This window comes from Symphalangus syndactylus, chromosome 3, assembly GCF_028878055.3.
Source record: "Symphalangus syndactylus isolate Jambi chromosome 3, NHGRI_mSymSyn1-v2.1_pri, whole genome shotgun sequence".
Classification (NCBI taxonomy): domain Eukaryota; kingdom Metazoa; phylum Chordata; class Mammalia; order Primates; family Hylobatidae; genus Symphalangus; species Symphalangus syndactylus.
The window spans coordinates 156,429,255-156,573,433 of NC_072425.2; positions in this window are offsets into that span (position 1 = coordinate 156,429,255).

Genomic DNA, 144,179 nt, shown 5'->3' on the forward strand with positions numbered 1-144,179 from the left:
TTAGTTTTGATTGAGCCGTTCTGAAACACTCTTTCTGTAGAAAATGCAAGTGGAGATTCGGAACGCTAAGAGGGTAATAGTGGAAAAAGGAATGTCTCCAAATATAAACTACACAGAATCATTCTGTGAAACTTCTTTCTGATCTGTGCATTCAGCTAACAGAGTAAAACCATACTTTTGATTGAGCAGATCTGAACACTCTTTCTGTAGAAAATGCAACTGGACATTTGGAGCGCTAAGAGAGTAGTAGTGGAAAAACGAATATATTCAAATATAAACTACACAGAAGCATTCTGTGAAACTTCTTTCTGATCTGAGCATTCAGCTAACAGAGTTAAACCATACTTTTGATTGAGCAGTTTTGAAACACTCTGTCTGTAGAAAATGCAACTGGACATTCGTAGCGCTAAGTGGGTAATAGTGGAAAAAAGAATATGTTCAAATATAAACTACACAGTAGCATTCTGTGAAAATTCTTTCTGTTTTGTGCATTCAACTAACACAGTTGAACCTTACTTTTGATTGAGCCTTTCTGAAACACTCTTTCTGTAGAAACTGCAATTGGACATTCTGAGCGCTAAGAGGCCTCTATTGGGAAAAATAATACCTTCAAATAAAAACTACACAGAAGCATTGTGTGAAACTTATTTCTGATATGTTCATTAAGCTAACAGAGTTAAACCATACTTTGGATTGCGCAGTTCTGAACACTCTTTCTGTAGAAAATGCAAGTGGACATTCGGAGCGCTAAGAGGGTAATAGTGGAAAAAGGAATATATTCAAATATAAACTACACAGTAGCATTCTGTGAAAATTCTTTCTGTTCTGTGCATTCAACTAACAGAGTTGAACCTTACTTTTGATTGAGCCGTTCTGAAACACTCTTTCTGTAGAAACTGCAATTGGACATGCTAAGCGCTATGAGGCCTACATTGGGAAAAAGAATATTTTCAAATAAAAACTACACAGATGCATTCTGTGAAACTTATTTCTGATCTGTAAATTCAGTTAACAGAGATAAAACATATTTTTGATTGAGCAGTTATGAAACACTCTTTTTGTAGAAAATGCAAGTGGAGATTCGGAGCGCTAAGAGGCTAATAGTGGAAAAAGGAATGTCTTCAAATATAAACTACACAGAATCATTCGGTGAAAATTCTTTCTGATCTGCGCATTCAGCTAACAGAGTTAAACCATACTTTTGATTGAGCAGATCTGAACTCTCTTTTTGTAGAAAATGCAACTGGACATTTGGAGCGCTAAGAGCGTAGTAGTGGAAAAAGGAATATATTCAAATATAAACTACCCAGAAGCATTCTGTGAAACTTCTTTCTGATATGAGCATTCAGCTAACAGAGTTAAACCATACTTTTGATTGAGCAGTTTTGAAACACTCTGTCTGTAGAAAATGCAACTGGACATTCGTAGCGCTATGTGGGTAATAGTGGAAAAAAGAATATGTTCAAATATAAACTACACAGTAGCATTCTGTGAAAATTCTTTCTGTTTTGTGCATTCAACTAACAGAGTTGAACCTTACTTTTGATTGAGCCTTTCTGAAACACTCTTTCTGTAGAAACTGCAATTGGACATTCTGAGCGCTAAGAGGCCTCTATTGGGAAAAATAATACCCTCAAATAAAAACTACACAGAAGCATTGTGTGAAACTTATTTCTGATATGTTCATTAAGCTAACAGAGTTAAACCATACTTTGGATTGCGCAGTTCTGAACACTCTTTCTGTAGAAAATGCAAGTGGACATTCCGAGCGCTAAGAGGGTAATAGTGGAAAAAGGAATATATTCAAATATAAACTACACAGTAGCATTCTGTGAAAATTCTTTCTGTTCTGTGCATTCAACTAACAGAGTTGAAACTTACTTTTTATTGAGCCGTTCTGAAACACTCTTTCTGTAGAAACTGCAATTGGACATGCTAAGCGCTAAGAGGCCTACATTGGGAAAAAGAATATCTTCAAATAAAAACTACACAGATGCATTCTGTGAAACTTATTTCTGATCTGTAAATTCAGTTAACAGAGATAAAACATATTTTTGATTGAGCAGTTATGAAACACTCTTTTTGTAGAAAATGCAAGTGGAGATTCGGAGCGCTAAGAGGGTAATAGTGGAAAAAGGAATGTCTTCAAATATAAACTACACAGAATCATTCGGAGAAACTTCTTTCTGATCTGTGCATTCAGCTAACAGAGTTAAACCATACTTTTGATTGAGCAGATCTGAACACTCTTTCTGTAGAAAATGCAACTGGACATTTGGAGCGCTAAGAGCGTAGTAGTGGAAAAAGGAATATATTCAAATATAAACTACACAGAAGCATTCTGTGAAACTTCTTTCTGATCTGAGCATTCAGCTAACAGAGTTAAACCATACTTTTGATTGAGCAGTTTTGAAACACTCTGTCTGTAGAAAATGCAACTGGACATTCGTAGCGCTAAGTGGGTAATAGTGGAAAAAAGAATATGTTCAAATATGAACTACACAGAAGCATTGTATGAAACTTCTTTCTGTTCTGTGCATTCAACTAACAGAGTTGAACCTTACTTTTGATTGAGCCGTTCTGAAACACTCTTTCTGTAGAAACTGCAATTGTACATTCTGAGCGCTAAGAGGCCTATATTGGGAAAAAGAATGTCTACAAATAAAAACTACACAGAAGAATTGTGTGAAACTTCTTTCTATTCTGTTTGTTCAACTAAAAGAGTTGAACCTTAGTTTTGATTGAGCCATTCTGAAACACTCTTTCTGTAGAAAATGCAAGTGGAGATTCGGAGCGCTAAGAGGGTAATAGTGGAAAAAGGAATGTCTCCAAATATAAACTACACAGAATCATTCTGTGAAACTTCTTTCTGATCTGTGCATTCAGCTAACAGAGTTAAACCATACTTTTGATTGAGCAGATCTGAACACTCTTTCTGTAGAAAATGCAACTGGACATTTGGAGCGCTAAGAGAGTAGTAGTGGAAAAAGGAATATATTCAAATATAAACTACACAGAAGCATTCTGTGAAACTTCTTTCTGATCTGAGCATTCAGCTAACAGAGTTAAACCATACTTTTGATTGAGGAGTTTTGAAACACTCTGTCTGTAGAAAATGCAACTGGACATTCGTAGCGCTAAGTGGGTAATAGTGGAAAAAAGAATATGTTCAAATATAAACTACACAGAAGCATTGTATGAAACTTCTTTCTGTTCTGTGCATTCAACTAACAGAGTTGAAACTTACTTTTGACTGAGCCTTTCTGAAACACTCTTTCTGTAGAAACTGCAATTGGACATTCTGAGCGCTTAGAGGCCTCTACTGGGAAAAAAAATATCTTCAAATAAAAACTACACAGAAGCATTGTGTGAAACTTATTTCTGATATGTTCATTAAGCTAACAGAGTTAAACCATACTTTTGATTGTGCAGTTCTGAACACTCTTTCTGTAGAAAATGCAAGTGGACATTCGGAGCGCTAAGAGGGTAATAGTGGAAAAAGGAATATATTCAAATATAAACTACACAGTAGCATTCAGTGAAAATTATTTCTGTTCTGTGCATTCAACTAACAGAGATGAACCTTACTTTTGATTGAGCCGTTCTGAAACACTCTTTCTGTAGAAACTGCAATTGGACATGCTAAGCGCTAAGAGGCCTACATTGGGAAAAAGAATATCTTCAAATAAAAACTACACAGATGCATTCTGTGAAACTTATTTCTGATCTGTAAATTCAGTTAACAGAGATAAAACAGATTTTTGATTGAGCAGTTATGAAACACTCTTTTTGTAGAAAATGCAAGTGGAGATTCGGAGCGCTAAGTGGGTAACAGTGGAAAAAGGAATGTCTTCAAATATAAACTACAGAGAATCATTCGGTGAAACTTCTTTCTGATCTGTGCATTCAGCTAACGGAGTTGAACCTTACTTTTGATTGAGCCGTTCTGAAACACTCTTTCTGTAGAAACTGCAATTGGACATTCTGAGCGCTAAGAGGCCTATATTGGGAAAAAGAATGTCTACAAATTAAAACTACACAGAAGAATTTTGTGAAACTTCTTTCTGTTCTGTTTGTTCAACTAAAGGAGTTGAACCTTAGTTTTGATTGAGCCGTTCTGAAACACTCTTTCTGTAGAAAATGCAAGTGGAGATTCGGAGCGCTAAGAGGGTAATAGTGGAAAAAGGAATGTCTCCAAATATAAACTACACAGAATCATTCTGTGAAACTTCTTTCTGATCTGTGCATTCAGCTAACAGAGTTAAACCATACTTTTGATTGAGCAGTTTTGAAACACTCTGTCTGTAGAAAATGCAACTGGACATTCGTAGCGCTAAGAGGGTAATAGTGGAAAAAAGAATATGTTCAAATATAAACTACACAGAAGCATTGTATGAAACTTCTTTCTGTTCTGTGCATTCAACTAACAGAGTTGAACCTTACTTTTGGTTGAGCCTTTCTGAAACACTCTTTCTGTAGAAACTGCAATTGGACATTCTGAGCGCGAAGAGGCCTCTTTTGGGAAAAATAATATCTTCAAATAAAAACTACACAGAAGCATTGTGTGAAACTTATTTCTGATATGTTCATTAAGCTAACAGAGTTAAACCATACTTTTGATTGCGCAGTTCTGAACACTCTTTCTGTAGAAAATGCAAGTGGACATTCGGAGCGCTAAGAGGGTAATAGTGGAAAAAGGAATATATTCAAATATAAACTACACAGTAGCATTCTGTGAAAATTCTTTCTGTTTTGTGCATTCAACTAACAGAGTTGAACCTTAGTTTTGATTGAGCCGTTCTGAAACACTCTTTCTGTAGAAACTGCAATTGGACATGCTAAGCGCTAAGAGGCCTACATTGGGAAAAAGAATATCTTCAAATAAAAACTACACAGATGCATTCTGTGAAACTTATTTCTGATCTGTAAATTCAGTTAACAGAGATAAAACATATTTTTGATTGAGCAGTTATGAAACACTCTTTTTTTAGAAAATGCAAGTGGAGATTCGGAGCGCTAAGAGGGTAATAGTGGAAAAAGGAATGTCTTCAAATATAAACTACACAGAATCATTCGGTGAAACTTCTTTCTGATCTGTGCATTCAGCTAACAGAGTTAAACCATACTTTTGATTGAGCAGATCTGAACACTCTTTCTGTAGAAAATGCAACTGGACATTTGGAGCGCTAAGAGCGTAGTAGTGGAAAAAGGAATATATTCAAATGTAAACTACACAGAAGCATTCTGTGAAACTTCTTTCTGATCTGAGCATTCAGCTAACAGAGTTAAACCATACTTTTGATTGAGCAGTTTTGAAACACTCTGTCTGTAGAAAATGCAACTGGACATTCTTAGCGCTAAGTGGGTAATAGTGGAAAAAAAATATGTTCAAATATAAACTACACAGAAGCATTGTATGAAACTTCTTTCTGTTCTGTGCATTCAACTAACAGAGTTGAACCTTACTTATGATTGATTCGTTCTGAAACACTCTTTCTGTAGAAATTGCAATTGGACATTCTGAGCGCTAAGAGGCCTATATTGGGAGAAAGAATGTCTACAAATAAAAATTACACAGAAGAATTGTGTGAAACTTCTTTCTGTTCTGTTTGTTCAACTAAAAGAGTTGAACCTTAGTTTTGATTGAGCCGTTCTGAAACACTCTTTCTGTAGAAAATGCAAGTGGAGATTCGGAGCGCTAAGAGGGTAATAGTGGAAAAAGGAATGTCTCCAAATATAAACTACACAGAATCATTCTGTGAAACTTCTTTCTGATCTGTGCATTCAGCTAACAGAGTTAAACCATACTTTTGATTGAGCAGATCTGAACACTCTTTCTGTAGAAAATGCAACTGGACATTTGGAGCGCTAAGAGAGTAGTAGTGGAAAAAGGAATATATTCAAATATAAACTACACAGAAGCATTCTGTGAAACTTCTTTCTGATCTGAGCATTCAGCTAACAGAGTTAAACCATACTTTTGATTGAGCAGTTTTGAAACACTCTGTCTGTAGAAAATGCAACTGGACATTCGTAGCGCTAAGTGGGTAATAGTGGAAAAAAGAATATGTTCAAATATAAACTACACAGAAGCATTGTATGAAACTTCTTTCTGTTCTGTGCATTCAACTAACAGAGTTGAACCTTACATTTGATTGAGCCTTTCTGAAACACTCTTTCTGTAGAAACTGCAATTGGACATTCTGAGCGCTAAGAGGCCTCTATTGGGAAAAATAATATCTTCAAATAAAAACTACACAGAAGCATTGTGTGAAACTTATTTCTGATATGTTCATTAAGCTAACAGAGTTAAACCATACTTTTGATTGCGCAGTTCTGAACACTCTTTCTGTAGAAAATGCAAGTGGACATTCGGAGCGCTAAGAGGGTAATAGTGGAAAAAGGAATATATTCAAATATAAACTACACAGTAGCATTCTGTGAAAATTCTTTCTGTTCTGTGCATTCAACTAACAGATTTGAACCTTACTTTTGATTGAGCCGTTCTGAAACACTCTTTCTGTAGAAACTGCAATTGGACATTCTGAGTGCTAAGAGGCCTATATTGGGAAAAAGAATGTCTTCAAATAAAAACTACACATATGCATTCTGTGAAACTTATTTCTGATCTGTAAATTCAGTTAACAGAGATAAAACATATTTTTGATTAAGCAGTTATGAAACACTCTTTTTGTAGAAAATGCAAGTGGAGATTCCGAGCGCTAAGAGGGTAATAGTGGAAAAAGGAATGTCTTCAAATATAAACTACACAGAATCATTCGGTGAAACTTCTTTCTCATCTGTGCATTCAGCTAACAGTGTTAAACCATACTTTTGATTGAGCAGATCTGAACACTCTTTCTGTTGAAAATGCAACTGGACATTTGGAGCGCTAAGAGCGTAGTAGTGGAAAAAGGAATATATTCAAATATAAACTACACAGAAGCATTCTGTGAAACTTCTTTCTGATCTGAGCATACAGCTAACAGAGTTAAACCATACTTTTGATTGAGCAGTTTTGAAACACTCTGTCTGTACAAAATGCAACTGGACATTCGTAGCGCTAAGTGGGTAATAGTGGAAAAAAGAATATGTTCAAATATAAACTACACAGAAGCATTGTATGAAACTTCTTTCTGTTCTGTGCATTCAACTAACAGAGTTGAACCTTACTTTTGATTGAGCCGTTCTGATACACTCTTTCTGTAGAAACTGCAATTGGACATTCTGAGCGCTAAGAGGCCTATATTGGGAAAAAGAATGTCTACAAATAAAAACTACACAGAAGCATTCTGTGAAACTTATTTCTGATCTGTAAATTCAGTTAACAGAGATAAAACATATTTTTGATTGAGCAGTTATGAAACACTCTTTTTGTAGAAAATGCAACTGGAGATTCTTAGCGCTAAGAGGGTAATAGTGGAAAAAGGAATGTCTTCAAATATAAACTACACAGAATCATTCGGTGAAACTTCTTTCTGATCTGTGCATTCAGCTAACAGAGTTAAACCATACTTTTGATTGAGCAGATCTGAACACTCTTTCTGTAGAAAATGCAACTGGACATTTGGAGCGCTAAGAGCGTAGTAGTGGAAAAAGGAATATATTCAAATATAAACTACACAGAAGCATTCTGTGAAAATTCTTTCTGATCTGAGCATTCAGCTAACAGAGTTAAACCATACATTTGATTGAGCAGTTTTGAAACACTCTGTCTGTAGAAAATGCAACTGGACATTCGTAGCGCTAAGTTGGTAATAGTGGAAAAAAGAATATGTTCAAATATAAACTACACAGAAGCATTGTATGAAACTACTTTCTGTTCTGTGCATTCAACTAACAGAGTTGAACCTTACTTTTGATTGAGCCGTTCTGAAACACTCTTTCTGTAGAAACTGCAATTGGACATTCTGAGCGCTAAGAGGCCTATATTGGGAAAAAGAATGTCTACAAATAAAAACTACACAGAAGAATTGTGTGAAACTTCTTTCTGTTCTGTTTGTTCAACTAAAAGAGTTGAACCTTAGTTTTGATTGAGCCGTTCTGAAACACTCTTTCTGTAGAAAATGCAAGTGGAGATTCGGAGCGCTAAGAGGGTAATAGTGGAAAATGGAATGTCTCCAAATATAAACTACACAGAATCATTCTGTGAAACTTCTTTCTGATCTGTGCATTCAGCTAACAGAGTTAAACCATACTTTTGATTGAGCAGATCTGAACACTCTTTCTGTAGAAAATGCAACTGGACATTTGGAGCGCTAAGAGAGTAGTAGTGGAAAAAGGAATATATTCAAATATAAACTACACAGAAGCATTCTGTGAAACTTCTTCCTGATCTGAGCATTCAGCTAACAGAGTTAAACCATACTTATGATTGAGCAGTTTTGAAAAACTCTGTCTGTAGAAAATGCAACTGGACATTCGTAGCGCTAAGTGGGTAATAGTGGAAAAAAGAATATGTTCAAATATAAACTACACAGAAGCATTGTATGAAACTTCTTTCTGTTCTGTGCATTCAACTAACAGAGTTGAACCTTACTTTTGATTGAGCCTTTCTGAAACACTCTTTCTGTAGAAACTGCAATTGGACATTCTGAGCGCTAAGAGGCCTCTATTGGGAAAAATAATATCTTCAAATAAAAACTACACAGAAGCATTGTGTGAAACTTATTTCTGATATGTTCATTAAGCTAACAGAGTTAAACCATACTTTTGATTGCGCAGTTCTGAACACTCTTTCTGTAGAAAATGCAAGTGGACTTTCGGAGCGCTAAGAGGGTAATAGTGGAAAAAGGAATATATTAAAATATAAACTACACAGTAGCATTCTGTGAAAATTCTTTCTGTTCTGTGCATTCAACTAACAGAGTTGAACCTTACTTTTGATTGAGCCGTTCTGAAACACTGTTTCTTTAGAAACTGCAATTGGATATGCTAAGCGCTAAGAGGCCTACATTGGGAAAAAGAATATCTTCAAATAAAAACTACACAGATGCATTCTGTGAAACTTATTTCTGATCTGTAAATTCAGTTAACAGATATAAAACATATTTTTGATTGAGCAGTTATGAAACACTCTTTTTGTAGAAAATGCAAGTGGAGATTCGGAGCGCTAAGAGGGTAATAGTGGAAAAAGGAATGTCTTCAAATTTAAACTACACAGAATCATTCGGTGAAACTTCTTTCTGAACTGTGCATTCAGCTAACAGAGTTAAACCATACTTTTGATTGAGCAGATCTGAACACTCTTTCTGTTGAAAATGCAACTGGACATTTGGAGCGCTAAGAGCGTAGTAGTGGAAAAAGGAATATATTCAAATATAAACTACACAGAAGAATTCTGTGAAACTTCTTTCTGATCTGAGCATACAGCTAACAGAGTTAAACCATACTTTTGATTGAGCAGTTTTGAAACACCTTGTCTGTAGAAAATGCAACTGGACATTCGTAGCGCTAAGTGGGTAATAGTGGAAAAAAGAATATGTTCAAATATAAATTACACAGAAGCATTGTATGAAACTTCTTTCTGTTCTGTGCATTCAACTAACAGAGTTGAACCTTACTTTTGATTGAGCCTTTCTGAAACACTCTTTCTGTAGAGACTGCAATTGGACATTCTGAGCGCTAAGAGGCCTCTATTGGGAAAAATAATATCTTCAAATAAAAACTACACAGAAGCATTGTGTGAAACTTATTTCTGATATGTTCATTAAGCTAACAGAGTTAAACCATACTTTTGATTGCGCAGTTCTGAACACTCTTTCTGTAGAAAATGCAAGTGGACATTCGGAGCGCTAAGAGGGTAATAGTGGAAAAAGGAATATATTAAAATATAAACTACACAGTAGCATTCTGTGAAAATTCTTTCTGTTCTGTGCATTCAACTAACAGAGTTGAACCTTACTTTTGATTGAGCCGTTCTGAAACACTCTTTCTGTAGAAACTGCAATTGGACATGCTAAGCGCTAAGAGGCCTACATTGGGAAAAAGAATATCTTCAAATAAAAACTACACAGATGCATTCTGTGAAACTTATTTCTGATCTGTAAATTCAGTTAACAGAGGTAAAACATATTTTTGATTGAGCAGTTATGAAACACTCTTTTTGTAGAAAATGCAAGTGGAGATTCGGAGCGCTAAGAGGGTAATAGTGGAAAAAGGAATGTCTTCAAATATAAACTACACAGAATCATTCGGTGAAACTTCTTTCTGATCTGTGCATTCAGGTAACAGAGTTAAACCATACTTTTGATTGAGCAGATCTGAACACTCTTTCTGTAGAAAATGCAACTGGACATTTGGAGCGCTAAGAGCGTAGTAGTGGAAAAAGGAATATATTCAAATATAAACTACACAGAAGCATTCTGTGAAAATTCTTTCTGATCTGAGCATTCAGCTAACAGAGTTAAACCATACTTTTGATTGAGCAGTTTTGAAACACTCTGTCTGTAGAAAATGCAACTGGACATTCGTAGCGCTAAGTTGGTAATAGTGGAAAAATGAATATGTTCAAATATAAACTACACAGAAGCATTGTATGAAACTTTTCTGTTCTGTGCATTCAACTAACAGAGTTGAACCTTACTTTTGATTGAGCCGTTCTGAAACACTCTTTCTGTAGAAACTGCAATTGTACATTCTGAGCGCTAAGAGGCCTATATTGGGAAAAAGAATGTCTACAAATAAAAACTACACAGAAGAATTGTGTGAAACTTCTTTCTGTTCTGTTTGTTCAACTAAAAGAGTTGAACCTTAGTTTTGATTGAGCCGTTCTGAAACACTCTTTCTGTAGAAAATGCAAGTGGAGATTCGGAGCGCTAAGAGGGTAATAGTGGAAAAAGGAATGTCTCCAAATATAAACTACACAGAATCATTCTGTGAAACTTCTTTCTGATCTGTGCATTCAGCTAACAGAGTTAAACCACACTTTTGATTGAGCAGATCTGAACACTCTTTCTGTAGAAAATGCAACTGGACATTTGGAGCGCTAAGAGCGTAGTAGTGGAAAAAGGAATATATTCAAATATAAACTACACAGAAGCATTCTGTGAAAATTCTTTCTGATCTGCGCATTCAGCTAACAGAGTTAAACCATACTTTTGATTGAGCAGTTTTGAAACACTCTGTCTGTAGAAAATGCAACTGGACATTCGTAGCGCTAAGTGGGTAATAGTGGAAAAAATAATATGTTCAAATATAAACTACAGAGAAGCATTGTATGAAACTTCTTTCTGTTCTGTGCATTCAACTAACAGAGTTGAACCTTACTTTTGATTGAGCCGTTCTGAAACACTCTTTCTGTAGAAACTGCAATTGGACATTCTGAGCGCTAAGATGCCTATATTGGGAAAAAGAATGTCTACAAATAAAAACTACACAGAAGAATGGTGTGAAACTTCTTTCTGTTCTGTTTGTTCAACTAAAAGAGTTGAACCTTAGTTTTGATTGAGCCGTTCTGAAACACTCTTTCTGTAGAAAATGCAAGTGGAGATTTGGAGCGCTAAGAGGGTAATAGTGGAAAAAGGAATGTCTCCAAATACAAACTGCACAGAATCATTCTGTGAAACTTCTTTCTGATCTGTGCATTCAGCTAACAGAGTTAAACCATACTTTTGATTGAGCAGATCTGAACACTCTTTCTGTACAAAATGCTACTGGACATTTGGAGCGCTAAGAGAGTAGTAGTGGAAGAAGGAATATATTCAAATATAAACTAAACAGAAGCATTCTGTGAAACTTCTTTCTGATCTGAGCATTCAGCTAACAGAGTTAAACCATACCTATGATTGAGCAGTTTTGAAACACTCTGTCTGTAGGAAATGCAACTTGACATTCGTAGCGCTAAGTGGGTTATAGTGGAAAAAAGAATATGTTCAAATATAAACTACAGAGAAACATTGTATGAAACTTCTTTCTGTTCTGTGCATTCAAATAACAGAGTTGAACCTTACATTTGATTGAGCCTTTCTGAAACACTCTTTCTGTAGAAACTGCAATTGGACATTCTGAGCGCTAAGAGGCCTATATTGGGAAAAAAATATCTTCAAATAAAAACTACACAGAAGCATTCTGTGAAACTTATTTCTGATATGTTCATTAAGCTAACAGAGTTAAACCATACTTTTGATTGCGAAGTTCTGAACACTCTTTCTGTAGAAAATGCAAGTGGACATTCGGAGCGCTAAGAGGGTAATAGTGGAAAAAGGAATATATTCAAATATAAACTACACAGTAGCATTCTGTGAAAATTCTTTCTGTTCTGTGCATTCAACTAACAGAGTTGAACCTTACTTTTGATTGAGCCGTTCTGAAACACTCTTTCTGTAGAAAGTGCAATTGGACATGCTAAGCGCTAAGAGGCCTACATTGGGAAAAAGAATATCTTCAAATAAAAACTACACAGATGCATTCTGTGAAACTAATTTCTGATCTGTAAATTCAGTTAACAGAGATAAAACATATTTTTGATTGAGCAGTTATGAAACACTCTTTTTGTAGAAAATGCAAGTGGAGATTCGGAGCGCTAAGAGGGTAATAGTGGAAAAAGGAATGTCTTCAAATATAAACTACACAGAATCATTCGGTGAAACTTCTTTCTGATCTGTGCATTCAGCTAACAGAGTTAAACCATACTTTTGATTGAGCAGATCTGAACAGTCTTTCTGTTGAAAATGCAACTGGACATTTGGAGCGCTAAGAGCGTAGTAGTGGAAAAAGGAATATATTCAAATATAAACTACACAGAAGCATTCTGTGAAAGTTCTTTCTGATCTGAGCATACAGCTAACAGAGTTAAACCATACTTTTGATTGAGCAGTTTTGAAACACTCTGTCTGTAGAAAATGCAACTGGACATTCGTAGCGCTAAGTGGGTAATAGTGGAAAAAAGAATATGTTCAAATATAAACTACACAGAAGCATTGTATGAAACTTCTTTCTGTTCTGTGCATTCAACTAACAGAGTTGAACCTTACTTTTGATTGAGCCGTTCTGAAACACTCTTTCTGTAGAAACTGCAATTGGACATTCTGAGCGTTAAGAGGCCTATATTGGGATAAAGAATGTCTACAAATAAAAACTACACAGAAGAATTGTGTGAAACTTCTTTCTGTTCTGTTTGTTCAACTAAAAGAGTTGGACCTTAGTTTTGATTGAGCCGTTCTGAAACACTATTTCTGTAGAAAATGCAAGTGGAGATTCGGAGCGCTAAGAGGGTAATAGTGGAAAAAGGAATGTCTCCAAATATAAACTACACAGAATAATTCTGTGAAACTTCTTTCTGATCTGTGCATTCAGCTAACAGAGTTAAACCATACTTTTGATTGAGCAGATCTGAACACTCTTTCTGTAGAAAATGCAACTGGACATTTGGAGCGCTAAGAGAGTAGTAGTGGAAAAAGGAATATATTCAAATATAAACTACACAGAAGCATTCTGTGAAACTTCTTTCTGATCTGTGCATTCAGCTAACAGAGTTAAACCATACTTTTGATTTAGCAGATCTGAACACTCTTTCTGTAGAAAATGCAACTGGACATTTGGAGCGCTAAGAGAGTAGTAGTGGAAAAAGGAATATATTCAAATATAAACTACACAGAAGCATTCTGTGAAACTTCTTTCTGATCTGAGCATTCAGCTAACAGAGTTAAACCATACTTTTGATTGAGCAGTTTTGAAACACTCTGTCTGTAGAAAATGGAACTGGACATTCGTAGCGCTAAGTGGGTAATAGTGGAAAAAAGAATATGTTCAAATATAAACTACACGGAAGCATGGTATGAAACTTCTTTCTGTTCTGTGCATTCAACTAACAGAGTTGAACCTTACCTTTGATTGAGCCTTTCTGAAACACTCTTTCTGTAGAAACTGCAATTGGACATTCTGAACGCTAAGAGGCCTCTATTGGGAAAAATAATATCTTCAAATAAAAACTACACAGAAGCATTGTGTGAAACTTATTTCTGATATGTTCATTAAGCTAACAGAGTTAAACCATACTTTTGATTGCGCAGTTCTGAACACTCTTTCTGTAGAAAATGCAAGTGGACATTCGGAGCGCTAAGAGGGTAATAGTGGAAAAAGGAATATATTCAAATATAAACTACACAGTAGCATTCTGTGAAAATTCTTTCTGTTCTGTGCATTCAACTAACAGAGTTGAACCTTACTTTTGATTGAGCCGTTCTGAAACACTGTTTCTGTAGAAACTGCAATTGGACATGCTAAGCGCTAAGAGGACTACATTGGGAAAAGGAATATCTTCAAATAAAAACTACACAGATGCATTCTGTGAAACTTATTTCTGATCTGTAAATTCAGTTAACAGAGATAAAACATATTTTTGATTGAGCAGTTATGAAACACTCCTTTTGTAGAAAATGCAAGAGGAGATTCCGAGCGCTAAGAGGGTAATAGTGGAAAAAGGAATGTCTTCAAATATAAACTACACAGAATCATTCGGTGAAACTTCTTTCTGATCTGTGCATTCAGCTAACAGTGTTAAACCATACTTTTGATTGAGCAGATCTGAACACTCTTTCTGTTGAAAATGCAACTGGACATTTGGAGCGCTAAGAGAGTAGTAGTTTAAAAAAGGAATATATTCAAATATAAACTACACAGAAGCATTCTGTGAAACTTCTTTCTGATCTGAGCATACAGCTAACAGAGTTAAACCATACTTTTGATTGAGCAGTTTTGTAACACTCTGTCTGTAGAAAATGCAACTGGACATTCGTAGCGCTAAGTGGGTAATAGTGGAAAAAAGAATATGTTCAAATATAAACTACACAGAAGCATTGTATGAAACTTCTTTCTGTTCTGTGCATTCAACTAACAGAGTTGAACCTTACTTTTGATTGAGCCGTTCTGAAACACTCTTTCTGTAGAAACTGCAATTGGACATTCTGAGCGCTAAGAGGCCTATATTGGGAAAAAGAATGTCTACAAATAAAAACTACACAGAAGAATTGTGTGAAACTTCTTTCTGTTCTGTTTGTTCAACTAAAAGAGTTGAACCTTAGTTTTGATTGAGCCCTTCTGAAACACTCTTTCTGTAGAGAATGCAAGTGGAGATTCGGAGCGCTAAGAGGGTAATAGTGGAAAAAGGAATGTCTCCAAATAGAAACTACACAGAATCATTCTGTGAAACTTCTTTCTGATCTGTGCATTCAGCTAACAGAGTTAAACCATACTTTTGATTGAGCAGATCTGAACACTCTTTCTGTAGAAAATGCAACTGGACATTTGGAGCGATAAGAGAGTAGTAGTGGAAAAAGGAATATATTCAAATATAAACTACACAGAAGCATTCTGTGAAACTTCTTTCGGATCTGAGCATTCAGCTAACAGAGTTAAACCATACATTTGATTGAGCAGTTTTGAAACACTCTGTCTGCAGAAAATGCAACTGGACATTCGTAGCGCTAAGTGGGTAATAGTGGAAAAAAGAATATGTTCAAATATAAACTACACAGAAGCATTGTATGAAACTTCTTTCTGTTCTGTGCATTCAACCAACAGAGTTGAACCTTATTTTGATTGAGCCTTTCTGAAACACTCTTTCTGTAGAAACTGCAATTGGACATTCTGAGCGCTAAGAGGCCTATATTGGGAAAAATAATATCTTCAAATAAAAACTACACAGAAGCATTGTGTGAAACTTATTTCTGATATGTTCATTAAGCTAACAGAGTTAAACCATACTTTTGATTGCGCAGTTCTGAACACTCTTTCTGTAGAAAATGCAAGTGGACATTCGGAGCGCTGAGAGGGTAATAGTGGAAAAAGGAATATATTCAAATATAAACTACACAGTAGCATTCTGTGAAAATTCTTTCTGTTCTGTGCATTCAACTAACAGGGTTGAACCTTACTTTTGATTGAGCCGTTCTGAAGCACTCTTTCTGTAGAAACTGCAATTGGACATGCTAAGCGCTAAGAGGCCTACATTGGGAAAAAGAATATCTTCAAATAAATCTACACAGATGCATTCTGTGAAAATTATTTCTGATCTGTAAATTCAGTTAACAGAGATAAAACATATTTTTGATTGAGCAGTTATGAAACACTCTTTTTGTAGAAAATGCAAGTGGAGATTCGGTGCGCTAAGGGGGTAATAGTGGAAAAAGGAATGTCTTCAAATATAAACTACACAGAATCATTCGGTGAAACTTCTTTCTGATCTGTGCATTCAGCTAACAGATTTAAACCATACATTTGATTGAGCAGATCTGAACACTCTTTCTGTTGAAAATGCAACTTTACATTTGGAGCGCTAAGAGCGTATTAGTGGAAAAAGGAATATATTCAAATATAAACTACACAGAAGCATTCTGTGAAACTTCTTTCTGATCTGAGCATTCAGCTAACAGAGTTAAACCACACCTTTGAGCAGTTTTGAAACACTCTGTCTGTAGAAAATGCAACTGGACATTCGTAGCGCTAAGTGGGTAATAGTGGAAAAAAGAATATGTTCAAATATAAACTACACAGAAGCATTGTATGAAACTTCTTTCTGTTCTGTGCATTCAACTAACAGAGTTGAACCTTACTTTTGATTGAGCCGTTCTGAAACACTCTTTCTGTAGAAACTGCAATTGGACATTCTGAGCGCTAAGAGGCCTATATTGGGAAAAAGAATGTCTACAAATAAAAACTACACAGAAGAATTGTGTGAAACTTCTTTCTGTTCTGTTTGTTGAACTAAAAGAGTTGAACCTTAGTTTTGATTGAGCCGTTCTGAAACACTCTTTCTGTAGAAAATGCAAGTGGAGATTCGGAGCGCTAAGAGGGTAATAGTGGAAAAAGGAATGTCTCCAAATAGAAACTACACAGAATCATTCTGTGAAACTTCTTTCTGATCTGTGCATTCAGCTAACAGAGTTAAACCATACTTTTGATTGAGCAGATCTGAACACTCTTTCTGTACAAAATGCAACTGGACATTTGGAGCGATAAGAGAGTAGTAGTGGAAAAAGGAATATATTCAAATATAAACTACACAGAAGCATTCTGTGAAACTTCTTTCGGATCTGAGCATTCAGCTAACAGAGTTAAACCATACATTTGATTGAGCAGTTTTGAAACACTCTGTCTGCAGAAAATGCAACTGGACATTCGTAGCGCTAAGTGGGTAATAGTGGAAAAAAGAATATGTTCAAATATAAACTACACAGAAGCATTGTATGAAACTTCTTTCTGTTCTGTGCATTCAACTAACAGAGTTGAACCTTACTTTTGATTGAGCCTTTCTGAAACACTCTTTCTGTAGAAACTGCAATTGGACATTCTGAGCGCTAAGAGGCCTCTATTGGGAAAAATAATATCTTCAAATAAAAACTACACAGAAGCATTGTGTGAAACTTATTTCTGATATGTTCATTAAGCTAACAGAGTTAAACCATACTTTTGATTGCGCAGTTCTGAACACTCTTTCTGTAGAAAATGCAAGTGGACTTTCGGAGCGCTAAGAGGGTAATAGTGGAAAAAGGAATATATTAAAATATAAACTACACAGTAGCATTCTGTGAAAATTCTTTCTGTTCTGTGCATTCAACTAACAGAGTTGAACCTTACTTTTGATTGAGCCGTTCTGAAACACTGTTTCTGTAGAAACTGCAATTGGATATGCTAAGCGCTAAGAGGCCTACATTGGGAAAAAGAATATCTTCAAATAAAAACTACACAGATGCATTCTGTGAAACTTATTTCTGATCTGTAAATTCAGTTAACAGATATAAAACATATTTTTGATTGAGCAGTTATGAAACACTCTTTTTGTAGAAAATGCAAGTGGAGATTCGGAGCGCTAAGAGGGTAATAGTGGAAAAAGGAATGTCTTCAAATTTAAACTACACAGAATCATTCGGTGAAACTTCTTTCTGAACTGTGCATTCAGCTAACAGAGTTAAACCATACTTTTGATTGAGCAGATCTGAACACTCTTTCTGTTGAAAATGCAACTGGACATTTGGAGCGCTAAGAGCGTAGTAGTGGAAAAAGGAATATATTCAAATATAAACTACACAGAAGAATTCTGTGAAACTTCTTTCTGATCTGAGCATACAGCTAACAGAGTTAAACCATACTTTTGATTGAGCAGTTTTGAAACACCTTGTCTGTAGAAAATGCAACTGGACATTCGTAGCGCTAAGTGGGTAATAGTGGAAAAAAGAATATGTTCAAATATAAATTACACAGAAGCATTGTATGAAACTTCTTTCTGTTCTGTGCATTCAACTAACAGAGTTGAACCTTACTTTTGATTGAGCCTTTCTGAAACACTCTTTCTGTAGAGACTGCAATTGGACATTCTGAGCGCTAAGAGGCCTCTATTGGGAAAAATAATATCTTCAAATAAAAACTACACAGAAGCATTGTGTGAAACTTATTTCTGATATGTTCATTAAGCTAACAGAGTTAAACCATACTTTTGATTGCGCAGTTCTGAACACTCTTTCTGTAGAAAATGCAAGTGGACATTCGGAGCGCTAAGAGGGTAATAGTGGAAAAAGGAATATATTAAAATATAAACTACACAGTAGCATTCTGTGAAAATTCTTTCTGTTCTGTGCATTCAACTAACAGAGTTGAACCTTACTTTTGATTGAGCCGTTCTGAAACACTCTTTCTGTAGAAACTGCAATTGGACATGCTAAGCGCTAAGAGGCCTACATTGGGAAAAAGAATATCTTCAAATAAAAACTACACAGATGCATTCTGTGAAACTTATTTCTGATCTGTAAATTCAGTTAACAGAGGTAAAACATATTTTTGATTGAGCAGTTATGAAACACTCTTTTTGTAGAAAATGCAAGTGGAGATTCGGAGCGCTAAGAGGGTAATAGTGGAAAAAGGAATGTCTTCAAATATAAACTACACAGAATCATTCGGTGAAACTTCTTTCTGATCTGTGCATTCAGGTAACAGAGTTAAACCATACTTTTGATTGAGCAGATCTGAACACTCTTTCTGTAGAAAATGCAACTGGACATTTGGAGCGCTAAGAGCGTAGTAGTGGAAAAAGGAATATATTCAAATATAAACTACACAGAAGCATTCTGTGAAAATTCTTTCTGATCTGAGCATTCAGCTAACAGAGTTAAACCATACTTTTGATTGAGCAGTTTTGAAACACTCTGTCTGTAGAAAATGCAACTGGACATTCGTAGCGCTAAGTTGGTAATAGTGGAAAAATGAATATGTTCAAATATAAACTACACAGAAGCATTGTATGAAACTTTTCTGTTCTGTGCATTCAACTAACAGAGTTGAACCTTACTTTTGATTGAGCCGTTCTGAAACACTCTTTCTGTAGAAACTGCAATTGTACATTCTGAGCGCTAAGAGGCCTATATTGGGAAAAAGAATGTCTACAAATAAAAACTACACAGAAGAATTGTGTGAAACTTCTTTCTGTTCTGTTTGTTCAACTAAAAGAGTTGAACCTTAGTTTTGATTGAGCCGTTCTGAAACACTCTTTCTGTAGAAAATGCAAGTGGAGATTCGGAGCGCTAAGAGGGTAATAGTGGAAAAAGGAATGTCTCCAAATATAAACTACACAGAATCATTCTGTGAAACTTCTTTCTGATCTGTGCATTCAGCTAACAGAGTTAAACCACACTTTTGATTGAGCAGATCTGAACACTCTTTCTGTAGAAAATGCAACTGGACATTTGGAGCGCTAAGAGCGTAGTAGTGGAAAAAGGAATATATTCAAATATAAACTACACAGAAGCATTCTGTGAAAATTCTTTCTGATCTGCGCATTCAGCTAACAGAGTTAAACCATACTTTTGATTGAGCAGTTTTGAAACACTCTGTCTGTAGAAAATGCAACTGGACATTCGTAGCGCTAAGTGGGTAATAGTGGAAAAAATAATATGTTCAAATATAAACTACAGAGAAGCATTGTATGAAACTTCTTTCTGTTCTGTGCATTCAACTAACAGAGTTGAACCTTACTTTTGATTGAGCCGTTCTGAAACACTCTTTCTGTAGAAACTGCAATTGGACATTCTGAGCGCTAAGAGGCCTATATTGGGAAAAAGAATGTCTACAAATAAAAACTACACAGAAGAATGGTGTGAAACTTCTTTCTGTTCTGTTTGTTCAACTAAAAGAGTTGAACCTTAGTTTTGATTGAGCCGTTCTGAAACACTCTTTCTGTAGAAAATGCAAGTGGAGATTTGGAGCGCTAAGAGGGTAATAGTGGAAAAAGGAATGTCTCCAAATACAAACTGCACAGAATCATTCTGTGAAACTTCTTTCTGATCTGTGCATTCAGCTAACAGAGTTAAACCATACTTTTGATTGAGCAGATCTGAACACTCTTTCTGTACAAAATGCTACTGGACATTTGGAGCGCTAAGAGAGTAGTAGTGGAAGAAGGAATATATTCAAATATAAACTAAACAGAAGCATTCTGTGAAACTTCTTTCTGATCTGAGCATTCAGCTAACAGAGTTAAACCATACCTATGATTGAGCAGTTTTGAAACACTCTGTCTGTAGGAAATGCAACTTGACATTCGTAGCGCTAAGTGGGTAATAGTGGAAAAAAGAATATGTTCAAATATAAACTACAGAGAAACATTGTATGAAACTTCTTTCTGTTCTGTGCATTCAAATAACAGAGTTGAACCTTACATTTGATTGAGCCTTTCTGAAACACTCTTTCTGTAGAAACTGCAATTGGACATTCTGAGCGCTAAGAGGCCTATATTGGGAAAAAAATATCTTCAAATAAAAACTACACAGAAGCATTCTGTGAAACTTATTTCTGATATGTTCATTAAGCTAACAGAGTTAAACCATACTTTTGATTGCGAAGTTCTGAACACTCTTTCTGTAGAAAATGCAAGTGGACATTCGGAGCGCTAAGAGGGTAATAGTGGAAAAAGGAATATATTCAAATATAAACTACACAGTAGCATTCTGTGAAAATTCTTTCTGTTCTGTGCATTCAACTAACAGAGTTGAACCTTACTTTTGATTGAGCCGTTCTGAAACACTCTTTCTGTAGAAAGTGCAATTGGACATGCTAAGCGCTAAGAGGCCTACATTGGGAAAAAGAATATCTTCAAATAAAAACTACACAGATGCATTCTGTGAAACTAATTTCTGATCTGTAAATTCAGTTAACAGAGATAAAACATATTTTTGATTGAGCAGTTATGAAACACTCTTTTTGTAGAAAATGCAAGTGGAGATTCGGAGCGCTAAGAGGGTAATAGTGGAAAAAGGAATGTCTTCAAATATAAACTACACAGAATCATTCGGTGAAACTTCTTTCTGATCTGTGCATTCAGCTAACAGAGTTAAACCATACTTTTGATTGAGCAGATCTGAACAGTCTTTCTGTTGAAAATGCAACTGGACATTTGGAGCGCTAAGAGCGTAGTAGTGGAAAAAGGAATATATTCAAATATAAACTACACAGAAGCATTCTGTGAAACTTCTTTCTGATCTGAGCATACAGCTAACAGAGTTAAACCATACTTTTGATTGAGCAGTTTTGAAACACTCTGTCTGTAGAAAATGCAACTGGACATTCGTAGCGCTAAGTGGGTAATAGTGGAAAAAAGAATATGTTCAAATATAAACTACACAGAAGCATTGTATGAAACTTCTTTCTGTTCTGTGCATTCAACTAACAGAGTTGAACCTTACTTTTGATTGAGCCGTTCTGAAACACTCTTTCTGTAGAAACTGCAATTGGACATTCTGAGCGTTAAGAGGCCTATATTGGGATAAAGAATGTCTACAAATAAAAACTACACAGAAGAATTGTGTGAAACTTCTTTCTGTTCTGTTTGTTCAACTAAAAGAGTTGGACCTTAGTTTTGATTGAGCCGTTCTGAAACACTATTTCTGTAGAAAATGCAAGTGGAGATTCGGAGCGCTAAGAGGGTAATAGTGGAAAAAGGAATGTCTCCAAATATAAACTACACAGAATAATTCTGTGAAACTTCTTTCTGATCTGTGCATTCAGCTAACAGAGTTAAACCATACTTTTGATTGAGCAGATCTGAACACTCTTTCTGTAGAAAATGCAACTGGACATTTGGAGCGCTAAGAGAGTAGTAGTGGAAAAAGGAATATATTCAAATATAAACTACACAGAAGCATTCTGTGAAACTTCTTTCTGATCTGTGCATTCAGCTAACAGAGTTAAACCATACTTTTGATTTAGCAGATCTGAACACTCTTTCTGTAGAAAATGCAACTGGACATTTGGAGCGCTAAGAGAGTAGTAGTGGAAAAAGGAATATATTCAAATATAAACTACACAGAAGCATTCTGTGAAACTACTTTCTGATCTGAGCATTCAGCTAACAGAGTTAAACCATACTTTTGATTGAGCAGTTTTGAAACACTCTGTCTGTAGAAAATGGAACTGGACATTCGTAGCGCTAAGTGGGTAATAGTGGAAAAAAGAATATGTTCAAATATAAACTACACGGAAGCATGGTATGAAACTTCTTTCTGTTCTGTGCATTCAACTAACAGAGTTGAACCTTACCTTTGATTGAGCCTTTCTGAAACACTCTTTCTGTAGAAACTGCAATTGGACATTCTGAACGCTAAGAGGCCTCTATTGGGAAAAATAATATCTTCAAATAAAAACTACACAGAAGCATTGTGTGAAACTTATTTCTGATATGTTCATTAAGCTAACAGAGTTAAACCATACTTTTGATTGCGCAGTTCTGAACACTCTTTCTGTAGAAAATGCAAGTGGACATTCGGAGCGCTAAGAGGGTAATAGTGGAAAAAGGAATATATTCAAATATAAACTACACAGTAGCATTCTGTGAAAATTCTTTCTGTTCTGTGCATTCAACTAACAGAGTTGAACCTTACTTTTGATTGAGCCGTTCTGAAACACTGTTTCTGTAGAAACTGCAATTGGACATGCTAAGCGCTAAGAGGACTACATTGGGAAAAGGAATATCTTCAAATAAAAACTACACAGATGCATTCTGTGAAACTTATTTCTGATCTGTAAATTCAGTTAACAGAGATAAAACATATTTTTGATTGAGCAGTTATGAAACACTCCTTTTGTAGAAAATGCAAGAGGAGATTCCGAGCGCTAAGAGGGTAATAGTGGAAAAAGGAATGTCTTCAAATATAAACTACACAGAATCATTCGGTGAAACTTCTTTCTGATCTGTGCATTCAGCTAACAGTGTTAAACCATACTTTTGATTGAGCAGATCTGAACACTCTTTCTGTTGAAAATGCAACTGGACATTTGGAGCGCTAAGAGAGTAGTAGTTTAAAAAAGGAATATATTCAAATATAAACTACACAGAAGCATTCTGTGAAACTTCTTTCTGATCTGAGCATACAGCTAACAGAGTTAAACCATACTTTTGATTGAGCAGTTTTGTAACACTCTGTCTGTAGAAAATGCAACTGGACATTCGTAGCGCTAAGTGGGTAATAGTGGAAAAAAGAATATGTTCAAATATAAACTACACAGAAGCATTGTATGAAACTTCTTTCTGTTCTGTGCATTCAACTAACAGAGTTGAACCTTACTTTTGATTGAGCCGTTCTGAAACACTCTTTCTGTAGAAACTGCAATTGGACATTCTGAGCGCTAAGAGGCCTATATTGGGAAAAAGAATGTCTACAAATAAAAACTACACAGAAGAATTGTGTGAAACTTCTTTCTGTTCTGTTTGTTCAACTAAAAGAGTTGAACCTTAGTTTTGATTGAGCCCTTCTGAAACACTCTTTCTGTAGAGAATGCAAGTGGAGATTCGGAGCGCTAAGAGGGTAATAGTGGAAAAAGGAATGTCTCCAAATAGAAACTACACAGAATCATTCTGTGAAACTTCTTTCTGATCTGTGCATTCAGCTAACAGAGTTAAACCATACTTTTGATTGAGCAGATCTGAACACTCTTTCTGTAGAAAATGCAACTGGACATTTGGAGCGATAAGAGAGTAGTAGTGGAAAAAGGAATATATTCAAATATAAACTACACAGAAGCATTCTGTGAAACTTCTTTCGGATCTGAGCATTCAGCTAACAGAGTTAAACCATACATTTGATTGAGCAGTTTTGAAACACTCTGTCTGCAGAAAATGCAACTGGACATTCGTAGCGCTAAGTGGGTAATAGTGGAAAAAAGAATATGTTCAAATATAAACTACACAGAAGCATTGTATGAAACTTCTTTCTGTTCTGTGCATTCAACCAACAGAGTTGAACCTTATTTTGATTGAGCCTTTCTGAAACACTCTTTCTGTAGAAACTGCAATTGGACATTCTGAGCGCTAAGAGGCCTATATTGGGAAAAATAATATCTTCAAATAAAAACTACACAGAAGCATTGTGTGAAACTTATTTCTGATATGTTCATTAAGCTAACAGAGTTAAACCATACTTTTGATTGCGCAGTTCTGAACACTCTTTCTGTAGAAAATGCAAGTGGACATTCGGAGCGCTGAGAGGGTAATAGTGGAAAAAGGAATATATTCAAATATAAACTACACAGTAGCATTCTGTGAAAATTCTTTCTGTTCTGTGCATTCAACTAACAGGGTTGAACCTTACTTTTGATTGAGCCGTTCTGAAGCACTCTTTCTGTAGAAACTGCAATTGGACATGCTAAGCGCTAAGAGGCCTACATTGGGAAAAAGAATATCTTCAAATAAATCTACACAGATGCATTCTGTGAAAATTATTTCTGATCTGTAAATTCAGTTAACAGAGATAAAACATATTTTTGATTGAGCAGTTATGAAACACTCTTTTTGTAGAAAATGCAAGTGGAGATTCGGTGCGCTAAGGGGGTAATAGTGGAAAAAGGAATGTCTTCAAATATAAACTACACAGAATCATTCGGTGAAACTTCTTTCTGATCTGTGCATTCAGCTAACAGATTTAAACCATACATTTGATTGAGCAGATCTGAACACTCTTTCTGTTGAAAATGCAACTTTACATTTGGAGCGCTAAGAGCGTATTAGTGGAAAAAGGAATATATTCAAATATAAACTACACAGAAGCATTCTGTGAAACTTCTTTCTGATCTGAGCATTCAGCTAACAGAGTTAAACCACACCTTTGAGCAGTTTTGAAACACTCTGTCTGTAGAAAATGCAACTGGACATTCGTAGCGCTAAGTGGGTAATAGTGGAAAAAAGAATATGTTCAAATATAAACTACACAGAAGCATTGTATGAAACTTCTTTCTGTTCTGTGCATTCAACTAACAGAGTTGAACCTTACTTTTGATTGAGCCGTTCTGAAACACTCTTTCTGTAGAAACTGCAATTGGACATTCTGAGCGCTAAGAGGCCTATATTGGGAAAAAGAATGTCTACAAATAAAAACTACACAGAAGAATTGTGTGAAACTTCTTTCTGTTCTGTTTGTTGAACTAAAAGAGTTGAACCTTAGTTTTGATTGAGCCGTTCTGAAACACTCTTTCTGTAGAAAATGCAAGTGGAGATTCGGAGCGCTAAGAGGGTAATAGTGGAAAAAGGAATGTCTCCAAATAGAAACTACACAGAATCATTCTGTGAAACTTCTTTCTGATCTGTGCATTCAGCTAACAGAGTTAAACCATACTTTTGATTGAGCAGATCTGAACACTCTTTCTGTACAAAATGCAACTGGACATTTGGAGCGATAAGAGAGTAGTAGTGGAAAAAGGAATATATTCAAATATAAACTACACAGAAGCATTCTGTGAAACTTCTTTCGGATCTGAGCATTCAGCTAACAGAGTTAAACCATACATTTGATTGAGCAGTTTTGAAACACTCTGTCTGCAGAAAATGCAACTGGACATTCGTAGCGCTAAGTGGGTAATAGTGGAAAAAAGAATATGTTCAAATATAAACTACACAGAAGCATTGTATGAAACTTCTTTCTGTTCTGTGCATTCAACCAACAGAGTTGAACCTTATTTTGATTGAGCCTTTCTGAAACACTCTTTCTGTAGAAACTGCAATTGGACATTCTGAGTGCTAAGAGGCCTATATTGGGAAAAATAATATCTTCAAATAAAAACTACACAGAAGCATTGTGTGAAACTTATTTCTGATATGTTCATTAAGCTAACAGAGTTAAACCATACTTTTGATTGCACAGTTCTGAACACTCTTTCTGTAGAAAATGCAAGTGGACATTCGGAGCGCTGAGAGGGTAATAGTGGAAAAAGGAATATATTCAAATATAAACTACACAGTAGCATTCTGTGAAAATTCTTTCTGTTCTGTGCATTCAACTAACAGGGTTGAACCTTACTTTTGATTGAGCCGTTCTGAAGCACTCTTTCTGTAGAAACTGCAATTGGACATGCTAAGCGCTAAGAGGCCTACATTGGGAAAAAGAATATCTTCAAATAAATCTACACAGATGCATTCTGTGAAAATTATTTCTGATCTGTAAATTCAGTTAACAGAGATAAAACATATTTTTGATTGAGCAGTTATGAAACACTCTTTTTGTAGAAAATGCAAGTGGAGATTCGGTGCGCTAAGGGGGTAATAGTGGAAAAAGGAATGTCTTCAAATATAAACTACACAGAATCATTCGGTGAAACTTCTTTCTGATCTGTGCATTCAGCTAACAGATTTAAACCATACATTTGATTGAGCAGATCTGAACACTCTTTCTGTTGAAAATGCAACTTTACATTTGGAGCGCTAAGAGCGTATTAGTGGAAAAAGGAATATATTCAAATATAAACTACACAGAAGCATTCTGTGAAACTTCTTTCTGATCTGAGCATTCAGCTAACAGAGTTAAACCACACCTTTGAGCAGTTTTGAAACACTCTGTCTGTAGAAAATGCAACTGGACATTCGTAGCGCTAAGTGGGTAATAGTGGAAAAAAGAATATGTTCAAATATAAACTACACAGAAGCATTGTATGAAACTTCTTTCTGTTCTGTGCATTCAACTAACAGAGTTGAACCTTACTTTTGATTGAGCCGTTCTGAAACACTCTTTCTGTAGAAACTGCAATTGGACATTCTGAGCGCTAAGAGGCCTATATTGGGAAAAAGAATGTCTACAAATAAAAACTACACAGAAGAATTGTGTGAAACTTCTTTCTGTTCTGTTTGTTCAACTAAAAGAGTTGAACCTTAGTTTTGATTGAGCCGTTCTGAAACACTCTTTCTGTAGAAAATGCAAGTGGAGATTCGGAGCGCTAAGAGGGTAATAGTGGAAAAAGGAATGTCTCCAAATAGAAACTACACAGAATCATTCTGTGAAACTTCTTTCTGATCTGTGCATTCAGCTAACAGAGTTAAACCATACTTTTGATTGAGCAGATCTGAACACTCTTTCTGTAGAAAATGCAACTGGACATTTGGAGCGATAAGAGAGTAGTAGTGGAAAAAGGAATATATTCAAATATAAACTACACAGAAGCATTCTGTGAAACTTCTTTCGGATCTGAGCATTCAGCTAACAGAGTTAAACCATACATTTGATTGAGCAGTTTTGAAACACTCTGTCTGCAGAAAATGCAACTGGACATTCGTAGCGCTAAGTGGGTAATAGTGGAAAAAAGAATATGTTCAAATATAAACTACACAGAAGCATTGTATGAAACTTCTTTCTGTTCTGTGCATTCAACCAACAGAGTTGAACCTTATTTTGATTGAGCCTTTCTGAAACACTCTTTCTGTAGAAACTGCAATTGGACATTCTGAGCGCTAAGAGGCCTATATTGGGAAAAATAATATCTTCAAATAAAAACTACACAGAAGCATTGTGTGAAACTTATTTCTGATATGTTCATTAAGCTAACAGAGTTAAACCATACTTTTGATTGCGCAGTTCTGAACACTCTTTCTGTAGAAAATGCAAGTGGACTTTCGGAGCGCTGAGAGGGTAATAGTGGAAAAAGGAATATATTCAAATATAAACTACACAGTAGCATTCTGTGAAAATTCTTTCTGTTCTGTGCATTCAACTAACAGGGTTGAACCTTACTTTTGATTGAGCCGTTCTGAAGCACTCTTTCTGTAGAAACTGCAATTGGACATGCTAAGCGCTAAGAGGCCTACATTGGGAAAAAGAATATCTTCAAATAAATCTACACAGATGCATTCTGTGAAAATTATTTCTGATCTGTAAATTCAGTTAACAGAGATAAAACATATTTTTGATTGAGCAGTTATGAAACACTCTTTTTGTAGAAAATGCAAGTGGAGATTCGGTGCGCTAAGGGGGTAATAGTGGAAAAAGGAATGTCTTCAAATATAAACTACACAGAATCATTCGGTGAAACTTCTTTCTGATCTGTGCATTCAGCTAACAGATTTAAACCATACATTTGATTGAGCAGATCTGAACACTCTTTCTGTTGAAAATGCAACTTTACATTTGGAGCGCTAAGAGCGTATTAGTGGAAAAAGGAATATATTCAAATATAAACTACACAGAAGCATTCTGTGAAACTTCTTTCTGATCTGAGCATTCAGCTAACAGAGTTAAACCACACCTTTGAGCAGTTTTGAAACACTCTGTCTGTAGAAAATGCAACTGGACATTCGTAGCGCTAAGTGGGTAATAGTGGAAAAAAGAATATGTTCAAATATAAACTACACAGAAGCATTGTATGAAACTTCTTTCTGTTCTGTGCATTCAACTAACAGAGTTGAACCTTACTTTTGATTGAGCCGTTCTGAAACACTCTTTCTGTAGAAACTGCAATTGGACATTCTGAGCGCTAAGAGGCCTATATTGGGAAAAAGAATGTCTACAAATAAAAACTACACAGAAGAATTGTGTGAAACTTCTTTCTGTTCTGTTTGTTCAACTAAAAGAGTTGAACCTTAGTTTTGATTGAGCCGTTCTGAAACACTCTTTCTGTAGAAAATGCAAGTGGAGATTCGGAGCGCTAAGAGGGTAATAGTGGAAAAAGGAATGTCTCCAAATAGAAACTACACAGAATCATTCTGTGAAACTTCTTTCTGATCTGTGCATTCAGCTAACAGAGTTAAACCATACTTTTGATTGAGCAGATCTGAACACTCTTTCTGTAGAAAATGCAACTGGACATTTGGAGCGATAAGAGAGTAGTAGTGGAAAAAGGAATATATTCAAATATAAACTACACAGAAGCATTCTGTGAAACTTCTTTCGGATCTGAGCATTCAGCTAACAGAGTTAAACCATACATTTGATTGAGCAGTTTTGAAACACTCTGTCTGCAGAAAATGCAACTGGACATTCGTAGCGCTAAGTGGGTAATAGTGGAAAAAAGAATATGTTCAAATATAAACTACACAGAAGCATTGTATGAAACTTCTTTCTGTTCTGTGCATTCAACCAACAGAGTTGAACCTTATTTTGATTGAGCCTTTCTGAAACACTCTTTCTGTAGAAACTGCAATTGGACATTCTGAGCGCTAAGAGGCCTATATTGGGAAAAATAATATCTTCAAATAAAAACTACACAGAAGCATTGTGTGAAACTTATTTCTGATATGTTCATTAAGCTAACAGAGTTAAACCATACTTTTGATTGCGCAGTTCTGAACACTCTTTCTGTAGAAAATGCAAGTGGACATTCGGAGCGCTGAGAGGGTAATAGTGGAAAAAGGAATATATTCAAATATAAACTACACAGTAGCATTCTGTGAAAATTCTTTCTGTTCTGTGCATTCAACTAACAGGGTTGAACCTTACTTTTGATTGAGCCGTTCTGAAGCACTCTTTCTGTAGAAACTGCAATTGGACATGCTAAGCGCTAAGAGGCCTACATTGGGAAAAAGAATATCTTCAAATAAATCTACACAGATGCATTCTGTGAAAATTATTTCTGATCTGTAAATTCAGTTAACAGAGATAAAACATATTTTTGATTGAGCAGTTATGAAACACTCTTTTTGTAGAAAATGCAAGTGGAGATTCGGTGCGCTAAGGGGGTAATAGTGGAAAAAGGAATGTCTTCAAATATAAACTACACAGAATCATTCGGTGAAACTTCTTTCTGATCTGTGCATTCAGCTAACAGATTTAAACCATACATTTGATTGAGCAGATCTGAACACTCTTTCTGTTGAAAATGCAACTTTACATTTGGAGCGCTAAGAGCGTATTAGTGGAAAAAGGAATATATTCAAATATAAACTACACAGAAGCATTCTGTGAAACTTCTTTCTGATCTGAGCATTCAGCTAACAGAGTTAAACCACACCTTTGAGCAGTTTTGAAACACTCTGTCTGTAGAAAATGCAACTGGACATTCGTAGCGCTAAGTGGGTAATAGTGGAAAAAAGAATATGTTCAAATATAAACTACACAGAAGCATTGTATGAAACTTCTTTCTGTTCTGTGCATTCAACTAACAGAGTTGAACCTTACTTTTGATTGAGCCGTTCTGAAACACTCTTTCTGTAGAAACTGCAATTGGACATTCTGAGCGCTAAGAGGCCTATATTGGGAAAAAGAATGTCTACAAATAAAAACTACACAGAAGAATTGTGTGAAACTTCTTTCTGTTCTGTTTGTTGAACTAAAAGAGTTGAACCTTAGTTTTGATTGAGCCGTTCTGAAACACTCTTTCTGTAGAAAATGCAAGTGGAGATTCGGAGCGCTAAGAGGGTAATAGTGGAAAAAGGAATGTCTCCAAATAGAAACTACACAGAATCATTCTGTGAAACTTCTTTCTGATCTGTGCATTCAGCTAACAGAGTTAAACCATACTTTTGATTGAGCAGATCTGAACACTCTTTCTGTACAAAATGCAACTGGACATTTGGAGCGATAAGAGAGTAGTAGTGGAAAATGGAATATATTCAAATATAAACTACACAGAAGCATTCTGTGAAACTTCTTTCGGATCTGAGCATTCAGCTAACAGAGTTAAACCATACATTTGATTGAGCAGTTTTGAAACACTCTGTCTGCAGAAAATGCAACTGGACATTCGTAGCGCTAAGTGGGTAATAGTGGAAAAAAGAATATGTTCAAATATAAACTACACAGAAGCATTGTATGAAACTTCTTTCTGTTCTGTGCATTCAACCAACAGAGTTGAACCTTATTTTGATTGAGCCTTTCTGAAACACTCTTTCTGTAGAAACTGCAATTGGACATTCTGAGTGCTAAGAGGCCTATATTGGGAAAAATAATATCTTCAAATAAAAACTACACAGAAGCATTGTGTGAAACTTATTTCTGATATGTTCATTAAGCTAACAGAGTTAAACCATACTTTTGATTGCGCAGTTCTGAACACTCTTTCTGTAGAAAATGCAAGTGGACATTCGGAGCGCTGAGAGGGTAATAGTGGAAAAAGGAATATATTCAAATATAAACTACACAGTAGCATTCTGTGAAAATTCTTTCTGTTCTGTGCATTCAACTAACAGGGTTGAACCTTACTTTTGATTGAGCCGTTCTGAAGCACTCTTTCTGTAGAAACTGCAATTGGACATGCTAAGCGCTAAGAGGCCTACATTGGGAAAAAGAATATCTTCAAATAAATCTACACAGATGCATTCTGTGAAAATTATTTCTGATCTGTAAATTCAGTTAACAGAGATAAAACATATTTTTGATTGAGCAGTTATGAAACACTCTTTTTGTAGAAAATGCAAGTGGAGATTCGGTGCGCTAAGGGGGTAATAGTGGAAAAAGGAATGTCTTCAAATATAAACTACACAGAATCATTCGGTGAAACTTCTTTCTGATCTGTGCATTCAGCTAACAGATTTAAACCATACATTTGATTGAGCAGATCTGAACACTCTTTCTGTTGAAAATGCAACTTTACATTTGGAGCGCTAAGAGCGTATTAGTGGAAAAAGGAATATATTCAAATATAAACTACACAGAAGCATTCTGTGAAACTTCTTTCTGATCTGAGCATTCAGCTAACAGAGTTAAACCACACCTTTGAGCAGTTTTGAAACACTCTGTCTGTAGAAAATGCAACTGGACATTCGTAGCGCTAAGTGGGTAATAGTGGAAAAAAGAATATGTTCAAATATAAACTACACAGAAGCATTGTATGAAACTTCTTTCTGTTCTGTGCATTCAACTAACAGAGTTGAACCTTACTTTTGATTGAGCCGTTCTGAAACACTCTTTCTGTAGAAACTGCAATTGGACATTCTGAGCGCTAAGAGGCCTATATTGGGAAAAAGAATGTCTACAAATAAAAACTACACAGAAGAATTGTGTGAAACTTCTTTCTGTTCTGTTTGTTCAACTAAAAGAGTTGAACCTTAGTTTTGATTGAGCCGTTCTGAAACACTCTTTCTGTAGAAAATGCAAGTGGAGATTCGGAGCGCTAAGAGGGTAATAGTGGAAAAAGGAATGTCTCCAAATAGAAACTACACAGAATCATTCTGTGAAACTTCTTTCTGATCTGTGCATTCAGCTAACAGAGTTAAACCATACTTTTGATTGAGCAGATCTGAACACTCTTTCTGTAGAAAATGCAACTGGACATTTGGAGCGATAAGAGAGTAGTAGTGGAAAAAGGAATATATTCAAATATAAACTACACAGAAGCATTCTGTGAAACTACTTTCGGATCTGAGCATTCAGCTAACAGAGTTAAACCATACATTTGATTGAGCAGTTTTGAAACACTCTGTCTGCAGAAAATGCAACTGGACATTCGTAGCGCTAAGTGGGTAATAGTGGAAAAAAGAATATGTTCAAATATAAACTACACAGAAGCATTGTATGAAACTTCTTTCTGTTCTGTGCATTCAACCAACAGAGTTGAACCTTATTTTGATTGAGCCTTTCTGAAACACTCTTTCTGTAGAAACTGCAATTGGACATTCTGAGTGCTAAGAGGCCTATATTGGGAAAAATAATATCTTCAAATAAAAACTACACAGAAGCATTGTGTGAAACTTATTTCTGATATGTTCATTAAGCTAACAGAGTTAAACCATACTTTTGATTGCGCAGTTCTGAACACTCTTTCTGTAGAAAATGCAAGTGGACATTCGGAGCGCTGAGAGGGTAATAGTGGAAAAAGGAATATATTCAAATATAAACTACACAGTAGCATTCTGTGAAAATTCTTTCTGTTCTGTGCATTCAACTAACAGGGTTGAACCTTACTTTTGATTGAGCCGTTCTGAAGCACTCTTTCTGTAGAAACTGCAATTGGACATGCTAAGCGCTAAGAGGCCTACATTGGGAAAAAGAATATCTTCAAATAAATCTACACAGATGCATTCTGTGAAAATTATTTCTGATCTGTAAATTCAGTTAACAGAGATAAAACATATTTTTGATTGAGCAGTTATGAAACACTCCTTTTGTAGAAAATGCAAGTGGAGATTCGGTGCGCTAAGGGGGTAATAGTGGAAAAAGGAATGTCTTCAAATATAAACTACACAGAATCATTCGGTGAAACTTCTTTCTGATCTGTGCATTCAGCTAACAGATTTAAACCATACATTTGATTGAGCAGATCTGAACACTCTTTCTGTTGAAAATGCAACTTTACATTTGGAGCGCTAAGAGCGTATTAGTGGAAAAGGAATATATTCAAATATAAACTACACAGAAGCATTCTGTGAAACTTCTTTCTGATCTGAGCATTCAGCTAACAGAGTTAAACCACACCTTTGAGCAGTTTTGAAACACTCTGTCTGTAGAAAATGCAACTGGACATTCGTAGCGCTAAGTGGGTAATAGTGGAAAAAAGAATATGTTCAAATATAAACTACACAGAAGCATTGTATGAAACTTCTTTCTGTTCTGTGCATTCAACTAACAGAGTTGAACCTTACTTTTGATTGAGCCGTTCTGAAACACTCTTTCTGTAGAAACTGCAATTGGACATTCTGAGCGCTAAGAGGCCTATATTGGGAAAAAGAATGTCTACAAATAAAAACTACACAGAAGAATTGTGTGAAACTTCTTTCTGTTCTGTTTGTTCAACTAAAAGAGTTGAACCTTAGTTTTGATTGAGCCGTTCTGAAACACTCTTTCTGTAGAAAATGCAAGTGGAGATTCGGAGCGCTAAGAGGGTAATAGTGGAAAAAGGAATGTCTCCAAATAGAAACTACACAGAATCATTCTGTGAAACTTCTTTCTGATCTGTGCATTCAGCTAACAGAGTTAAACCATACTTTTGATTGAGCAGATCTGAACACTCTTTCTGTAGAAAATGCAACTGGACATTTGGAGCGATAAGAGAGTAGTAGTGGAAAAAGGAATATATTCAAATATAAACTACACAGAAGCATTCTGTGAAACTTCTTTCGGATCTGAGCATTCAGCTAACAGAGTTAAACCATACATTTGATTGAGCAGTTTTGAAACACTCTGTCTGCAGAAAATGCAACTGGACATTCGTAGCGCTAATTGGGTAATAGTGGAAAAAAGAATATGTTCAAATATAAACTACACAGAAGCATTGTATGAAACTTCTTTCTGTTCTGTGCATTCAACCAACAGAGTTGAACCTTATTTTGATTGAGCCTTTCTGAAACACTCTTTCTGTAGAAACTGCAATTGGACATTCTGAGCGCTAAGAGGCCTATATTGGGAAAAAAAATATCTTCAAATAAAAACTACACAGAAGCATTGTGTGAAACTTATTTCTGATATGTTCATTCAGCTAACAGATTTAAACCATACATTTGATTGAGCAGATCTGAACACTCTTTCTGTTGAAAATGCAACTTTACATTTGGAGCGCTAAGAGCGTATTAGTGGAAAAAGGAATATATTCAAATATAAACTACACAGAAGCATTCTGTGAAACTTCTTTCTGATCTGAGCATTCAGCTAACAGAGTTAAACCACACCTTTGAGCAGTTTTGAAACACTCTGTCTGTAGAAAATGCAACTGGACATTCGTAGCGCTAAGTGGGTAATAGTGGAAAAAAGAATATGTTCAAATATAAACTACACAGAAGCATTGTATGAAACTTCTTTCTGTTCTGTGCATTCAACTAACAGAGTTGAACCTTACTTTTGATTGAGCCGTTCTGAAACACTCTTTCTGTAGAAACTGCAATTGGACATTCTGAGCGCTAAGAGGCCTATATTGGGAAAAAGAATGTCTACAAATAAAAACTACACAGAAGAATTGTGTGAAACTTCTTTCTGTTCTGTTTGTTCAACTAAAAGAGTTGAACCTTAGTTTTGATTGAGCCGTTCTGAAACACTCTTTCTGTAGAAAATGCAAGTGGAGATTCGGAGCGCTAAGAGGGTAATAGTGGAAAAAGGAATGTCTCCAAATAGAAACTACACAGAATCATTCTGTGAAACTTCTTTCTGATCTGTGCATTCAGCTAACAGAGTTAAACCATACTTTTGATTGAGCAGATCTGAACACTCTTTCTGTAGAAAATGCAACTGGACATTTGGAGCGATAAGAGAGTAGTAGTGGAAAAAGGAATATATTCAAATATAAACTACACAGAAGCATTCTGTGAAACTACTTTCGGATCTGAGCATTCAGCTAACAGAGTTAAACCATACATTTGATTGAGCAGTTTTGAAACACTCTGTCTGCAGAAAATGCAACTGGACATTCGTAGCGCTAAGTGGGTAATAGTGGAAAAAAGAATATGTTCAAATATAAACTACACAGAAGCATTGTATGAAACTTCTTTCTGTTCTGTGCATTCAACCAACAGAGTTGAACCTTATTTTGATTGAGCCTTTCTGAAACACTCTTTCTGTAGAAACTGCAATTGGACATTCTGAGTGCTAAGAGGCCTATATTGGGAAAAATAATATCTTCAAATAAAAACTACACAGAAGCATTGTGTGAAACTTATTTCTGATATGTTCATTAAGCTAACAGAGTTAAACCATACTTTTGATTGCGCAGTTCTGAACACTCTTTCTGTAGAAAATGCAAGTGGACATTCGGAGCGCTGAGAGGGTAATAGTGGAAAAAGGAATATATTCAAATATAAACTACACAGTAGCATTCTGTGAAAATTCTTTCTGTTCTGTGCATTCAACTAACAGGGTTGAACCTTACTTTTGATTGAGCCGTTCTGAAGCACTCTTTCTGTAGAAACTGCAATTGGACATGCTAAGCGCTAAGAGGCCTACATTGGGAAAAAGAATATCTTCAAATAAATCTACACAGATGCATTCTGTGAAAATTATTTCTGATCTGTAAATTCAGTTAACAGAGATAAAACATATTTTTGATTGAGCAGTTATGAAACACTCCTTTTGTAGAAAATGCAAGTGGAGATTCGGTGCGCTAAGGGGGTAATAGTGGAAAAAGGAATGTCTTCAAATATAAACTACACAGAATCATTCGGTGAAACTTCTTTCTGATCTGTGCATTCAGCTAACAGATTTAAACCATACATTTGATTGAGCAGATCTGAACACTCTTTCTGTTGAAAATGCAACTTTACATTTGGAGCGCTAAGAGCGTATTAGTGGAAAAGGAATATATTCAAATATAAACTACACAGAAGCATTCTGTGAAACTTCTTTCTGATCTGAGCATTCAGCTAACAGAGTTAAACCACACCTTTGAGCAGTTTTGAAACACTCTGTCTGTAGAAAATGCAACTGGACATTCGTAGCGCTAAGTGGGTAATAGTGGAAAAAAGAATATGTTCAAATATAAACTACACAGAAGCATTGTATGAAACTTCTTTCTGTTCTGTGCATTCAACTAACAGAGTTGAACCTTACTTTTGATTGAGCCGTTCTGAAACACTCTTTCTGTAGAAACTGCAATTGGACATTCTGAGCGCTAAGAGGCCTATATTGGGAAAAAGAATGTCTACAAATAAAAACTACACAGAAGAATTGTGTGAAACTTCTTTCTGTTCTGTTTGTTCAACTAAAAGAGTTGAACCTTAGTTTTGATTGAGCCGTTCTGAAACACTCTTTCTGTAGAAAATGCAAGTGGAGATTCGGAGCGCTAAGAGGGTAATAGTGGAAAAAGGAATGTCTCCAAATAGAAACTACACAGAATCATTCTGTGAAACTTCTTTCTGATCTGTGCATTCAGCTAACAGAGTTAAACCATACTTTTGATTGAGCAGATCTGAACACTCTTTCTGTAGAAAATGCAACTGGACATTTGGAGCGATAAGAGAGTAGTAGTGGAAAAAGGAATATATTCAAATATAAACTACACAGAAGCATTCTGTGAAACTTCTTTCGGATCTGAGCATTCAGCTAACAGAGTTAAACCATACATTTGATTGAGCAGTTTTGAAACACTCTGTCTGCAGAAAATGCAACTGGACATTCGTAGCGCTAATTGGGTAATAGTGGAAAAAAGAATATGTTCAAATATAAACTACACAGAAGCATTGTATGAAACTTCTTTCTGTTCTGTGCATTCAACCAACAGAGTTGAACCTTATTTTGATTGAGCCTTTCTGAAACACTCTTTCTGTAGAAACTGCAATTGGACATTCTGAGCGCTAAGAGGCCTATATTGGGAAAAAAAATATCTTCAAATAAAAACTACACAGAAGCATTGTGTGAAACTTATTTCTGATATGTTCATTAAGCTAACAGAGTTAAACCATACTTTTGATTGCGCAGTTCTGAACACTCTTTCTGTAGAAAATGCAAGTGGACATTCGGAGCGCTGAGAGGGTAATAGTGGAAAAAGGAATATATTCAAATATAAACTACACAGTAGCATTCTGTGAAAATTCTTTCTGTTCTGTGCATTCAACTAACAGGGTTGAACCTTACTTTTGATTGAGCCGTTCTGAAGCCCTCTTTCTGTAGAAACTGCAATTGGACATGCTAAGCGCTAAGAGGCCTACATTGGGAAAAAGAATATCTTCAAATAAATCTACACAGATGCATTCTGTGAAAATTATTTCTGATCTGTAAATTCAGTTAACAGAGATAAAACATATTTTTGATTGAGCAGTTATGAAACACTCTTTTTGTAGAAAATGCAAGTGGAGATTCGGTGCGCTAAGGGGGTAATAGTGGAAAAAGGGATGTCTTCAAATATAAACTACACAGAATCATTCGGTGAAACTTCTTTCTGATCTGTGCATTCAGCTAACAGATTTAAACCATACATTTGATTGAGCAGATCTGAACACTCTTTCTGTTGAAAATGCAACTTTACATTTGGAGCGCTAAGAGCGTATTAGTGGAAAAAGGAATATATTCAAATATAAACTACACAGAAGCATTCTGTGAAACTTCTTTCTGATCTGAGCATTCAGCTAACAGAGTTAAACCACACCGTTGAGCAGTTTTGAAACACTCTGTCTGTAGAAAATGCAACTGGACATTCGTAGCGCTAAGTGGGTAATAGTGGAAAAAAGAATATGTTCAAATATAAACTACACAGAAGCATTGTATGAAACTTCTTTCTGTTCTGTGCATTCAACTAACAGAGTTGAACCTTACTTTTGATTGAGCCGTTCTGAAACACTCTTTCTGTAGAAACTGCAATTGGACATTCTGAGCGCTAAGAGGCCTATATTGGGAAAAAGAATGTCTACAAATAAAAACTACACAGAAGAATTGTGTGAAACTTCTTTCTGTTCTGTTTGTTCAACTAAAAGAGTTGAACCTTAGTTTTGATTGAGCCGTTCTGAAACACTCTTTCTGTAGAAAATGCAAGTGGAGATTCGGAGCGCTAAGAGGGTAATAGTGGAAAAAGGAATGTCTCCAAATAGAAACTACACAGAATCATTCTGTGAAACTTCTTTCTGATCTGTGCATTCAGCTAACAGATTTAAACCATACTTTTGATTGAGCAGATCTGAACACTCTTTCTGTAGAAAATGCAACTGGACATTTGGAGCGATAAGAGAGTAGTAGTGGAAAAAGGAATATATTCAAATATAAACTACACAGAAGCATTCTGTGAAACTTCTTTCGGATCTGAGCATTCAGCTAACAGAGTTAAACCATACATTTGATTGAGCAGTTTTGAAACACTCTGTCTGCAGAAAATGCAACTGGACATTCGTAGCGCTAAGTGGGTAATAGTGGAAAAAAGAATATGTTCAAATATAAACTACACAGAAGCATTGTATGAAACTTCTTTCTGTTCTGTGCATTCAACCAACAGAGTTGAACCTTATTTTGATTGAGCCTTTCTGAAACACTCTTTCTGTAGAAACTGCAATTGGACATTCTGAGCGCTAAGAGGCCTATATTGGGAAAAATAATATCTTCAAATAAAAACTACACAGAAGCATTGTGTGAAACTTATTTCTGATATGTTCATTAAGCTAACAGAGTTAAACCATACTTTTGATTGCGCAGTTCTGAACACTCTTTCTGTAGAAAATGCAAGTGGACATTCGGAGCGCTGAGAGGGTAATAGTGGAAAAAGGAATATATTCAAATATAAACTACACAGTAGCATTCTGTGAAAATTCTTTCTGTTCGGTGCATTCAACTAACAGGGTTGAACCTTACTTTTGATTGAGCCATTCTGAAGCACTCTTTCTGTAGAAACTGCAATTGGACATGCTAAGCGCTAAGAGGCCTACATTGGGAAAAAGAATATCTTCAAATAAATCTACACAGATGCATTCTGTGAAAATTATTTCTGATCTGTAAATTCAGTTAACAGAGATAAAACATATTTTTGATTGAGCAGTTATGAAACACTCTTTTTGTAGAAAATGCAAGTGGAGATTCGGTGCGCTAAGGGGGTAATAGTGGAAAAAGGAATGTCTTCAAATATAAACTACACAGAATCATTCGGTGAAACTTCTTTCTGATCTGTGCATTCAGCTAACAGATTTAAACCATACATTTGATTGAGCAGATCTGAACACTCTTTCTGTTGAAAATGCAACTTTACATTTGGAGCGCTAAGAGCGTATTAGTGGAAAAAGGAATATATTCAAATATAAACTACACAGAAGCATTCTGTGAAACTTCTTTCTGATCTGAGCATTCAGCTAACAGAGTTAAACCACACCTTTGAGCAGTTTTGAAACACTCTGTCTGTAGAAAATGCAACTGGACATTCGTAGCGCTAAGTGGGTAATAGTGGAAAAAAGAATATGTTCAAATAGAAACTACACAGAAGCATTGTATGAAACTTCTTTCTGTTCTGTGCATTCAACTAACAGAGTTGAACCTTACTTTTGATTGAGCCGTTCTGAAACACTCTTTCTGTAGAAACTGCAATTGGACATTCTGAGCGCTAAGAGGCCTATATTGGGAAAAAGAATGTCTACAAATAAAAACTACACAGAAGAATTGTGTGAAACTTCTTTCTGTTCTGTTTGTTCAACTAAAAGAGTTGAACCTTAGTTTTGATTGAGCCGTTCTGAAACACTCTTTCTGTAGAAAATGCAAGTGGAGATTCGGAGCGCTAAGAGGGTAATAGTGGAAAAAGGAATATATTCAAATATAAACTACACAGTAGCATTCTGTGAAAATTCTTTCTGTTCTGTGCATTCAACTAACAGAGTTGAACCTTACTTTTTATTGAGCCGTTCTGAAACACTCTTTCTGTAGAAACTGCAATTGGACATGCTAAGCGCTAAGAGGCCTCTATTGGGAAAAATAATATCTTCAAATAAAAACTACACAGAAGCATTGTGTGAAACTTATTTCTGATATGTTCATTAAGCTAACAGTGTTAAACCATACTTTTGATTGTGCAGTTCTGAACACTCTTTCTGTAGAAAATGCAAGTGGACATTCGGAGCGCTAAGAGGGTAATAGTGGAAAAAGGAATATATTCAAATATAAACTACACAGTAGCATTCTGTGAAAATGCTTTCTGTTCTGTGCATTCAACTAACAGAGTTGAACCTTACTTTTGATTGAGCCGTTCTGAAACACTCTTTCTGTAGAAAGTGCAATTGGACATGCTAAGCGCTAAGAGGCCTACATTGGGAAAAAGAGTATCTTCAAATAAAAACTACACAGATGCACTCTGTGAAACTTTTTTCTGATCTGTAAATTCAGTTAACAGAGATAAAACATATTTTTGATTGAGCAGTTATGAAACACTCTTTTTGTAGAAAATGCAAGTGGAGATTCGGAGCGCTAAGAGGGTAATAGTGGAAAAAGGAATGTCTTCAAATATAAACTACACAGAATCATTCGGTGAAACTTCTTTCTGATCTGTGCATTCAGCTAACAGAGTTAAACCATGCTTTTGATTGAGCAGATCTGAACACTCTTTCTGTTGAAAATGCAACTGGACATTTGGAGCGCTAAGAGAGTAGTAGTGGAAAAAGGAATATATTCAAATATAAACTACACAGAAGCATTCTGTGAAACTTCTTTCTGATCTGAGCATTCAGCTAACAGAGTTAAACCATACTTTTGATTGAGCAGTTTTGAAACACTCTGTCTGTAGAAAATGCAACTGGACATTCGTAGCGCTAAGTGGGTAATAGTGGAAAAAAGAATATGTTCAAATATAAACTACACAGAAGCATTGTATGAAACATCTTTCTGTTCTGTGCATTCAACTAACAGAGTTGAACCTTATTTTGATTGAGCCTTTCTGAAACACTCTTTCTGTAGAAACTGCAATTGGACATTCTGAGCGCTAAGAGGCCTCTATTGGGAAAAATAATATCTTCAAATAAAAACTACACAGAAGCATTGTGTGAAACTTATTTCTGATATGTTCATTAAGCTAACAGAGTTAAACCATACTTTTGATTGCGCAGTTCTGAACACTCTTTCTGTAGAAAATGCAAGTGGACATTCGGAGCGCTAAGAGGGTAATAGTGGATAAAGGAATATATTCAAATATAAACTACACAGTAGCATTCTGTGAAAATTCTTTCTGTTCTGTGCATTCAATAAACAGAGTTGAACCTTACTTTTGATTGAGCCGTTCTGAAACACTCTTTCTGTAGAAACTGCAATTGGACATTCTGAGTGCTAAGAGGCCTATATTGGGAAAAAGAATGTCTTCAAATAAAAACTACACAGATGCATTCTGTGAAACTTATTTCTGATCTGTAAATTCAGTTAACAGAGATAAAACATATTTTTGATTGAGCAGTTATGAAACACTCTTTTTGTAGAAAATGCAAGTGGAGATTCGGAGCGCTAAGAGGGTAATAGTGGAAAAAGGAATGTCTTCAAATATAAACTACACAGAATCATTCGGTGAAACTTCTTTCTGATCTGTGCATTCAGCTAACAGAGTTAAACCATACTTTTGATTGAGCAGATCTGAACACTCTTTCTGTAGAAAATGTAACTGGACATTTGGAGCGCTAAGAGCGTAGTAGTGGAAAAAGGAATATATTCAAATATAAACTACACAGAAGCATTCTGTGAAACTTCTTTCTGATCTGAGCATTCAGCTAACAGAGTTAAACCATACATTTGATTGAGCAGTTTTGAAACACTCTGTCTGTAGAAAATGCAACTGGACATTCGTAGCGCTAAGTGGGTAATAGTGGAAATAAGAATATGTTCAAATATAAACTACACAGAAGCATTGTATGAAACTACTTTCTGTTCTGTGCATTCAACTAACAGAGTTGAACCTTACTTTTGATTGAGCCGTTCTGAAACACTCTTTCTATAGAAACTGCAATTGGACATTCTGAGCGCTAATAGGCCTATATTGGGAAAAAGAATGTCTACAAATAAAAACTACACAGAAGCATTGTGTGAAACTTCTTTCTGTTCTGTTTGTTCAAATAAAAGAGTTGAACCTTAGTTTTGATTGCGCAGTTCTGAACACTCTTTCTGTAGAAAATGCAAGTGGACATTCGGAGCGCTAAGAGGGTAATAGTGGAAAAAGGAATATATTCAAATATAAACTACACAGTAGCATTCTGTGAAAATTCTTCCTGTTCTGTGCATTCAACTAACAGAGTTGAACCTTACTTTTGATTGAGCCGTTCTGAAACACTCTTTCTGTAGAAACTGCAATTGGACATGCTAAGCGCTAAGAGGCCTACATTGGGAAAAAGAATATCTTCAAATAAAAACTACACAGATGCATTCTGTGAAACTTATTTCTGATCTGTAAATTCAGTTAACAGAGATAAAACATATTTTTGATTGAGCAGTTATGAAACACTCTTTTTGTAGAAAATGCAAGTGGAGATTCGGAGCGCTAAGAGGGTAATAGTGGAAAAAGGAATGTCTTCAAACATAAACTACACAGAATCATTCGGTGAAACTTCTTTCTGATCTGTGCATTCAGCTAACAGAGTTAAACCATACTTCTGATTGAGCAGATCTGAACACTCTTTCTGTAGAAAATGCAACTGGACATTTGGAGCGCTAAGAGCGTAGTAGTGGAAAAAGGAATATATTCAAATATAAACTACACAGAAGCATTCTGTGAAACTTCTTTCTGATCTGAGCATTCAGCTAACAGAGTTAAACCATACTTTTGATTGAGCGGTTTTGAAACACTCTGTCTGTAGAAAATGCAACTTGACATTCGTAGCGCTAAGTGGGTAATAGTGGAAAAAAGAATATATTCAAATATAAACTACACAGAAGCAGTGTATGAAACTTCTTTCTGTTCTGTGCATTCAACTAACAGAGTTGAACCTTACTTTTGATTGAGCCGTTCTGAAACACTCTTTCTGTAGAAACTGCAATTGGACATTCTGAGCGCTAGGAGGCCTATATTGGGAAAAAGAATGTCTACAAATAAAAACTACACAGAAGAATTGTGTGAAACTTCTTTCTGTTCTGTTTGTTCAACTAAAAGAGTTGAACCTTAGTTTTGATTGAGCCGTTCTGAAACACTCTTTCTGTAGAAAATGCAAGTGGAGATTCGGAGCGCTAAGAGGGTAATAGTGGAAAAAGGAATGTCTCCAAATAGAAACTACACAGAATCATTCTGTGAAACTTCTTTCTGATCTGTGCATTCAGCTAACAGAGTTAAACCATACTTTTGATTGAGCAGATCTGAACACTCTTTCTGTAGAAAATGCAACTGGACATTTGGAGCGATAAGAGAGTAGTAGTGGAAAAAGGAATATATTCAAATATAAACTACACAGAAGCATTCTGTGAAACTTATTTCGGATCTGAGCATTCAGCTAACAGAGTTAAACCATACTTTTGATTGAGCAGTTTTGAAACACTCTGTCTGCAGAAAATGCAACTGGACATTCGTAGCGCTAAGTGGGTAATAGTGGAAAAAAGAATATGTTTAAATATAATCTACACAGAAGCATTGTATGAAACTTCTTTCTGTTCTGTGCATTCAACCAACAGAGTTGAACCTTATTTTGATTGATCCTTTCTGAAACACTCTTTCTGTAGAAACTGCAATTGGACATTCTGAGGGCTAAGAGGCCTATATTGGGAAAAATAATATCTTCAAATAAAAACTACACAGAAGCATTGTGTGAAACTTATTTCTGATATGTTCATTAAGCTAACAGAGTTAAACCATACTTTTGATTGCGCAGTTCTGAACACTCTTTCTGTAGAAAATGCAAGTGGACATTCGGAGCGCTGAGAGGGTAATAGTGGAAAAAGGAATATATTCAAATATAAACTACACAGTAGCATTCTGTGAAAATCCTTTCTGTTCTGTGCATTCAACTAACAGGGTTGAACCTTACTTTTGATTGAGCCGTTCTGAAACACTCTTTCTGTAGAAACTGCAATTGGACATTCTGAGCGCTAAGAGGCCTATATTGGGAAAAAGAATGTCTACAAATAAAAACTACACAGAAGAATTGTGTGAAACTTCTTTCTGTTCTGTTTGTTCAACTAAAAGAGTTGAACCTTAGTTTTGATTGAGCCGTTCTGAAACACTCTTTCTGTAGAAAATGCAAGTGGAGATTCGGAGCGCTAAGAGGGTAATAGTGGAAAAAGGAATATATTCAAATATAAACTACACAGTAGCATTCTGTGAAAATTCTTTCTGTTCTGTGCATTCAACTGACAGAGTTGAACCTTACTTTTGATTGAGCCGTTCTGAAACACTCTTTCTGTAGAAACTGCAATTGGACATGGTAAGCGCTAAGAGGACTCTATTGGGAAAAATAATATCTTCAAATAAAAACTACACAGAAGCATTGTGTGAAACTTATTTCTGATATGTTCATTAAGCTAACAGAGTTAAACCATACTTTTGATTGTGCAGTTCTGAACACTCTTTCTGTAGATAATGCAAGGGGACATTCGGAGCGCTAAGAGGGTAATAGTGGAAAAAGGAATATATTCAAATATAAACTACACAGTAGAATTCTGTGAAAATGCTTTCTGTTCTGTGCATTCAACTAACAGAGTTGAACCTTACTTTTGATTGAGCCGTTCTGAAACACTCTTTCTGTAGAAAGTGCAATTGGACATGCTAAGCGCTAAGAGGCCTACATTGGGAAAAAGAGTATCTTCAAATAAAAACTACACAGATGCACTCTGTGAAACTTATTTCTGATCTGTAAATTCAGTTAACAGAGATAAAACATATTTTTGATTGAGCAGTTATGAAACACTCTTTTTGTAGAAAATGCAAGTGGAGATTCGGAGCGCTAAGAGGGTAATAGTGGAAAAAGGAATGTCTTCAAATATAAACTACACAGAATCATTCGGTGAAACTTCTTTCTGATCTGTGCATTCAGCTAACAGAGTTAAACCATGCTTTTGATTGAGCAGATCTGAACACTCTTTCTGTTGAAAATGCAACTGGACATTTGGAGCGCTAAGAGAGTAGTAGTGGAAAAAGGAATATATTCAAATATAAACTACACAGAAGCATTCTGTGAAACTTCTTTCTGATCTGAGCATTCAGCTAACAGAGTTAAACCATACATTTGATTGAGCAGTTTTGAAACACTCTGTCTGTAGAAAATGCAACTGGACATTCGTAGCGCTAAGTGGGTAATAGTGGAAATAAGAATATGTTCAAATATAAACTACACAGAAGCATTGTATGAAACTACTTTCTGTTCTGTGCATTCAACTAACAGAGTTGAACCTTACTTTTGATTGAGCCGTTCTGAAACACTCTTTCTATAGAAACTGCAATTGGACATTCTGAGCGCTAATAGGCCTATATTGGGAAAAAGAATGTCTACAAATAAAAACTACACAGAAGCATTGTGTGAAACTTCTTTCTGTTCTGTTTGTTCAAATAAAAGAGTTGAACCTTAGTTTTGATTGCGCAGTTCTGAACACTCTTTCTGTAGAAAATGCAAGTGGACATTCGGAGCGCTAAGAGGGTAATAGTGGAAAAAGGAATATATTCAAATATAAACTACACAGTAGCATTCTGTGAAAATTCTTCCTGTTCTGTGCATTCAACTAACAGAGTTGAACCTTACTTTTGATTGAGCCGTTCTGAAACACTCTTTCTGTAGAAACTGCAATTGGACATGCTAAGCGCTAAGAGGCCTACATTGGGAAAAAGAATATCTTCAAATAAAAACTACACAGATGCATTCTGTGAAACTTATTTCTGATCTGTAAATTCAGTTAACAGAGATAAAACATATTTTTGATTGAGCAGTTATGAAACACTCTTTTTGTAGAAAATGCAAGTGGAGATTCGGAGCGCTAAGAGGGTAATAGTGGAAAAAGGAATGTCTTCAAACATAAACTACACAGAATCATTCGGTGAAACTTCTTTCTGATCTGTGCATTCAGCTAACAGAGTTAAACCATACTTCTGATTGAGCAGATCTGAACACTCTTTCTGTAGAAAATGCAACTGGACATTTGGAGCGCTAAGAGCGTAGTAGTGGAAAAAGGAATATATTCAAATATAAACTACACAGAAGCATTCTGTGAAACTTCTTTCTGATCTGAGCATTCAGCTAACAGAGTTAAACCATACTTTTGATTGAGCGGTTTTGAAACACTCTGTCTGTAGAAAATGCAACTTGACATTCGTAGCGCTAAGTGGGTAATAGTGGAAAAAAGAATATGTTCAAATATAAACTACACAGAAGCAGTGTATGAAACTTCTTTCTGTTCTGTGCATTCAACTAACAGAGTTGAACCTTACTTTTGATTGAGCCGTTCTGAAACACTCTTTCTGTAGAAACTGCAATTGGACATTCTGAGCGCTAGGAGGCCTATATTGGGAAAAAGAATGTCTACAAATAAAAACTACACAGAAGAATTGTGTGAAACTTCTTTCTGTTCTGTTTGTTCAACTAAAAGAGTTGAACCTTAGTTTTGATTGAGCCGTTCTGAAACACTCTTTCTGTAGAAAATGCAAGTGGAGATTCGGAGCGCTAAGAGGGTAATAGTGGAAAAAGGAATGTCTCCAAATAGAAACTACACAGAATCATTCTGTGAAACTTCTTTCTGATCTGTGCATTCAGCTAACAGAGTTAAACCATACTTTTGATTGAGCAGATCTGAACACTCTTTCTGTAGAAAATGCAACTGGACATTTGGAGCGATAAGAGAGTAGTAGTGGAAAAAGGAATATATTCAAATATAAACTACACAGAAGCATTCTGTGAAACTTATTTCGGATCTGAGCATTCAGCTAACAGAGTTAAACCATACTTTTGATTGAGCAGTTTTGAAACACTCTGTCTGCAGAAAATGCAACTGGACATTCGTAGCGCTAAGTGGGTAATAGTGGAAAAAAGAATATGTTTAAATATAATCTACACAGAAGCATTGTATGAAACTTCTTTCTGTTCTGTGCATTCAACCAACAGAGTTGAACCTTATTTTGATTGATCCTTTCTGAAACACTCTTTCTGTAGAAACTGCAATTGGACATTCTGAGGGCTAAGAGGCCTATATTGGGAAAAATAATATCTTCAAATAAAAACTACACAGAAGCATTGTGTGAAACTTATTTCTGATATGTTCATTAAGCTAACAGAGTTAAACCATACTTTTGATTGCGCAGTTCTGAACACTCTTTCTGTAGAAAATGCAAGTGGACATTCGGAGCGCTGAGAGGGTAATAGTGGAAAAAGGAATATATTCAAATATAAACTACACAGTAGCATTCTGTGAAAATCCTTTCTGTTCTGTGCATTCAACTAACAGGGTTGAACCTTACTTTTGATTGAGCCGTTCTGAAACACTCTTTCTGTAGAAACTGCAATTGGACATTCTGAGCGCTAAGAGGCCTATATTGGGAAAAAGAATGTCTACAAATAAAAACTACACAGAAGAATTGTGTGAAACTTCTTTCTGTTCTGTTTGTTCAACTAAAAGAGTTGAACCTTAGTTTTGATTGAGCCGTTCTGAAACACTCTTTCTGTAGAAAATGCAAGTGGAGATTCGGAGCGCTAAGAGGGTAATAGTGGAAAAAGGAATATATTCAAATATAAACTACACAGTAGCATTCTGTGAAAATTCTTTCTGTTCTGTGCATTCAACTGACAGAGTTGAACCTTACTTTTGATTGAGCCGTTCTGAAACACTCTTTCTGTAGAAACTGCAATTGGACATGGTAAGCGCTAAGAGGACTCTATTGGGAAAAATAATATCTTCAAATAAAAACTACACAGAAGCATTGTGTGAAACTTATTTCTGATATGTTCATTAAGCTAACAGAGTTAAACCATACTTTTGATTGTGCAGTTCTGAACACTCTTTCTGTAGATAATGCAAGGGGACATTCGGAGCGCTAAGAGGGTAATAGTGGAAAAAGGAATATATTCAAATATAAACTACACAGTAGAATTCTGTGAAAATGCTTTCTGTTCTGTGCATTCAACTAACAGAGTTGAACCTTACTTTTGATTGAGCCGTTCTGAAACACTCTTTCTGTAGAAAGTGCAATTGGACATGCTAAGCGCTAAGAGGCCTACATTGGGAAAAAGAGTATCTTCAAATAAAAACTACACAGATGCACTCTGTGAAACTTATTTCTGATCTGTAAATTCAGTTAACAGAGATAAAACATATTTTTGATTGAGCAGTTATGAAACACTCTTTTTGTAGAAAATGCAAGTGGAGATTCGGAGCGCTAAGAGGGTAATAGTGGAAAAAGGAATGTCTTCAAATATAAACTACACAGAATCATTCGGTGAAACTTCTTTCTGATCTGTGCATTCAGCTAACAGAGTTAAACCATGCTTTTGATTGAGCAGATCTGAACACTCTTTCTGTTGAAAATGCAACTGGACATTTGGAGCGCTAAGAGAGTAGTAGTGGAAAAAGGAATATATTCAAATATAAACTACACAGAAGCATTCTGTGAAACTTCTTTCTGATCTGAGCATTCAGCTAACAGAGTTAAACCATACTTTTGATTGAGCAGTTTTGAAACACTCTGTCTGTAGAAAATGCAACTGGACATTCGTAGCGCTAAGTGGGTAATAGTGGAAAAAAGAATATGTTCAAATATAAACTACACAGAAGCATTGTATGAAACTTCTTTCTGTTCTGTGCATTCAACTAACAGAGTTGAACCTTATTTTGATTGAGCCTTTCGGAAACACTCTTTCTGTAGAAACTGCAATTGGACATTCTGAGCGCTAAGAGGCCTCTATTGGGAAAAATTATATCTTCAAATAAAAACTACACAGAAGCATTGTGTGAAACTTATTTCTGATATGTTCATTAAGCTAACAGAGTTAAACCATACTTTTGATTGCGCAGTTCTGAACACTCTTTCTGTAGAAAATGCAAGTGGACATTCGGAGCGCTAAGAGGGTAATAGTGGATAATGAATATATTCAAATATAAACTACACAGTAGCATTCTGTGAAAATTCTTTCTGTTCTGTGCATTCAACTAACAGGGTTGAACCTTACTTTTGATTGAGCCGTTCTGAAGCACTCTTTCTGTAGAAACTGCAATTGGACATGTTAAGCGCTAAGAGGCCTACATTGGGAAAAAGAATATCTTCAAATAAAAACTACACAGATGCATTCTGTGAAACTTATTTCTGATCTGTAAATTCAGTTAACAGAGATAAAACATATTTTTGATTGAGCAGTTATGAAACACTCTTTTTGTAGAAAATGCAAGTGGAGATTCGGTGCGCTAAGGGGGTAATAGTGGAAAAAGGAATGTCTTCAAATATAAACTACACAGAATCATTCGGTGAAACTTCTTTCTGATCTGTGCATTCAGCTAACAGATTTAAACCATACATTTGATTGAGCAGATCTGAACACTCTTTCTGTTGAAAATGCAACTTTACATTTGGAGCGCTAAGAGCGTATTAGTGGAAAAAGGAATATATTCAAATATAAACTACACAGAAGCATTCTGTGAAACTTCTTTCTGATCTGAGCATTCAGCTAACAGAGTTAAACCATACCTTTGAGCAGTTTTGAAACACTCTGTCTGTAGAAAATGCAACTGGACATTCGTAGCGCTAAGTGGGTAATAGTGGAAAAAAGAATATGTTCAAATATAAACTACACAGAAGCATTGTATGAAACTTCTTTCTGTTCTGTGCATTCAACTAACAGAGTTGAACCTTACTTTTGATTGAGCCGTTCTGAAACACTCTTTCTGTAGAAAGTGCAATTGGACATGCTAAGCGCTAAGAGGCCTACATTGGGAAAAAGAGTATCTTCAAATATAAACTACACAGATGCACTCTGTGAAACTTATTTCTGATCTGTAAATTCAGTTAACAGAGATAAAACATATTTTTGATTGAGCAGTTATGAAACACTCTTTTTGTAGAAAATGCAAGTGGAGATTCGGAACGCTAAGTGGGTAATAGTGGAAAAAGTAATGTCTTCAAATATAAACTACACAGAATCATTCGGTGAAACTTCTTTCTGATCTGTGCATTCAGCTAACAGAGTTAAACCATACTTTTGATTGAGCAGATCTGAACACTCTTTCTGCAGAAAATGCAACTGGACATTTGGAGCGCTAAGAGCGTAGTAGTGGAAAAAGGAATATATTCAAATATAAACTACACAGAAGCATTCTGTGAAACTTCTTTCTGATCTGAGCATTCAGCTAACAGAGTTAAACCATACATTTGATTGAGCAGTTTGAAACACTCTGTCTGTAGAAAATGCAACTGGACAATCGTAGCGCTAAGTGGGTAATAGTGGAAAAATGAATATGTTCAAATATAAACTACACAGAAGCATTGTATGAAACTTCTTTCTGTTCTGTGCATTCAACTAACAGAGTTGAACCTTACTTTTGATTGAGCCGTTCTGAAACACTCTTTCTGTAGAAACTGCAATTGGACATTCTGAGTGCTAAGAGGCCTATATTGGGAAAAAGAATGTCTACAAATAAAAACTACACAGAAGAATTGTGTGAAACTACTTTCTGTTCTGTTTGTTCAACTAAAAGAGTTGAACCTTAGTTTTGATTGAGCCGTTCTGAAACACTCTTTCTGTAGAAAATGCAAGTGGAGATTCGGAGCGCTAAGAGGGTAATAGTGGAAAAAGGAATGTCTCCAAATAGAAACTACACAGAATCATTCTGTGAAACTGCTTTCTGATCTGTGCATTCAGCTAACAGAGTTAAACCATACTTTTGATTGAGCAGATCTGAACACTCTTTCTGTAGAAAATGCAACTGGACATTTGGAGCGCTAAGAGAGTAGTAGTGGACAAAGGAATATATTCAAATATAAACTACACAGAAGCATTCTGTGAAACTTCTTTCTGATCTGAGCATTCAGCTAACAGAGTTAAACCATACTTTTGATTGAGCAGTTTTGAAACACTCTGTCTGTAGAAAATGCAACTGGACATTCGTAGCGCTAAGTGGGTAATAGTGGAAAAAAGAATATGTTCAAATATAAACTACACAGAAGCATTGTATGAAACTTCTTTCTGTTCTGTGCATTCAACTAACAGAGTTGAACCTTATTTTGATTGAGCCTTTCGGAAACACTCTTTCTGTAGAAACTGCAATTGGACATTCTGAGCGCTAAGAGGCCTCTATTGGGAAAAATTATATCTTCAAATAAAAACTACACAGAAGCATTGTGTGAAACTTATTTCTGATATGTTCATTAAGCTAACAGAGTTAAACCATACTTTTGATTGCGCAGTTCTGAACACTCTTTCTGTAGAAAATGCAAGTGGACATTCGGAGCGCTAAGAGGGTAATAGTGGATAATGAATATATTCAAATATAAACTACACAGTAGCATTCTGTGAAAATTCTTTCTGTTCTGTGCATTCAACTAACAGGGTTGAACCTTACTTTTGATTGAGCCGTTCTGAAGCACTCTTTCTGTAGAAACTGCAATTGGACATGTTAAGCGCTAAGAGGCCTACATTGGGAAAAAGAATATCTTCAAATAAAAACTACACAGATGCATTCTGTGAAACTTATTTCTGATCTGTAAATTCAGTTAACAGAGATAAAACATATTTTTGATTGAGCAGTTATGAAACACTCTTTTTGTAGAAAATGCAAGTGGAGATTCGGTGCGCTAAGGGGGTAATAGTGGAAAAAGGAATGTCTTCAAATATAAACTACACAGAATCATTCGGTGAAACTTCTTTCTGATCTGTGCATTCAGCTAACAGATTTAAACCATACATTTGATTGAGCAGATCTGAACACTCTTTCTGTTGAAAATGCAACTTTACATTTGGAGCGCTAAGAGCGTATTAGTGGAAAAAGGAATATATTCAAATATAAACTACACAGAAGCATTCTGTGAAACTTCTTTCTGATCTGAGCATTCAGCTAACAGAGTTAAACCATACCTTTGAGCAGTTTTGAAACACTCTGTCTGTAGAAAATGCAACTGGACATTCGTAGCGCTAAGTGGGTAATAGTGGAAAAAAGAATATGTTCAAATATAAACTACACAGAAGCATTGTATGAAACTTCTTTCTGTTCTGTGCATTCAACTAACAGAGTTGAACCTTACTTTTGATTGAGCCGTTCTGAAACACTCTTTCTGTAGAAAGTGCAATTGGACATGCTAAGCGCTAAGAGGCCTACATTGGGAAAAAGAGTATCTTCAAATATAAACTACACAGATGCACTCTGTGAAACTTATTTCTGATCTGTAAATTCAGTTAACAGAGATAAAACATATTTTTGATTGAGCAGTTATGAAACACTCTTTTTGTAGAAAATGCAAGTGGAGATTCGGAACGCTAAGTGGGTAATAGTGGAAAAAGTAATGTCTTCAAATATAAACTACACAGAATCATTCGGTGAAACTTCTTTCTGATCTGTGCATTCAGCTAACAGAGTTAAACCATACTTTTGATTGAGCAGATCTGAACACTCTTTCTGCAGAAAATGCAACTGGACATTTGGAGCGCTAAGAGCGTAGTAGTGGAAAAAGGAATATATTCAAATATAAACTACACAGAAGCATTCTGTGAAACTTCTTTCTGATCTGAGCATTCAGCTAACAGAGTTAAACCATACATTTGATTGAGCAGTTTGAAACACTCTGTCTGTAGAAAATGCAACTGGACAATCGTAGCGCTAAGTGGGTAATAGTGGAAAAATGAATATGTTCAAATATAAACTACACAGAAGCATTGTATGAAACTTCTTTCTGTTCTGTGCATTCAACTAACAGAGTTGAACCTTACTTTTGATTGAGCCGTTCTGAAACACTCTTTCTGTAGAAACTGCAATTGGACATTCTGAGTGCTAAGAGGCCTATATTGGGAAAAAGAATGTCTACAAATAAAAACTACACAGAAGAATTGTGTGAAACTACTTTCTGTTCTGTTTGTTCAACTAAAAGAGTTGAACCTTAGTTTTGATTGAGCCGTTCTGAAACACTCTTTCTGTAGAAAATGCAAGTGGAGATTCGGAGCGCTAAGAGGGTAATAGTGGAAAAAGGAATGTCTCCAAATAGAAACTACACAGAATCATTCTGTGAAACTGCTTTCTGATCTGTGCATTCAGCTAACAGAGTTAAACCATACTTTTGATTGAGCAGATCTGAACACTCTTTCTGTAGAAAATGCAACTGGACATTTGGAGCGCTAAGAGAGTAGTAGTGGACAAAGGAATATATTCAAATATAAACTACACAGAAGCATTCTGTGAAACTTCTTTCTGATCTGAGCATTCAGCTAACAGAGTTAAACCATACTTTTGATTGAGCAGTTTTGAAACACTCTGTCTGTAGAAAATGCAACTGGACATTCGTAGCGCTAAGTGGGTAATAGTGGAAAAAAGAATATGTTCAAATATAAACTACGCAGAAGCATTGTATGAAACTTCTTTCTGTTCTGTGCATTCAACTAACAGAGTTGAACCTTACTTTTGATTGAGCCTTTCTGAAACACTCTTTCTGTAGAAACTGCAATTGGACATTCTGAGCGCTAAGAGGCCTCTATTGGGAAAAATAATATCTTCAAATAAAAACTACACAGAAGCATTGTGTGAAACTTATTTCTGATATGTTCATTAAGCTAACAGAGTTAAACCATACTTTTGATTGCACAGTTCTGAACACTCTTTCTGTAGAAAATGCAAGTGGACATTCGGAGCGCTAAGAGGGTAATAGTGGAAAAAGGAATATATTCAAATATAAACTACACAGTAGCATTTTGTGAAAATTCTTTCTGTTCTGTGCATTCAACTAACAGAGTTGAACCTTACTTTTGATTGAGCCGTTCTGAAACACTCTTTCTGTAGAAACTGCAATTGGACATGCTAAGCGCTAAGAGGCCTACATTGGGAAAAAGATTATCTTCAAATAAAAACTACACAGATGCATTCTGTGAAACTTATTTCTGATCTGTAAATTCAGTTAACAGAGATAAAACATATTTTTGATTGAGCAGTTACGAAACACTCTTTTTGTAGAAAATGCAAGTGGAGATTCGGAGCGCTAAGAGGGTAATAGTGGAAAAAGGAATGTCTTCAAATATAAACTACACAGAAACATTCGGTGAAACTTCTTTCTGATCTGTGCATTCAGCTAACAGAGTTAAACCATACTTTTGATTGAGCAGATCTGAACACACTTTCTGTAGAAAATGCAACTGGACATTTGGAGCGCTAAGAGCGTAGTAGTGGAAAAAGTAATATATTCAAATATAAACTACACAGAAGCATTCTGTGAAACTTCTTTCTGATCTGAGCATTCAGCTAACAGAGTTAAACCATACTTTTGATTGAGCAGATTTGAAACACTCTGTCTGTAGAAAATGCAATTGGACATTCGTAGCGCTAAGTGGGTAATAGTGGAAAAAAGAATATGTTCAAATATAAACTACACAGAAGCATTGTATGAAACTTCTTTCTGTTCTGTGCATTCAACTAACAGAGTTGATCCTTTCTTTTGATTGAGCCGTTCTGAAACACTCTTTCTGTAGAAACTGCAATTGGACATTCTGAGCGCTAAGAGGCCTATATTGGGAAAAAGAATGTCTACAAATAAAAACTACACAGAAGCATTGTGTGAAACTTCTTTCAGTTCTGTTTGTTCAACTAAAAGAGTTGAACCTTAGTTTTGATTGCGCAGTTCTGAACACTCTTTCTGTAGAAAATGCAAGTGGACATTCGGAGCGCTAAGAGGGTAATAGTGGAAAAAGGAATATATTCAAATATAAACTACACAGTAGCATTCTGTGAAAATTCTTCCTGTTCTGTGCATTCAACTAACAGAGTTGAACCTTACTTTAGATTGAGCCGTTCTGAAATACTCTTTCTGTAGAAACTGCAATTGGACATGCTAAGCGCTAAGAGGCCTACATTGGGAAAAAGAATATCTTCAAATAAAAACTACACAGATGCATTCTGTGAAACTTATTTCTGATCTGTAAATTCAGTTAACAGAGATAAAATATATTTTTGATTGAGCAGTTAGGAAACACTCTTTTTGTAGAAAATGCAAGTGGAGATTCGGAGCGCTAAGGGGGTAATAGTGGAAAAAGGAATGTCTTCAAATATAAACTACACAGAATCATTCGGTGAAATTTCTTTCTGATCTGTGCATTCAGCTAACAGAGTTAAACCATACATTTGATTGAGCAGATCTGAACACTCTTTCTGTTGAAAATGCAACTTTACTTTTGGAGCGCTAAGAGCGTATTAGTGGAAAAAGGAATATATTCAAATATAAACTACACAGAAGCATTCTGTGAAACTTCTTTCTGATCTGAGCATTCAGCTAACAGAGTTAAACCATACTTTTGATTGAGCAGTTTTGAAACACTCTGTCTGTAGAAAATGCAACTGGACATTCGTAGCGCTAAGTGGGTAATAGTGGAAAAATAATATGTTCAAATATAAATTACACAGAAGCATTGTATGAAACTTCTTTCTGTTCTGTGCATTCAACTAACAGAGTTGAACCTTACTTTTGATTGAGCCGTTCTGAAACACTCTTTCTGTAGAAACTCCAATTGGACATTCTGAGTGCTAAGAGGCCTATATTGGGAAAAAGAATGTCTACAAATAAAAACTACACAGAAGAATTGTGTGAAACTTCTTTCTGTTCTGTTTGTTCAACTAAAAGAGTTGAACCTTACTTTTGATTGAGCCGTTCTGAAACACTCTTTCTGTAGAAACTGTAATTGGACATTCTGAGCGCTAAGAGGCCTATATTGGGAAAAAGAATATCTACAAATAAAAACTACACAGAAGAATTGTGTGAAACTTCTTTCTGTTCTGTTTGTTCAACTAAAAGAGTTGAATCTTAGTTTTGATTGAGCCGTTCTGAAACACTCTTTCTGTAGAAAATGCAAGTGGAGATTCGGAGCGCTATGAGGGTAATAGTGGAAAAAGGAATGTCTCCAAATAGAAACTACACAGAATCATTCTGTGAAACTTCTTTCTGATCTGTGCATTCAGCTAACAGTGTTAAACCACACTTTTGATTGAGCAGATCTGAACACTCTTTCTGTAGAAAATGCAACTGGACATTTGGAGCGCTAAGAGAATAGTAGTGGAAAAAGGAATATATTCAAATATAAACTACACAGAAGCATTCTGTGAAACTTCTTTCTGATCTGAGCATTCAGCTAACAGAGTTAAACCATACTTTTGATTGAGCAGTTTTGAAACACTCTGTCTGTAGAAAATGCAACTGGACATTCGTAGCGCTAAGTGGGTAATAGTGGAAAAAAGAATATGTTCAAATATAAACTACACAGAAGCATTGTATGAAACTTCTTTCTGTTCTGTGCATTCAACTAACAGAGTTGAACCTTACTTTTGATTGAACCTTTCTGATACACTCTTTCTGTAGAAACTGCAATTGGACATTCTGAGCGCTAAGAGGCCTATATTGGGAAAAATAATATCTTCAAATAAAAACTACACAGAAGCATTGTGTGAAACTTATTTCTGATATGTTCATTAAGATAACAGAGTTAAACCATACTTTTGATTGCGCAGTTCTGAACACTCTTTCTGTAGAAAATGCATGTGGACATTCGGAGCGCTAAGAGGGTAATAGTGGAAAAAGGAATATATTCAAATATAAACTACACAGTAGCATTCTGTGAAAATTCTTTCTGTTCTGTGCATTCAACTAACAGGGTTGAACCTTACTTTTGATTGAGCCGTTCTGAAGCACTCTTTCTGTAGAAACTGCAATTGGACCTGCTAAGCGCTAAGAGGCCTACATTGGGAAAAAGAATATCTTCAAATAAAAACTACACAGATGCATTCTGTGAAACTTATTTCTGATCTGTAAATTCAGTTAACAGAGATAAAACATATTTTTTATTGAGCAGTTATGAAACACTCTTTTTGTAGAAAATGCAAGTGGAGATTCGGAGCGCTAAGGGGGTAATAGTGGAAAAAGGAATGCCTTCAAATATAAACTACACAGAATCATTCGGTGAAACTTCATTCTGATCTGTGCATTCAGCTAACAGAGTTAAACCATACATTTGATTGAGCAGATCTGAACACTCTTTCTGTTGAAAATGCAACTGGACATTTGGAGCGCTAAGAGCGTATTAGTGGAAAAAGGAATATATTCAAATATAAACTACACAGAAGCATTCTGTGAAACTTCTTTCTGATCTGAGCATTCAGCTAACAGAGTTAAACCATACTTTTGATTGAGCAGTTTTGAAACACTCTGTCTGTAGAAAATGCAACTGGACATTCGTAGCGCTAAGTGGGTAATAGTGGAAAAAAGAATATGTTCAAATATAAACTACACAGAAGCATTGTATGAAACTTCTTTCTGTTCTGTGCATTCAACTAACAGAGTTGAACCTTACTTTTGATTGAGCCGTTCTGAAACACTCTTTCTGTAGAAACTGCAATTGGACATTCTGAGCGCTAAGAGGCCTATATTGGGAAAAAGAATATCTACAAATAAAAACTACACAGAAGAATTGTGTGAAACTTCTTTCTGTTCTGTTTGTTCAACTAAAAGAGTTGAACCTTAGTTTTGATTGAGCCGTTCTGAAACACTCTTTCTGTAGAAAATGCAAGTGGAGATTCGGAGCGCTAAGAGGGTAATAGTGGAAAAAGGAATATATTCAAATATAAACTACACAGTAGCATTCTGTGAAAATTCTTTCTGTTCTGTGCATTCAACTAACAGAGTTGAACCTTACTTTTGATTGAGCCGTTCTGAAACACTCTTTCTGTAGAAACTGCAATTGGACATGCTAAGCGCAAAGAGGCCTCTATTGGGAAAAATAATATCTTCAAATAAAAACTACACAGAAGCATTGTGTGAAACTTATTTCTGATATGTTCATTAAGCTAACAGAGTTAAACCATACTTTTGATTGCGCAGTTCTGAACACTCTTTCTGTAGAAAATGCAAGTGGACATTCGGAGCGCTAAGAGGGTAATAGTGGAAAAAGGAATATATTCAAATATAAACTACACAGTAGCATTCTGTGAAAATTCTTTCTGTTCTGTGCATTCAACTAACAGAGTTGAACCTTACTTTTGATTGAGCCGTTCTGAAACACTCTTTCTGTAGGAACTGCAATTGGACATGCTAAGCGCTAAGAGGCCTACATTGGAAAAGAGTATCTTCAAATAAAAACTACACAGATGCACTCTGTGAAACATATTTCTGATCTGTAAATTCAGTTAACAGAGATAAAACATATTGTTGATTGAGCAGTTATGAAACACTCTTTTTGTAGAAAATGCAAGTGTAGATTCGGAGCGCTAAGAGGGTAATAGTGGAAAAAGGAATGTCTTCAAATATAAACTACACAGAATCATTCGGTGAAACTTCTTTCTGATCTGTGCATTCAGCTAACAGAGTTAAACCATACTTTTGATTGAGCAGATCTGAACACTCTTTCTGTTGAAAATGCAACTGGACATTTGGAGCGCTAAGAGAGTAGTAGTGGAAAAAGGAATATATTCAAATATAAACTACACAGAAGCATTCTGTGAAACTTCTTTCTGATCTGAGCATTCAGCTAACAGAGTTAAACCATACTTTTGATTGAGCAGTTTTGAAACACTCTGTCTGTAGAAAATGCAACTGGGCATTCGTAGCGCTAAGTGGGTAATAGTGGAAAAAAGAATATGTTCAAATATAAACTACACAGAAGCATTGTATGAAACTTCTTTCTGTTCTGTGCATTCAACTAACAGAGTTGAACCTTACTTTTGATTGAGCCTTTCTGAAACACTCTTTCTGTAGAAACTGCAATTGGACATTCTGAGCGCTAAGAGGCCTCTATTGGGAAAAATAATATCTTCAAATAAAAACTACACAGAAGCATTGTGTGAAACTTACTTCTGATATGTTCATTAAGCTAACAGAGTTAAACCATGCTTTTGATTGCGCAGTTCTGAACACTCTTTCTGTAGAAAATGCAAGTGGACATTCGGAGCGCTAAGAGGGTAATAGTGGAAAAAGGAATATATTCAAATATAAACTACACAGTAGCATTCTGTGAAAATTCTTTCTGTTCTGTGCATTCAACTAACAGGGTTGAACCTTACTTTTGATTGAGCCGTTCTGAAACACTCTTTCTGTAGAAACTGCAATTGGACATGCTAAGCGCTAAGAGGCCTACATTGGGAAAAAGAATGTCTTCAAATAAAAACTACACAGATGCATTCTGTGAAACTTATTTCAGATCTGTAAATTCAGTTAACAGAGATAAAACATATTTTTGATTGAGCAGTTATGAAACACTCTTTTTGTAGAAAATGCAAGAGGAGATTCGGAGCGCTAAGAGGGTAATAGTGGAAAAAGGAATGTCTTCAAATATAAACTACACAGAATCATTCGGTGAAACTTCTTTCTGATCTGTGCATTCAGCTAACAGAGTTAAACCATACTTTTGATTGAGCACATCTGAACATTCTTTCTGTTGAAAATCCAACTGGACATTTGGAGCGCTAAGAGCGTAGTAGTGGAAAAAGTAATATATTCAAATATAAACTACACAGAAGCATTCTGTGAAACTTCTTTCTGATCTGAGCATTCAGCTAACAGAGTTAAACCATACTTTTGATTGAGCAGTTTTGAAACACTCTGTCTGTAGAAAATGCAACTGGACATTCGTAGCGCTAAGTGGGTAATAGTGGAAAAAAGAATATGTTCAAATATAAACTACACAGAAGCATTGTATGAAACTTCTTTCTGTTCTGTGCATTCAACTAACAGAGTTGAACCTTACTTTTGATTGAGCCGTTCTGAAACACTCTTTCTGTAGAAACTGCAATTGGACATTCTGAGCGCTAAGAGGCCTATATTGGGAAAAAGAATGTTTACAAATAAAAACTACACAGAAGCATTGTGTGAAACTTCTTTCTGTTCTGTTTGTTCAACTAAAAGAGTTGAACCTTAGTTTTGATTGAGCCGTTCTGAAACACTCTTTCTGTAGAAAATGCAAGTGGAGATTCGGAGCGCTAAGGGGGTAATAGTGGAAAAAGGAATGTCTCCAAATATAAACTACACAGAATCATTCTCTGAAACTTCTTTCTGATCTGTGCATTCAGCTAACAGAATTAAACCATAATTTTGATTGAGCAGATCTGAACACTCTTTCTGTAGAAAATGCAACTGGACATTTGGAGCGCTAAGAGAGTAGTAGTGGAAAAAGGAATATATTCAAATATAAACTACACAGAAGCATTCTGTGAAACTTCTTTCTGATGTGAGCATTCAGCTAACAGAGTTAAACCATACTTTTGATTGAGCAGTTTTGAAACACTCTGTCTGTAGAAAATGCAACTGGACATTCGTAGCGCTAAGTGGGTAATAGTGGAAAAAAGAATATGTTCAAATATAAACTACACAGAAGCATTGTATGAAACTTCTTTCTGTTCTGTGCATTCAACTAACAGAGTTGAACCTTACTTTTGATTGAGCCTTTCTGAAACACTCTTTCTGTAGAAACTTCAATTGGACATTCTGAGCGCTAAGAGGCCTCTATTGGGAAAAATAATATCTTCAAATAAAAACTACACAGAAGCATTGTGTGAAACTTATTTCTGATATGTTCATTAAGCTAACAGAGTTAAACCATACTTTTGATTGCGCAGTTCTGAACACTCTTTCTGTAGAAAATGCAAGTGGACATTCGGAGCGCTAAGAGGGTAATAGTGGAAAAAGGAATATATTCAAATATAAACTACACAGTAGCATTCTGTGAAAATTCTTTCTGTTCTGTGCATTCAACTAACAGGGTTGAACCTTACTTTTGATTGAGCCGTTCTGAAGCACTCTTTCTGTAGAAACTGCAATAGGACCTGCTAAGCGCTAAGAGGCCTACATTGGGAAAAAGAATATCTTCAAATAAAACTACACAGATGCATTCTGTGAAACTTATTTCTGATTTGTAAATTCAGTTAACAGAGATAAAACATATTTTAGATTGAGCAGTTATGAAACACTCTTTTTGTAGAAAATGCAAGTGGAGATTCGGAGCGCTAAGGGGGTAATAGTGGAAAAAGGAATGCCTTCAAATATAAACTACACAGAATCATTCGGTGAAACTTCTTTCTGATCTGTGCATTCAGCTAACAGAGTTAAACCATACATTTGGTTGAGCAGATCTGAACACTCTTTCTGTTGAAAATGCAACTTTACATTTGGAGCGCTAAGAGCGTATTAGTGGAAAAAGGAATATATTCAAATATAAACTACACAGAAGCATTCTGTGAAACTTCTTTCTGATCTGAGCATTCAGCTAACAGAGTTAAACCATACTTTTGATTGAGCAGTTTTGAAACACTCTGTCTGTAGAAAATGCAACTGGACATTCGTAGCGCTAAGTGGGTAATAGTGGAAAAAAGAATATGTTCAAATATAAACTACACAGAAGCATTGTATGAAACTTCTTTCTGTTCTGTGCATTCAACTAACAGAGTTGAACCTTACTTTTGATTGAGCCGTTCTGAAACACTCTTTCTGTAGAAACTGCAACTGGACATTCTGAGCGCTAAGAGGCCTCTATTGGGAAAAAGAATATCTACAAATAAAAACTACACAGAAGAATTGTGTGAAACTTCTTTCTGTTCTGTTTGTTCAACTAAAAGAGTTGAACCTTAGTTTTGATTGAGCCGTTCTGAAACACTCTTTCTGTAGAAAATGCAAGTGGAGATTCGGAGCGCTAAGAGGGTAATAGTGGAAAAAGGAATATATTCAAATATAAACTACACAGTAGCATTCTGTGAAAATTCTTTCTGTTCTGTGCATTCAACTAACAGAGTTGAACCTTACTTTTGATTGAGCCGTTCTGAAACACTCTTTCTGTAGAAACTGCAATTGGACATGCTAAGCGCAAAGAGGCCTCTATTGGGAAAAATAATATCTTCAAATAAAAACTACACAGAAGCATTGTGTGAAACTTATTTCTGATATGTTCATTAAGCTAACAGAGTTAAACCATACTTTTGATTGCGCAGTTCTGAACACTCTTTCTGTAGAAAATGCAAGTGGACATTCGGAGCGCTAAGAGGGTAATAGTGGAAAAAGGAATATATTCAAATATAAACTACACAGTAGCATTCTGTGAAAATTCTTTCTGTTCTGTGCATTCAACTAACAGAGTTGAACCTTACTTTTGATTGAGCCGTTCTGAAACACTCTTTCTGTAGAAACTGCAATTGGACATGCTAAGCGCTAAGAGGCCTACATTGGAAAAAGAGTATCTTCAAATAAAAACTACACAGATGCACTCTGTGAAACATATTTCTGATCTGTAAATTCAGTTAACAGAGATAAAACATATTGTTGATTGAGCAGTTATGAAACACTCTTTTTGTAGAAAATGCAAGTGTAGATTCGGAGCGCTAAGAGGGTAATAGTGGAAAAAGGAATGTCTTCAAATATAAACTACACAGAATCATTCGGTGAAACTTCTTTCTGATCTGTGCATTCAGCTAACAGAGTTAAACCATACTTTTGATTGAGCAGATCTGAACACTCTTTCTGTTGAAAATGCAACTGGACATTTGGAGCGCTAAGAGAGTAGTAGTGGAAAAAGGAATATATTCAAATATAAACTACACAGAAGCATTCTGTGAAACTTCTTTCTGATCTGAGCATTCAGCTAACAGAGTTAAACCATACTTTTGATTGAGCAGTTTTGAAACACTCTGTCTGTAGAAAATGCAACTGGACATTCGTAGCGCTAAGTGGGTAATAGTGGAAAAAAGAATATGTTCAAATATAAACTACACAGAAGCATTGTATGAAACTACTTTCTGTTCTGTGCATTCAACTAACAGAGTTGAACCTTACTTTTGATTGAGCCTTTCTGAAACACTCTTTCTGTAGAAACTGCAATTGGACATTCTGAGCGCTAAGAGGCCTCTATTGGGAAAAATAATATCTTCAAATAAAAACTACACAGAAGCATTGTGTGAAACTTACTTCTGATATGTTCATTAAGCTAACAGAGTTAAACCATGCTTTTGATTGCGCAGTTCTGAACACTCTTTCTGTAGAAAATGCAAGTGGACATTCGGAGCGCTAAGAGGGTAATAGTGGAAAAAGGAATATATTCAAATATAAACTACACAGTAGCATTCTGTGAAAATTCTTTCTGTTCTGTGCATTCAACTAACAGGGTTGAACCTTACTTTTGATTGAGCCGTTCTGAAACACTCTTTCTGTAGAAACTGCAATTGGACATGCTAAGCGCTAAGAGGCCTACATTGGGAAAAAGAATGTCTTCAAATAAAAACTACACAGATGCATTCTGTGAAACTTATTTCAGATCTGTAAATTCAGTTAACAGAGATAAAACATATTTTTGATTGAGCAGTTATGAAACACTCTTTTTGTAGAAAATGCAAGTGGAGATTCGGAGCGCTAAGAGGGTAATAGTGGAAAAAGGAATGTCTTCAAATATAAACTACACAGAATCATTCGGTGAAACTTCTTTCTGATCTGTGCATTCAGCTAACAGAGTTAAACCATACTTTTGATTGAGCACATCTGAACATTCTTTCTGTTGAAAATGCAACTGGACATTTGGAACGCTAAGAGCGTAGTAGTGGAAAAAGTAATATATTCAAATATAAACTACACAGAAGCATTCTGTGAAACTTCTTTCTGATCTGAGCATTCAGCTAACAGAGTTAAACCATACTTTTGATTGAGCAGTTTTGAAACACTCTGTCTGTAGAAAATGCAACTGGACATTCGTAGCGCTAAGTGGGTAATAGTGGAAAAAAGAATATGTTCAAATATAAACTACACAGAAGCATTGTATGAAACTTCTTTCTGTTCTGTGCATTCAACTAACAGAGTTGAACCTTACTTTTGATTGAGCCGTTCTGAAACACTCTTTCTGTAGAAACTGCAATTGGACATTCTGAGCGCTAAGAGGCCTATATTGGGAAAAAGAATGTTTACAAATAAAAACTACACAGAAGCATTGTGTGAAACTTCTTTCTGTTCTGTTTGTTCAACTAAAAGAGTTGAACCTTAGTTTTGATTGAGCCGTTCTGAAACACTCTTTCTGTAGAAAATGCAAGTGGAGATTCGGAGCGCTAAGGGGGTAATAGTGGAAAAAGGAATGTCTCCAAATATAAACTACACAGAATCATTCTCTGAAACTTCTTTCTGATCTGTGCATTCAGCTAACAGAATTAAACCATAATTTTGATTGAGCAGATCTGAACACTCTTTCTGTAGAAAATGCAACTGGACATTTGGAGCGCTAAGAGAGTAGTAGTGGAAAAAGGAATATATTCAAATATAAACTACACAGAAGCATTCTGTGAAACTTCTTTCTGATCTGAGCATTCAGCTAACAGAGTTAAACCATACTTTTAATTGAGCAGTTTTGAAACACTCTGTCTGTAGAAAATGCAACTGGACATTCGTAGCGCTAAGTGGGTAATAGTGGAAAAAAGAATATGTTCAAATATAAACTACACAGAAACATTGTATGAAACTTCTTTCTGTTCTGTGCATTCAACTAACAGAGTTGAACCTTACTTTTGATTGAGCCTTTCTGAAACACTCTTTCTGTAGAAACTTCAATTGGACATTCTGAGCGCTAAGAGGCCTCTATTGGGTAAAATAATATCTTCAAATAAAAACTACACAGAAGCATTGTGTGAAACTTATTTCTGATATGTTCATTAAGCTAACAGAGTTAAACCATACTTTTGATTGCGCAGTTCTGAACACTCTTTCTGTAGAAAATGCAAGTGGACATTCGGAGCGCTAAGAGGGTAATAGTGGAAAAAGGAATATATTCAAATATAAACTACACAGTAGCATTCTGTGAAAATTCTTTCTGTTCTGTGCATTCAACTAACAGAGTTGAACCTTACTTTTGATTGAGCGTTCTGAAACACTCTTTCTGTAGAAACTGCAATTGGACATGCTAAGTGCTAAGAGGCCTACATTGGGAAAAAGAATATCTTCAAATAAAAACTACACAGATGCATTCTGTGAAACTTATTTCTGATCTGTAAATTCAGTTAACAGAGATAAAACATATTTTTGATTGAGCAGTTATGAAACACTCTTTTTGTAGAAAATGCAAGTGGAGATTCGGAGCGCTAAGAGGGTAATAGTGGAAAAAGGAATGTCTCCAAATATGAACTACACAGAATCATTCTGTGAAACTTCTTTCTGATCTGTGCATTCAGCTAACAGAGTTAAACCATACTTTTGATTGAGCAGATCTGAACACTCTTTCTGTAGAAAATGCAACTGGACATTTGGAGCGCTAAGAGAGTAGTAGTGGAAAAAGGAATATATTCAAATATAAACTACACAGGAGCATTCTGTGAAACTTCTTTCTGATCTGAGCATTCAGCTAACAGAGTTAAACCATACTTTTGATTGAGCAGTTTTGAAACACTCTGTCTGTAGAAAATGCAACTGGACATTCGTAGCGCTAAGTGGGTAATAGTGGAAAAAAGAATATGTTCAAATATAAACTACACAGAAGCATCGTATGAAACTACTTTCTGTTCTGTGCATTCAACTAACAGAGTTGAACCTTACTTTTGATTGAGCCTTTCTGAAACACTCTTTCTGTAGAAACTGCAATTGGACATTCTGAGCGCTAAGAGGCCTCTATTGGGAAAAATAATATCTTCAAATAAAAACTACACGGAAGCATTGTGTGAAACTTATTTCTGATATGTTCATTAAGCTAACAGAGTTAAACCATACTTTTGATTGCGCAGTTCTGAACACTCTTTCTGTAGAAAATGCAAGTGGACATTCGGAGCGCTAAGAGGGTAATAGTGGAAAAAGGAATATATTCAAATATAAACTACACAGTAGCATTCTGTGAAAATTCTTTCTGTTCTGTGCATTCAACTAACAGAGTTGAACCTTACTTTTGATTGAGCCGTTCTGAAACACTCTTTCTGTAGAAACTGCAATTGGACATTCTGAGCGCTAAGAGGCCTATATTGGGAAAAAGAATGTCTACAAATAAAAACTACACAGAAGAATTGTGTGAAACTTCTTTCTGTTCTGTTTGTTCAACTAAAAGAGTTGAACCTTAGTTTTGATTGAGCCGTTCTGAAACACTCTTTCTGTAGAAAATGCAAGTGGAGATTCGGAGCGCTAAGAGGGTAATAGTGGAAAAAGGAATGTCTCCAAATATAAACTACACAGAATCATTCTGTGAAACTTCTTTCTGATCTGAGCATTCAGCTAACAGAGTTAAACCATACTTTTGATTGAGCAGTTTTGAAACACTCTGTCTGTAGAAAATGCAACTGGACATTCGTAGCGCTAAGTGGGTAATAGTGGAAAAAAGAATATGTTCAAATATAAACTACACAGAAGCATCGTATGAAACTTCTTTCTGTTCTGTGCATTCAACTAACAGAGTTGAACCTTACTTTTGATTGAGCCTTTCTGAAACACTCTTTCTGTAGAAACTGCAATTGGACATTCTGAGCGCTAAGAGGCCTCTATTGGGAAAAATAATATCTTCAAATAAAAACTACACAGAAGCATTGTGTGAAACTTATTTCTGATATGTTCATTAAGCTAACAGAGTTAAACCATACTTTTGATTGCGCAGTTCTGAACACTCTTTCTGTAGAAAATGCAAGTGGACATTCGGAGCGCTAAGAGGGTAATAGTGGAAAAAGGAATATATTCAAATATAAACCACACAGTAGCATTCTGTGAAAATCCTTTCTGTTCTGTGCATTCAACTAACAGAGTTGAACCTTACTTTTGATTGAGCCGTTCTGAAACACTCTTTCTGTAGAAACTGCAATTGGACATTCTGAGCGCTAAGAGGCCTATATTGGGAAAAAGAATGTCTACAAATAAAAACTACACAGAAGAATTGTGTGAAACTTCTTTCTGTTCTGTTTGTTCAACTAAAAGAGTTGAACCTTAGTTTTGATTGAGCCGTTCTGACACACACTTTCTGTAGAAAATGCAAGTGGAGATTCGGAGCGCTAAGAGGGTAATAGTGGAAAAAGGAATGTCTCCAAAGATAAACTACACAGAATCATTCTGTGAAACTTCTTTCTGATCTGTGCATTCAGCTAACAGAGTTAAACCATACTTTTGATTGAGCAGATCTGAACACTCTTTCTGTAGAAAATGCAACTGGACATTTGGAGCGCTAAGAGTGTAGTAGTGGAAAAAGGAATATATTCAAATATAAACTACACAGAAGCATTCTGTGAAACTTCTTTCTGATCTGAGCATTCAGCTAACAGAGTTAAACCATACTTTTGATTGAGCAGTTTTGAAACACTCTGTCTGTAGAAAATGCAACTGGACATTCGTAGCGCTAAGTGGGTAATAGTGGAAAAAAGAATATGTTCAAATATAAACTACACAGAAGCATTGTATGAAACTTCTTTCTCTTCTGTGCATTCAACTAACAGAGTTGAACCTTACTTTTGATTGAGCCTTTCTGAAACAATCTTTCTGTAGAAACTGCAATTGGACATTCTGAGCGCTAAGAGGACTCTATTGGGAAAAATAATATCTTCAAATAAAAACTACACAGAAGCATTGTGTGAAACTTATTTCTGATATGTTCATTAAGCTAACAGAGTTAAACCATACTTTTGATTGCGCAGTTCTGAACACTCTTTCTGTAGAAAATGCAAGTGGACATTCGGAGCGCTAAGAGGGTAATAGTGGAAAAAGGAATATATTCAAATATAAACTACACAGTAGCATTCTGTGAAAATTCTTTCTGTTCTGTGCAATCAACTAACAGAGTTGAACCTTACTTTTGATTGAGCCGTTCTGAAACACTCTTTCTGTAGAAACTGCAATTGGACATGCTAAGCGCTAAGAGGCCTACATTGGGTAAAAGAATATCTTCAAATAAAAACTACACAGATGCATTCTGTGGAACTTATTTCTGATCTGTAAATTCATTTAACAGAGATAAAACATATTTTTGATTGAGCATTTATGAAAAACTCTTTTTGTAGAAAATGCAATTGGAGATTCGGAGCGCTAATAGTGTAATAGTGGAAAAAGGAATGTCTTCAAATATAAACTACACAGAATCATTCGGTGAAACTTCTTTCTGATCTGTGCATTCAGCTAACAGAGTTAAACCATACTTTTGATTGAGCAGATCTGAACACTCTTTCTGTAGAAAATGCAACTGGACATTTGGAGCGCTAAGAGAGTAGTAGTGGAAAAAGGAATATATTCAAATATAAACTACACAGAAGCATTCTGTGAAACTTCTTTCTGATCTGAGCATTCAGCTAACAGAGTTAAACCATACTTTTGATTGAGCAGTTTTGAAACACTCTGTCTGTAGAAAATGCAACTGGACATTCGTAGCGCTAAGTGGGTAATAGTGGAAAAAAGAGTATGTTCAGATATAAACTATACAGAAGGATTGTATGAAACTTCTTTCTGTTCTGTGCATTCAACTAACAGAGTTGAACCTTACTTTTGATTGAGCCTTTCTGAAACACTCTTTCTGTAGAAACTGCAATTGGACATTCTGAGCGCTAAGAGGCCTCTATTGGGAAAAAAAATATCTTCAAATAAAAACTACACAGAAGCATTGTGTCAAACTTATTTCTGATATGTTCATTAAGCTATCAGAGTTAAACCATACTTTTGATTGCGCAGTTCTGAACACTCTGTCTGTAGAAAATGCAACTGGACATTCGTAGCGCTAAGTGGGTAATAGTGGAAAAAAAATATGTTCAAATATAAACTACACAGAAGCATTGTATGAAACAACTTTCTGTTCTGTGCATTCAACTAACAGAGTTGAACCTTACTTTTGATTGAACCGTTCTGAAACACTCTTTCTGTAGAAACTGCAATTGGACATTCTGAGCGCTAAGAGGCCTATATTGGGAAAAAGAATGTCTACAAATAAAAACTACACAGAAGAATTGTGTGAAACTTCTTTCTGTTCTGTTTGTTCAACTAAAAGTGTTGAACCTTAGTTTTGATTGAGCCGTTCTGAAACAGTCTTTCTGTAGAAAATGCAAGTGGAGATTCGGAGCGCTAAGAGGGTAATAGTGGAAAATGGAATATATTCAAATATAAACTACACAGTAGCATTCTGTGAAAATTCTTTCTGTTCTGTGCATTCAACTAACAGAGTTGAACCTTACTTTTGATTGAGCTGTTCTGAAACACTCTTTCTATAGAAATTGCAATTGGACCTGCTAAGCGCTAAGAGGCCTACATTGGGAAAAAGAATATCTTCAAATAAAAACTACACAGATGCATTCTGTGAAACTTATTTCTGATCTGTAAATTCAGTTAACAGAGATAAAACATATTTTTGATTGAGCAGTTATGAAACACTCTTTTTGTAGAAAATGCAAGTGGAGATTCGGAGCGCTAAGAGGGTAATAGTGGAAAAAGGAATGTCTTCAAATATAAACTACACAGAATCATTCGGGGAAACTTCTTTCTGATCTGTGCATTCAGCTAACAGAGTTAAAAAATACTTTTGATTGAGCAGATCTGAACACTCTTTCTGTTGAAAATGCAACTGGACATTTTGAACGCTAAGAGCGTAGTAGTGGAAAAAGGAATATATTCAAATATAAACTACACAGAAGCATTCTGTGAAACTTCTTTCTGATCTGAGCATTCAGCTAACAGAGTTAAACCATACTTTTGATTGAGCAGTTTTGAAACACTCTGTCTGTAGAAAATGCAACTGGACATTCGTAGTGCTAAGTGGGTAATAGTGGAAAAAAGAATATGTTCAAATATAAACTACACAGAAGCATTGTATGAAACTTCTTTCTGTTCTGTGCATTCAACTAACAGAGTTGAACCTTACTTTTGATTGAGCCGTTCTGAAACACTCTTTCTGTAGAAACTGCAATTGGACATTCTGAGCGCTAAGAGGCCTATATTGGGAAAAAGAATGTCTACAAATAAAAACTACACAGAAGAATTGTGTGAAACTTCTTTCTGTTCTGTTTGTTCAACTAAAAGAGTTGAACCTTAGTTTTGATTGAGCCGTTCTGAAACACTCTTTCTGTAGAAAATGCAAGTGGAGATTCGGAGCGCTAAGGGGGTAATAGTGGAAAAAGGAATGTCTCCAAATATGAACTACACAGAATCATTCTGTGAAACTTCTTTCTGATCTGTGCATTCAGCTAACAGAGTTAAACCATACTTTTGATTGAGCAGATCTGAACACTCTTTCTGTAGAAAATGCAACTGGACATTTGGAGCGCTAAGAGAGTAGTAGTGGAAAAAGGAATATATTCAAATATAAACTACACAGGAGCATTCTGTGAAACTTCTTTCTGATCTGAGCATTCAGCTAACAGAGTTAAACCATACTTTTGATTGAGCAGTTTTGAAACACTCTGTCTGTAGAAAATGCAACTGGACATTCGTAGCGCTAAGTGGGTAATAGTGGAAAAAAGAATATGTTCAAATATAAACTACACAGAAGCATCGTATGAAACTACTTTCTGTTCTGTGCATTCAACTAACAGAGTTGAACCTTACTTTTGATTGAGCCTTTCTGAAACACTCTTTCTGTAGAAACTGCAATTGGACATTCTGAGCGCTAAGAGGCCTCTATTGGGAAAAATAATATCTTCAAATAAAAACTACACGGAAGCATTGTGTGAAACTTATTTCTGATATGTTCATTAAGCTAACAGAGTTAAACCATACTTTTGATTGCGCAGTTCTGAACACTCTTTCTGTAGAAAATGCAAGTGGACATTCGGAGCGCTAAGAGGGTAATAGTGGAAAAAGGAATATATTCAAATATAAACTACACAGTAGCATTCTGTGAAAATTCTTTCTGTTCTGTGCATTCAACTAACAGAGTTGAACCTTACTTTTGATTGAGCCGTTCTGAAACACTCTTTCTGTAGAAACTGCAATTGGACATTCTGAGCGCTAAGAGGCCTATATTGGGAAAAAGAATGTCTACAAATAAAAACTTCACAGAAGAATTGTGTGAAACTTCTTTCTGTTCTGTTTGTTCAACTAAAAGAGTTGAACCTTAGTTTTGATTGAGCCGTTCTGAAACACTCTTTCTGTAGAAAATGCAAGTGGAGATTCGGAGCGCTAAGAGGGTAATAGTGGAAAAAGGAATGTCTCCAAATATAAACTACACAGAATCATTCTGTGAAACTTCTTTCTGATCTGAGCATTCAGCTAACAGAGTTAAACCATACTTTTGATTGAGCAGTTTTGAAACACTCTGTCTGTAGAAAATGCAACTGGACATTCGTAGCGCTAAGTGGGTAATAGTGGAAAAAATAATATGTTCAAATATAAACTACACAGAAGCATCGTATGAAACTTCTTTCTGTTCTGTGCATTCAACTAACAGAGTTGAACCTTACTTTTGATTGAGCCTTTCTGAAACACTCTTTCTGTAGAAACTGCAATTGGACATTCTGAGCGCTAAGAGGCCTCTATTGGGAAAAATAATATCTTCAAATAAAAACTACACAGAAGCATTGTGTGAAACTTATTTCTGATATGTTCATTAAGCTAACAGAGTTAAACCATACTTTTGATTGCGCAGTTCTGAACACTCTTTCTGTAGAAAATGCAAGTGGACATTCGGAGCGCTAAGAGGGTAATAGTGGAAAAAGGAATATATTCAAATATAAACTACACAGTAGCATTCTGTGAAAATTCTTTCTGTTCTGTGCATTCAACTAACAGAGTTGAACCTTACTTTTGATTGAGCCGTTCTGAAACACTCTTTCTGTAGAAACTGCAATTGGACATTCTGAGCGCTAAGAGGCCTATATTGGGAAAAAGAATGTCTACAAATAAAAACTACACAGAAGAATTGTGTGAAACTTCTTTCTGTTCTGTTTGTTCAACTAAAAGAGTTGAACCTTAGTTTTGATTGAGCCGTTCTGAAACACACTTTCTGTAGAAAATGCAAGTGGAGATTCGGAGCGCTAAGAGGGTAATAGTGGAAAAAGGAATGTCTCCAAATATAAACTACACAGAATCATTCTGTGAAACTTCTTTCTGATCTGTGCATTCAGCTAACAGAGTTAAACCATACTTTTGATTGAGCAGATCTGAACACTCTTTCTGTAGAAAATGCAACTGGACATTTGGAGCGCTAAGAGTGTAGTAGTGGAAAAAGGAATATATTCAAATATAAACTACACAGAAGCATTCTGTGAAACTTCTTTCTGATCTGAGCATTCAGCTAACAGAGTTAAACCATACTTTTGATTGAGCAGTTTTGAAACACTCTGTCTGTAGAAAATGCAACTGGACATTCGTAGCGCTAAGTGGGTAATAGTGGAAAAAAGAATATGTTCAAATATAAACTACACAGAAGCATTGTATGAAACTTCTTTCTCTTCTGTGCATTCAACTAACAGAGTTGAACCTTACTTTTGATTGAGCCTTTCTGAAACAATCTTTCTGTAGAAACTGCAATTGGACATTCTGAGCGCTAAGGGGACTCTATTGGGAAAAATAATATCTTCAAATAAAAACTACACAGAAGCATTGTGTGAAACTTATTTCTGATATGTTCATTAAGCTAACAGAGTTAAACCATACTTTTGATTGCGCAGTTCTGAACACTCTTTCTGTAGAAAATGCAAGTGGACATTCGGAGCGCTAAGAGGGTAATAGTGGAAAAAGGAATATATTCAAATATAAACTACACAGTAGCATTCTGTGAAAATTCTTTCTGTTCTGTGCAATCAACTAACAGAGTTGAACCTTACTTTTGATTGAGCCGTTCTGAAACACTCTTTCTGTAGAAACTGCAATTGGACATGCTAAGCGCTAAGAGGCCTACATTGGGTAAAAGAATATCTTCAAATAAAAACTACACAGATGCATTCTGTGGAACTTATTTCTGATCTGTAAATTCATTTAACAGAGATAAAACTTATTTTTGATTGAGCATTTATGAAAAACTCTTTTTGTAGAAAATGCAATTGGAGATTCGGAGCGCTAATAGTGTAATAGTGGAAAAAGGAATGTCTTCAAATATAAACTACACAGAATCATTCGTTGAAACTTCTTTCTGATCTGTGCATTCAGCTAACAGAGTTAAACCATACTTTTGATTGAGCAGATCTGAACACTCTTTCTGTAGAAAATGCAACTGGACATTTTGAGCGCTAAGAGAGTAGTAGTGGAAAAAGGAATATATTCAAATATAAACTACACAGAAGCATTCTGTGAAACTTCTTTCTGATCTGAGCATTCAGCTAACAGAGTTAAACCATACTTTTGATTGAGTAGTTTTGAAACACTCTGTCTGTAGAAAATGCAACTGGACATTCGTAGCGCTAAGTGGGTACTAGTGGAAAAAAGAGTATGTTCAGATATAAACTATACAGAAGGATTGTATGAAACTTCTTTCTGTTCTGTGCATTCAACTAACAGAGTTGAACCTTACTTTTGATTGAGCCTTTCTGAAACACTCTTTCTGTAGAAACTGCAATTCGACATTCTGAGCGCTAAGAGGCCTCTATTGGGAAAAAAAATATCTTCAAATAAAAACTACACAGAAGCATTGTGTGAAACTTATTTCTGATATGTTCATTAAGCTAACAGAGTTAAACCATACTTTTGATTGCGCAGTTCTGAACACTCTTTCTGTAGAAAATGCAAGTGGACATTCGGAGCGCTAAGAGGGTAATAGTGGAAAAAGGAATATATTCAGATATAAACTACACAGTAGCATTCTGTGAAAATTCTTTATGTTCTGTGCATTCAACTAACAGAGTTGAACCTTACTTTTGATTGAGCCGTTCTGAAACACTCTTTCTCTAGAAACTGCAATTGGACATGCTAAGCGCTAAGAGGCCTACATTGGGTAAAAGAATATCTTCAAATAAAAACTACACAGATGCATTCTGTGGAACTTATTTCTGATCTGTAAATTCATTTAACAGAGATAAAACATATTTTTGATTGAGCATTTATGAAAAACTCTTTTTGTAGAAAATGCAATTGGAGATTCGGAGCGCTAATAGTGTAATAGTGGAAAAAGGAATGTCTTCAAATATAAACTACACAGAATCATTCGTTGAAACTTCTTTCTGATCTGTGCATTCAGCTAACAGAGTTAAACCATACTTTTGATTGAGCAGATCTGAACACTCTTTCTGTAGAAAATGCAACTGGACATTTGGAGCGCTAAGAGCGTAGTAGTGGAAAAAGGAATATTTTCAAATATAAACTACACAGAAGCATTCTGTGAAACTTCTTTCTGATCTGAGCATTCAGCTAACAGAGTTAAACCATACTTTTGATTGAGCAGTTTTGAAACACTCTGTCTGTAGAAAATGCAACTGGACATTCGTAGCGCTAAGTGGGTAATAGTGGAAAAAAGAATATGTTCAAATATAAACTACACAGAAGCATTGTATGAAACTTCTTTCTGTTCTGTGCATTCAACTAACAGAGTTGAACCTTACTTTTGATTGAGCCGTTCTGAAACACTCTTTCTGTGGAAACTGCAATTGGACATTCTGAGCGCCTAGAGGCCTATATTGGGAAAAGAATGTCTACAAATAAAAACTACACAGAAGAATTGTGTGAAACTTCTTTCTGTTCTGTTTGTTCAACTAAAAGAGTTGAACCTTAGTTTTGATTGAGCCGTTCTGAAACACACTTTCTATAGAAAATGCAAGTGGAGATTCGGAGCGCTAAGAGGGTAATAGTGGAAAAAGGAATGTCTCCAAATATAAACTACACAGAATCATTCTGTGAAACTTCTTTCTGATCTGTGCATTCAGCTAACAGATTTAAACCATACTTTTGATTGAGCAGATCTGAACACTCTTTCTGTAGAAAATGCAACTGGACATTTGGAGCGCTAAGAGAGTAGTAGTGGAAAAAGGAATATATTCAAATATAAACTACACAGAAGCATTCTGTGAAACTTCTTTCTGATCTGAGCATTCAGCTAACAGAGTTAAACCATACTTTTGATTGAGCAGTTTTGAAACACTCTGTCTGTAGAAAATGCAACTGGATATTCGTAGCGCTAAGTGGGTAATAGTGGAAAAAAGAATATGTTCAAATATAAACTACACAGAAGCATTGTATGAAACTTCTTTCTGTTCTGTGCATTCAACTAACAGAGTTGAACCTTACTTTTGATTGAGCCTTTCTGAAACACTCTTTCTGTAGAAACTGCAATTGGACATTCTGAGCGCTAAGAGGCCTCTATTGGGAAAAATAATATCTTCAAATAAAAACTACACAGAAGCATTGTGTGAAACTTATTTCTGATATGTTCATTAAGCTAACAGAGTTAAACCATACTTTTGATTGCGCAGTTCTGAACACTCTTTCTGTAGAAAATGCAAGTGGACATTCGGAGCGCTAAGAGGGTAATAGTGGAAAAAGGAATATATTCAAATATAAACTACACAGTAGCATTCTGTGAAAATACTTTCTGTTCTGTGCATTCAACTAACAGAGTTGAACCTTACTTTTGATTGAGCCGTTCTGAAACACTCTTTCTGTAGAAACTGCAATTGGACATGCTAAGCGCTAAGAGGCCTACATTGGGAAAAAGAATATCTTCAAATAAAAACTACACAGATGCATTCTGTGAAACTTATTTCTGATCTGTAAATTCAGTTAACAGAGATAAAACATATTTTTTATTGAGCAGTTATGAAACACTCTTTTTGTAGAAAATGCAAGTGGAGATTCGGAGCGCTAAGAGGGTAATAGTGGAAAAAGGAATGTCTTCAAATATAAACTACACAGAATCATTCGGTGAAACTTCTTTCTGATCTGTGCATTCAGCTAACAGAGTTAAACCATACTTTTGATTGAGCAGATCTGAACACTCTTTCTGTTGAAAATGCAACTGGACATTTGGAGCGCTAAGAGCGTAGTAGTGGAAAAAGGAATATATTCAAATATAAACTACAAAGAAGCATTCTGTGAAACTTTTTTCTGATCTGAGCATTCAGCTAACAGAGTTAAACCATACTTTTGATTGAGCAGTTTTGAAACACTCTGTCTGTAGAAAATGCAACTGGACATTCGTAGCGCTAAGTGGGTAATAGTGGAAAAAAGAATATGTTCAAATATAAACTACACAGAAGCATTGTATGAAACATCTTTCTCTTCTGTGCATACAACTAACAGAGTTGAACCTTACTTTTGATTGAGCCGTTCTGAAACACTCTTTCTGTAGAAACTGCAATTGGACATTCTGAGCGCTAAGAGGCCTATATTGGGAAAAAGAATGTCTACAAATAAAAACTACACAGAAGAATTTTGTGAAACTTCTTTCTGTTCTGTTTGTTCAACTCAAAGAGTTGAACCTTAGTTTTGATTGAGCCGTTCTGAAACACTCTTTCTGTAGAAAATGCAAGTGGAGATTCGGAGCGCTAAGAGGGTAATAGTGGAAAAAGGAATGTCTCCAAATATAAACTACACAGAATCATTCTGTGAAACTTCTTTCTGATCTGTGCATTCAGCTAACAGATTTAAACCATACTTTTGATTGAGCAGATCTGAACACTCTTTCTGTAGAAAATGCAACTGGACATTTGGAGCGCTAAGAGAGTAGTAGTGGAAAAAGGAATATATTCAAATATAAACTACACAGAAGCATTCTGTGAAACTTCTTTCTGATCTGAGCATTCAGCTAACAGAGTTAAACCATACTTTTGATTGAGCAGTTTTGAAACACTCTGTCTGTAGAAAATGCAACTGGATATTCGTAGCGCTAAGTGGGTAATAGTGGAAAAAAGAATATGTTCAAATATAAACTACACAGAAGCATTGTATGAAACTTCTTTCTGTTCTGTGCATTCAACTAACAGAGTTGAACCTTACTTTTGATTGAGCCTTTCTGAAACACTCTTTCTGTAGAAACTGCAATTGGACATTCTGAGCGCTAAGAGGCCTCTATTGGGAAAAATAATATCTTCAAATAAAAACTACACAGAAGCATTGTGTGAAACTTATTTCTGATATGTTCATTAAGCTAACAGAGTTAAACCATACTTTTGATTGCGCAGTTCTGAACACTCTTTCTGTAGAAAATGCAAGTGGACATTCGGAGCGCTAAGAGGGTAATAGTGGAAAAAGGAATATATTCAAATATAAACTACACAGTAGCATTCTGTGAAAATACTTTCTGTTCTGTGCATTCAACTAACAGAGTTGAACCTTACTTTTGATTGAGCCGTTCTGAAACACTCTTTCTGTAGAAACTGCAATTGGACATGCTAAGCGCTAAGAGGCCTACATTGGGAAAAAGAATATCTTCAAATAAAAACTACACAGATGCATTCTGTGAAACTTATTTCTGATCTGTAAATTCAGTTAACAGAGATAAAACATATTTTTTATTGAGCAGTTATGAAACACTCTTTTTGTAGAAAATGCAAGTGGAGATTCGGAGCGCTAAGAGGGTAATAGTGGAAAAAGGAATGTCTTCAAATATAAACTACACAGAATCATTCGGTGAAACTTCTTTCTGATCTGTGCATTCAGCTAACAGAGTTAAACCATACTTTTGATTGAGCAGATCTGAACACTCTTTCTGTTGAAAATGCAACTGGACATTTGGAGCGCTAAGAGCGTAGTAGTGGAAAAAGGAATATATTCAAATATAAACTACAAAGAAGCATTCTGTGAAACTTTTTTCTGATCTGAGCATTCAGCTAACAGAGTTAAACCATACTTTTGATTGAGCAGTTTTGAAACACTCTGTCTGTAGAAAATGCAACTGGACATTCGTAGCGCTAAGTGGGTAATAGTGGAAAAAAGAATATGTTCAAATATAAACTACACAGAAGCATTGTATGAAACATCTTTCTCTTCTGTGCATACAACTAACAGAGTTGAACCTTACTTTTGATTGAGCCGTTCTGAAACACTCTTTCTGTAGAAACTGCAATTGGACATTCTGAGCGCTAAGAGGCCTATATTGGGAAAAAGAATGTCTACAAATAAAAACTACACAGAAGAATTTTGTGAAACTTCTTTCTGTTCTGTTTGTTCAACTAAAAGAGTTGAACCTTAGTTTTGATTGAGCCGTTCTGAAACACTCTTTCTGTAGAAAATGCAAGTGGAGATTCGGAGCGCTAAGAGGGTAATAGTGGAAAAAGGAATGTCTCCAAATATAAACTACACAGAATCATTCTGTGAAACTTCTTTCTGATCTGTGCATTCAGCTAACAGAGTGAAACCATACTTTTGATTGAGCAGATCTGAACTCTCTTTCTGTAGACAATGCAACTTTACATTTGGAGCGCTAAGAGAGTAGTAGTGGAAAAAGGAATATATTCAAATATAAACTAAACAGAAGCATTCTCTGAAACTTCTTTCTGATCTGAGCATTCAGCTAACAGAGTTAAACCATACTTTTGATTGAGCAGTTTTGAAACACTCTGTCTGTAGGAAATGCAACTGGACATTCGTAGCGCTAAGTGGGTAATAGTGGAAAAAAGAATATGTTCAAATATAAACTACACAGAAACATTGTATGAAACTCCTTTCTGTTCTGTGCATTCAACTAACAGAGTTGAACCTTACTTTTGATTGAGCCTTTCTGAAACACTCTTTCTGTATAAACTGCAATTGGACATTCTGAGCGCTAAGAGTCCTCTATTGGGAAAAATAATATCTTCAAATAAAAACTACACAGAAGCATTGTGTGAAACTTATTTCTGATATGTTCATTAAGCTAACAGAGTTAAACCATACTTTTGATTGCGCAGTTCTGAACACTCTTTCTGTAGAAAATGCAAGTGGACATTCGGAGCGCTAAGAGGGTAATAGTGGAAAAAGGAATATATTCAAATATAAACTACACAGTAGCATTCTGTGAAAATTGTTTCTGTTCTGTGCATTCAACTATCAGAGTTGAACCTTACTTTTGATTGAGCCGTTCTGAAACACTCTTTCTGTAGAAACTGCAATTGGACATTCTGAGCGCTAAGAGGCCTATATTGGGAAATAGAATGTCTACAAATAAAAACTACACAGAAGAATTGTGTGAAACTTCTTTCTGTTCTGTTTGTTCAACTAAAAGAGTTGAACCTTAGTTTTGATTGAGCCGTTCTGAAACACTCTTTCTGTAGAAAATGCAAGTGGAGATTCGGAGCGCTAAGAGGGTAATAGTGGAAAAAGGAATGTCTCCAAATATAAACCACACAGAATCATTCGGTGAAACTTCTTTCTGATCTGTGCATTCAGCTAACAGTGTTAAACCATACTTTTGATTGAGCAGATCTGAACTCTCTTTCTGTAGAAAATGCAACTGGACATTTGGAGCGCTAAGAGAGTAGTAGTGGAAAAAGGAATATATTCAAATATAAACTACACAGAAGCATTCTGTGAAACTTCTTTCTGATCTGAGCATTCAGCTAACAGAATTAAACCATACTTTTGATTGAGCAGTTTTGAAACACTCTGTCTGTAGAAAATGCAACTGGACATTCGTAGCGCTAAGTGGGTAATAGTGGAAAAAAGAATATGTTCAAATATAAACTACACAGAAGCATTGTATGAAACTTCTTTCTGTTCTGTGCATTCAACTAACAGAGATGAACCTTACTTTTGATTGAGCCTTTCTGAAACACTCTTTCTGTAGAAACTGCAATTGGACATTCTGAGCGCTAAGAGGCCTCTATTGGGAAAAATAATATCTTCAAATAAAAACTACACGGAATCATTGTGTGAAACTTATTTCTGATATGTTCATTAAGCTAACAGAGTTAAACCATACTTTTGTTTGCGCAGTTCTGAACACTCTTTCTGTAGAAAATGCAAGTGGACATTCGGAGCGCTAAGAGGGTAATAGTGGAAAAAGGAATATATTCAGATATAAACTACACAGTAGCATTCTGTGAAAATTCTTTCTGTTCTGTGCATTCAACTAACAGAGTTGAACCTTACTTTTGATTGAGCCGTTCTGAAACACTCTTTCTCTAGAAACTGCAATTGGACATGCTAAGCGCTAAGAGGCCTACATTTTGTAAAATAATATCTTCAAATAAAAACTACACAGATGCATTCTGTGAAACTTATTTCTGATCTGTAAATTCAGTTAACAGAGATAAAACATATTTTTGATTGAGCAGTTATGAAACACTCTTTTTGTAGAAAATGCAAGTGGAGATTCGGAGCGCTAAGAGGGTAATAGTGGAAAAAGGAATGTCTTCAAATATAAACTACACAGAATCATTCGGTGAAACTTCTTTCTGATCTGTGCATTCAGCTAACAGAGTTAAACCATACTTTTGATTGAGCAGATCTGAACACTCTTTCTGTAGAAAATGCAACTGGACATTTGGAGCGCTAAGAGCGTAGTAGTGGAAAAAGGAATATATTCAAATATAAACTACACAGAAGCATTCTGTGAAACTTCTTTCTGATCTGAGCATTCAGCTAACAGAGTTAAACCATACTTTTGATTGAGCAGTTTTGAAACACTCTGTCTGTAGAAAATGCAACTGGACATTCGTAGAGCTAAGTGGGTAATAGTGGAAAAAAGAATATGTTCAAATATAAACTACACAGAAGCATTGTATGAAACTTCTTTCTGTTCTGTGCATTCAACTAACAGAGTTGAACCTTACTTTTGATTGAGCCTTTCTGAAACACTCTTTCTGTAGAAACTGCAATTGGACATTCTGAGCGCTAAGAGGCCTATATTGGGAAAAAAAAATCTTCAAATAAAAACTACACAGAAGCATTGTGTGAAACTTATTTCTGATATGTTCATTAAGCTAACAGAGTTAAACCATACTTTTGATTGCGCAGTTCTGAACACTCTTTCTGTAGAAAATGCAAGTGGACATTCGGAGCGCTAAGAGGGTAATAGTGGAAAAAGGAATATATTCAAATATAAACTACACAGTAGCATTCTGTGAAAATTCTTTCTGTTCTGTGCATTCAACTAACAGAGTTGAACCTTACTTTTGATTGAGCCGTTCTGAAACACTCTTTCTGTAGAAACTGCAATTGGACATGCTAAGCGCTAAGAGGCCTACATTGGGAAAAAGAATATCTTCAAATAAAAACTACACAGATGCATTCTGTGAAACTTATTTCTGATCTGTAAATTCAGTTAACAGAGATAAAACATATTTTTGATTGAGCAGTTATGAAACACTCCTTTGTAGAAAATGCAAGTGGAGATTCGGAGCGCTAAGAGCGTAGTAGTGGAAAAAGGAATATTTTCAAATATAAACTACACAGAAGCATTCTATGAAACTTCTTTCTGATCTGAGCATTCAGCTAACAGAGTTAAACCATACTTTTGATTGAGCAGTTTTGAAACACTCTGTCTGTAGAAAATGCAACTGGACATTCGTAGCGCTAAGTGGGTAATAGTGGAAAAAAGAATATGTTCAAATATAAACTACACAGAAGCATTGTATGAAACTTCTTTCTGTTCTGTGCATTCAACTAACAGAGTTGAACCTTACTTTTGATTGAGCCGTTCTGAAACACTCTTTCTGTAGAAACTGCAATTGGACATTCTGAGCGCTAAGAGGCCTATATTGGGAAAAAGAATGTCTACAAATAAAAACTACACAGAAGAATTGTGTGAAACTTCTTTCTGTTCTGTTTGTTCAACTAAAAGAGTTGAATCTTAGTTTTGATTGAGCCGTTCTGAAACACTCTTTCTGTAGAAAATGCAAGTGGAGATTCGGAGCGCTAAGAGGGTAATAGTGGAAAAAGGAATGTCTCCAAATATAAACTTCACAGAATAATTCGGTGAAACTTCTTTCTGATCTGTGCATTCAGCTAACAGAGTTAAACCATACTTTTGATTGAGCAGATCTGAACTCTCTTTCTGTAGAAAATGCAACTGGACATTTGGAGCGCTAAGAGAGTGGTAGTGGAAAAAGGAATATATTCAAATATAAACTACACAGAAGCATTCTGTGAAACTTCTTTCTGATCTGAGCATTCAGCTAACAGAGTTAAACCATACTTTTGATTGAGCAGTTTTGAAACACTCTGTCTGTAGAAAATGCAACTGGACATTCGTAGCGCTAAGTGGGTAATAGTGGAAAAAAGAATATGTTCAAATATAAACTACACAGAAGCATTGCATGAAACTTCTTTCTGTTCTGTGCATTCAACTAACAGAGTTGAACCTTACTTTTGATTGAGCCTTTCTGAAACTCTCTTTCTGTAGAAACTGCAATTGGACATTCTGAGCGGTAAGAAGCCTATATTGGGAAAAATAATATCTTCAAATAAAAACTACACAGAAGCATTGTGTGAAACTTATTTCTGATATGTTCATTAAGCTAACAGAGTTAAACCATACTTTTGATTGCGCAGTTCTGAACACTCTTTCTGTAGAAAATGCAAGTGGACATTCGGAGCGCTAAGAGGGTAATAGTGGAAAAAGGAATATATTCAGATATAAACTACACAGTAGCATTCTGTGAAAATTCTTTATGTTCTGTGCATTCAACTAACAGAGTTGAACCTTACTTTTGATTGAGCCGTTCTGAAACACTCTTTCTCTAGAAACTGCAATTGGACATGCTAAGCGCTAAGAGGCCTACATTTTGAAAAAGAATATCTTCAAATAAAAACTACACAGATGCATTCTGTGAAACTTATTTCTGATCTGTAAATTCAGTTAACAGAGATAAAACATATTTTTGATTGAGCAGTTATGAAACACTCTTTTTGTAGAAAATGCAAGTGGAGATTCGGAGCGCTAAGAGGGTAATAGTGGAAAAAGGAATGTCTTCAAATATAAACTACACAGAATCATTCGGTGAAACTTCTTTCTGATCTGTGCATTCAGCTAACAGAGTTAAACCATACTTTTGATTGAGCAGATCTGAACACTCTTTCTGTAGAAAATGCAACTGGACATTTGGAGCGCTAAGAGCGTAGTAGTGGAAAAAGGAATATATTCAAATATAAACTACACAGAAGCATTCTGTGAAACTTCTTTCTGATCTGAGCATTCAGCTAACAGAGTTAAACCATACTTTTGATTGAGCAGTTTTGAAACACTCTGTCTGTAGAAAATGCAACTGGACATTCGTAGCGCTAAGTGGGTAATAGTGGAAAAAAGAATATGTTCAAATATAAACTACACAGAAGCATTGTATGAAACTTCTTTCTGTTCTGTGCATTCAACTAACAGAGTTGAACCTTACTTTTGATTGAGCCTTTCTGAAACACTCTTTCTGTAGAAACTGCAATTGGACATTCTGAGCGCTAAGAGGCCTCTATTGGGAAAAAAAAATATCTTCAAATAAAAACTACACAGAAGCATTGTGTGAAACTTATTTCTGATATGTTCATTAAGCTAACAGAGTTAAACCATACTTCTGATTGCGCAGTTCTGAACACTCTTTCTGTAGAAAATGCAAGTGGACATTCGTAGCGCTAAGAGGGTAATAGTTGAAAAAGGAATATATTCAAATATAAACTACACAGTAGCATTCTGTGAAAATTCTTTCTGTTCTGTGCATTCAACTAACAGAGTTGAACCTTACTTTTGATTGAGCCGTTCTGAAACACTCTTTCTGTAGAAACTGCAATTGGACATGCTAAGCGCTAAGAGGCCTACATTGGGAAAAAGAATATCTTCAAATAAAAACTACACAGATGCATTCTGTGAAACTTATTTCTGATCTGTAAATTCAGTTAACAGAGATAAAACATATTTTTGATTGAGCAGTTATGAAACACTCCTTTGTAGAAAATGCAAGTGGAGATTCGGAGCGCTAAGAGCGTAGTAGTGGAAAAAGGAATATTTTCAAATATAAACTACACAGAAGCATTCTGTGAAACTTCTTTCTGATCTGAGCATTCAGCTAACAGAGTTAAACCATACTTTTGATTGAGCAGTTTTGAAACACTCTGTCTGTAGAAAATGCAACTGGACATTCGTAGCGCTAAGTGGGTAATAGTGGAAAAAAGAATATGTTCAAATATAAACTACACAGAAGCATTGTATGAAACTTCTTTCTGTTCTGTGCATTCAACTAACAGAGTTGAACCTTACTTTTGATTGAGCCATTCTGAAACACTCTTTCTGTAGAAACTGCAATTGGACATTCTGAGCGCTAAGAGGCCTATATTGGGAAAAAGAATGTCTACAAATAAAAACTACACAGAAGAATTGTGTGAAACTTCTTTCTGTTCTGTTTGTTCAACTAAAAGAGTTGAACCTTAGTTTTGATTGAGCCGTTCTGAAACACTCTTTCTGTAGAAAATGCAAGTGGAGATTCGGAGCGCTAAGAGGGTAATAGTGGAAAAAGGAATGTCTCCAAATATAAACTTCACAGAATCATTCGGTGAAACTTCTTTCTGATCTGTGCATTCAGCTAACAGAGTTAAACCATACTTTTGATTGTGCAGATCTGAACTCTCTTTCTGTAGAAAATGCAACTGGACATTTGGAGCGCTAAGAGAGTAGTAGTGGAAAAAGGAATATATTCAAATATAAACTACACAGAAGCATTCTGTGAAACTTCTTTCTGATCTGAGCATTCAGCTAACAGAGTTAAACCATACTTTTGATTGAGCAGTTTTGAAACACTCTGTCTGTAGAAAATGCAACTGGACATTCGTAGCGCTAAGTGGGTAATAGTGGAAAAAAGAATATGTTCAAATATAAACTACACAGAAGCATTGTATGAAACTTCTTTCTGTTCTGTGCATTCAACTAACAGAGTTGAACCTTACTTTTGATTGAGCCTTTCTGAAACACTCTTTCTGTAGAAACTGCAATTGGACATTCTGAGCGCTAAGAGGCCTCTATTGGGAAAAAAAAATATCTTCAAATAAAAACTACACAGAAGCATTGTGTGAAACTTATTTCTGATATGTTCATTAAGCTAACAGAGTTAAACCATACTTCTGATTGCGCAGTTCTGAACACTCTTTCTGTAGAAAATGCAAGTGGACATTCGTAGCGCTAAGAGGGTAATAGTTGAAAAAGGAATATATTCAAATATAAACTACACAGTAGCATTCTGTGAAAATTCTTTCTGTTCTGTGCATTCAACTAACAGAGTTGAACCTTACTTTTGATTGAGCCGTTCTGAAACACTCTTTCTGTAGAAACTGCAATTGGACATGCTAAGCGCTAAGAGGCCTACATTGGGAAAAAGAATATCTTCAAATAAAAACTACACAGATGCATTCTGTGAAACTTATTTCTGATCTGTAAATTCAGTTAACAGAGATAAAACATATTTTTGATTGAGCAGTTATGAAACACTCCTTTGTAGAAAATGCAAGTGGAGATTCGGAGCGCTAAGAGCGTAGTAGTGGAAAAAGGAATATTTTCAAATATAAACTACACAGAAGCATTCTGTGAAACTTCTTTCTGATCTGAGCATTCAGCTAACAGAGTTAAACCATACTTTTGATTGAGCAGTTTTGAAACACTCTGTCTGTAGAAAATGCAACTGGACATTCGTAGCGCTAAGTGGGTAATAGTGGAAAAAAGAATATGTTCAAATATAAACTACACAGAAGCATTGTATGAAACTTCTTTCTGTTCTGTGCATTCAACTAACAGAGTTGAACCTTACTTTTGATTGAGCCATTCTGAAACACTCTTTCTGTAGAAACTGCAATTGGACATTCTGAGCGCTAAGAGGCCTATATTGGGAAAAAGAATGTCTACAAATAAAAACTACACAGAAGAATTGTGTGAAACTTCTTTCTGTTCTGTTTGTTCAACTAAAAGAGTTGAACCTTAGTTTTGATTGAGCCGTTCTGAAACACTCTTTCTGTAGAAAATGCAAGTGGAGATTCGGAGCGCTAAGAGGGTAATAGTGGAAAAAGGAATGTCTCCAAATATAAACTTCACAGAATCATTCGGTGAAACTTCTTTCTGATCTGTGCATTCAGCTAACAGAGTTAAACCCTACTTTTGATTGTGCAGATCTGAACTCTCTTTCTGTAGAAAATGCAACTGGACATTTGGAGCGCTAAGAGAGTAGTAGTGGAAAAAGGAATATATTCAAATATAAACTACACAGAAGCATTCTGTGAAACTTCTTTCTGATCTGAGCATTCAGCTAACAGAGTTAAACCATACTTTTGATTGAGCAGTTTTGAAACACTCTGTCTGTAGAAAATGCAACTGGACATTCGTAGCGCTAAGTGGGTAATAGTGGAAAAAAGAATATGTTCAAATATAAACTACACAGAAGCATTGTATGAAACTTCTTTCTGTTCTGTGCATTCAACTAACAGAGTTGAACCTTACTTTTGATTGAGCCTTTCTGAAACACTCTTTCTGTAGAAACTGCAATTGGACATTCTGAGCGCTAAGAGGCCTATATTGGGAAAAAGAATGTCTACAAATAAAAACTACACAGAAGAATTGTGTGAAACTTCTTTCTGTTCTGTTTGTTCAACTAAAAGATTTGAACCATAGTTTTGATTGAGCCGTTCTGAAACACTCTTTCTGTAGAAAATGCAAGTGGAGATTCGGAGCGCTAAGAGGGTAATAGTGGAAAAAGGAATGTCTCCAAATATAAACTTCACAGAATCATTCGGTGAAACTTCTTTCTGATCTGTGCATTCAGCTAACAGAGTTAAACCATACTTTTGATTGAGCAGATCTGAACTCTCTTTCTGTAGAAAATGCAACTGGACATTTGGAGCGCTAAGAGAGTAGTAGTGGAGAAAGGAATATATTCAAATATAAACTACACAGAAGCATTCTGTGAAACATCTTTCTGATCTGAGCATTCAGCTAACAGAGTTAAACCATACTTTTGATTGAGCAGTTTTGAAACACTCTCTCTGTAGAAAATGCAACTGGACATTCGTAGCGCTAAGTGGTTAATAGTGGAAAAAAGAATATGTTCAAATATAAACTACACAGAAGCATTGTATGAAACTTTTTTCTGTTCTGTGCATTCAACTAACAGAGTTGAACCTTACTTTTGATTGAGCCTTTCTGAAACACTCTTTCTGTAGAAACTGCAGTTGGACATTCTGAGCGCTAAGAGGCCTATATTGGGAAAAATAATATCTTCAAATAAAAACTACACAGAAGCATTGTGTGAAACTTATTTCTGATATGTTCATTAAGCTAACAGAGTTAAACCATACTTTTGATTGCGCAGTTCTGAACACTCTTTCTGTAGAAAATGCAAGAGGACATTCGGAGCGCTAAGAGGGTAATAGTGGAAAAAGGAATATATTCAAATATAAACTACACAGTAGCATTCTGTGAAAATTCTTTCTGTTCTGTGCATTCAACTAACAGAGTTGAACCTTACTTTTGATTGAGCCGTTCTGAAACACTCTTTCTGTAGAAACGGCAATTGGACATGCTAAGCGCTAAGAGGCCTACATTGAGAAAAAGAATATCTTCAAATAAAAACTACACAGATGCATTGTGTGAAACTTATTTCTGATCTGTAAATTCAGTTAACAGAGATAAAACATATTTTTATTGATCAGTTATGAAACACTCCTTTGTAGAAAATGCAAGTGGAGATTCGGAGCGCTAAGAGGGTAATAGTGGAAAAAGGAATGTCTTCAAATATAAACTAGACAGAATCATTCGGTGAAACTTCTTTCTGATCTGTGCATTCAGCTAACAGAGTTAAACCATACTTTTGATTGAGCAGATCTGAACACTCTTTCTGTAGAAAATGCAACTGGACATTTGGAGCGCTAAGAGCGTAGTAGTGGAAAAAGTAATATATTCAAATATAAACTACACAGAAGCATTCTGTGAAACTTCTTTCTGATCTGAGCATTCAGCTAACAGAGTTAAACCATACTTTTGATTGAGCAGTTTTGAAACACTCTGTCTGTAGAAAATGCAACTGGACATTCGTAGCGCTAAGTGGGTAATAGTGGAAAAAAGAATATGTTCAAATATAAACTACACAGAAGCATTGTATGAAACTTCTTTCTGTTCTGTGCATTCAACTAACAGAGTTGAACCTTACTTTTGATTGAGCCTTTCTGAAACACTCTTTCTGTAGAAACTGCAATTGGACATTCTGAGCGCTAAGAGGCCTATATTGGGAAAAAGAATGTCTACAAATAAAAACTACACAGAAGAATTGTGTGAAACTTCTTTCTGTTCTGTTTGTTCAACTAAAAGAGTTGAACCTTAGTTTTGATTGAGCGGTTCTGAAACACTCTTTCTGTAGAAAATGCAAGTGGACATTCGGTGCGCTAAGAGGGTAATAGTTGAAAAAGGAATATATTCAAATATAAACTACACAGTAGCATTCTGTGAAAATTCTTTCTGTTCTGTGCATTCAACTAACAGAGTTGAACCTTACTTTTGATTGAGCCGTTCTGAAACACTCTTTCTGTAGAAACTGCAATTGGACATGCTAAGCGCTAAGAGGCCTACATTGGGAAAAAGAATATCTTCAAATAAAAACTACACAGATGCATTCTGTGAAACTTATTTCTGATCTGTAAATTCAGTTAACAGAGATAAAACATATTTTTGATTGAGCAGTTATGAAACACTCCTTTGTAGAAAATGCAAGTGGAGATTCGGAGCGCTAAGAGCGTAGTAGTGGAAAAAGGAATATTTTCAAATATAAACTACACAGAAGCATTCTGTGAAACTTCTTTCTGATCTGAGCATTCAGCTAACAGAGTTAAACCATACTTTTGATTGAGCAGTTTTGAAACACTCTGTCTGTAGAAAATGCAACTGGACATTCGTAGCGCTAAGTGGGTAATAGTGGAAAAAAGAATATGTTCAAATATAAACTACACAGAAGCATTGTATGAAACTTCTTTCTGTTCTGTGCATTCAACTAACAGAGTTGAACCTTACTTTTGATTGAGCCTTTCTGAAACACTCTTTCTGTAGAAACTGCAATTGGACATTCTGAGCGCTAAGAGGCCTATATTGGGAAAAAGAATGTCTACAAATAAAAACTACACAGAAGAATTGTGTGAAACTTCTTTCTGTTCTGTTTGTTCAACTAAAAGATTTGAACCATAGTTTTGATTGAGCCGTTCTGAAACACTCTTTCTGTAGAAAATGCAAGTGGAGATTCGGAGCGCTAAGAGGGTAATAGTGGAAAAAGGAATGTCTCCAAATATAAACTTCACAGAATCATTCGGTGAAACTTCTTTCTGATCTGTGCATTCAGCTAACAGAGTTAAACCATACTTTTGATTGAGCAGATCTGAACTCTCTTTCTGTAGAAAATGCAACTGGACATTTGGAGCGCTAAGAGAGTAGTAGTGGAGAAAGGAATATATTCAAATATAAACTACACAGAAGCATTCTGTGAAACATCTTTCTGATCTGAGCATTCAGCTAACAGAGTTAAACCATACTTTTGATTGAGCAGTTTTGAAACACTCTCTCTGTAGAAAATGCAACTGGACATTCGTAGCGCTAAGTGGGTAATAGTGGAAAAAAGAATATGTTCAAATATAAACTACACAGAAGAATTGTATGAAACTTTTTTCTGTTCTGTGCATTCAACTAACAGAGTTGAACCTTACTTTTGATTGAGCCTTTCTGAAACACTCTTTCTGTAGAAACTGCAATTGGACATTCTGAGCGCTAAGAGGCCTATATTGGGAAAAATAATATCTTCAAATAAAAACTACACAGAAGCATTGTGTGAAACTTATTTCTGATATGTTCATTAAGCTAACAGAGTTAAACCATACTTTTGATTGCGCAGTTCTGAACACTCTTTCTGTAGAAAATGCAAGTGGACATTCGGAGCGCTAAGAGGGTAATAGTGGAAAAAGGAATATATTCAAATATAAACTACACAGTAGCATTCTGTGAAAATTCTTTCTGTTCTGTGCATTCAACTAACAGAGTTGAACCTTACTTTTGATTGAGCCGTTCTGAAACACTCTTTCTGTAGAAACGGCAATTGGACATGCTAAGCGCTAAGAGGCCTACATTGAGAAAAAGAATATCTTCAAATAAAAACTACACAGATGCATTCTGTGAAACTTATTTCTGATCTGTAAATTCAGTTAACAGAGATAAAACATATTTTTATTGATCAGTTATGAAACACTCCTTTGTAGAAAATGCAAGTGGAGATTCGGAGCGCTAAGAAGGTAATAGTGGAAAAAGGAATGTCTCCAAATATAAACTAGACAGAATCATTCGGTGAAACTTCTTTCTGATCTGTGCATTCAGCTAACACAGTTAAACCATACTTTTGATTGAGCAGATCTGAACACTCTTTCTGTAGAAAATGCAACTGGACATTTGGAGCGCTAAGAGAGTAGTAGTGGAAAAAGGAATATATTCAAATATAAACTACACAGAAGCATTCTGTGAAACTTCTTTCTGATCTGAGCATTCAACTAACATAGTTAAACCATACTTTTGATTGAGCAGTTTTGAAACACTCTGTCTGTAGAAAATGCAACTGGACATTCGTAGCGCTAAGTGGGTAATAGTGGAAAAAAGAATATGTTCAAATATAAACTACACAGAAGCATTGTATGAAACTTCTTTCTGTTCTGTGCATTCAACTAACAGAGTTGAACCTTACTTTTGATTGAGCCTTTCTGAAACACTCTTTCTGTAGAAACTGCAATTGGACATTCTGAGCGCTAAGAGGCCTATATTGGGAAAAAAAATATCTTCAAATAAAAACTACACAGAAGCATTGTGTGAAACTTATTTCTGATATGTTCATTAAGCTAACAGAGTTAAACCATACTTTTGATTGCGCAGTTCTGAACACTCTTTCTGTAGAAAATGCAAGTGGACATTCGGAGCGCTAAGAGGGTAATAGTTGAAAAAGGAATATATTCAAATATAAACTACACAGTAGCATTCTGTGAAAATTCTTTCTGTTCTGTGCATTCAACTAACAGATTTGAACCTTACTTTTGATTGAGCCGTTCTGAAACACTCTTTCTGTAGAAACTGCAATTGGACATGCTAAGCGCTAAGAGGCCTACATTGGGAAAAAGAATATCTTCAAATAAAAACTACACAGATGCATTCTGTGAAACTTATTTCTGATCTGTAAATTCAGTTAACAGAGATAAAACATATTTTTGATTGAGCAGTTATGAAACACTCCTTTGTAGAAAATGCAAGTGGAGATTCGGAGCGCTAAGAGGGTAATAGTGGAAAAAGGAATGTCTTCAAATATAAACTAGACAGAATCATTCGGTGAAACTTCTTTCTGATCTGTGCATTCAGCTAACAGAGTTAAACCATACTTTTGATTGAGCAGATCTGAACACTCTTTCTGTAGAAAATGCAACTGGACATTTGGAGCGCTAAGAGCGTAGTAGTGGAAAAAGGAATATATTCAAATATAAACTACACAGAAGCATTCTGTGAAACTTCTTTCTGATCTGAGCATTCAGCTAACAGAGTTAAACCATACTTTTGATTGAGCAGTTTTGAAACACTCTGTCTGTAGAAAATGCAACTGGACATTCGTAGCGCTAAGTGGGTAATAGTGGAAAAAAGAATATGTTCAAATATAAACTACACAGAAGCATTGTATGAAACTTCTTTCTGTTCTGTGCATTCAACTAACAGAGTTGAACCTTACTTTTGATTGAGCCGTTCTGAAACACTCTTTCTGTAGAAACTGCAATTGGACATTCTGAGCGCTAAGAGGCCTATATTGGGAAAAAGAATGTCTACAAATAAAAACTACACAGAAGAATTGTGTGAAACTTCTTTCTGTTCTGTTTGTTCAACTAAAAGATTTGAACCTTAGTTTTGATTGAGCGGTTCTGAAACACTCTTTCTGTAGAAAATGCAAGTGGAGATTCGGAGCGCTAAGAGGGTAATAGTGGAAAAAGGAATGTCTCCAAATATAAACTTCACAGAATCATTCGGTGAAACTTTTTTCTGATCTGTGCATTCAGCTAACAGAGTTAAACCATACTTTTGATTGAGCAGATCTGAACTCTCTTTCTGTAGAAAATGCAACTGGACATTTGGAGCGCTAAGAGAGTAGTAGTGGAAAAAGGAATATATTCAAATATAAACTACACAGAAGCATTCTGTGAAACTTCTTTCTGATCTGAGCATTCAACTAACAGAGTTAAACCATACTTTTGATTGAGCAGTTTTGAAACACTCTGTCTGTAGAAAATGCAACTGGACATTCGTAGCGCTAAGTGGGTAATAGTGGAAAAAAAATATGTTCAAATATAAACTACACAGAAGCATTGTATGAAACTTCTTTCTGTTCTGTGCATTCAACTAACAGAGTTGAACCTTACTTTTGATTGAGCCTTTCTGAAACACTCTTTCTGTAGAATCTGCAATTGGACATTCTGAGCGCTAAGAGGCCTCTATTGGGAAAAATAATATCTTCAAATAAAAACTACACAGAAGCATTGTGTGAAACTTATTTCTGATATGTTCATTAAGCTAACAGAGTTAAACCATACTTTTGATTGCGCAGTTCTGAACACTCTTTCTGTAGAAAATGCAAGTGGACATTCGGAGCGCTAAGAAGGTAATAGTGGAAAAAGGAATATATTCAAATATAAACTACACAGTAGCATTCTGTGAAAATTCTTTCTGTTCTGTGCATTCAACTAACAGACTTGAACCTTACTTTTGATTGAGCCGTTCTGAAACACTCTTTCTGTAGAAACTGCAATTGGACATGCTAAGCGCTAAGAGGCCTATATTGGGAAAAAGAATATCTTCAAATAAAAACTACACAGATGCATTCTGTGAAAGTTATTTCTGATCTGTAAATTCAGTTAACAGAGATAAAACATATTTTTGATTGAGCAGTTATGAAACACTCTTTTTGTAGAAAATGCAAGTGGAGATTCGGAGCGCTAAGAGGGTAATAGTGGAAAAAGGAATGTCTTCAAATATAAACTACACAGAATCATTCGGTGAAACTTCTTTCTGATCTGTGCATTCAGCTAACAGATTTAAACCATACTTTTGATTGAGCAGATCTGAACACTCTTTCTGTAGAAAATGCAACTGGACATTTGGAGCGCTAAGAGCGTAGTAGTGGAAAAAGGAATATATTCAAATATAAACTACACAGAAGCATTCTGTGAAACTTCTTTCTGATCTGAGCATTCAGCTAACAGAGTTAAACCATATTTTTGATTGAGCAGTTTTGAAACACTCTGTCTGTAGAAAATGCAACTGGACATTCGTAGCGCTAAGTGGGTAATAGTGGAAAAAAGAATATGTTCAAATATAAACTACACAGAAGCATTGTATGAAACTTCTTTCTGTTCTGTGCATTCAACTAACAGAGTTGAACCTTACTTTTGATTGAGCCGTTCTGAAACACTCTTTCTGTAGAAACTGCAATTGGACATTCTGAGCGCTAAGAGGCCTATATTGGGAAAAAGAATGTCTACAAATAAAAACTACACAGAATAATTGTGTGAAACTTCTTTCTGTTCTGTTTGTTCAACTAAAAGAGTTGAACCTTAGTTTTGATTGAGCGGTTCTGAAACACTCTTTCTGTAGAAAATGCAAGTGGAGATTCGGAGCGCTAAGAGGGTAATAGTGGAAAAAGGAATGTCTCCAAATATAAACTTCACAGAATCATTCGGTGAAACTTTTTTCTGATCTGTGCATTCAGCTAACAGAGTTAAACCATACTTTTGATTGAGCAGATCTGAACTCTCTTTCTGTAGAAAATGCAACTGGACATTTGGAGCGCTAAGAGAGTAGTAGTGGAAAAAGGAATATATTCAAATATAAACTACACAGAAGCATTCTGTGAAACTTCTTTCTGATCTGAGCATTCAACTAACAGAGTTAAACCATACTTTTGATTGAGCAGTTTTGAAACACTCTGTCTGTAGAAAATGCAACTGGACATTCGTAGCGCTAAGTGGGTAATAGTGGAAAAAAAATATGTTCAAATATAAACTACACAGAAGCATTGTATGAAACTTCTTTCTGTTCTGTGCATTCAACTAACAGAGTTGAACCTTACTTTTGATTGAGCCTTTCTGAAACACTCTTTCTGTAGAATCTGCAATTGGACATTCTGAGCGCTAAGAGGCCTCTATTGGGAAAAATAATATCTTCAAATAAAAACTACACAGAAGCATTGTGTGAAACTTATTTCTGATATGTTCATTAAGCTAACAGAGTTAAACCATAATTTTGATTGCGCAGTTCTGAACACTCTTTCTGTAGAAAATGCAAGTGGACATTCGGAGCGCTAAGAAGGTAATAGTGGAAAAAGGAATATATTCAAATATAAACTACACAGTAGCATTCTGTGAAAATTCTTTCTGTTCTGTGCATTCAACTAACAGACTTGAACCTTACTTTTGATTGAGCCGTTCTGAAACACTCTTTCTGTAGAAACTGCAATTGGACATGCTAAGCGCTAAGAGGCCTATATTGGGAAAAAGAATATCTTCAAATAAAAACTACACAGATGCATTCTGTGAAAGTTATTTCTGATCTGTAAATTCAGTTAACAGAGATAAAACATATTTTTGATTGAGCAGTTATGAAACACTCTTTTTGTAGAAAATGCAAGTGGAGATTCGGAGCGCTAAGAGGGTAATAGTGGAAAAAGGAATGTCTTCAAATATAAACTACACAGAATCATTCGGTGAAACTTCTTTCTGATCTGTGCATTCAGCTAACAGATTTAAACCATACTTTTGATTGAGCAGATCTGAACACTCTTTCTGTAGAAAATGCAACTGGACATTTGGAGCGCTAAGAGCGTAGTAGTGGAAAAAGGAATATATTCAAATATAAACTACACAGAAGCATTCTGTGAAACTTCTTTCTGATCTGAGCATTCAGCTAACAGAGTTAAACCATATTTTTGATTGAGCAGTTTTGAAACACTCTGTCTGTAGAAAATGCAACTGGACATTCGTAGCGCTAAGTGGGTAATAGTGGAAAAAAGAATATGTTCAAATATAAACTACACAGAAGCATTGTATGAAAATTCTTTCTGTTCTGTGCATTCAACTAACAGAGTTGAACCTTACTTTTGATTGAGCCGTTCTGAAACACTCTTTCTGTAGAAACTGCAATTGGACATTCTGAGCGCTAAGAGGCCTATATTGGGAAAAAGAATGTCTACAAATAAAAACTACACAGAATAATTGTGTGAAACTTCTTTCTGTTCTGTTTGTTCAACTAAAAGAGTTGAACCTTAGTTTTGATTGAGCCGTTCTGAAACACTCTTTCTGTAGAAAATGCAAGTGGAGATTCGGAGCTCTAAGAGGGTAATAGTGGAAAAAGGAATGTCTCCAAATATAAACTACACAGAATCATTCTGTGAAATATCTTTCTGATCTGTGCATTCAGCTAACAGAGTTAAACCATACTTTTGATTGAGCAGATCTGAACTCTCTTTCTGTAGAAAATGCAACTGGACATTTGGAGCGCTAAGAGAGTAGTAGTGGAAAAAGGAATATATTCAAATATAAACTACACAGAAGCATTCTGTGAAACTTCTTTCTGATCTGAGCATTCAGCTAACAGAGTTAAACCATACTTTTGATTGAGCAGTTTTGAAACACTCTGTCTGTAGAAAATGCAACTGGACATTCGTAGCGCTAAGTGGGTAATAGTGGAAAAAAGAATATGTTCAAATATAAACTACACAGAAGCATTGTATGAAACTTCTTTCTGTTCTGTGCATTCAACTAACAGAGTTGAACCTTACTTTTGATTGAGCCTTTCTGAAACACTCTTTCTGTAGAAACTGCAATTGGACATTCTGAGCGCTAAGAGGCCTATATTGGGAAAAATTATATCTTCAAATAAAAACTACACAGAAGCATTGTGTGAAACTTATTTCTGATATGTTCATTAAGCTAACAGAGTTAAACCATACTTTTGATTGCGCAGTTCTGAAGACTCTTTCTGTAGAAAATGCAAGTGGACATTCGGAGCGCTAAGAGGGTAATAGTTGAAAAAGGAATATATTCAAATATAAACTACACAGTAGCATTCTGTGAAAATTCTTTCTGTTCTGTGCATTCAACTAACAGAGTTGAACCTTACTTTTGATTGAGCCGTTCTGAAACACTCTTTCTGTAGAAACTGCAATTGGACATGCTAAGCGCTAAGAGGCCTACATTGGGAATAAGAATATCTTCAAATAAAAACTACACAGATGCATTCTGTGAAACTAATTTCTGATCTGTAAATTCAGTTAACAGAGATAAAACATATTTTTGATTGATCAGTTATGAAACACTCCTTTGTAGAAAATGCAAGTGGAGATTCGGAGCGCTAACAGGTTAATAGTGGAAAAAGGAATGTCTTCAAATATAAACTACACAGAATCATTCGGTGAAACTTCTTTCTGATCTGTGCATTCAGCTAACAGAGTTAAACCATACTTTTGATTGAGCAGATCTGAACACTATTTCTGTAGAAAATGCAACTGGACATTTGGAGCGCTAAGAGTGTAGTAGTGGAAAAAGGAATATATTCAAATATAAACTACACAGAAGCATTCTGTGAAACTTATTTCTGATCTGAGCATTCAGCTAACAGAGTTAAACCATACTTTTGATTGAGCAGTTTTGAAACACTCTGTCTGTAGAAAATGCAACTGGACATTCGTAGCGCTAAGTGGGTAATAGTGGAAAAAAGAATATGTTCAAATATAAACTACACAGAAGCATGGTATGAAACTTCTTTCTGTTCTGTGCATTCAACTAACAGAGTTGAACCTTACTTTTGATTGAGCCGTTCTGAAACACTCTTTCTGTAGAAACTGCAATTGGACATTCTGAGCGCTAAGAGGCCTATATTGGGAAAAAGAATGTCTACAAATAAAAACTACACAGAAGAATTGTGTGAAACTTCTTTCTGTTCTGTTTGTTCAACTAAAAGAGTTGAACCTTAGTTTTGATTGAGCCGTTCTGAAACACTCTTTCTGTAGAAAATGCAAGTGGAGATTCGGAGCGCTAAGAGGGTAATAGTGGAAAAAGGAATGTCTCCATATATAAACTACACAGAATCATTCTGTGAAACTTCTTTCTGATCTGTGCATTCAGCTAACAGAGTTAAACCATACTTTTGATTGAGCAGATCTGAACTCTCTTTCTGTAGAAAATGCAACTGGACATTTGGAGCGCTAAGAGAGTAGTAGTGGAAAAAGGAATATATTCAAATATAAACTACACAGAAGCATTCTGTGAAACTTCTTTCTGATCTGAGCATTCAACTAACAGAGTTAAACCATACTTTTGATTGAGCAGTTTTGAAACACTCTGTCTGTAGAAAATGCAACTGGACATTCGTAGCGCTAAGTGGGTAATAGTGGAAAAAATATATGTTCAAATATAAACTACACAGAAGCATTGTATGAAACTTCTTTCTGTTCTGTGCATTCAACTAACAGAGTTGAACCTTACTTTTGATTGAGCCTTTCTGAAACACTCTTTCTGTAGAAACTGCAATTGGACATTCTGAGCGCTAAGAGGCCTCTATTGGGAAAAATAATATCTTCAAATAAAAACTACACAGAAGCATTGTGTGAAACTTATTTCTGATATGTTCATTAAGCTAACAGAGTTAAACCATACTTTTGATTGCGCAGTTCTGAACACTCTTTCTGTAGAAAATGCAAGTGGACATTCGGAGCGCTAAGAAGGTAATAGTGGAAAAGAATATATTCAAATATAAACTACACAGTAGCATTCTGTGAAAATTCTTTCTGTTCTGTGCATTCAACTAACAGACTTGAACCTTACTTTTGATTGAGCCGTTCTGAAACACTCTTTCTGTAGAAACTGCAATTGGACATGCTAAGCGCTAAGAGGCCTATATTGGGAAAAAGAATATCTTCAAATAAAAACTACACAGATGCATTCTGTGAAAGTTATTTCTGATCTGTAAATTCAGTTAACAGAGATAAAACATATTTTTGATTGAGCAGTTATGAAACACTCTTTTTGTAGAAAATGCAAGTGGAGATTCGGAGCGCTAAGAGGGTAATAGTGGAAAAAGGAATGTCTTCAAATATAAACTACACAGAATCATTCGGTGAAACTTCTTTCTGATCTGTGCATTCAGCTAACAGATTTAAACCATACTTTTGATTGAGCAGATCTGAACACTCTTTCTGTAGAAAATGCAACTGGACATTTGGAGCGCTAAGAGCGTAGTAGTGGAAAAAGGAATATATTCAAATATAAACTACACAGAAGCATTCTGTGAAACTTCTTTCTGATCTGAGCATTCAGCTAACAGAGTTAAACCATACTTTTGATTGAGCAGTTTTGAAACACTCTGTCTGTAGAAAATGCAACTGGACATTCGTAGCGCTAAGTGGGTAATAGTGGAAAAAAGAATATGTTCAAATATAAACTACACAGAAGCATTGTATGAAACTTCTTTCTGTTCTGTGCATTCAACTAACAGAGTTGAACCTTACTTTTGATTGAGCCGTTCTGAAACACTCTTTCTGTAGAAACTGCAATTGGACATTCTGAGCGCTAAGAGGCCTATATTGGGAAAAAGAATGTCTACAAATAAAAACTACACAGAAGAATTGTGTGAAACTTCTTTCTGTTCTGTTTGTTCAACTAAAAGAGTTGAACCTTAGTTTTGATTGAGCCGTTCTGAAACACTCTTTCTGTAGAAAATGCAAGTGGAGATTCGGAGCTCTAAGAGGGTAATAGTGGAAAAAGGAATGTCTCCAAATATAAACTACACAGAATCATTCTGTGAAACATCTTTCTGGTCTGTGCATTCAGCTAACAGAGTTAAACCATACTTTTGATTGAGCAGATCTGAACTCTCTTTCTGTAGAAAATGCAACTGGACATTTGGAGCGCTAAGAGAGTAGTAGTGGAAAAAGGAATATATTCAAATATAAACTACACAGAAGCATTCTGTGAAACTTCTTTCTGATCTGAGCATTCAGCTAACAGAGTTAAACCATACTTTTGATTGAGCAGTTTTGAAACACTCTGTCTGTAGAAAATGCAACTGGACATTCGTAGCGCTAAGTGGGTAATAGTGGAAAAAAGAATATGTTCAAATATAAACTACACAGAAGCATTGTATGAAACTTCTTTCTGTTCTGTGCATTCAACTAACAGAGTTGAACCTTACTTTTGATTGAGCCTTTCTGAAACACTCTTTCTGTAGAAACTGCAATTGGACATTCTGAGCGCTAAGAGGCCTATATTGGGAAAAATTATATCTTCAAATAAAAACTACACAGAAGCATTGTGTGAAACTTATTTCTGATATGTTCATTAAGCTAACAGAGTTAAACCATACTTTTGATTGCGCAGTTCTGAAGACTCTTTCTGTAGAAAATGCAAGTGGACATTCGGAGCGCTAAGAGGGTAATAGTGGAAAAAGGAATATATTCAAATATAAACTACACAGTAGCATTCTGTGAAAATTCTTTCTGTTCTGTGCATTCAACTAACAGAGTTGAACCTTACTTTTGATTGAGCCGTTCTGAAACACTCTTTCTGTAGAAACTGCAATTGGACATGCTAAGCGCTAAGAGGCCTACATTGAGAAAAAGAATATCTTCAAATAAAAACTACACAGATGCATTCTGTGAAACTAATTTCTGATCTGTAAATTCAGTTAACAGAGATAAAACATATTTTTGATTGATCAGTTATGAAACACTCCTTTGTAGAAAATGCAAGTGGAGATTCGGAGCGCTAACAAGTTAATAGTGGAAAAAGGAATGTCTTCAAATATAAACTACACAGAATCATTCGGTGAAACTTCTTTCTGATCTGTGCATTCAGCTAACAGAGTTAAACCATACTTTTGATTGAGCAGATCTGAACACTATTTCTGTAGAAAATGCAACTGGACATTTGGAGCGCTAAGAGTGTAGTAGTGGAAAAAGGAATATATTCAAATATAAACTACACAGAAGCATTCTGTGAAACTTATTTCTGATCTGAGCATTCAGCTAACAGAGTTAAACCATACTTTTGATTGAGCAGTTTTGAAACACTCTGTCTGTAGAAAATGCAACTGGACATTCGTAGCGCTAAGTGGGTAATAGTGGAAAAAAGAATATGTTCAAATATAAACTACACAGAAGCATGGTATGAAACTTCTTTCTGTTCTGTGCATTCAACTAACAGAGTTGAACCTTACTTTTGATTGAGCCGTTCTGAAACACTCTTTCTGTAGAAACTGCAATTGGACATTCTGAGCGCTAAGAGGCCTATATTGGGAAAAAGAATGTCTACAAATAAAAACTACACAGAATAATTGTGTGAAACTTCTTTCTGTTCTGTTTGTTCAACTAAAAGAGTTGAACCTTAGTTTTGATTGAGCCGTTCTGAAACACTCTTTCTGTAGAAAATGCAAGTGGAGATTCGGAGCGCTAAGAGGGTAATAGTGGAAAAAGGAATGTCTCCAAATATAAACTACACAGAATCATTCTGTGAAACTTCTTTCTGATCTGTGCATTCAGCTAACAGAGTTAAACCATACTTTTGATTGAGCAGATCTGAACTCTCTTTCTGTAGAAAATGCAACTGGACATTTTGAGCGCTAACAGAGTAGTAGTGGAAAAAGGAATATATTCAAATATAAACTACACAGAAGCATTCTGTGAAACTTCTTTCTGATCTGAGCATTCAGCTAACAGAGTTAAACCATACTTTTGATTGAGCAGTTTTGAAACACTCTGTCTGTAGAAAATGCAACTGGACATTCGTAGCGTTAAGTGGGAAATAGTGGAAAAAAGAATATGTTCAAATATAAACTACACAGAAGCATTGTATGAAACTTCTTTCTGTTCTGTGCATTCAACTAACAGAGTTGAACCTTACTTTTGATTGAGCCTTTCTGAAACACTCTTTCTGTAGAAACTGCAATTGGACATTCTGAGCGCTAAGAGGCCTATATTGGGAAAAATTATATCTTCAAATAAAAACTACACAGAAGCATTGTGTGAAACTTATTTCTGATATGTTCATTAAGCTAACAGAGTTAAACCATACTTTTGATTGCGCAGTTCTGAAGACTCTTTCTGTAGAAAATGCAAGTCGACATTCGGAGCGCTAAGAGGGTAATAGTTGAAAAAGGAATATATTCAAATATAAACTACACAGTAGCATTCTGTGAAAATTCTTTCTGTTCTGTGCATTCAACTAACAGAGTTGAACCTTACTTTTGATTGAGCCGTTCTGAAACACTCTTTCTGTAGAAACTGCAATTGGACATGCTAAGCGCTAAGAGGCCTACATTGGGAAAAAGAATATCTTCAAATAAAAACTACACAGATGCATTCTGTGAAACTAATTTCTGATCTGTAAATTCAGTTAACAGAGATAAAACATATTTTTGATTGATCAGTTATGAAACACTCCTTTGTAGAAAATGCAAGTGGAGATTCGGAGCGCTAACAGGTTAATAGTGGAAAAAGGAATGTCTTCAAATATAAACTACACAGAATCATTCGGTGAAACTTCTTTCTGATCTGTGCATTCAGCTAACAGAGTTAAACCATACTTTTGATTGAGCAGATCTGAACACTATTTCTGTAGAAAATGCAACTGGACATTTGGAGCGCTAAGAGTGTAGTAGTGGAAAAAGGAATATATTCAAATATAAACTACACAGAAGCATTCTGTGAAACTTATTTCTGATCTGAGCATTCAGCTAACAGAGTTAAACCATACTTTTGATTGAGCAGTTTTGAAACACTCTGTCTGTAGAAAATGCAACTGGACATTCGTAGCGCTAAGTGGGTAATAGTGGAAAAAAGAATATGTTCAAATATAAACTACACAGAAGCATGGTATGAAACTTCTTTCTGTTCTGTGCATTCAACTAACAGAGTTGAACCTTACTTTTGATTGAGCCGTTCTGAAACACTCTTTCTGTAGAAACTGCAATTGGACATTCTGAGCGCTAAGAGGCCTATATTGGGAAAAAGAATGTCTACAAATAAAAACTACACAGAAGAATTGTGTGAAACTTCTTTCTGTTCTGTTTGTTCAACTAAAAGAGTTGAACCTTAGTTTTGATTGAGCCGTTCTGAAACACTCTTTCTGTAGAAAATGCAAGTGGAGATTCGGAGCGCTAAGAGGGTAATAGTGGAAAAAGGAATGTCTCCATATATAAACTACACAGAATCATTCTGTGAAACTTCTTTCTGATCTGTGCATTCAGCTAACAGAGTTAAACCATACTTTTGATTGAGCAGATCTGAACTCTCTTTCTGTAGAAAATGCAACTGGACATTTGGAGCGCTAAGAGAGTAATAGTGGAAAAAGGAATATATTCAAATATAAACTACACAGAAGCATTCTGTGAAACTTCTTTCTGATCTGAGCATTCAACTAACAGAGTTAAACCATACTTTTGATTGAGCAGTTTTGAAACACTCTGTCTGTAGAAAATGCAACTGGACATTCGTAGCGCTAAGTGGGTAATAGTGGAAAAAAAATATGTTCAAATATAAACTACACAGAAGCATTGTATGAAACTTCTTTCTGTTCTGTGCATTCAACTAACAGAGTTGAACCTTACTTTTGATTGAGCCTTTCTGAAACACTCTTTCTGTAGAAACTGCAATTGGACATTCTGAGCGCTAAGAGGCCTCTATTGGGAAAAATAATATCTTCAAATAAAAACTACACAGAAGCATTGTGTGAAACTTATTTCTGATATGTTCATTAAGCTAACAGAGTTAAACCATACTTTTGATTGCGCAGTTCTGAACACTCTTTCTGTAGAAAATGCAAGTGGACATTCGGAGCGCTAAGAAGGTAATAGTGGAAAAGAATATATTCAAATATAAACTACACAGTAGCATTCTGTGAAAATTCTTTCTGTTCTGTGCATTCAACTAACAGACTTGAACCTTACTTTTGATTGAGCCGTTCTGAAACACTCTTTCTGTAGAAACTGCAATTGGACATGCTAAGCGCTAAGAGGCCTATATTGGGAAAAAGAATATCTTCAAATAAAAACTACACAGATGCATTCTGTGAAAGTTATTTCTGATCTGTAAATTCAGTTAACAGAGATAAAACATATTTTTGATTGAGCAGTTATGAAACACTCTTTTTGTAGAAAATGCAAGTGGAGATTCGGAGCGCTAAGAGGGTAATAGTGGAAAAAGGAATGTCTTCAAATATAAACTACACAGAATCATTCGGTGAAACTTCTTTCTGATCTGTGCATTCAGCTAACAGATTTAAACCATACTTTTGATTGAGCAGATCTGAACACTCTTTCTGTAGAAAATGCAACTGGACATTTGGAGCGCTAAGAGCGTAGTAGTGGAAAAAGGAATATATTCAAATATAAACTACACAGAAGCATTCTGTGAAACTTCTTTCTGATCTGAGCATTCAGCTAACAGAGTTAAACCATACTTTTGATTGAGCAGTTTTGAAACACTCTGTCTGTAGAAAATGCAACTGGACATTCGTAGCGCTAAGTGGGTAATAGTGGAAAAAAGAATATGTTCAAATATAAACTACACAGAAGCATTGTATGAAACTTCTTTCTGTTCTGTGCATTCAACTAACAGAGTTGAACCTTACTTTTGATTGAGCCGTTCTGAAACACTCTTTCTGTAGAAACTGCAATTGGACATTCTGAGCGCTAAGAGGCCTATATTGGGAAAAAGAATGTCTACAAATAAAAACTACACAGAAGAATTGTGTGAAACTTCTTTCTGTTCTGTTTGTTCAACTAAAAGAGTTGAACCTTAGTTTTGATTGAGCCGTTCTGAAACACTCTTTCTGTAGAAAATGCAAGTGGAGATTCGGAGCTCTAAGAGGGTAATAGTGGAAAAAGGAATGTCTCCAAATATAAACTACACAGAATCATTCTGTGAAACATCTTTCTGGTCTGTGCATTCAGCTAACAGAGTTAAACCATACTTTTGATTGAGCAGATCTGAACTCTCTTTCTGTAGAAAATGCAACTGGACATTTGGAGCGCTAAGAGAGTAGTAGTGGAAAAAGGAATATATTCAAATATAAACTACACAGAAGCATTCTGTGAAACTTCTTTCTGATCTGAGCATTCAGCTAACAGAGTTAAACCATACTTTTGATTGAGCAGTTTTGAAACACTCTGTCTGTAGAAAATGCAACTGGACATTCGTAGCGCTAAGTGGGTAATAGTGGAAAAAAGAATATGTTCAAATATAAACTACACAGAAGCATTGTATGAAACTTCTTTCTGTTCTGTGCATTCAACTAACAGAGTTGAACCTTACTTTTGATTGAGCCTTTCTGAAACACTCTTTCTGTAGAAACTGCAATTGGACATTCTGAGCGCTAAGAGGCCTATATTGGGAAAAATTATATCTTCAAATAAAAACTACACAGAAGCATTGTGTGAAACTTATTTCTGATATGTTCATTAAGCTAACAGAGTTAAACCATACTTTTGATTGCGCAGTTCTGAAGACTCTTTCTGTAGAAAATGCAAGTGGACATTCGGAGCGCTAAGAGGGTAATAGTGGAAAAAGGAATATATTCAAATATAAACTACACAGTAGCATTCTGTGAAAATTCTTTCTGTTCTGTGCATTCAACTAACAGAGTTGAACCTTACTTTTGATTGAGCCGTTCTGAAACACTCTTTCTGTAGAAACTGCAATTGGACATGCTAAGCGCTAAGAGGCCTACATTGAGAAAAAGAATATCTTCAAATAAAAACTACACAGATGCATTCTGTGAAACTAATTTCTGATCTGTAAATTCAGTTAACAGAGATAAAACATATTTTTGATTGATCAGTTATGAAACACTCCTTTGTAGAAAATGCAAGTGGAGATTCGGAGCGCTAACAGGTTAATAGTGGAAAAAGGAATGTCTTCAAATATAAACTACACAGAATCATTCGGTGAAACTTCTTTCTGATCTGTGCATTCAGCTAACAGAGTTAAACCATACTTTTGATTGAGCAGATCTGAACACTATTTCTGTAGAAAATGCAACTGGACATTTGGAGCGCTAAGAGTGTAGTAGTGGAAAAAGGAATATATTCAAATATAAACTACACAGAAGCATTCTGTGAAACTTATTTCTGATCTGAGCATTCAGCTAACAGAGTTAAACCATACTTTTGATTGAGCAGTTTTGAAACACTCTGTCTGTAGAAAATGCAACTGGACATTCGTAGCGCTAAGTGGGTAATAGTGGAAAAAAGAATATGTTCAAATATAAACTACACAGAAGCATGGTATGAAACTTCTTTCTGTTCTGTGCATTCAACTAACAGAGTTGAACCTTACTTTTGATTGAGCCGTTCTGAAACACTCTTTCTGTAGAAACTGCAATTGGACATTCTGAGCGCTAAGAGGCCTATATTGGGAAAAAGAATGTCTACAAATAAAAACTACACAGAATAATTGTGTGAAACTTCTTTCTGTTCTGTTTGTTCAACTAAAAGAGTTGAACCTTAGTTTTGATTGAGCCGTTCTGAAACACTCTTTCTGTAGAAAATGCAAGTGGAGATTCGGAGCGCTAAGAGGGTAATAGTGGAAAAAGGAATGTCTCCAAATATAAACTACACAGAATCATTCTGTGAAACTTCTTTCTGATCTGTGCATTCAGCTAACAGAGTTAAACCATACTTTTGATTGAGCAGATCTGAACTCTCTTTCTGTAGAAAATGCAACTGGACATTTTGAGCGCTAACAGAGTAGTAGTGGAAAAAGGAATATATTCAAATATAAACTACACAGAAGCATTCTGTGAAACTTCTTTCTGATCTGAGCATTCAGCTAACAGAGTTAAACCATACTTTTGATTGAGCAGTTTTGAAACACTCTGTCTGTAGAAAATGCAACTGGACATTCGTAGCGTTAAGTGGGAAATAGTGGAAAAAAGAATATGTTCAAATATAAACTACACAGAAGCATTGTATGAAACTTCTTTCTGTTCTGTGCATTCAACTAACAGAGTTGAACCTTACTTTTGATTGAGCCTTTCTGAAACACTCTTTCTGTAGAAACTGCAATTGGATATTCTGAGCGCTAAGAGGCCTCTATTGGGAAAAATAATATCTTCAAATAAAAACTACACAGAAGCATTGTGTGAAACTTTTTTCTGATATGTTCATTAAGCTAACAGAGTTAAACCATACTTTTGATTGCGCAGTTCTGAACACTCTTTCTGTAGAAAATGCAAGTGGACATTCGGAGCGCTAAGAGGGTAATAGTGGAAAAAGGAATATATTCAAATATAAACTACACAGTAGCATTCTGTGAAAATTCTTTCTGTTCTGTGCATTCAACTAACAGATTTGAACCTTACTTTTGATTGAGCCGTTCTGAAACACTCTTTCTGTAGAAACTGCAATTGGACATGCTAAGCGCTAAGAGGCCTATATTTTGAAAAAGAATATCTTCAAATAAAAACTACACAGATGCATTCTGTGAAACTTATTTCTGATCTGTAAATTCAGTTAACAGAGATAAAATATATTTTTGATTGAGCAGTTATGAAACACTCTTTTTGTAGAAAATGCAAGTGGAGATTCGGAGCGCTAAGAGGGTAATAGTGGAAAAAGGAATGTCTTCAAATATAAACTACACAGAATCACTCGGTGAAACTTCTTTCTGATCTGTGCATTCAGCTAACAGAGTTAAACCATACTTTTGATTGAGCAGATCTGAACACTCTTTCTGTAGAAAATGCAACTGGACATTTGGAGCGCTAAGAGCGTAGTAGTGGAAAAAGGAATATATTCAAATATAAACTACACAGAAGCATTCTGTGAAACTTCTTTCTGATCTGAGCATTCAGCTAACAGAGTTAAACCATACTTTTGATTGAGCAGTTTTGAAACACTCTGTCTGTAGAAAATGCAACTGGACATTCGTAGCGCTAAGTGGGTAATAGTGGAAAAAAGAATATGTTCAAATATAAACTACACAGAAGCATTGTATGAAACTTCTTTCTGTTCTGTGCATTCAACTAACAGAGTTGAACCTTACTTTTGATTGAGCCGTTCTGAAACACTCTTTCTGTAGAAACTGCAATTGGACATTCTGAGCGCTAAGAGGCCTATATTGGGAAAAAGAATGTCTACAAATAAAAACTACACAGAAGAATTGTGTGAAACTTCTTTCTGTTCTGTTTGTTCAACTAAAAGAGTTGAACCTTAGTTTTGATTGAGCCGTTCTGAAACACTCTTTCTGTAGAAAATGCAAGTGGAGATTCGGAGCGCTAAGAGGGTAATAGTGGAAAAAGGAATGTCTCCAAATATAAACTACACGGAATCATTCTGTGAAACTTCTTTCTGATCTGTGCATTCAGCTAACAGAGTTAAACCATACTTTTGATTGAGCAGATCTGAACACTCTTTCTGTAGAAAATGCAACTGGACATTTGGAGCGCTAGGAGAGTAGTAGTGGAAAAAGGAATATATTCAAATATAAACTACACAGAAGCATTCTGTGAAACTTCTTTCTGATCTGAGCATTCAGCTAACAGACTTAAACCATACTTTTGATTGAGCAGTTTTGAAACACTCTGTCTGTAGAAAATGCAACTGGACATTCGTAGCGCTAAGTGGGTAATAGTGGAAAAAAGAATATGTTCAAATATAAACTACACAGAAGCATTGTCTGAAACTTCTTTCTGTTCTGTGCATTCAACTAACAGAGTTGAACCTTACTTTTGATTGAGCCTTTCTGAAACACTCTTTCTGTAGAAACTGCAATTGGACATTCTGAGCGCTAAGAGGCCTCTATTGGGAAAAATAACATCTTCAAATAAAAACTACACAGAAGCATTGTGTGAAACTTATTTCTGATATGTTCATTAAGCTAACAGAGTTAAACCATACTTTTGATTGCGCAGTTCTGAAAACTCTTTCTGTAGAAAATGCAAGTGGACATTCGGAGCGCTAAGAGGGTAATAGTGGAAAAAGGAATATATTCAAATATAAACTACACAGTAGCATTCTGTGAAAATTCTTTCTGTTCTGTGCATTCAACTAACAGATTTGAACCTTACTTTTGATTGAGCCGTTCTGAAACACTCTTTCTGTAGAAACTGCAATTGGACATGCTAAGCGCTAAGAGGCCTATATTTTGAAAAAGAATATCTTCAAATAAAAACTACACAGATGCATTCTGTGAAACTTATTTCTGATCTGTAAATTCAGTTAACAGAGATAAAATATATTTTTGATTGAGCAGTTATGAAACACTCTTTTTGTAGAAAATGCAAGTGGAGATTCGGAGCGCTAAGAGGGTAATAGTGGAAAAAGGAATGTCTTCAAATATAAACTACACAGAATCACTCGGTGAAACTTCTTTCTGATCTGTGCATTCAGCTAACAGAGTTAAACCATACTTTTGATTGAGCAGATCTGAACACTCTTTCTGTAGAAAATGCAACTGGACATTTGGAGCGCTAAGAGCGTAGTAGTGGAAAAAGGAATATATTCAAATATAAACTACACAGAAGCATTCTGTGAAACTTCTTTCTGATCTGAGCATTCAGCTAACAGAGTTAAACCATACTTTTGATTGAGCAGTTTTGAAACACTCTGTCTGTAGAAAATGCAACTGGACATTCGTAGCGCTAAGTGGGTAATAGTGGAAAAAAGAATATGTTCAAATATAAACTACACAGAAGCATTGTATGAAACTTCTTTCTGTTCTGTGCATTCAACTAACAGAGTTGAACCTTACTTTTGATTGAGCCGTTCTGAAACACTCTTTCTGTAGAAACTGCAATTGGACATTCTGAGCGCTAAGAGGCCTATATTGGGAAAAAGAATGTCTACAAATAAAAACTACACAGAAGAATTGTGTGAAACTTCTTTCTGTTCTGTTTGTTCAACTAAAAGAGTTGAACCTTAGTTTTGATTGAGCCGTTCTGAAACACTCTTTCTGTAGAAAATGCAAGTGGAGATTCGGAGCGCTAAGAGGGTAATAGTGGAAAAAGGAATGTCTCCAAATATAAACTACACGGAATCATTCTGTGAAACTTCTTTCTGATCTGTGCATTCAGCTAACAGAGTTAAACCATACTTTTGATTGAGCAGATCTGAACACTCTTTCTGTAGAAAATGCAACTGGACATTTGGAGCGCTAAGAGAGTAGTAGTGGAAAAAGGAATATATTCAAATATAAACTACACAGAAGCATTCTGTGAAACTTCTTTCTGATCTGAGCATTCAGCTAACAGACTTAAACCATACTTTTGATTGAGCAGTTTTGAAACACTCTGTCTGTAGAAAATGCAACTGGACATTCGTAGCGCTAAGTGGGTAATAGTGGAAAAAAGAATATGTTCAAATATAAACTACACAGAAGCATTGTCTGAAACTTCTTTCTGTTCTGTGCATTCAACTAACAGAGTTGAACCTTACTTTTGATTGAGCCTTTCTGAAACACTCTTTCTGTAGAAACTGCAATTGGACATTCTGAGCGCTAAGAGGCCTCTATTGGGAAAAATAACATCTTCAAATAAAAACTACACAGAAGCATTGTGTGAAACTTATTTCTGATATGTTCATTAAGCTAACAGAGTTAAACCATACTTTTGATTGCGCAGTTCTGAAAACTCTTTCTGTAGAAAATGCAAGTGGACATTCGGAGCGCTAAGAGGGTAATAGTGGAAAAAGGAATATATTCAAATATAAACTACACAATAGCATTCTGTGAAAATTCTTTCTGTTCTGTGCATTCAACTAACAGATTTGAACCTTACTTTTGATTGAGCCGTTCTGAAACACTCTTTCTGTAGAAACTGCAATTGGACATGCTAAGCGCTAAGAGGCCTACATTGGGAAAAAGAATATCTTCAAATAAAAACTACACAGATGCATTCTGTGAAACTTATTTCTGATCTGTAAATTCAGTTAACAGAGATAAAACATATTTTAGATTGAGCAGTTATGAAACACTCTTTTTGTAGAAAATGCAAGTGGAGATTCGGAGCGCTAAGAGGGTAATAGTGGAAAAAGCAATGTCTCCAAATATAAACTACACAGAATCATTCGGTGAAATTTCTTTCTGATCTGTGCATTCAGCTAACAGAGTTAAACCATACTTTTGATTGAGCAGATCTGAACACTCTTTCTGTAGAAAATGCAACTGGACATTTCGAGCGCTAAGAGCGTAGTAGTGGAAAAAGGAATATATTCAAATATAAACTACACAGAAGCATTCTGTGAAACTTCTTTCTGATCTGAGCATTCAGCTAACAGAGTTAAACCATACTTTTGATTGAGCAGTTTTGAAACACTCTGTCTGTAGAAAATGCAAGTGGACATTCGGAGCGCTAAGAGGGTAATAGTGGAAAAAGGAATATATTCAAATATAAACTACACAGTAGCATTCTGTGAAAATTCTTTCTGTTCTGTGCATTCAACTAACAGAGTTGAACCTTACTTTTGATTGAGCCGTTCTGAAACACTCTTTCTGTAGAAACTGCAATTGGACATGCTAAGCGCTAAGAGGCCTACATTGGGAAAAATAATATCTTCAAATAAAAACTACACAGATGCATTCTGTGAAACTAATTTCTGATCTGTAAATTCAGTTAACAGAGATAAAACATATTTTTGATTGAGCAGTTATGAAACACTCTTTTTGTAGAAAATGCAAGTGGAGATTTGGAGCGCTAAGAGGGTAATAGTGGAAAAAGGAATGTCTTCAAATATAAACTACACAGAATCATTCGGTGAAACTTCTTTCTGATCTGTGAATTCAGCTAACAGAGTTAAACCATACTTTTGATTGAGCAGATCTGAACACTCTTTCTGTAGAAAATGCAACTGGACATTTGGAGCTCTAAGAGCGTAGTAGTGGAAAAAGGAATATATTCAAATATAAACTACACTGAAGCATTCTGTGAAACTTCTTTCTGATCTGAGCATTCAGCTAACAGAGTTAAACCATACTTTTGATTGAGCAGTTTTGAAACACTCTGTCTGTAGAAAATGCAACTGGACATTCGTAGCGCTAAGTGGTTAATAGTGGAAAAAAGAATATATTCAAATATAAACTACACAGAAGCATTGTATGAAACTTCTTTCTGTTCTGTGCATTCAACTAACAGAGTTGAACCTTACTTTTGATTGAGCCGTTCTGAAACACTCTTTCTGTAGAAACTGCAATTGGACATTCTGAGCGCTAAGAGGCCTATATTGGGAAAAAGAATGTCTACAAATAAAAACTACACAGAAGAATTGTGTGAAACTACTTTCTGTTCTGTTTGTTCAACTAAAAGAGTTGAACCTTAGTTTTGATTGAGCCGTTCTGAAACACTCTTTCTGTAGAAAATGCAAGTGGAGATTCAGAGCGCTAAGAGGGTAATAGTGGAAAAAGGAATGTCTCCAAATATAAACTACACAGAATCATTCTGTGAAAGTTCTTTCTGATCTGTGCATTCAGCTAACAGTGTTAAACCATACTTTTGATTGAGCAGATCTGAACACACTTTCTGTAGAAAATGCAACTGGACATTTGGAGCGCTAAGAGAGTAGTAGTGGAAAAAGGAATATATTCAAATATAAACTACACAGAAGCATTCTGTGAAACTTCTTTCTGATCTGAGCATTCAGCTAACAGAGTTAAACCATACTTTTGATTGAGCAGTTTTGAAACACTCTGTCTGTAGAAAATGCAACTGGACATTCGTAGCGCTAAGTGGGTAATAGTGGAAAAAAGAATATGTTCAAATATAAACTACACAGAAGCATTGTATGAAACTTCTTTCTGTTCTGTGCATTCAACTAACAGAGTTGAACCTTACTTTTGATTGAGCCTTTCTGAAACACTCTTTCTGTAGAAACTGCAATTGGACATTCTGAGCGCTAAGAGGCCTCTATTGGGAAAAATAAAATCTTCAAATAAAAACTACACAGAAGCATTGTGTGAAACTTATTTCTGATATGTTCATTAAGCTAACAGAGTTAAACCATACTTTTGATTGCGCAGTTCTGAACACTCTTTCTGTAGAAAATGCAAGTGGACATTCGGAGCGCTAAGAGGGTAATAGTGGAAAAAGGAATATATTCAAATATAAACTACACAGTAGCATTCTGTGAAAATTCTTTCTGTTCTGTGCATTCAACTAACAGAGTTGAACCTTACTTTTGATTGAGCCGTTCTGAAACACTCTTTCTGTAGAAACTGCAATTGGACATGCTAAGCACTAAGAGGCCTACATTGGGAAAAAGAATATCTTCAAATAAAAACTACACAGATGCATTCTGTGAAACTTATTTCTGATCTGTAAATTCAGTTAACAGAGATAAAACATATTTTTGATTGAGCAGTTATGAAACACTCTTTTTGTAGAAAATGCAAGTGGAGATTCGGAGCGCTAAGAGGGTAATAGTGGAAAAAGGAATGTCTTCAAATATAAACTACACAGAATCATTCGGTGAAATTTCTTTCTGATCTGTGCATTCAGCTAACAGAGTTAAACCATACTTTTGATTGAGCAGATCTGAACACTCTTTCTGTAGAAAATGCAACTGGACATTTCGAGCGCTAAGAGCGTAGTAGTGGAAAAAGGAATATGTTCAAATATAAACTACACAGAAGCATTCTGTGAAACTTCTTTCTGATCTGAGCATTCAGCTAACAGAGTAAAACCATACTTTTGATTGAGCAGTTTTGAAACACTCTGTCTGTAGAAAATGCAACTGGACATTCTTAGCGCTAAGTGGGTAATAGTGGAAAAAAGAATATGTTCAAATATGAACTACACAGAAGCATTGTATGAAACTTCTTTGTGTTCTGTGCATTCAACTAACAGAGTTGAACCTTACTTTTGATTGAGCCGTTCTGAAACACTCTTTCTGTAGAAACTGCAATTGGACATTCTGAGCGCTAAGAGGCCTATATTGGGAAAAAGAATGTCTACAAATAAAAACTACACAGAAGAATTGTGTGAAACTTCTTTCTGTTCTGTTTGTTCAACTAAAAGAGTTGAACCTTAGTTTTGATTGAGCCGTTCTGAAACACTCTTTCTGTAGAAAATGCAAGTGGAGATTCGGAGCGCTAAGAGGGTAATAGTGGAAAAAGGAATATCTCCAAATATAAACTACACAGAATCATTCTGTGAAACTTCTTTCTGATCTGTGCATTCAGCTAACAGAGTTAAACCATACTTTTGATTGAGCAGATCTGAACTCTCTTTCTGTAGAAAATGCAACTGGCATTTGGAGCGCTAAGAGAGTAGTAGTGGAAAAAGGAATATATTCAAATATAAACTACACAGAAGCATTCTGTGAAACTTCTTTCTGATCTGAGCATTCAGCTAACAGAGTTAAACCATACATTTGAGCAGTTTTGAAACACTGTGTCTGTAGAAAATGCAACTGGACATTCGTAGCGCTAAGTGGGTAATAGTGGAAAAAAGAATATGTTCAAATATAAACTACACAGAAGCATTGTATGCAACTTCTTTCTGTTCTGTGCATTCAACTAACAGAGTTGAACCTTACTTTTGATTGAGCCTTTCTGAAACACTCTTTCTGTAGAAACTGCAATTGGACATTCTGAGCGCTAAGAGGCCTCTATTGGGAAAAATAATATCTTCAAATAAAAACTACACAGAAGCATTGTGTGAAACTTATTTCTGATATGTTCATTAAGCTAACAGAGTTAAACCATTCTTTTGATTGCGCAGTTCTGAACACTCTTTCTGTAGAAAATGCAAGTGGACATTCGGAGCGCTAAGAGGGTAATAGTGGAAAAAGGAATATATTCAAATATAAACTACACAGTAGCATTCTGTGAAAATTCTTTCTGTTCTGTGCATTCAACTAACAGAGTTGAACCTTACTTTTGATTGAGCCGTTCTGAAACACTCTTTCTGTAGAAACTGCAATTGGACATGCTAAGCGCTAAGAGGCCTACATTGGGAAAAAGAATATCTTCAAATAAAAACTACACAGATGCATTCTGTGAAACTTATTTCTGATCTGTAAATTCAGTTAACAGAGATAAAACATATTTTTGATTGAGCAGTTATGAAACACTCTTTTTGTAGAAAATGCAAGTGGAGATTCGGAGCGCTAAGAGGGTAATAGTGGAAAAAGGAATGTCTTCAAATATAAACTACACAGAATCATTCGGTGAAACTTCTTTCTGATCTGTGCATTCAGCTAACAGAGTTAAACCATACTTTTGATTGAGCAGATCTGAACACTCTTTCTGTAGAAAATGCAACTGGACATTTCGAGCGCTAAGAGCGTAGTAGTGGAAAAAGGAATATATTCAAATATAAACTACACAGAAGCATTCTGTGAAACTTCTTTCTGATCTGAGCATTCAGCTAACAGAGTTAAACCATACTTTTGATTGAGCAGTTTTGAAACACTCTGTCTGTAGAAAATGCAACTGGACATTCGTAGCGCTAAGTGGGTAATAGTGGAAAAAAGAATATGTTCAAATATAAACTACACAGAAGCATTGTATGAAACTTCTTTCTGTTCTGTGCATTCAACTAACAGAGTTGAACCTTACTTTTGATTGAGCCTTTCTGAAACACTCTTTCTGTAGAAACTGCAATTGGACATTCTGAGCGCTAAGAGGCCTCTATTGGGAAAAATAAAATCTTCAAATAAAAACTACACAGAAGCATTGTGTGAAACTTATTTCTGATATGTTCATTAAGCTAACAGAGTTAAACCATACTTTTGATTGCGCAGTTCTGAACACTCTTTCTGTAGAAAATGCAAGTGGACATTCGGAGCGCTAAGAGGGTAATAGTGGAAAAAGGAATATATTCAAATATAAACTACACAGTAGCATTCTGTGAAAATTCTTTCTGTTCTGTGCATTCAACTAACAGAGTTGAACCTTACTTTTGATTGAGCCGTTCTGAAACACTCTTTCTGTAGAAACTGCAATTGGACATGCTAAGCGCTAAGAGGCCTACATTGGGAAAAAGAATATCTTCAAATAAAAACTACACAGATGCATTCTGTGAAACTTATTTCTGATCTGTAAATTCAGTTAACAGAGATAAAACATATTTTTGATTGAGCAGTTATGAAACACTCTTTTTGTAGAAAATGCAAGTGGAGATACGGAGCGCTAAGAGGGTAATAGTGGAAAAAGGAATGTCTTCAAATATAAACTACACAGAATCATTCGGTGAAACTTCTTTCTGATCTGTGCATTCAGCTAACAGAGTTAAACCATACTTTTGATTGAGCAGATCTGAACACTCTTTCTGTAGAAAATGCAACTGGACATTTCGAGCGCTAAGAGCGTAGTAGTGGAAAAAGGAATATGTTCAAATATAAACTACACAGAAGCATTCTGTGAAACTTCTTTCTGATCTGAGCATTCAGCTAACAGAGTAAAACCATACTTTTGATTGAGCAGTTTTGAAACACTCTGTCTGTAGAAAATGCAACTGGACATTCTTAGCGCTAAGTGGGTAATAGTGGAAAAAAGAATATGTTCAAATATGAACTACACAGAAGCATTGTATGAAACTTCTTTGTGTTCTGTGCATTCAACTAACAGAGTTGAACCTTACTTTTGATTGAGCCGTTCTGAAACACTCTTTCTGTAGAAACTGCAATTGGACATTCTGAGCGCTAAGAGGCCTATATTGGGAAAAAGAATGTCTACAAATAAAAACTACACAGAAGAATTGTGTGAAACTTCTTTCTGTTCTGTTTGTTCAACTAAAAGAGTTGAACCTTAGTTTTGATTGAGCCGTTCTGAAACACTCTTTCTGTAGAAAATGCAAGTGGAGATTCGGAGCGCTAAGAGGGTAATAGTGGAAAAAGGAATATCTCCAAATATAAACTACACAGAATCATTCTGTGAAACTTCTTTCTGATCTGTGCATTCAGCTAACAGAGTTAAACCATACTTTTGATTGAGCAGATCTGAACTCTCTTTCTGTAGAAAATGCAACTGGCATTTGGAGCGCTAAGAGAGTAGTAGTGGAAAAAGGAATATATTCAAATATAAACTACACAGAAGCATTCTGTGAAACTTCTTTCTGATCTGAGCATTCAGCTAACAGAGTTAAACCATACAATTGAGCAGTTTTGAAACACTGTGTCTGTAGAAAATGCAACTGGACATTCGTAGCGCTAAGTGGGTAATAGTGGAAAAAAGAATATGTTCAAATATAAACTACACAGAAGCATTGTATGCAACTTCTTTCTGTTCTGTGCATTCAACTAACAGAGTTGAACCTTACTTTTGATTGAGCCTTTCTGAAACACTCTTTCTGTAGAAACTGCAATTGGACATTCTGAGCGCTAAGAGGCCTCTATTGGGAAAAATAATATCTTCAAATAAAAACTACACAGAAGCATTGTGTGAAACTTATTTCTGATATGTTCATTAAGCTAACAGAGTTAAACCATTCTTTTGATTGCGCAGTTCTGAACACTCTTTCTGTAGAAAATGCAAGTGGACATTCGGAGCGCTAAGAGGGTAATAGTGGAAAAAGGAATATATTCAAATATAAACTACACAGTAGCATTCTGTGAAAATTCTTTCTGTTCTGTGCATTCAACTAACAGAGTTGAACCTTACTTTTGATTGAGCCGTTCTGAAACACTCTTTCTGTAGAAACTGCAATTGGACATGCTAAGCGCTAAGAGGCCTACATTGGGAAAAAGAATATCTTCAAATAAAAACTACACAGATGCATTCTGTGAAACTTATTTCTGATCTGTAAATTCAGTTAACAGAGATAAAACATATTTTTGATTGAGCAGTTATGAAACACTCTTTTTGTAGAAAATGCAAGTGGAGATTCGGAGCGCTAAGAGGGTAATAGTGGAAAAAGGAATGTCTTCAAATATAAACTACACAGAATCATTCGGTGAAACTTCTTTCTGATCTGTGCATTCAGCTAACAGAGTTAAACCATACTTTTGATTGAGCAGATCTGAACACTCTTTCTGTAGAAAATGCAACTGGACATTTCGAGCGCTAAGAGCGTAGTAGTGGAAAAAGGAATATATTCAAATATAAACTACACAGAAGCATTCTGTGAAACTTCTTTCTGATCTGAGCATTCAGCTAACAGAGTTAAACCATACTTTTGATTGAGCAGTTTTGAAACACTCTGTCTGTAGAAAATGCAACTGGACATTCGTAGCGCTAAGTGGGTAATAGTGGAAAAAAGAATATGTTCAAATATAAACTACACAGAAGCATTGTATGAAACTTCTTTCTGTTCTGTGCATTCAACTAACAGAGTTGAACCTTACTTTTGATTGAGCCTTTCTGAAACACTCTTTCTGTAGAAACTGCAATTGGACATTCTGAGCGCTAAGAGGCCTCTATTGGGAAAAATAAAATCTTCAAATAAAAACTACACAGAAGCATTGTGTGAAACTTATTTCTGATATGTTCATTAAGCTAACAGAGTTAAACCATACTTTTGATTGCGCAGTTCTGAACACTCTTTCTGTAGAAAATGCAAGTGGACATTCGGAGCGCTAAGAGGGTAATAGTGGAAAAAGGAATATATTCAAATATAAACTACACAGTAGCATTCTGTGAAAATTCTTTCTGTTCTGTGCATTCAACTAACAGAGTTGAACCTTACTTTTGATTGAGCCGTTCTGAAACACTCTTTCTGTAGAAACTGCAATTGGACATGCTAAGCGCTAAGAGGCCTACATTGGGAAAAAGAATATCTTCAAATAAAAACTACACAGATGCATTCTGTGAAACTTATTTCTGATCTGTAAATTCAGTTAACAGAGATAAAACATATTTTTGATTGAGCAGTTATGAAACACTCTTTTTGTAGAAAATGCAAGTTGAGATTCGGAGCGCTAAGAGGGTAATAGTGGAAAAAGGAATGTCTTCAAATATAAACTACACAGAATCATTCGGTGAAACTTCTTTCTGATCTGTGCATTCAGCTAACAGAGTTAAACCATACTTTTGATTGAACAGATCTGAACACTCTTTCTGTAGAAAATGCAACTGGACATTTCGAGCGCTAAGAGCGTAGTAGTGGAAAAAGGAATATATTCAAATAAAAACTACACAGAAGCATTCTGTGAAACTTCTTTCTGATCTGAGCATTCAGCTAACAGAGTTAAACCATACTTTTGATTGAGCAGTTTTGAAACACTCTGTCTGTAGAAAATGCAACTGGACATTCGTAGCGCTAAGTGGGTAATAGTGGAAAAAAGAATATGTTCAAATATCAACTACACAGAAGCATTGTATGAAACTACTTTGTGTTCTGTGCATTCAACTACCAGAGTTGAACCTTATTTTTGATTGAGCCGTTCTGAAACACTCTTTCTGTAGAAACTGCAATTGGACATTCTGAGCGCTAAGAGGCCTATATTGGGAAAAAGAATGTCTACAAATAAAAACTACACAGAAGAATTGTGTGAAACTTCTTTCTGTTCTGTTTGTTCAACTAAAAGAGTGGAACCTTAGTTTTGATTGAGCCGTTCTGAAACACTCTTTCTGTAGAAAATGCAAGTGGAGATTCGGAGCGCTAAGAGGGTAATAGTGGAAAAAGGAATGTCTCCAAATATAAACTACACAGAATCATTCTGTGAAACTTCTTTCTGATCTGTGCATTCAGCTAACAGAGTTAAAACATACTTTTGATTGAGCAGATCTGAACTCTCTTTCTGTAGAAAATGCAACTGGACATTTGGAGCGCTAAGAGTGTAGTAGTGGAAAAAGGAATATATTCAAATATAAACTACACAGAAGCATTCTGTGAAACTTCTTTCTGATCTGAGCATTCAGCTAACAGAGTTAAACCATACATTTGATTGAGCAGTTTTGAAACACTCTGTCTGTAGTAAATGCAACTGGACATTCGTAGCGCTAAGTGGGTAATAGTGGAAAAAAGAATATGTTCAAATATAAACTACACAGAAGCATTGTATGAAACTTCTTTCTGTTCTGTGCATTCAACTAACAGAGTTGAACCTTACTTTTGATTGAGCCTTTCTGAAACACTCTTTCTGTAGAAACTGCAATTGGACATTCTGAGCGCTAAGAGGCCTCTATTGGGAAAAATAATATCTTCAAATAAAAACTACACAGAAGCATTGTGTGAAACTTATTTCTGATATGTTCATTAAGCTAACAGAGTTAAACCATACTTTTGATTGCGCAGTTCTGAACACTCTTTCTGTAGAAAATGCAAGTGGAGATTCGGAGCGCTAAGAGGGTAATAGTGGAAAAAGGAATGTCTCCAAATATAAACTACACAGAATCATTCTGTGAAACTTCTTTCTGATCTGTGCATTCAGCTAACAGAGTTAAACCATACCTTTGATTGAGCAGATCTGAACACTCTTTCTGTAGAAAATGCAACTGGACATTTGGAGCGCTAAGAGAGTAGTAGTGGAAAAAGGAATATATTCAAATATAAACTACACAGAAGCATTCTGTGAAACTTCTTTCTGATCTGAGCATTCAGCTAACAGAGTTAAACCATACTTTTGATTGAGCAGTTTTGAAACACTCTCTCTGTAGAAAATGCAACTGGACATTCGTAGCGCTAAGTGGGTAATAGTGGAAAAAAGAATAGGTTCAAATATAAACTACACAGAAGCATTGTATGAAACTTCTTTCTGTTCTGTGCATTCAACTAACAGAGTTGAACCTTACTTTTGATTGAGCCTTTCTGAAACACTCTTTCTGTAGAAACTGCAATTGGACATTCTGAGCGCTAAGAGGCCTCTATTGGGAAAAATAATATCTTCAAATAAAAACTACACAGAAGCATTGTGTGAAACTTATTTCTGATATGTTCATTAAGCTAACAGAGTTAAACCATACTTTTGATTGCGCAGTTCTGAAAACTCTTTCTGTAGAAAATGCAAGTGGACATTCGGAGCGCTAAGAGGGTAATAGTGGAAAAAGGAATATATTCAAATATAAACTACACAGTAGCATTCTGTGAAAATTCTTTCTGTTCTGTGCATTCAACTAACAGAGTTGAACCTTACTTTTGATTGAGCCGTTCTGAAACACTCTTTCTGTAGAAACTGCAATTGGACATGCTAAGCGCTAAGAGGCCTACATTGGGAAAAAGAATATCTTCAAATAAAAACTACACAGATGCATTCTGTGAAACTTATTTCTGATCTGTAAATTCAGTTAACAGAGATAAAACTTATTTTTGATTGAGCAGTTATGAAACACTCTTTTTGTAGAAAATGCAAGTGGAGATTCGGAGCGCTAAGAGGGTAATAGTGGACAAAGGAATGTCTTCAAATATAAACTACACAGAATCATTCGGTGAAACTTCTTTCTGATCTGTGCATTCAGCTAACAGAGTTAAACCATACTTTTGATTGAGCAGATCTGAACACTCTTTCTGTAGAAAATGCAACTGGACATTTGGAGCGCTAAGAGCGTAGTAGTGGAAAAAGGAATATATTCAAATATAAACTACACAGAAGCATTCTGTGAAACTTCTTTCTGATCTGAGCATTCAGCTAACAGAGTTAAACCATACTTTTGATTGAGCAGTTTTGAAACACTCTGTCTGTAGAAAATGCAACTGGACATTCGTAGCGCTAAGTGGGTAATAGTGGAAAAAAGAATATGTTCAAATATAAACTACACAGAACAATTGTATGAAACTTCTTTCTGTTCTGTGCATTCAACTAACAGAGTTGAACCTTACTTTTGATTGAGCCGTTCTGAAACACTCTTTCTGTAGAAACTGCAATTGGATATTCTGAGCGCTAAGAGGCCTATATTGGGAAAAAGAATGTCTACAAATAAAAACTACACAGAAGAATTGTGTGAAACTCCTTTCTGTTCTGTTTGTTCAACTAAAAGAGTTGAACCTTAGTTTTGATTGAGCCGTTCTGAAACACACTTTCTGTAGAAAATGCAAGTGGAGATTCGGAGCGCTAAGAGGGTAATAGTGGAAAAAGGAATGTCTCCAAATATAAACTACACAAAAGTGTCAATCTACTAATTTATCTTCTAATAACTTTCCACCCAGGAGCATTCGTCCCTCTCATTAGACAGTTGTTCTATGCTTCTTTTTTTCACATTCTAATTGCCTCACCTGAACCAAAAAAAGAATGTGGATCTAGGATCAATACCTTTTGAAAAGTCATTTATTTCATTATATTATTTTTTCATATATCTGCATTATTGCATAGAATACCTGATTGGTCTTATGCTAAGTTTTTCATGTAACATTACCTCTGCAAGATGTTAATAAGTATCCTTCCAAAAATGTTTGAAAAATCTTGGGTAAAACATATTACGTAAGTTCCTGTTTTATAGTTTTCCAAGAGTTTTACTATCCTTGGCCAATGACAAAATTCAAAGCAGAGATACAGTACACAACTTTTGTAAAACTTACCTATTTTTCTTATAAGACTGTGGCTTTGTTTTGTTTTGTTTTGAACTTCTTTTCTGTGATGTGACATGAGACTGTGTGTTGAGTTAGGGGTGGGGACATACATTAACAGAGGTTTAGGAACTGCTTTGCTAAAGCAAGTTTGAGGAGAAAATGGGGAGACTAATACAAGATTTCTCTTTAAGCAGTGGGAGTTGAAGGGGTAGGTGGTTTTTGGAGAAAGAAGAGACCCATTCATGGCACAGGCTTCTTTATGTTTCTGTTCTGTGTGATACTTAATGAGGATACAGACATTCACTTCCTCTATTTCCCACCCCTGGCCGGGGGTAACCCAAAGGTACCTGATAAAGACACAGCCTTATAGCTGTATCAAGTATCCCTGAGTGTGTTAGGACTGGAGAGGCCTAAGGAATAAAAAACATACATGCATTAAATGGAACAAATACAGAGAAGAAGAAAACTCAGACATGGTACATTAATTGTGTACCTTTCCTTACAACCCAGCACATCACAGCGTACATGACCTGCTTCCTTTTGACCTGCTTCCTTTATGTTCACTGCATGAACAGGGAAGGGGGTTGGGGTACACGTGGGAGATAATTGTGTTTACTATGTACCTGGTATTAATACATCTATAGAGACAATTGGAATGACTATACTGGAGAAACAGCAAGAGAAGAACTGAAAAGGCTAAAACAAATACTTGGTTCTCTAAAAAATACTCCAAAGGATTTCTCATGTCTGACAAATTACATTTTAGTCTAATAGTAATAAGTGACCAAAACTAAGGTGATTTGATAAATATCATAAGGTATTTTATTGTGAAATTGATATCTATACGTATTGCTTATAAAGCTCAGTAATCTGTTCTTGAATTGAGAAATTACTGAGACAACATCAAAAGCTGTCATTTTTGTTTCTATGTTGTCGTTGTTATTGTTTGTGAGGTCAGAGCTTCTAAACTTTATGACTGTTTGAAAGGGGCCTATATAGACCTTGCCTGAATATTAAGTCATGTGAAATGATAAAAAGCTTTCTGATTTATTGGGTTAGACAAAGAAAAAATTGAGAAATTGAGCATCATTAAAATTAAAGACTTTTGTTATTAAAACTGTGCTTAGAATGAAAACAAAAGCCACAGGTTGGGAGAAAATTTTTTCAAAACACATTCAAAACATTTTCAAAACATATCAGATAAATTACTGGTATTTAAAGTATACAGAGAACTCGAAAATAAGAAAGAAAACAACTCATTTAAAAAATAGTCCAAAGGTCTAAATACAGCTGTCAAATGGGGATTTTGAAGTTACTAGTCATGTATCATTAGGGAACTGCAAGTCACAGCAACCGTGAGATATTATTACATGACTATTAAAATGACCAATATCCAAAAGTCTGATGATACCAAAAGCTGGCAAATGTGAGGAGAAACAGGAACTTTTATTCATTGCTTGTGAGAATGCAGAATAGTACAGCTACTTTGGCAGTCAGTTTGGCAGTTTCTTATAAAACTAAACATACTCCTACCACACAACCCAGCAATTACATTCCCGGTATTTACTTAAAGGATTTGAAAACTTACATGCACACAAAAGCCTTCTTCCCATGAATGTTACAGGAGCCTTATTCATGATCACTAAAATCGAAATGTCCTTCAGGAAGTGAATGGAAAAATAAACTGTGGTATATCCAGGCAATGGAATAGTATTCTGTCAAGCTACAGAAGACACACAGGAACCTTTAAATGCATATTGCCAAGTGAAAGAAGCCAGTCTGAAAAGTCTACATACCGTATGATTCAACTACATGACCTTCTGGAGAAAGCAAAACTATGGAGACAGTAAAGAGATCAGTGACTATTAGGGATTTGGAGGAGATTTGTGCAGTCTAAACATGTCATGTGCCAACAATGACGTAAAGATATGTGAGATAAAGTATGACGAATTCTATTGACAAACACACGCAATGGCTTCCATTTAACTGAGAAGAAACCATATACCTAGCACAAGTCTTTTTCTGTGCATTAACTTTTTGTAATACAACTATATGAAGTTAAAGCCTATTTTATATATGAATAAAAGCATTTCCAAAGGTTAATAAAGGGCACAGTGAGAGTGAGAAGCACAGTCTGGGTAGGCAGGTCAATCTAGTTTTCTATCTGTGCTTTAAACTGCTATAACCATCAACTCAATCTACTAATTTATCTTCTACATAAATTAGTAGAGGAAACGATGAACGGATGGAGCAAGGAAGAATTTTAGGAGAGTGAATCCATTATTCTGTATGACACTGTAATGAGGATTATTTGTCATTACACATTTGACAAAACCTACAGAATTCATAAGACAAGGAGTAAACTCTAATACAAACTACATACTTTAGTCAATAGTAATGTACCAATATTGACTCATCAACTATAACAAATGTACCACACTATTGCAAGATGTTAAAAATCGGGGAAATTGGGGTAGAGGCTGAGGATGACGTGTGAATGCTTATTCACTTCTTTCTACAAACCTAAAATTGCTTTTAAAGAGTCAATAAAAATTAAAACAAGGCAGGGTTTTCATGCAATGGAAAAAAACACACAACTTTAGTAAGTGACTCATAATTATGCTTATGCCACTTTGCTAGATTACACTTCATTAATAAATATAGTTTCATTCTTTATGTTATAAAGCAGAATAAAGTCAGATATCTAGAGAAATTGATTTTAATGATTAGAGTAAAAGCATTTTCACCTCCAACGTCAGAATGAGTTCTTCAGAATCAGTCCATTTTATAGTTAAATCAATCATTGATTTTAAAAAAATATTGAGAAAAACTTTAACTTCACTTTTTCCATCAAACTCAATGTCATGACAGCATTGTCATTTCAATCTAGGATTAAAACCTATTTCTGGACCCAGTGGACTTACTGTGATAGATTCTGAAAATGTCAGACGTTAAAGTCCAGTCTTTGATCTGCTGTCCTCTGCAGTTATCAAAAGGTCAGTTTATCCTGCTTCTTTTCTCTCTTTTTCATATATCTTGCACTTCAGCTTAATATTAGTATTAAGCTAAATTTCTTATTTTATTTTGATTGATAAAGGAAAACAGATTGTTTCAATACAGTTACTGAGAATAAGCAGCAAAACGTACTTATAAAGTACACAAGAGAGCTATAAGATAAAAAATTTGTTCAAAAAAAGATTTGGAAATTTTTATTGCATGAATGTTCAAATGGAAAGGAAAACTTTCTGGATTCTTTTTCCACCACACAGGAGTAGCAGCACTAAAGTAGTGAATAATGTCCGTTCAATTGGTAGTTTTCATGTATTTCTGATATCAGAAATGGACTGTTAGTAACTAGTTTTAAAAGCAGAGCATTTTTGTGCATGGCATTCCCCTGAATTCCAAAGCCCAAACTTAACTTAGGCTAATTTCTCTCTGCTGGGAGCCCCATTAATTTCTCATAGATAACATTTCATATATATGCGGCATTCTGATGATGTAAAGGAATTCACACCTTATGGGCCTACAAGCCAAATTTAATCAATGGCTTGCTTCATATGGCTGAGAGCTAAAAATTGTTTTGGCATTTTGGAAGTGTTTAAAGAAGGAGAAGGAAGGGGAGAAGAAGAATGAGTAGATGAAGGAGAGACAGAGACTACATATGGCCAGCAAAGCCTATAATATTTACTGTCTAGTTCTTTACACAAAGAACTTTTCCAATCTTGAACAAAACACACACATTTTCGTTATGCCAAAAAAGGACTACAATAAGTCTTCACTTAACATCATTGACAGGTGCTTGAAAACTGGTCATAGGTATATATATTTATGGTCACGTGATGTTTTGATACACGCATACGGAGGGATAAATTGGGGATGGTTAATTGGTACAAAAATACAGTCAGCGAAACCCATTTTACCATAGGTTGACATCAAAAGAGTTAAGCTTCTATGGCTTTTGGTAACTAAAACGTCAACAAACTTGTAAATAAAGATCAAAACACTTCTAATATTAAATGCTGAAATAAATTTCAGCTATTCATACGTTTAAGATTAATAAAAGCTAGTAAAATCATTATTTACCTACTTATTTCAGTTTAGGGTTGCAGTTGACCGCAGCCTATCCTGTCAGCTCAGGACGCAATGTGGGAACCAGCCCTGGACAGGGTGCCGTCGCATTGCAGGTGCACTCACACATACCCACAGTTACTCAGACTGGGACCACATAGACACGTCAATCAACCTCACATGCACAGCCTTGGGAAGTGAGAGGAAACTGGAGCATCCAGAGAATATCAATGCAGACATGGGGAGAATACATAAGCTCTACACAGACAGTGAACCCCAATTGGAATCAATTTGTTTTTTCTCATCAACATCATAATGAAATGACATTGAATGAAACGTCGTTATTCAAAGACCTGTTGTACTCAGTTCTAAACATTTCAGAATTAAGAGATCTACACACATCCTCTTCTATATAATGGAGTGGGTCTCTTAAAATTTCCTGGCAACATACTCTTAGCCTGCCTAGGAAACACTTTAGAATACAACTGCATTATAATAAATTTTCATATTCTATTCATATCTTCATATTTCTCCCTCTACTTATTAAGGTATAGTCTTGTATATGTAATCCTTCAGTTCCTGAACAAGGTGAACATATGATCTCATGATGTGTGTTTTAATTTCTTAACTTTGTTGAGATTTGGGAATGTGAGGATGATGGAAAGGAAAGAAAGGAATTCAGCAGCTATAAAAGAAATCTGACCTTTAATTTTTTTATTGAATTTGTTTCTTGTTTTATTTTTCCTTCCTTTGCACAAATGAGAACTTCTAGTTTTACAAAGGGTACCATCAACTTTAGGACAAAAATTTGTATTTGTGGCATAACACAAGTTGGAGACACAATGATTTAGAGATTGCATATCAATTTTATCAAATAAATGTGATAAAGTAGGTGATATGCACACACACACACATTTGTAGTGACAAAACCATTGACACAGATACCCAGATGGCACTTAATGTACTTTCAGCCTTAAATTCTTTCTCAAGGACAAGCCATTTGTTTGCAAATGATTTAGCATTCAAAAATGATTAAACACGGGAAAAAATGCATTGCACATAAAGTTCAGATTACAAGTGAATTAAAGTCACACTAATATAACTATAATTTATAATGAATTCAAATGGCTTTCAGAAGGGTCATCTGTGGAAGGTGAAGAGCAATCTGAATTTATTTTTCTGGTAACTGGTCACAGCAATGTTTTCTAGACTAGTGAGTGAGTGCTCATACAGCACCATGTGTGTTCAACAACACATAAAGTTGGATGACAAAATCTACTTTAGTGAGAAGGTAGCTATTTCCAGGGGCACCAATAGTAATGTCAGTTTTGAGTCTTGGGTTTGCTTTTGTTTGTTTACAAGGCGATGAAATGTTTAAGGAAAAAATAAATTCTACCAATCCATGTTGAGTGAACATTTCAATCCTTGTAAAGACCAAAGTCAGCTGCCACCATGCCATGCAAACCTTATAGTACATGACATGTTAAATCGGTAACCTCGAAAGGGACTTCTGAGAAGCTATGAGTAAAAGGCACATACAAAATGCCTCTGAGATGAATTCACAAATGAAATGGAAAAGGATAACTGTGTACATCCAAGAAGAATAGTAATTAACAGAAAACAAGAACACTTCTAAATTGAAAGAATCCCTAAAGTAAAAGAAGACCAAAGAAAAAGAAATAAAGATGAGAAGTGAAATGAGGCAGAAATGGTGAGCGACAAGGAGATACACTGAGAAAAAAAGTAGCTAAAGTTAGTGTGTTATTATTTCAGCAAAATTAAGTATATCAATACTGAGAAATATGACTTGAAATAGATTCAGTACCTCAAGCAGAAACATAAACAAATAACATCTGGGTTTTTCTTTTGATAACCAGTATTTTAAATACAAAAATCTAAAAATTTTGTCTTTGTGTAAGAGTTACACATTTATCATACCAATCAATAACAAAAAGGCGCTATAAATACTGTATGGAAATAAATGTCCTAACAGATGGTAACCAGACATCAGTCTTCACCGGTAAGGATTAGATTTGAAGGTGTTTGCAGATAATTAAAACTTGTTTTTATAACATAACTTAGCAGCTAAGTAGTATAATGAAAATGGGATATTCAAATTATAAGATATAAAATATTAAAGATAGAAGAACATGTTTATTTTTTCAATATAAATATTGTTACAGCTCAGAGAAACAGTATGAAATCTCAGGGCTCATGAAAGGCCACATTCTAGAGATAGTGATTGACAGGTATGGTAATTCCCCTACAGCGTGGTGCCTGTTGTCATGGAGTAGCATGTCTCCTACAGGGTACTACCAGCAGGTTCATGTAGGAAGAGCCAATAGTCCATGTGAGAAACCCCGGAAGGCTAAAGATAGAAGGAAATATTTGTGCCACGTTGAAGAGCAAGTTCACAAGGTGAATTGGCATGTGGCTAGGGTACAACTTCCCATACATATATAAATAATGAAACACACAAAAAATTATCAGAAAAGTATTTTATTATTATTAGAGTCACGATTAGCACTCTCCTCATCAGGAGAGTTTTAGGTTTTTTTCTTGCCCTACTCTATACTTTTTAAACACAGTCTCCAAGTTTCAAAATAAAAGTTTCTTATTTTTAATTCAAATCTCAATTAAAATAAAACAAAAACCGAAAATGTAGAAGTTCCTTATTTTGACCATCTATATATCATACACAACAAAAAGACTGATAAAATTCCACTAAACACAACAGCTAGATCCGTATTCCCGTTACTGCTTAAGCCCATTCCAATAAGGATTTTATACCAAATCTGCCCTTGCCAAGGCTACCTGGGGCCTTCATTTTATTATTTGCAATGGACAATTTTAACTTCACATCCATGTTGGCTTCCTTACATCCTAGATGCACATACAGCCAGATTTTTTCCATCAGATGTGATTTGATCCTCCAAATTCGGAATGCCTTGATGACCTCCTCTTTATCTAAAGATCACTTTAAAAAGCCTGAAGTATTTGGCTCTTCCCTAAATCTTTGGCCAGATGTAATGTCATCCTCCCATTGGCTTTCTTTGTCCAAACTACATTAGCCTTATCTCAGATCTTCAAACAAGTTATATTTCCTGCCTAAGATCTTTCTATGAGTGAGTGAAAGGTGTGACGAAGATAGTTCCTCTTTGCCCCCAAAGGTTTCATTGATCACGCTGATAATGAATTTACTGTTATTTTAATCTCTTACTGTTATACTCAGGCTTAAATTCTCTACCCTACACACTTCAGTTGACATAATTTTAATTTCCACTGTGATGCTTCTCTCTCTTCTGTCAACACTCTCTCCTCACAGGGTTTCATCCAGATCAGGAGTCAGTAACATTTTTGACAAAGAGCCAGATAGTAAATATTGCAGGCTTTGTGTTGCCAAGAGGCAAATTTATGGAACTTTCCCTGCTGAAAAATTTCCCTGTATTTTACATTTTAGACTTATAAATGCCACACGTACTTATAACTCATGAGCCATACAAAAATAGGTGGCAGACCAGATCTGGCTCATGGGCTATAATAGTTTTCCAACCCCTCACCTAGATTCATGACTTTAGGCATGCTCTATAGGCTACGATGATCTAACTCACATCTCTAGCCAAGTCAACTTGTCAGTGCCTACTTGATGTCTCCACTTGGATTCTAAATAGCGTCTTAATTTAAGATTAAAAAATGTAAAATCAATCACACATACGCACCTACCCACACCTCTGTCACTTGCAAACTGCCTCATGTCATCAAGACTTTGCCATATCACTAAAAGTGACCATAATCCCCCATGTCCCTACATCCAAATACCTTGATATAATTCTTGCTCAGTAAATTCAATCATCTTCAAATCAACTTCCAATCTCAACTGATTTTCTCCAACTTTATTGCTACACTCATAATCCCAACTACCATCATCCTTCAACTGGACAGGTGCAATAGTCAGCTAAATGAACCCCCTTCCTTCACTAGTGTACCCTTCCACAATAGTACACCCTCCTAAGAGCTAACCTCATCGTATCACACATCCATCATACACTTTTCAATGTAGTTAATTTATATTCACATTTTGATATAAGATCTAGATTTGGTCCCTGAGAACACTCATGTAATCTCTCTCCATGCTCTTCCTTCATGGACATTCCAGCCAAACCGGCCTTCTTTTCTTTGTAAGAAACTATCAAGCTCTCTTTTTAAATTACAGAATCTTTATATCTGCCCTTCTTTCTGCTCAGAGCACCCCAGATCTTCAAAGTACCTTCCTCTTTGTCTTCACTCAACTCTCAAATGAAATATTACCTCCTCAGAGAGAAAAATGCTCTGAAATACCTACAGCCAGATCAGTGCCTTCCTCCTTGACAGTTTTACTCAGCCATGTTATCACATGTAATCTTCTTCGTAGTAGTGTACTTTATAGCCCTTCACACCATTGCTTTTTTTAGGTATTTGTATGTCTTCCTCCTCTTTCCCTCCTCACTACAGTATAGCCAATTGTGTCTTTGCCTTCTTCACTGCTATATCCCCTAGTGCCTGGTAGGCTTTCTATAAACAGCCATTTATTGACTTATTGACTACATGTATATGCTAATCCTTTTTACTAATTGTTGTTACACTATAAATTTCTCTTCTCCCTCTCTTCGCTTTCCTCTTCTCATGTCCCTTGATGCTTCCTACTCAATATTAACATGGACATCATTTTGTGTCTTCAGCATTTCTCTTTTCATTATATTATGATAGGTTAATTTTCCTAAGAAAACACTATTTTGACAAAAGCAAAGCATTAAAGTAAAGCAGCATAGGATCAATTTTTTCCTATTGAAAAGGAAACACCATCTTTCCGAGAAGACAATTCCACCAGGAAACAAAAAAAACACACACATTTCCGGTAAGTCCTAGTTCCCAAGACTTGAAGCCAGTATGTTTTTCCACTTTCAAGTATCCTTGACTGTAGAGATAAAAGGTATCCACTTAGAGATATTAACTCATTACCACTGCCTAAATTTGGTTTCCAGAAACACAACTTAATATGACATCAATGGATGTGATAATCATTTGAAAGTAGCTTTATCAAAATCATCCAACAGAATAAGTTACTTTCCTAATTAGCATCCTCGGTTAAATACCTAAATCTGATGAATAATAAGTTATGCATTATGCTAAATTGCATTGGCTCACTATCTTAGAATGCTTTCAAACTAATTAAAAATGAGATATTCAGTGATGAGAAACATAAAAAGATAAAAACCTATTTCAATCAGTTTAAATTAGAATTTAACATTTCTTCAATACGCTCTTTTGTAGTCAATTGCAAGAGTAATAAAGCAAAATTATTGAGTCTATAATAGTGACCGTTCAAAATTCATAGTGAATTATTAAAAAGAAAACTAAGGTCCCTGCCAACTTTCCACCTCACTTCAAAGCATAGCCAAGGTCATTACAACAGCAAGTAAAAGACTCCACACAATTCCCACTTCTTCGCCTCTATACTGTTACTTCTGGAATCTTCTACTGCTCCAAATTGTGTGTTTGCTCCAGACTCAGCAGTTCTCACCACCTTGTTCTTCCAATTGCCATCTTCTCTGTGCGGCCTTTCTTGACTACCCAGTTAAAAATTATCCTATCAAAATTATCTGATCCCCATCCAGGATTACTTTTCACCATCTAACTTACGATACTTTGCATATTTATGTGGCTCATTGTCTGTTATCTGTCTCCCTAAGTTAGAATGCGAGCTTCATGATGGCAGAGTTTTGGTCAATTTCCTTCACTCAATAATTCCTGACCCAAAGTAAACACTTCATAAGTATTTTTTGAATATACTAATATATAGTCCGAATTATCAAGGAACTTATAAATAAATAAAGACACAACCCAGCATATAGTGCAGCTTGAGAAATGTTGATAGTGTGGTACAGGAGGAGGTATGTAAACTATGAGAAGCAGCAGTTAAATAAGAAGCAATCCAGAAAGACACACAGTGTGGGTGACATCTGAGTTAAAGGACAGAAGGTAAGAAGATAACCAGATGGAGAAAAGAGAGGAAGATCTTACAAACAAGCATCAGAAGTTACCATAAGAAAAGCAAGTACAAAATCATCAGAAGAAAAACAATTGCATCCCAGTTATTACCACAAACATAATTAACTATGAAAACCCAGAACAGTTCATGCTTTGATAATGCTAAAGTTGATACGTAGATTAAGATGTGATATAACAATCTGCAAATCTTAGTTTTCAGAAAACCTTTTTAGGCAAGATATGATGATTTAAGGAAGAAAAGTTGCTGATGGATGAGGCATGTTGTCCCTTAAAGACAAACACTATGAAGACTGCATACAGCCTTTATAATGGAAAGGTGCCACGTTTTTTCTTTTCTAAGTCCTTGGAATCTCAGTTGGCAACTTTGAAATTCATGTGTAATTCATGAGCTTTTTAAAAGAAATGTAATAAGTAACACAAGTGATTCTAGAGCTTGTCTTTAGGCTGAGGTAGATATTGGCATTATAAATTGAAGTGCTAGAAAGGAACAATAAGAATTAAGAATAAGCAGTAATTTCTGCCAAGATCTGTGGCACCCAGTCTCACACATAAGGCTTTTTGGAATCTCTTGGTTTCCAAGGTTCAGGCTCTCATACTTTAGTTTGTACATAAAGGACTTAAGTTATTCTTAAAGCACAGTTTTAGCACTTCACACCAGGAGATGGTTATGAGACTGATCACAGGATAAAGTGAAATAGGATGTGTGCCTACTTGTAGAAGGAACCTCGTTCCTTTTGCCATTCTATTCCTACTTTTCTGGCAGGAAAGTCCTAGAAAAAATTTCATATACAGATTAATTTTAAACAATTTACATTATATTTTACTATTAATAGCTTCTAGAATATCTTAGCTTAGGCTGGCCCTGGTGGCTCACACTTGAAATCCCAGAATTTTGGGAGGCTGAAGTGGGCGGATCAACTGAAGTCAGGAGTTTGAGACTAGCCTAGCCAACATGGTCAAACCTAGTCTCTACTAAAAATCCAAAAATTAGCCGGGTGTGGTGATGCGTACCTGTAATCCCAGCTACACAGGAGGCTGAGGCAGGAGAACCATTGAGCCTGGGAGGTGGAGGCCGCAGTGAGCCAAGATTGTGTCACTGCACTCCAGCCTGGGCAACAGAGCAAGACTCTGTCTCACAAAAACAAAAAACAAACAAACAAAAAAAGAGTATCTTAGCTTATATATTTCTCACATCTGATCCTACCACTTTACTTCTTTTTTCCTGTTTATACCAATTATTTCTATTCCTCTTTACATATAGGCAGAAAGATAAGACTAAAATGTGTCATAGACAATGACATCTAGTAAATTGACGTATTCTTCATGTTTAATTCCACAACAGATTTCAAATACAACCAAAATCTCCAAATAAAATCTTAATTCTAAATTGAGTGCTTGTACAGTCTTCAAATATGTTCAAATAGAACATCAAAGCTCAATAAAAATAGTTATATCACTTGGGATGGTGTTTAAAATATTTTTTCCTAAATAAATTCAGCTTCAGAGGATGAGAAAACCTTCGTTAGGAGATGTTTTAAAGAACAAATTAAGTTAAATGTGAAGGAAATCATACTTTATTTTGTTGAATAGTAAGATTTTTTTGTTGCTATTGTGAATTAATGCCATCCAAATATTGAGTGATGTAATTCAATTTAGTAAAAGAAAAAAGTCTAAATTATCAACTTCTTTCCTTATAAAAATGAAATATGCTATAACTTGCATTTTTTCCATGGCAATGACCCTGATGATCAGAGAGGTTAAAACCTAAAAACATTTAAAATCATCTAATCTAAATTATAAAAAAGAAATCCCTTTCTTCAGAAAAAATAATTTTTTAAGGAAGCACTCATAAACAAATCTCTACTAGTAGATATACAGCATACACATCTCTTACTATCTCCCATGCAGACTGCATAAAAAGGCGTGCTGGCTACTTTTAAGAAAACAACATTCAGATGTCTGGAAAGTATCTGAAATGCATGATTAATCTACACAGATAATTTTCTCAAGAAACCAAATTTTGAAGACAAGTAATTCAAAAGTCTATTGTCTATAAAGTAAATCCGCTGGTATACTTAAACTGCTGTAATCCTTTCTCTGTTTACCTTATAGTGTGCACCTCTCAAGCTATGGGAATGCATGTCTTCTCTAAGAAGAGCTGACTTCTTTTGTAGGAAAAAGCTGTTGGAAATGACTGTTAGGATTTCAAATGTTTGGGAGTGTGTATTCATGTGGGTTTTACGTGTTGAATATTTGCATTTGTAATTTTAAGATGCTTAAATCAAAAACTAAAATGACCTATGCAACATAATTCTGCCATAGGATAAATTAAATTCAATTAAATGTTCCCATACAAATTATTATCTACCACAATGTAAAAATATTTATATATCACAAAGATGTAAGAAACACTGACTTCTATTATACAGCAGAGTTCAATTTCACTACTACTTAGCTTGATGATATTTTAAGGTCATGTCTCTTGGAATACACATTCAATATTCATTGCCAAACGTCTGAGCTCACCTCTCTTGAAGCAATATTCAATTATCAAAGGAAAATAATTTACCAAGCAACCTCACAAAACACAAACTCTAGGTAGCATCAAGGTTTTTCAAAGTGATTATTCCTTACTGGTCGAGATCCTAAGATATTAAAACTCATAGATCACATGATCTGAGATTTTCTAATTGAAAAGCTGTAGCTGTAAACCTTTCATTCAAAGTCGGATACTACTTTCAGCTGTCAAAAGAATTATGCAATCACTTAAACTTCTGGAATGAAAGAGAAAATGAAGGGAACAATAAAAGTAACTGAAATGCACTGAGAAATGAACATAAGGAACCAAATGGAGGCAAAGACAGAGAGAGAGAGAGAGAGGGCTGTTTATCTAACCTTCCCTTCTTGAGTGGGTTTTCTCTGATATCTCTAGAGAACAATTGGATGTGTAACAATGAAATACAAAACACAAGATACTGTCTTCGTATAATTACTTGTAATGATTCCAAGATGGCATAATTTGAGAACTTGCTAAATAGGACAACAAAGTGATCTGCTTTTCCAAAATTTTGCCCCTTAGCTTATATATTATTTCATGGTGAAGATCAATAAAACTGAAAATTGGAATTGCCAGATATTATCAGATTTTATTTTTTGAATGCTTAACAGCTGACCCAAAATCTGGTCATAAAAATGGAAGTTAAATTAAATTGTCCTCAAAATTTAAGTTTGCTACATTTGTAAGAACCACTTGCTTCTTCAAAATCTCAAACTTTCTCATATCTAGCAGCAAATTGAAATTAGGAATTTAAGCATGTAAATTCATCATGGAAACCAAATTGATTAAAATTTTCTGTGTATTCATGATAATGTTTAAAATTTTTGCTACATTTAAACCCTAAGTTAGTTACAAAAACCCTAAAATTATGCTTGTTTAAAAACTTGGGCTAACTTGCTTTTGAAAACATACTGACATATTCGTTCCATTCTTCTTATAATTATTTTTTTGTCACTCCCAAGCAGCACACCATTGTATATATCCCCAAAACGGCACTTCTTTGTTAAAGCCATTAGGACAGAAATATTTTTGAGCCAGATGCAATGGCTCATGCCTGTAATGTCAGTACTTTGGGAGGCCTAGGTTAGAGGACTGCTTGAGGATAGGAGTTTGTGACCTGCCTGGGCAACATAGCAAGACCCAGTCTTTACAAATGAAATGAAAATAAAATATAAAATAAACTGGCTGGACAAAGTAGTGCACACCTGTGGTCATAGCTACCAGGAGGCTGAGATGAGAGGACCATATGAACCCAGGAGTTTGGGGCTGAGAATGAGCTATGACTGCACCACTGCACTTCAGCCAGAACTATGGGTTGGTGAGTTAGAAATAAGTTCTCAGTTCTGAATATAATAACTGCTCCTGGCACTCCCCAGAATGAGCTGGGTTTTCTTTTGCCTCTCTATAGTCCCTCTTCCTCAGGAAATACCCCCATGGTTCTGCCCGCTGTGCTATTAATTACACCAATGCTTATTATATGTCAGTTCAGTTTTATCTAGATTCTCCCAAAGTCAGTGCTGAACTTAGTTGTTTGAAAATGTATATATTGTAATAGTTACCAAAAAGACCAAATACAGCTAGATATTTATGCTATTTGTTTTATTTCCATCGTAGGTATATTTCCTTTTAAAATTCATATATATCTTTCTCTAAGGATTGTCTCCGTTTTCAGATGTTAAGCACTTTCTCATGCACACACCACCTAAGCAGCAAAGACAGAGTCCACGTCAGGGAATGTCACATTCAGGATAAGTACCTATTATTCTGTAACTCAGAAGTAGGAAAATGGATGTCCTCAAGCAGATGCTTTTCTTGACAGATACAAAAATTTGACAAGGATCACTGACTGACTTCCAACCCACCATTCATCACTTTTATCTTATTTTGACCCTAAGGGTCCCAGAGGGATAATGGCACTACATTCCTATTTAGAATTCAGATTTCAGATTGCATTTCTTATATCATTGTTTATAAGTAGTGGTTGCACACAGTCGCGATAATACTATGACATTAATCTACATTCCTCGTTAAATCGATTTTTGTCTTCCGTTTTTGAGCTTAGCTACAATTTCTCACACGGTTTCTCTAGGAAGATTCCTCAATGACTGAAACATTTAGAACATGGTCGATTCATAAATATGACACTGGGATTCCCCAGTGACTGAAACATTTTGAACATGGTCCATTCATAAATACGACACTGGGATTCCCCAATGACTGAAACATTTAGAACATGGTCCACTCATAAATACGACACTGGGATTCCCCAATGACTGAAACATTTAGAACATGGTCCATTCATAAATACGACACTGGGATTCCCCAATGACTGAAACTTTTAGAACATGGTCCATTCATAAATATGACATTGGGATTCCCCAATGACTGAAACATTTAGAACATGGTCCATTCATAAATATGACATTGGGATTCCCCAATGATTGAAAAATTTAGAACATGGTCTATTCATAAATATGAAGAGCTTGTGTAGAAAGTATAATTTACTTATCCTATTATGCTTAAGAAATTATGTGAAATAATGTGAAAATAATCTTAAAACATTTGCATGCATATTTGCTGCAAGAGTCATCTTTCATTGATACTTAATCATAATCATGGACATGGTGGGTCCCAATAACCAATATTTAATGCAAGACTGTAAATTTAATAGAGAGAAAACCTTATTTATAAATTTTCATGTGTTCTTTTCTTGACAATAAGGAGCTGTGAGATTTGTATTTTAAAAGATACTTAGTAATAAAAACTTTAATTTTTAAAACTTTTATTTTTAAATTCTGCTTAATTGCATAAAAGTTAAAAGGTAATATTTAATATTTAATGAGGCTTATTGAGCTAAATGATGATATGCAGCTTGGGTTATACTTGCAATTATAAGATTTGCTCATTATACCTAAGCAATCTCCTTCACTCAATCTAGCTACCACTAAGGAAGCAAAATTCCCTGAATCATAGTATCAAAGCATTCCATTATGTTTTCTATTAAGTTGTTTTGTTCTTTGAATCATTGTCTATTTTAATTTATCCTTTTAGAAAGAAAACAAATTACTTAATTTGCATTTCCCACTAGAAGCTTCACTACAGCTAGACTTGGAATTGATTTCAGGCCATTTTTTAATAAATGATGGTCCCTAGTGAAAGATAGAATACTTGAGCCATCAATATTGAGTAAATAAAAGGGTTTGGGTAAATAAGAGAGAAGATACCTATTTTTCTCAAATATTTTAAATATCTAATAACCTATTCCTCATCTAAAACAAGCCACAATTACTGGAAATGATGGTCAGAGGAAGGTATTAGCAACCCTGTGTAATACTACATGTCATGTTGGATCACTATTACAGAGAAACAGTTGTCATGCTGCATTTTAGTAATTCTACACATCACCAGAGAAATAGACAACTCTTATAGCCAAAGAAATCCAACGTAGCTACTGTCTACATATTCTTGTTTTAGACCTTTGGTGAAAAAAACTACTATGTGTATTGAATATATTTTACATTAGTTTTATGACAAAAAAGAAAAATGAGAATTCTATTAGATGCAAATACAAATTCTGAATGACAGGAAAGAAAAATTAAAATCAAAGCTGATCTTAATTAACAAAATGTATTATCTGCTTACATGTATATACAACTGTTCATATAAAGGCACAGATGCATTTGTGGTTTTGAAAAATATCTATTTCATTTCAAAACTTCATTGAACAATATTACATATGGCAAGAAAACTGCTTTTTTTGAAGGATCTTTTAAAAAGTGTTAAACTTTATTAGATACTTCAAACTAGCAAAGCTCAACTTCATCACAATTATATAATAACACTGCACACTTTCAATTTTATCTGGAGAAATATACCTATCCCTTGAAATAACTCTGTAAACTTCCTGCTCACAGATTTCATTTCAAGCCTTGAAAAGGCAGGAAATCAATGCCGAATATACTTGCCCGGAAAGGAAAAGAAAATTTCAGCGATGTCAGGATGTTTTATCACATAAAATACAGAATTGCAATTTGTATCTGAGCAGGCAACACACCTCCAAAAATAATACAATACTTATCACAAAATACATTCACAGATACTAGATTTGGCACAAACCACTCCATACAGCTATTGATGAAATCAGTATTGAAAGCCTTATTACAAAATCTATGGCCTTTTTCTACGCTCCAACAGACATTTCAGGATGCCACAACCTTGCAGCTCCACTCTCTCATTAATTTCCCCTAAATACACTTGGCAGAAGAATGAGAAACGTCACATTTTTCATTTAATTTCTAAAGAACATCGCATCCTTTAAGAATAGGTTCTTGAAATTTTAAAATGTAAAACATAAAAACCCTAAAGAGACAAACATCCAAAAACATAAAAACCCTAAACAGACAAACGTCCAAAAACTTTTCTTCAAAATCACGACAACTTTATATGCTACGTGTTCTTGTAAAATACCACACACACAAACTCACAGGCACACCCACCCACCCAAAACCCACACACACGCATATTTATGGCCTCGTAACACCTCACATATATATACATACCACCAACTACAACAGAGACACACGCATATATATGGCTTCATAAAACCTCACATATATATACATATCATCAATTACAACAGAGAAAAGCCAATTTCAGAAAGATGGCTTCAATTTTGATGCATTTACTCACACCTAATTCTATTTCAATTTAACTGGTGCAGAGATATTACAATACCCTGTAACAAAAACCTGACGGAAGATTGTAAAAAATTGCTTAAACATCAAACCAAAGACTCAACATAATTTCATCACAAAGTGAAATTCGCATCCAACTCGCAAAGAATTAGAAAATCCTTGCACTTACCTTGGCCTTGTCCATTCCCCAGATGACCCCAAAAGACCACCGTCATCATCAACAGCCCCGGAGCCCACGTCCACATCCTTCTAGTGACACGCTCATGTCTTCTGGCCATTGCATCTTAAACTCTGCATATTCAGTGGGGTGGATGTGAAAGTACAATAAATTACATTCTTAGAGAAATACACTATGACTCAAATCCCATATCTAATATGCACTGTGCATTTCTGAATTATCCTGCCTACAAGGAGGTATATTTGAAAATCATGCTTCCCTTTAGGGTTGTCATATTGATGATTAATACGAAAGCTCATTCATTTTTAATCTTTAAGCATTCATCTGAATTACATTTTTAATATCATTTTCCAAAACAGGCCACTTAACCTATGAATGTTAAAAAGTACTCCGGATATACATATTGGAGTTCAGTCAAGCAAAAGCATGGTGTATGGACACTACTTAAGTATAACTTGATATTTAGGCAAATTGATGAATTTAACATACCATGTAATCTCTACATATATACAAAAGGACTTTTCAACACATTTATGTAAGTTTTGCATAAATACCCTTGAAAATATTCTCAAGTTTTAAGTGGTATTCTAATTATGTCAGTAATTTTAACTGAATAAAGAGATGCATCATGTGCAAAAACTAATCTTGTTTACTTAAAATTGAGAGTAAAATTAATTATAGAAGGTACAAAACACTTGTAATTTTGATTTCAGATATATGACCCACAGGAACCTTCATATATACAAATATTATACACATATATGCAATGTATATTTGAATGTTCATTTTGAAACTGTTTTTCATACTGATACATGAAAATACTTAAATGTCCACCAAAGCAAGGTTATTTATTCATACATTTGAATGATATACAGTAGCTCAAAAGAATAAACTTGAGTTGCATGTACTAATATGGATAAGTGTCCAAAATGAATAGTGAAGCAAAATTAGCAAATTTAATAATGATAAGTTCAAAACTACACCTTTCATATGTAAACATGTGCAATAGTTAAAACTATACATTTTATGTTGCATAAATATATAATACAGTATGATAACGCATAAGAATGATAAACACCTTCAAGACCAAAGTTAGGAAATTACAAGACTACAATTTAGATGGTTACTAGGTGGAATTTTAAATCAGAGGTTACTCCTAAATCCCAATTTTTCCACAGTTGACAAAATACGGAGTTAAGAAAAATAAACTTAATGATTTCCAGAATGAACGCTTTATTCAAAATGCTACGTAATTACAATTCTAATAAACTTGCAAGGGAATCCAGTCACCCAGAAATTTTTTATGCCTTTCTCCTACATCACGAAAGGGGAAGATTTAATTACCAACTTTGCATTACTTAACGTCAGACACATAGTATCAGAGCTAAAGAGAAATTTAAGAAACACCTAACTCAACCTCTCTATTTTAAATGACCAAATGAGTTGAGAAGGTTACAATGGCATTTCTAAGTTCATATGTAAAAACAGAATTTTGATGACGATGGCAGTTTAAGTACTAATAAACACTCCTTGAAAAGTTACTGTAATCCAGGTTATTTTACTGTGCTAAATGCCTTACATTCTTTACCCAATTCAGTTTTCACAGAAATCCTATGAACAAAGCACTTCCAAAATTTACCACTTCACAGCTAAGAAAACAAGGCTTAGAGAAATGCTACACGATCCCCTAGTCATGAGGTTAGTAGGTACCACTGTGGAGACTGAGGCAAAACAGGACGATTTCAAAGCCTATGCTCTGAACAAGTAAACACTAAGCAGGAATTTAGTTCTAGATCTCCCAGTTGTAGTCCAATAATCAGCCAAAAAATGGTGCTGAGAAGAGGGGAAAGAAAGATGTCTTGTATATGGAGCCTCATATATTTGATCCCAAATAAATCTTCAAATTGAAAATCATTAGAGCACAAGGCAATAGAATTATTAGTTTCTAAAATCATCAACCTTTCCCAAGTTGAACATACAAGTATATTTTATCATACATATACTATATGTGTGTATAACGTGTGTTTATCTAAGTATTCCTGTGGTTTATATATCTGGATTTGGAATTACAAGTGTTTTGTGGTTTATTATTTATTTATTATTATACTTTGAGTTTTGGGGTACATGTGCACAACGTGCAGGATTCTTACATATGTATCCATGTGCCATGTTGGTGTGATGCACCCATTAACTCGTCATTTAGCATTAGGTGTATCTCCTAATGCTGTCCCTGCCCCCTCCCCCCACCCCACAACAGTCCCCAGAGTGTGATGTTCCCCTTCCTGTGTCCACGTGTTCTCATTGTCTCCCTCTGTTGCTCTGGCTGGAGTCAGTGGTGTGATCATAGCTCACTGCAGACTCCAAGTCCTAGGCTCAAGCGATACTTTTGCCTCAGCCTCTCAAGTAGCTCGGACTACAGGCACGCACCACCATCCCCGGCTAATTGTTTTACAGAGATGGGGTCCCACCGTGTTGCTTGACTGGTCTCAGCCTCCTTAAGTCAAGGGATCCTCCCACCTAGACTTCCGAAAGCACTGAGATTACAGGTGTCAGCCACCTTGCGTTTTTTGATTTCTTCAATTAATTTTACTTATACACTTGATTACACAAGATTAATTTTGTGTACATAATGAATCTCTTTTGAGGTTTAAGTTACTGATTAATTAGAGTACCACTTAACAAGCGTGTCATCCCAGCACTTTGGGAGGCTGAGGTGGGCGGCTCACCTGAGGTCAGGCATGAGCCACCGTGCCCGGCTTACACACATTCTTTTCACTCCTGCTTTCAGATCTCTATTCCCTTCTAATTCCAGTGGAACCACTTTCACTTAGTATCAAAATATCCAGATCCACTCATCAAAGTGTAAATAATCCTTCAGCAAATTACCTTTGCAAATCTACTTTTATGTAATATTTCCTTAACTTCTTCTTACCTACATCCAGTAGTCATTTTACAAGGCAGAATATTTTCTATTTTATATAGAACTGAGGCAGTATTTGAAAAAAATCTCAAAACACTCTTCAGGAAGGACTGGCATCTAAAACACCAGTTCCAATATATATTTTAGTAACATTTTAAAGGACAGATGGTTTTCAAAATGTTATTATAATTTAAAAAAATGTAACCTTCCTCTCTGAGTTCATGTTTATGGAAAACTAATATTTCATAAATGCCAAGTTACTATGATGTATTGTCTAAATGCTGCCCCTGACATTCTATAAATGTAAAAATCATAACCTTCTAACTAACTTTGGTATTAGTCAACAACTGTGCTGATGAAAAGCAAAATCAATTCATTTAAAAAAAATTTTCCATGAAAAAAAAAACAAGTAACTTGTAAGTAGTAGCGTAGATGAACCAAAAAATAAAGTAACATTAACCAGAAAGACATGCCATGGATTTCTCTAATCTTTTTTTGGAACACACTTTTCATGCATATGAAAATAAAAATTAAATATAAAATGCCTACTTTATGTATGTACTTTTACTTGTGTCTATTGTTCTTTAAAGGTTAAAATAACTCCTAAAGCCTGCATAGCTGAGCCCATTGTGCTCTTCTGCCCATAAAATAGATTGGATGTGCAGTGAAAGAGGTATAACTTAGGCTTTCAGATTAGTTATGACGATGGAAACACAATTCTATTCAATAGTGTTCATGTTGGTCTTTGAAATGTTTAAGGTCACAAGGCAAAAGAGAACAGACTTTAAGAATGTTCGTGTATTACTTCTCGTCTTACCCAATAGCTAGATTAGTTCAATAAGGCCAGTGTTTTGGAGTAAACAGCATTGTGAAATGTGTCGCGGAGTCCGGAGGCTCCACCACCTACCTCCAGGTAGTTGTTCTGTCCGGTGGAGCCTAGACTAATACCTTAGGAGATGCATTACATCTACAGGTACCAACTAGGAAGGGTAGTCTTGAATTAAATGGCTTTAGACACGTTATAAGAGCAAATCGAAGCTTCCAGGTATTAGAACTACTTCAATCACAGAGCGTCTCTGGGTTCTATCTGTGGCCAGCATCATGTCTCTGTCTGCCCTCCCCGAATGCTTTCTCTCATCATGTGGATCTTCTAGATGGTTTTATTCTTCCCCAGCCAGCCAACTTGATCAACAAGCCTAGGTATATTAGGTATGTATAAAGTTGGTTCTTAAATAAAGTCCATTACTGTATCTAGGTAAGTAATGTCTTCAGACTTACAATTTCATTGATATCTATAAAGAGTGACTCTAGTTAGCTTCTAGTGTCAGTTTTCCTAGCAGCTTCTTTAAAAAAAAAAATCCTCTCTGTAACAAAGCTTCCTTGCAAGTATTGCTGTTGGCAATAGTCCTCTTTACTGAAATGCTTATCCGGTGAAACTTGCGCTGTGCCAGTGAGCCTGCAGGTTGATGGTCCTTTTGTTCAACTTCTCCATTATAAAGCAACCTCTCTGATCACCCTTTTAAAACTAAAGACCAAAGAGTCAAATGAGATCAGGAAGTGACCAGAGCTCACAGGTCATCAACTCCTCTTCTTAGCATATTATAGCACACAGTCTAAGCCCGAAAAACACAGCAGAACCCATTACAGCTCTCGAGTTCCAGTTATTAACATTGATTTTTTTCAATGGAAAATTTTCATTAGAAGCTATCACAGGACTCACATTCAGTAATAACTTAGATTAGGATACATACTGGAGCCTTTGTCCTTAGAGTAGGTACCACTGAGTCACTATTAAAAGGAGTCTTTTTGACCTTAGTAAATTCTCACAGGGCTTATCTCAGTCTAAACTGTAACTGGCCTTTACTAGTGATGTCATGTGTAATTCAAATTAATATTGTAATGTATATAAATTGTATATATAGTATAATACATGCATGTATTTACATTTAT